Source organism: Lepidochelys kempii, chromosome 3 (genome assembly GCF_965140265.1).
Source record: "Lepidochelys kempii isolate rLepKem1 chromosome 3, rLepKem1.hap2, whole genome shotgun sequence".
In the NCBI taxonomy this organism is placed as follows: domain Eukaryota; kingdom Metazoa; phylum Chordata; order Testudines; family Cheloniidae; genus Lepidochelys; species Lepidochelys kempii.
This window is the reverse complement of record NC_133258.1, coordinates 98104363-98248541: the sequence shown is the minus strand read 5'-3', so window position 1 is coordinate 98248541 and position 144179 is coordinate 98104363. Positions and strand designations below refer to the sequence as shown.

Genomic DNA, 144179 nt, shown 5'->3' with positions numbered 1-144179 from the left:
GAGGCAGAGGAGTCTGAGAAGCAATGACTTTATCCTACACTGCACATAGAGCTGGCCAGGTGCAAGGGGTGTGCTGCACTCTAGATAGGAGTGAAGTAACTTACAATTGCTCTGCAGTTGCATCCGATGAAGTGAGCTGTAGCTCACGAAAGCTTATGCTCAAATAAATTGGTTAGTCTCTAAGGTGCCACAAGTCCTCCTCTTCTTTTTGCGAATACAGACTAACACGGCTGCTACTCTGAAACCTTATAATTCTTCTGTGGATTCTTCCTTGCTCTGAAGGAGTGCATCTCTTCTGGGTTGGTGCAGAAACTGAAGCACCCTTTACTGTAGGCTGAGCCTAGTCGTACATCCTAGGCCATAATTATTTAAGTAAGCCACTACAAAAAGGAAGCTCAGATGATTTAATGTAAATTATATGATGCTGTGCTTAAGTTTTAACTGGAAATTTAACTAATTTGTAACAGTTTTGAGGTAGTAAGATGGTGCACGTAGGATCATTTATTAAGCTTATTCATTTTTCTTTATGAGCAATGAATCTTACAAATTTTATAGGCTTTGTCCAAATAATTAAATTCTGTTGGCTCTTCAGATATAAATACTTCTGTACATCTTGCAGAAGCAACCCTCACCCATTCAGAAACCTCAGCTTTCACCCATACCTTTTAAAAAAGCAGTTCCCTCCCCCTTTTAAGAAAAAAAGTAGTGCATGCACAAGCTAAAAGCCAAAATTCTGATCACCTCACATGTTGAATATTACCTTACTCAGTGGATAGTCCCAGTGAAGCTACTGAAACAGAGTAAGGATATCAGAATCTGGCCCATAGTTAACACAGGTATGTAATACACAGAACTACTTCCTGTATCTTTAAGAATTGCTGATTTAATTCCAGTTTGGTTTATTCTCTAGCCCTTTTCCTTACAAAGTCTTTTAAAACATTAATATAAACCGAGACCAATGAATCACTGGGGTCGAAAGGAACAAGCAGCTGGGTTATATACTTCTGCTGCAGTAGGCTGGGGCAACAAGAACCTCAAGGTCTCTCACACACTTTGTTAGGTAAAGCAAAGTTACTGATTTTGAGGTATACTCCAAGGAATCATCTCACTATCCCACTTCCAACCCTTCCCCAAAATGTCCTCTGGCTAGGCCTGTAGAATGAACATAAGCTGGGCAGACAGAACTTGTTCAAGGGTGAGCGGTCAGAGGAGAATGGACAGGAGTTGTTGGAGTAGGGAAAAATATTTGTTTTGCAAGCCCATTCCAGAAACTGGAGGTTGACTCTGGAGTAAAGAAATATTGTATGACTCTGTATCGTGCATCAACAAGATTCCTTCCAGCAAAGAAACAAAATGTTTCCCAGGCACTTATCCAGGGAGGGGACAACTGTGTAATTCATTATTAGTTTTCAGCATACATGACTAACTTAATTTGATAATGCTTAACATGGATACTCTTGACACAGACTGTGGAGACAAATCTAGACTTTGTTATAGCTATATCAATACTAAAGTAAATGTTGTTTATAATTATAGATACATTTAACAGGTCTTGGTTTACGATTTTCTACTTTACATAGTCCCAGTAAACCTCCTTTTCTTACAAGTTATTATGAGAAATATCTTCTTAATAGAACTCTGAGAAATTGAGAACACATCTCTCAAAGCCATCCTGTTTTAAAACCCTGTTTACCAAGGACTATTTCATATCAAAAGGCCATTTTTTTCAGTCTCTCGTGTTCTTGCCCCTCATCCAGATCCCCAAGATCCTGCGTGGTTTTTGTGCCTCTTTAACTCTCCATTTTCCTGGTTTCAGCCAGCAACTTCTAGCTGGGAAGAATGATAATGGCCTTTGGAGATCTCCTAGATCAGTGTTTCCAAAGTCATAGGTCCTCACCCACCGTGGGTTTCAGGAATGGTCTATATGGGTTGTGCATGCTCTGGAGATGCTCTCCTCCCCTGTTACCATGTTCATACTTTCCCTGGACATCAGGCAGCAGCGTGGGGAAGCAGGATCTGGGCAGCAGTAGTGTGGAGGATGCAGCCAGAGCCAGTGAGCTGACAATCAGCAGCCTGGTAATGATTGTGGCTCAGCCACACGGAGAGAAGCTGGTTGGGTCAGCGAGAGCAAGGGGCTTTGGGGAGCCAAGCAGGGGGTTCAGGGGCCTGGCTGGGCAAGCAAGGGCAATTAGGGAGCTGGAGAAGGGGTAGTAAATTGTAGGTCCCTGCAAAAAAGACAAAATGCAAGCGGTGGGCTGCCTTACTAAAATATTTGGGAACCTGTGTTCTACAGCATGAACTGCTGCAACACAATGATCTTTTTTAACTTGTCTTTCCCAGGGTTACCACCAAAGCACTTCTCGTTCAAGTTGACGTGTCTCTGGCAAAATGTTGCCTCTAAGACAGGCATGCACGTACGTGTGCACACACAAATGGAGAAATTCAACCCTGCTATGGCTCCACTGATGCCAGTGAAGTCATAGCAGGGAGGAATTTGGCACTAAACATCCTTAATATGGAGAAAATGAATGCTTGAGGTATGTCTGTATGCCATACATCCATATGATTATTGAAAAAGTTTAAAAGATTGCCAGCCTGTGAGCCAGGAGAGGTTAATTAAAACCAATACATCATTTTAAATGGTAAACAATTATGGCAGCAAAAATATATTGAGATGGTAAGATATTTGAAGCCAGCCTAAGAGAAGCTGGAAGTACCTATCTTTGCAGCCATCTATCACTAATACTAGAGATGGGACATGTCAAAGATAAGCAAATACTTGATTTTTGTATTCATCACTCAGTGATACTCCAGCTATGCATGACTTGATATTTTCTTGCAAACAGGGCCACATTTGATATTCACACCGAGTTGTACCTTACTCCACAAGCAGTCCCTATGCAATCAAGATACTCTCCTGACTCGCACAATCTAGCCCACAATAAATAGTTTAGAAAATACCATGCTGTCAAAGTGGGAAAGCCCAAGACATTAGATCTTTATGACACCATATTTTTTTATTCTATCTGATACAAGTGACCTATAACATTGTCTTCAGACAATGAGAGACAACCTCAGGATTTGGCCAAGTGGGAATGCCACCTTGGTAAGGACTTCAGAATTTGGACTAGTGTGTACAGATTGTCTCTCTTGTATGCAGTGCATTTTGGCATGCCACTTAAATTTGGGACATATTAAACTTGCTCCTCTGTTGCCTCCTGGAAGTTTGGAGTCAGCTGCCAGATTCCATTGCATGCCCAACAGCTTCATGAGCCTAACCTATTTTGTCATTTTACAGTGAAGATTGAGCCCAACAAGTGAAAAGCAGTGAGGTTGTGAACTCAGAGTGAGTTGTGCACCAGTCTGCAATTCTGGCAAGGAGCCCTCTGCAACTCCATGCTTTAAAACTGAATAACTTCTTTATGCATAATCTTTACAGCCAACAATATGTCTATTGTATTATCATTACAATGTATTGTAACACCGCCTGTGCTCCAGCTGTTCACGCTGTTTACAACATTAGAAAAACCCTTCATTACAAAGTCTTGCATTTAAACAGATACCATGGTATATATTCTCCCCATGTTATGAGTGCATAATTCCATTAACAATAATAGGTGTTACATATGCACATTTGTGGTGACTTAGATTTCATGCACAAGGGGCTGGGGATGAACAGATCTCCTAGTTTATGTCCTTACACACACACACACACACACACACACTCACACTCAACAATCTGAAAATCACTGGCTTGGAAGGAAAATGTTTACCATTTACATGCTGTAAGTAGCATAGGGGGTATATTATTAATATGTGGAATTAATTACATTGGCTTTATTGTCAGAGGTTATTTGCACTCTCCTCTGAATGATGAAAGCCAGCCTACTCTTTCCTAAAAGGCTATGTCAACAAATGCAATATGTAGAGTGCCATTTTATTTATGTAATGCTGATAATAAACCACCACACAATTCCTCTTCCAATCTCAGTAGTGAAGTGCTGTCATTTGTCTGATTTTGCTCTTAACAAAGAGCTTTCCAGTTTTACTAGTACATAATTACAATATATGCATAAATCCCAGTCTATTGCCCAATGTAATTAAAGATATTTCTTCAAGAGGAAAATTATGAGGCTAAAAAATGCCACTGAAACAAGAAATCCTTGACTAAATGCTTTTTTATGCATGAATCAATCTTCAGAAATATTTCTGAAAACAATTATTAATGGTCTGTTTAATGGAAAACATCTTATTTGTTTTAGTGTGGGAGAGAAGTTTCTCAACATTGTCATCAAAGCTGTGCACAATGACTTCAAGACAATGTAAAAAAAAATGCAGAATGTTTGTGCACCCTAGTAAAATGGAACCAGCAAAGCCCTTTTACAATAATTAGCTTTAGTAAATTTCTAATCAGACTAAGACATTCATTTAGCTGGGCATCTCATGTACCCTTGTGGTAACGTTATAAGCTAAGAAAGATGCCTTGAGAAAGTATTTCCTCTTGTAAACTAAGCATGCTAGGGACATAAAAGTAATACTAACTTGTTTTTTTCCTCCTCTTTTGAAAGACAGCAGTTGTAATTCTGCCAAAGTACTTGCAGATACTGTCCAACAAACACTTGAAGATAACGCGGCAACCTAATATGCCCAGTACTCAGACAAGAGTGGGTCACGTGTTTAGCACCAGTGCAAATGATCAGAAAGCACGGCTTGGCATTGGACTAAGCATTGCCTCATTCCATTTACCAAAGGCGCACTGGATTAAAGAAACTCATCAAGAGATGTACAGATAAGAAGAGATAAAAAGATATTGTTTCTTAATTGAGCTCCTGATAAGGAGAGGAAAAAATCACCATTCAAAGGAAAAAAATAAAGTAATGGAATTTCTAAGCCTTGATGCATTTTTAATGTAGGGTGCAGAGAACAGGAAGGAATAAAAGTAAGTGCAAGCAGAGGAAGGCCCTTCTGATCTTCCATTTTGCAATCATCTTTGCTTTATTTATTATCACTCCTTATTTCTGATTTACATTTTTAACCTTAACTTTCTTTCATTTAATCTTTGCACAAAATTTCTGCTATTCTAGTGAAATAGTAAGGCAGTTTCTTTTAGTTCAGGAGAAGTGCAGCTATTCAGCCTCTGCAGGGAAAGTGTGACCAAGTTCAGCACCTGGGCGCATCTGTTCATCGTGGAAACAAAGGACAACTATATGGTTTGCAGTTCTTTATCAGAATATCCTTCAATGACATTTGTCTAACTTTGTGTTTATATCTGGTCCTGACTTTCATATAATCAATATTCCACTTTTTATGTCTAGAATTAGGTTCCTTATCAACTTTAAGAATTGGGCAAAAAAGAAAGTTACAGTAAAGAGTGTCACATCCCTTTACTGTTCAAAGTGTGAGAGTTTGCTTGAATAAGGGTAGGGGAGAAAAATAAGGAAAGATCTCAGGATTTGGGCCTGAATTAGTACCATTATCTGATAAAGTATTTCTTAACATACTCATCAGCAATGTTGAAATCATCCCCACCTCGAACTTTTGCTAGAGTCTGCTGATTTTGTGGAGGAAGTAATAAACTTGCTGTCTCTTATAGTTTTGGAGTTGCTAAAATACTCTGTCCTTGGAAACTGTAACCACCCCCCCCCCACACACACACACACAGGGCCAGCCTTAGAGGCAGTCAATCAGAGCAGTTGCCCTGGACAACAACTTTCAGATCCACCAAATCAACATCTGGGGAAGGGCAGGCAGGGGTGCTACACTGACAGTTAAAAAAAAAAAAAAAGAGCTGAGCAGCCAGTCAGTTTATGGGGGCTCCAAAAAAGTTTTCTTCCCTTGGCATCAAAATGCCAAGGGCTGGCCCTCTCCACTCCGACAACACTAAGGACACCATATCCCTCTTGTTTATAGTCAGGTGGCCTGATCTTCATCCTAGAAGTTGACATTAGGGACATCACAAGTGTTCCACTCTCCTGTTCTAAGCACTGTTTCATCTAGGCAAAGATTGTACCCTTCTCTCTGTCTCACCAGGGAAAAGAATCAACATCAAAAACTTGGCAGAAAAAAAAACCCAAACTTTTGAATCATCTAAATTTTCAGCATGGTCTAGATCACTGGTTCCCAAACTTGTTCCGCCACTTGTGCAGGGAAAGCCCCTGGCGAGCCGGGCCGGTTTGTGTACCTGCCGTGTCCACAGGTTCGTCTGATCGCGGCTCCCAGTGGCCACGGTTTGCTGCTCCAGGCCGATGGGAGCTGCTGGAAGCAACGGCCAGTATGTCCCTCAGCCCGCGCCATTTCCAGCAGCTCCCATTGGCCTGGAGCAGCGAACCGCGGCCACTGGGATCCGCGATCGGCCGAACCTGCGGACGCGGCAGGTAAACAAACCGGCCTGGCCCGCCCGGGGCTTTCCCTGCACAAGCAGTGGAACAAGTTTGGGAACCAGTGCCTTAGATAGGTAAACTTCCTAACTGCAAAGCCAAGATACCAATGAGCTGGTAGAACATTAGAAATCACCCTGTGATGGGGCATCTGCCCCACACTAGCCCATAAAGGGTTAATAGACTCCTCGGGAGGCTGCACAACAGGCAGCCAATTGGAGAGGGCTATGAGGAACAGCCAATCAGGGCTGGGCTGGCCCATATAAGAAGAGCCGCAGAGCAAAGCAGGTCAGTCACTCCCTGGAGCTTGGGGAAGAGGGGAGGACTGGTGGGCTTGTAGGCAGAGGGCAGCTAGCACCTTGGACAGAGCAGTGCTGGGAAGGATTAGGGGAGCGAGAGGGAGCTCATGGCTGACACCTGGGGCCTTGAGACAAGGATGGAGAAGGTGCTGGAGCTGCTGGGAAGTGGCCCAGGGAAGTAGACTGTGGGGTTTGATGGAACGCAGCATGTGGCTACCATCTACAGGGTCCCTGGGCTGGGACCTGGAGTAATGGGTGAGCCCAGGTCTCCCCCGCCACTTGCCACTGAGGAAGTGGCTGGACAGTGGACTGTGGTTCCCCTGGAAAGGGGAGAACGGAGGATGACACAGCTGGAGGCCTGTGTCCTGAAGAGGATATGGTGTTTGTTGGAACAATTCACTTCCTGGAGCAGAAGTGACGGCGGTAAGATATCACCAAATGAGGGTGCAGACTAAGCTAGTTCCCAGGACAGCCAGCAGGTGGTGCCACAGCAGCGAGTCAAGCCCCGTCACACACCTAATGAGTACAACCGTCAACACCTTGGCACACGCTGCCTTTCCTGACTGCAAAGGTCATCATGGTTCACTGACAAACTGCACCAAATGAAGCACACAGACATAACAATACTATTGGTGTAAAACCTTCTCTGAACCCACTTGCGTATTTCTTTTGGACACTACAAGTGAAGAGAAGCTTGCAATGCAGATGGAGAGTTTGATTTGTTGAGTAGGGAAGCTTAGATGCTCCCAGAACTGGGAGGACAGAACTTGTTGGAAGAAGCAAAGCTGCTGGAGAATGTACCAATCCAGATGCCCCCAGAAAGCAGCATGCCTGCTGGGGCCATCTCCCTCTCATGATGGTCCCATTCCAACTAAGTCAAAGCAAAGAATCTAGTATGTGATGGATGCTGCAGATCACATGTACACACGGCAATCTAAGATGCATTTCAGGTTGTATATGCCAAATCTTTATAAGGAGCAAAAAAGGGTTGCTCATGCCCACTGTCAGTAATTACAGAATCATTTTCATAACAGGCTCAATATTTGAATCATAGTCACCATCTTCACTTTTTTTGCCTGATTTTATACCCCCATTACATTCTTATCCCTCTGCGCTGGTGGCAGATTGCCTGGGCTGTAATTGGACACTATGAATTAGCAAACACTGTCTTGTTCTTTTCAGAGTTCATTTCATGGAGGAAAAAGAGGAGGTAGGTGAAGAGACAGTGGACCTATGATACTGTTACCCTCACTACAATTTCTCAGACTGGCAATGAGCAGTATATTAGTCTGTGTACTTTGAGCTAAAGTGCAATATTTCAGACTTGCTCTCTCTCCCGCTACCTACATGATAGTACCTACATATCTGCACGCATTTAATTCATCCTTGCAAAACAGTAATTAAAGTTAACCAGCTCCAGGTACAAAAGTGTCTTGCCTGCCCTTTACCATTACGACTGGTGTTACTGAACAAATGAATGGTATTTTACCAACCCATTAAAATAATTACTCACCCTGAGAGGGGAGAAGTAAAATTTTGCAAGAGTGACATAACAGATCTTTGCTATATTGCAAGCTGGAACCATTTACCCCTTCCCCTCAAATGTGTGTATAATATTAAAAAAACCCTACATTGAAGTTACATTTGGAAAGTCAGGTGCTCAAAAGTTAGGAAGGTCCAGAATTAAGAATACTTGTGCAACCTGAATTTGTCCCACATCTGGGTATGCATTATGATGCGGTCTTTAATTACATGACCACACACTTTTTCGCACAGAACCCCTGCATCACTGACTGTACAAGATGGACAGGGCTCAGTAAATGGGCAGCTATTCAGTATTTTCTTTTTATCCTCATTGTTCAGTGTGTGGCCTCATAGATAACTTACTACACACTTCACTGAATATAGAGTTATTAATTTCCTTAGGGGCTTTCCTGTGGTGCTCTCATAGAGGTATGAGTTCTTTACAAACCTTACTGAATTTATTATCACAACATGCCTATCAGGTGAGGTGGCATTATTATCCCTGTTTTACAACTGAGGCACAGATTAAAGTCAAGAGTGTCAAAAGTATCAACTAATTTTGGATGCCCAATTTGAGATGCCGATAGTATGATTTTTTTTTCAGAGCTCTTAGCATTTTATATATTCAAAGCACAGTTCATTGACTGCATTTGCACCTGCAAGTGCTTGGCACTTCTGCAGGTCAAACCCTGGCTTCTTAAATGGGGTTCCCAGAAAACGAAGAACACAAAGGGTATGTCTACATTGCAGCTGGGAGTGAGCTTCCCAGCGTAGCATGGGCAGCAGTTCAGGCTAGCCTCAGAGAATGCACCCAAGGGGACTCAGCAGTTTCGTAGCCAGGTGGTTAGCCCAGGATGCTGCCCATCCTACCCCAGCTGTACTATTTTTAGTGCACTAGCTCAAATGGAGCTAGTGCATGTCTAGCTAGAAGCATGGTCCCAGTTGCAGCCTGGATAGACCCATACTGGCCGTTTGTGAAAACTGTTTTATCCAGCATCACACAGGAACTCTGTGGCAGAGGCAGGGATAGAATCCAACTCTCCAGGTAAGTATTCAGGTACCTTAACCGTGAGACCATCCTTTTTCATCCTGCAATCCCCAGATTCATTCACTACAGAACCCTGATTCATTCGTCAAGCCCCATATAGCCTGTGCATTTCCTTACCCTTGGTGTGCTTGACTTTTCAGCCTTAACTTTCAACATAGAGCTAGAAAGCTCTCTCTCCTGCGGGAGGGGGAAAGGAGAATAGGGACAGACACCCAATACACTCATTGAGCCACAGTGAAATCATCCCTCCTCTAGAAAAGTCATCCCTTCTATGACAATTCCCAGAATAGATTCTGCTTCCTTCTGATGCAATAGTAGAGACAGAGCTAATATTAGCATACAAGAGACTGTAGGACTCAGTCGTTGAAAATAATATTCAGTAATGTGTTTAATATGGAGACTTTTATTATACTCCTTATTACAGCGTTGTGTGTGGAATATTAACAATTGCTGTCAGGTTTATAATTATCTCATTGGTTTCCTGTTTGTACATCCTGTTCTCAGCCTGGACTCTGTGTAATTTCTCCTCTGCTTGTAATGCCTCTGCTGTCATTTCTTCCTACTCACCCTCTCCATATGTATGCTTCTTCCAATCCTCTTTCCTTACTATTTTCTTTGTCTCTCCCACTCTCAGTTTCACTTCTCCTTTCACACTGTCCCTTAGGCTTTGAACAGCTTCCCACTTCTCATCTGACAAGAGCCATTCTATTCAAATCCTGGCTTAAAATCCACTTCTTTCAAGAAGCCTTCCAGGACTAAACTGTTCACTGACATCCATCCCTACCATCTTGTATTAAATTATCCCCTTAATTGTTGTCTGACTGAATTAGACTTTAAGCACCTAAGGGCAGGGACCTCATCTTTTATGTACTTCTGAAGTGCCATGTATATTTACAGTCTTCCAGAATTATTCTGCTTGTATTTTTAGAAGAACTGCTTTAAGAGCTGGTAGACAAATAATCACATTGGAAGCAAGTTATAGGCAGCACTCCTGAAAGCATAAAAATGGAGCTTATCAAATGCTGCAACAACCGTTCCCTAAATATAAAATCAAATTTGTAATTACATTACCTTTCATGTTTTATGGCTGTTTTGTGTTTGCTTTTCACAATCATTCATGCAATCAAGTTTCACTTGCTCACTGGCTGCAGAAAATAAATTTTAGTCACATATCTGAGTGATCACAGAACTTACATTTTCACTTTGCAGGTGTGAATATTTTGGCCGTAAGTGTTGTATTAGAGGACAAAAAAATACCATGTGATTAATCTTAATCACAATTAACCAATAGCGCTAATAGTGAATGAATATTCACAGGTAATTGACAGTTTGGGGAGGTATGTCTGTGTCAAATAAGACATGAATTTTTTGTGAATGCCATTTTTATTGTAACCTTCCCTGTAATCATTCATGAAATATAGGCTAGAAGGGATGAGCAAAATAATCTAATCTGACCTCCAGTATAAGCTTCTGTAACCTTTATTTTGCATTGTAACCTCCAGTATAGACAATCTTATACAGGGGGTTAGAGTAGATGATCAGCTCCCTTCCAGCCCTGGAATCTATGAATCTGTGGTTAAGATTAAGACATCCAAGTGGTGTTGCAAGCCAGTCAAATCCAGACAAAGACATTCTATTCTGGACATTGTGTGCTCAGACTTGTGGGACAATTTCTAAAGAGTTAATGTGAAAGAGCTATCAACTCTGAACAATTCTTCTTTTGCTGCCAATAGGAAGCAATGACTTGACATAGAAACCTGTCTGCGGAGGGGGCTGGAATCCCCGTCTAAGCACGTGGCTAGAAGTTGCAATTGCCTGGCCTGACCAACTCACTACGGAACAGAGACTTTATTGATAGAGGCTGCTTCTCTGAGAGGAGTTGTAGGATGTCCCTCTCCAGCATGCTCCATTGTGGCATGTCATGGCCCTGCAGGCCCATTGCACTCCATACCCTGTGGGTCTTTTCAGACGAGATAAGTTAAAGCCCTCTTCATGGAGACTGGTTTAGTCACTCGTTCTGCAAGGATAAGTTCACATCCACTTTGGGTCCATGAAAAGCTCCCAGGCAGTTTCTTCCCCTATTCTGCAGGCCCCAGACCTTCTCCCAGGGCTGGGCTGTACTTCAGACAATCCCTTTCTCCCTCTTCTTAACATAGGAGTCTCCAAGCTTTACTCAGAGCTGGAGGCTCAGCTATAGAGCCTCAGGTAACTTTTCCTTCAGCTGGCCCTTTTCCCAGTCAGTGCTTCCACCCTCAGGTTAGGAGGGTTCAGGACGCAGACTTTCCCCTGTTACTATCTTATCTCTGATAACAGAGGGCCCTGCAGAAACCTTCTCACTCCCTGTAGCACTTTACAGATAGCTGCACTGGCATGAAGGAGGCAGCATTTATACTGGCCCCTTTTCCCAGTACATCTCTTATTGGCTGGGTGATTCCTTCTAATTGCTAATTCTGCCTAGGACCCCTTTCCACTTTTCCCATATCTGCTCAGGTGTTGTCTATCAGACCACCACAGACTCTTAAAGGGCTATGTCACATGACAGGGAGAACTTACCAGTAAGGAGCGCCTTAAGGCGCAGACTACCCCATCACCGTTAATTATTCCATTGACAAATGCAGAATACCAGAAAAAGAGGCATTTGTCAGAAGAGCCTCTTCTGTAGGCAGAAGAGCTGTCTGTCCCTAGGACTCTGCCAAATTTAGGACTCACAAGGCCAGGGAGGTCTGACTTATTGCTTTTAGGTGACGGTTTGTTTCCTAATATCTGTAACTTGTCCTTGTTGAACCTCATCAGATTTCTTTTGGCCGAATCCTCCAATTTGTCTAGGTCACTTTGGACCCTATCCCTACCCTCCAGCATATCTACCTCTCCCCCCAGCTTAGCGTCATCCGGGGACTTGATGAAGGTGCAATTCATCCCATCATCCAGATCATTGATAAAGATGTTGAACAAAACCGGCCCCATGACTGACTCCTGGGGCACTCCGCTTGATACTGGCTGCCAACTAGACATCGAGCTGTTGATCGCTACCCGTTGAGCCCAACAATCTAGCCAGCTTTCTATCCACCTTATAGTCCATTCATCCAATCCATACTTCTTTAACTTGCTGGCAAGAATACTGTGGGAGACTGTATCAAAAGCTTTGTTAAAGTCAAGGTATATCATGTCCACGGCTCTCCCCATAGCCACAGAGCCAGGTATCTCATCATAGAAGGCAATCAGGTTGGTCAGGCATAACTTGCCCTTGGTGAATCCATGTTGACTGTTCCTGATCACCTTCCTCTCCTCCAACTGCTTCAAAATGGATTCCTTGAGGGAGGCTCCCCAACAATCCCTCTCCCCACCCCACCCCCCCCCCCCACAAAACAAAACCCACACACCACACATTATTCCATACTTCTCCCATCCACACCCAACAACCCTCCAGGTTCACTCCCAGGCTCCTAACCTGCAATTACTTCCCCCTCCCTCAGCTCCTCTGTTACCCCTCCCTCAAAGGCTCTGCACTGCTTCTGAGGTGTGCAGGAAATGTGTTTCTGTATTACTGTTTACATGAATTACTGAGAATTCTGTATTAATATGCCTAGTAAGGAATCTATTTGTCAAAAAACATTGCCTGAATCTTATCTGTACTGTTACAGACATACTTGCTGAAAGGTATTTTGAAATAAATTACCAAAATAATTGAAACTGGTATGATTATATTGTGTTTTAGCACATAAGATATGCAGAATTTTAAAATATTTTGCACAGAAATTTTTTGGCACAGAATTCCCCCAAGAGTAGAAACTGCACAAGATGTTCCATAAGTCTTGTCACAAGAAGAGGGAACAAACAAAGCTCGTGGTTGAACTGAGTTTATTTTTGAGTATCTGTTCCTTCCTCTATAAGCATCAGCACCTCCCCTCCACCCCATCACCACAACAGGGTGCCAATGTTGGAGCATCCCTAGAGCCCATTTGTGAGGTCTTAATTAAAATCATTTAAACATGCTAATATAGGTATATCTATGAAGCATCTCCCATTATTATCTAATGACTCCTAGAATTGTGTCAGACATGGTGAGGTTAGACATCATTCCACTGCAGCATCAGCATATGATGGCAGTGGCTTCTGCTGGAACAGCCCACTAATCAATGCCATAGTTTAAACCCAACCTTGGCATGCAGCAGCACTAGCTCTCCCAGTATTATCCACACGCTTCCCCTGTTTCTGCAATTTAGCACTAGCCCAACTTATGGAGTCTCAGAGGCAGCTGCCTGCCTGCCTCACCCTCCAAGAAAAGCAGCCGCAGCAGTCTGGCACAGAGCCCTTCTGGAAGTAGCTGTATCCACCCACCTGATGAGAAACATCTGCCTCGGCTTGTGGTGAGTCCTTCCAGGACTCATGCTGCACCAGTCCTTCAATAACAGCTTCTAGAACACATGATGGGGGTGAGCAGAAGTGCTACATGTATTTATTTCATTTGAAATGAAAGACAATAGTAGAATTTGTAACACTGGTGTTAATAAAAGAACTCAAGCACTCAAAAAAAAAAGCAAATGAACATTACAGGGTACAAGACTTAGACACACAGGTAGCCAGACTCACCCGGGGAGGCCATGTAACCTGTTTTAATACCAAACTATTAGTGTATTTTAATCGATTTAATTGGCACTATTTGTAGGAGGGGTTATTTTACTCATGTTGTAGTTACTATGGTACTGGTTTTGCTAAGCCTATGAAGATACTCAATGTGAAGGAGATGTTTCTAGAATATTCAGTCTGATGCGAGTACTGATAAAGCTGGTAAGTGCTGCACCTTAGCGCCTGATAAACATGACTTCATAGTACATTATTAAACAGTGCACTATTCAGTATGGGCCAGATTTTGACCCTTGCGCCCTCTGGGTCTCCAAAGCACATACAGAGGGGAGGGTCTTCTCCCCAGTTTAGCAGTGGCCACCTACTTCCTCCTCAGCCATCCAACCTCACCCCTCCCAAGTTGAAATCCATGGTTCTGTGCTCCTCTCCTCTTCCTGCCATATACTGAAGATGTGACTTAAGGAAGACTTAGACATCTCATTGTGTTTAATGGGGATCTCCCCAGCAGAGTGAATGACCCAAAAAACACTAAAGCCAACTGACTGTGCCAAAATGAACGCTGTCAGACAGTTTCACTGGGGGTTGAGATTTTGTCCAGCCACCCCATGATTAAGGCAGCTGGGAGTAAGCCCTGGTCTACACTAGGAGTTGAGGTCGAATTTAGCAGTGTTAAATCGATTTAACCCTGCACCCGTCCACACGACGAAGCCCTTTTTTTCGACTTAAAGGGCTCTTAAAATCAATTTCCTTACTCCACCCCCGACAAGGGGATTAGCACTGAAATCGGCCTTGCTGGGTTGAATTTGGGGTTCTGTGGACGCAATTAGACAGTATTGGCCTCCGGGAGCTATCCCACAGTGCTCCATTGTGACCGCTCTGGACAGGACTCTCAACTCAGATGCACTGGCCAGGTAGACAGGAAAAGGCCCGCAAACTTTTGAATGTCAATTTCCTATTTGGCCAGCATGGCAAGCTGCAAGTGACCATGCAAAGCTCATCAGCAGAGGTGACCACGATGGAGTCCCAGAATCACAAAAGAGCTCCAGCATGGACTGAACGGAAGGTACAGGATCTGATCGCTGTATGGGGAGAGGAATCCGTGCTATCAGAACTCTGTTCCAGTTTTTGAAATGCCAAAACATTTGTCAAAATCTCCCAGGGCATGAAGGACAGAGGCCATAACAGGGACCCGAAGCAGTGCAGCGTGAAACTTAAGGAGCTGAGGCAAGCCTACCAGAAAACCAGAGAGGCGAACAGCCGCTCCGGGTCAGAGCCCCAAACATGCCGCTTCTATGATGAGCTGCATGCCATTTTAAGGGGTTCAGCCACCACTACCCCAGCCGTGTTGTTTGACTCCTTCAATGGAGATGGAGGCAACACGGAAGCAGGTTTTGGGGACGAAGAAGAAGATGAGGAGGAGGAGGTTGTAGATAGCTCACAGCAAGCAAGCAGAGAAACCGGTTTTCCCGACAGCCAGGAACTGTTTCTCACCCTGGACCTGGAGTCAGTACCCCCCAAACCCACCCAAGGCTGCCTCCCGGACCTGCCAGGTGGAGAAGGGACCTCTGGTGAGTATCTTTTAAAATAATATACATGGTTTAAAAGCAAACATGTTTAATGATTAATTTGCCCTGGCATTCGTGGCTCTCCTGGATATACTCGCAAAGCCTTTGCAAAAGGTTTCTGGGGAGGGCAGCCTTATTCCATCCACCGTGGTAGGACACTTTACCACTCCAGACCAGTAGCACGTACTCAGGAATCATTGTAGAACAAAGCATTGCAGCGTATGTTTGCTGACGTTCAAACAACATCTGTTCTTTATCTCTCTGTGTTATCCTCAGGAGAGTGATATCATTCATGGTCACCTGGTTGAAATAGGGTGCTTTTCTTCATGGGACGCTCAGAGGTGCCCGTTCCTGCTGGGCTGTTTGCCTGTGGCTGAACAGAAATGTTAGCCACAGGGAGGGGGGAAGAGGAAGGGGCTAGCCACGCGCTGGGGGGAGGCAAAATGCAACCTTGTAACAAAAGCACATGTGCTATGTATGTAATGTTAACAGCAAGGTTTACCGTGAAAGAGTGTACCCATTGTTCTAGAAAATGTGTCTTTTTAAATACCACTGTCCCTTTTTTTCTCTCCACCAGCTGCATGTGTTTCAAGGATCACAGGATCGTCTCCTTCCCAGAGGCTAGCGAAGATTAGAAGGCAAAATAAATGCACTCGTGATTAAATGTTCTGAGCTCATGCTGTCCTCCCACACTGAGAGAGCACAGATGAATGCGTGGAGGCAGACAATGTCAGAGTGCAGGAAAGCACAAAATAACCGGGAGGAGAGGTGGCAGGCTGAAGAGAGTAAGTGGCGGGCTGAAGACAGGGCTGAAGCTGAAAGGTGGCGGCAGCGTGTTGAGAGGAGGCAGGGTTCAATGCTGAGGCTGCTGGAGGATCAAACCAATATGCTCCAGCGTATGGTTGAGCTGCAGAAAAGGCAGCATGAGCACAGACTGCCGCTACAGCCCCTGTGTAACCAACCGCCCTCCTCCCCAAGTTCCATAGCCTCCACACCCAGATGCCCAAGAACGCAGTGGAGGAGGCCTCCAGCCACCCCACCCCAGAGGATTGCCCAAGCAACAGAAGGCTTGCATTCAATAAGTTTTAAAGTTGTAAACTTTTAAAGTGCTGTGTGGCCTTGTCCTTCCCTCCTCCACCACCCCTCCTGGTGCTTCCTCTCCTCCACCACCTCTCCTGGGCTACCTTGGTAGTTATCCCCCTATTTGTTTGATGAATGAATAAAGAATGCATGAATGTGAAGCAACAATGACTTTATTGCCTCTGCAAGTGGTGATCGAAAGGAGGAGGGGAGGGTGGTTAGCTTACAGGGAAGTAGAGTGAACCAAGGAGCAGTGGGTTTCATCATGGAGAAACAAACAGAACTTTCACACCGTAGCCTGGCCAGTCATAAAACTGGTTTTCAAAGCTTCTCTGATGCACACCGCGTCCTCCTGTGCTCTTCTAACCGCCCTGGTGTCTGGCTGCTCATAACCAGCAGCCAGGCAATTTGCCTCAACATCCCACCCCACCATAAATGTCTCCCTCTTACTCTCAGATATTGTGGAGCGCACAGCAAGCAGTAATAACAGTGGGAATATTGGTTTCGCTGGGGTCTAACTGAGTCAGTAAACTGCGCCACCATTCTGCACTTGCTCAGCCTCTAGTTGAACAGCTCCTGACTACTGTCTAGGCTGCCTGCCATGGCATTAAGGGGTAGGCTGGGTCCCCAAGGATAACTATAGGCATTTCAACATCCCCAATGGTTATTTTCTGGTCTGGGAATAAAATCCCTTCCTGCAGCTTTTGAAACAGACCAGAGTTCCTGAAGATGCGAGTGTCATGTACCTTTCCCGGCCATCCCACGTTGATGTTGGTAAAACGTCCCTTGTGATCCACCAGAGCTTGCAGCACTATTGAAAAGTACCCCTTGCGGTTTATGTACTCGCCGACTTGGTGCTCCGGTGCCAAGATAGGGATATGGGTTCCGTCTATGGCCCCACCACAGTTAGGGAATCCCATTGCAGCAAAGCCATCCACTATGACCTGCACATTTCCCAGGGTCACTACCCTTGATATCAGCAGATCTTTTATTGCTTTGGCTATTTGCATCACAGCAGCCCCCACGGTAGATTTGCCCACTCCAAATTGATTCCCGACTGACCGGTAGCTGTCTGGCATTGCAAGCTTCCACAGGGCTATTGCCACTCGCTTCTCAACTGTGAGGGCTGCTCTCATCTTGGTATTCATGCACTTCAGGGCAGGGGAAAGCAAGTTCCATGAAAATGCCCTTACACATGTAAAAGTTTTGCAACCTCTGGGAATCGTCCCAGACCTGCAACACTATGCGGTCCCACCAGTCTATGCTTGTTTCCCGAGCCCAGAATCGGCGTTCCACCACGTGAACCTGCCCCATTAGCACCATGGTGCCCACATTGCCAGGGCCCCTGCTTTGAGAGAAGTCTGTGTCCATGTCCTCATCACTCACGTGACCGCGCTGACATCGCCTACTCGCTCGGTATCGCTTTGCCAGGTTCTAGTGCTGCATATACTGCTGGATAATGCGTGTGGTGTTTAATGTGCTCCTAATTGCCAAAGTGATCTGAGCGGGCTCCATGCTTGCGGTGGTATGGCGTCTGCACAGAAAAAAGGCGTGGAACGATTGTCTGCCGTTGCCCTGATGGAGGGAGGGGCAACTGATGACATGGCTTACAGGGAATTAAAATCAACAAAGGGGGTGGCTTTGCAAGAAACTGAATGGCCCCCTCAAGGATAGAACTCAAAACCTCAAGGATAGAACTCAAAACTGGGTTTAGCAGGCCGTTGATTTCATAGAGGGAGGGAGGAGAAAATGAATACAAAACAAATCTGGTCTATTTCTTGTTTTGAGCCACTTCATCTATCTTTATACATCTTGCTGGCAGCAGACTGTGCAGTACGACCTCTAGCCATCGTCAACACCTGGGTGCTCGGCAGAAGACAGTGCAGTATGACGACTAGCCATCATCTTCTGCTAGCTGCAGGTTAAAAGACAATGCACTGCCGGTAGGACTCAATTGCCACGAGACGAAACTAGGGAAATTACCTGGCTGAGTCACTCCCATGTTTGACCAGACGCCCAGTTAAAAGAGCACCCAGGACTACGTCAATGATGGCTACCAGTCATACTGCACTGTCTGCTGCCAAAAGGCAATAAACTGCTGCTGTGTAGCAATGCCAGCACCCAGGAGACATACGGTGACGGTGAGCTGAGCGGGCTCCATGCTTGCCGTGGTATGGCATCTGCACAGGTAACTCAAGAAAAAAGGCGCAAAATGATTGTCTGCCCTTGCTTTCACAGAGGGAGGGAGGGAACGGGGGCCTGACGATATGTACCCAGAACCACCCCCGACAATGTTTTAGCCCCATCAGGCACTGGGATTTCTACCCAGAATTCAAATGGGTGGCGGAGACTGCGGGAACTGTGGGATAGGCACCCACAGTGCAACGCTCCGGAACTCAACGGTTGCCTCGGTACTGTGGAAGCACTCCGCCGACTACATGCACTTAGAGCATTTGTGTGGGGACACACACAATCAACTGTATAAAAACACTTTCTACAAAATCAACTTCTATAAATTTGACCTAATTTCGTAGTGTAGACATACCCTAAAAGAGGATAAAGCACAGTCCTGTGGAAGAGACTTTACCTATGCTTCTCTAACAGAGACCAGGTTGGATGATTCAATTGAGCTCAGCTCTTTCTGGGAAGGTACTCTGTTCACCAAGAGCTGAGAAAGGATCAGGAGGTGTCTCAGTGGCTCCACTGTAAATGGGGATAAGAGGAGGAGCTTCTGTGGTGGAGGACCAGGAGAAAAGGTGGAGGAAACTGGAGAAGAGGAGAAAGAGGAGGAGAGAAAAGGGAGCTGTGGAAAGGGTTAGAAAAAAAAGTGTAAGAATACACATGGAGATAGAATAAGGACAATTGAGCAAATGGAACAGAGAAAGAAGAAACAAGGCCAGGATTTAAATGGGGAGAAGACAACTCAGCTGGCTAGCTTGTGAATAAAGGGGCTAGCAGGCCATTCGAGGAAGGCAACCTGACTTGTAACTAGCTCAGATTTAAAATCTTGGGAAGAGTGTAGGTGGCAAAATAGACAAGGGCGGAGGTGGATTAGTTGTAGCCAAAGAGGATGATAACAGCTGTATTTTCTGGCTCCCATAGATCAAGAAACTTGTGCCAAGACAAAGTATGAGGTTTAATTAGTCACATAATCTTTGTTTTTGTAGCTCCAGATGTCAATGGTTATAAAATTGTCCAGTTTTACAGCCAAAATATTTGTCTGTGACCTCTTGCAGCAATGAATTGCACATGCTGATTACCTACCTCCTCTCAAAAGGGGGTTAGGCTGGGGCCATCTCTAGGAGTGATTGGCCCCAGTTCAGGAATTATATGAATTTACTATTTCTTTGTTTAAGAGTATAAGCTTTTATGTAAATGTAGCACAATAAATATGAAATTTGCCCAAGATTACAGACACAGGACTTTCAAAACAGAAGAGGGTTTGGTCTTCCTTCCACCACCCATTATTTGGGTCAATGAAACAGCCAGTGGAGTTGCACTGGTGTAACTGGGAGCAAATTTCGGCCACTGATTTTGAAACCAAAGTTGTGAATGATGTATAAAATGGAAAACCCATGTCCAGTAGTCAGAGACTAAGGACAAGCCTTTGTCTTGTCTATTTAGATTGTAAACTCTTTAGGGCAGGAATGGTCTACTACTATTTGATTTTAAGGCACCTAACAGAGTCCTCATTTCAGATGGGGCCTCTGGGCAGTTCTGTAATAATAATAAAAATAAAATCACTGAACTATGCTGGGCTATATTGTCCTGTGCTATACTGGGATGTGCTCTTCACTGACAGATTAATGAAGTTAGTTCATTAAGAGATTAGTCCAAAAATCTCAGAAACTCTGAAATAACTACATTATTAAAAGTTTAAGCATGTATCCTTTTATTCTGTCCTTCAATCTATTTGGTAGCCAGTGGGCAGGAGCCTTTGGAAAAGTTTCACATAATGTGCATAAACCCACCAGAATGTCTCTATTAAAATAGGTTTTAAATGTTTTCATGAAAAAGTGAAAACATTTTTAAATACTCATTAAAGTATTCTGCCTTACCAGACCTAGTAGTATGTTACTGGCTAGCAAGTAATCAAGGTGCCTAATCCAAAACCCAGTGATGTTAATGGGACTCTTTTCATTGACTTCAGTGGATTGAGTCAGGCCCTAGTCACCTGGCCTAACCACAGATAGGCAAATACAGTAGCTCTGTGTTCAGAAGCATCTGACCATTCCTGATCCCATTTGCCCTTTCCCCAATTAAAATAACAGTACTAAATATTGAACATATTGCAAAGGGGGAGGAGGTGGTGACCAAAACAGCACTTTGCCTGCTGTTGTAGATTGATTGCTATCTTTATGACTTTTTTTTAAAGAAAGCACATAAATCTACAATTTTTCCATGTAATATATCAAATGTAAAATGAATAGGAGTGCTGCATTTGATGTAATTCAGATTCTCAGTGAAGGGTGGTAAAGTAGTTCTTATCCATATTTAATCAAATAAAAAAAGGCTTTTAAAATGCTAATCACATGTCTCACCAGATTATACCTTCCACATAAGGCTTAGTCATTGAATCAACCAAATGTTTTCTGCCCAGAAATGTAAACATCTACATCAACAATGCTTAGCTAAAAAGAATTCATTAAATGGTACATCATATCTTCCATTTAAGTATCCCAAAGCACTCTACAAACATTAATAAATTCAACCCAGTGAGGAAGATAATGCTTATCTTCACTTCTCAGATCTTAAGAGAGAGTTGTTGAACATAAGAAGCATAGAGGGACACTGTAGAGTAACTCACTTCAAAAGTGGCAGCCTGGAGCCTTCATTTGAGGAAGGTGGTCTCATGATCCAAGGTGAACAGAGGAACAAACTCCTTTAGTTGACAGATGACCAACCTTTTGATTTCTATTTTTCCCTGCACCCCAGAGATTACTCCAGGAAATGCTGAAATGTTTGAGAGGTGCAGACAGGCTATGGCAATATTGACTTAGTCATTAGAAATATCAACAGATGAATATATTGTGACGAGAACTGTTTGCCAAATCAGGTGCAAAACTGGTGAATTTCACCAGACATCTAGACTAGGTCTACACTATACACCCCTTTTGGCTATGCCTATGGTACGTAGCTACACAGTGCAGTAAAAAAAGCTGGCTGTGTCCACACCAGTGTGTAGTTTTCACATGCCAGTGACAGGCTCTGGCATGGAGAGGCAGCATGAAAGGCTTCAGCAGCGTCCCCCTGCCAGAGCCTTTTCCCTGCTGCCAGAGTCTTTTCCTGTGGTGGGGGAAGGCTCCAGCAGTGGGAAGCTGCCAGAGCCTCTCTCCATTGCCTCCTTGCAACCAGAGCATTTCTCTGCTGCTGGACTATTTCTGGGGAACAGCTGCAGCAGCTGTGAGGCAGCAGGCCACTACATGGATAAAAGTATCAGTGTAAACGGGGAGGCACATCTTGGATGATTAGAGATCTGTGTAGGGTATTTACTTGGAAACATACCCAGACCCTTCAGGCTTGTCTGTACTCTACTGGCTTAAGCTATGCCTCACCATCTACATTGCTACTTAAACTCATGCTGAGAGGCTACCCGCAGACATGCTCTATACCACTGAAAGATGGTATAATGTAGACATAGCTCTAGATTAATTTTCAATAAATGGTGGAAAAGAGCCAATGGAGCTGTGTGTATGGAGAGGGGGAGAGAGAGAGACCACTGACATAGGGAAGTGTAGGAGAGAAGTCCTGGAAGTTAAATCTAGGTTGCCAAGGAAAAGACTTTGGTCCAATTCCTCTATGGTACCTTTTTAAAAAATGCTTCCAGTTTCATTCACTAGGCCAACCAAATGGTGTGCGGAGGTTCTTCAGAGTTTCAGTGAAATGATAAGATGGTGTAAACATGAGCGGTTTCAATTTATGAGCCCGAGGAATGCTTTTTGGAGAAGGAAGAGCCTATTCAGAAGAGATGGGCTCCACATTAACGTAAATGGAAACACATGACTGGCATAGAAAATGGATCAAGTTTTTTTTTGGAGGGAGGGGTGTATTTAAGCTAGGAATTGGGAAAGCTGGCAGATCCTGAGGAACTCCCAGGTCAAAAACCATCTGCCAGGGAGATAATACAATCTGTGTCCAGGACAGATTTTACAGCTAACTGGTAGACCAGTTTGGTTACATTGGTGCAAATAAGGGCAAAATGTGACCTCATGAAGTTAAATTCAGAGCTAGTATAGGTAGGTAAACTCCTTAGTGAAATCAGCAGTTGCACTCACTTAAACAAGACCTTAATCTGACCCCATACATACAGTGGAGCTGTTAAAATCCAGATCTGCTGCTGTAAATCCTTCAGGCAGGGAAGATATAGGACACTATATTGGGTTTACAAACCCCATACTGAGCACAGACAGAAGGGAGCGGAGAGGAGAGAGTCTTCCCTATTTACAGGCAACCAGGCTGGGCACACCCCAGCACAGCTGCCAGTAGTGCCAATCGTGGAGGCATGCACTCACAGCTGGGACCAATAAGGAAAACAAGCCCAGCTATAAAGGAAAGAACAGATTGAAAGAGCATTGGGGAGGTAGAAAGGCCAGAAGGATAGCAGAAGGCAACAGCTCCTATGCCAGACTGCTTCTAAGAAGCTGTCTAGGAGACAAAGGAAGACTGCAAGCCCTGGAGTTTAAGGGCTGTGTAACAACATCAGAATCCACCTCTTACAGGTACCCTCTTTCTGATCAGTGTGAGCCAGGTTTTCATACAGTTCTTACAACAGGATAGCACCTACCTCTCACAAGCATCCCCCTCGCTGATGGTTATACACCAGGTCTTTGATGACTCAGTCCTCTGGCTGAGTCACACACACCCCTTTCAGGGCATACAGTCTCTAGTTCTTTCACATGGCCCTGGTATTGGGCCATGGTACCAAGGCTTCCTCCCCAGTGGCACTGCCTTCTTTAACAGCCCAACAGGGGCCATCTCAGTACCTTCAGTTCATGTCCTTTGGCAGCCCTCCCTGCTCAGTCTTCAACCAGACCAATAGGGCCAATCACAGTACCCTCACCAATCTGGCTAGGTCCTGGGCTAAGTCTGCCCACACTGACCTGTCTATAGTCCTGCTGCTCTTCCAGCTAGCTAGGTACCCAGTCTTTGGCAGCCTGCCCCAAGCTCAGTCCTGCCTGCAGTGAGCTATCCATGGTCCTGTTGCTCTTCCAGGCACCTAATTCTCCCTCTTCAAGCTCCAGGCAGTAACTTACAGCTTGGCCTCTGCTGCTTCCTTTTATATGGTCCTTATGGACCCTGATTGGCTGCTTGGAGGACTTCTCTTCTCTTTCTGGGGCTGAGTGAGGTAGGGCCGTGCTGCCACCAGAAGGGGCCCTCCGGACCTAGTCCACCCCATCACAGGCTGACTGACTCATGTCAGGTTAAGTTGATGGTCAGGGCTAATTTGAGATGAATACAGGGAAACCAGTTACGAGAAAACTGGGACTTCTAGAGAGATTGTCAAGTGCTCCAGGGGCAATGTGGTGCCAGAAATGGGGCTGAGTTTAATTGTCTCAGCAGAAAAGGGAAGCTCTGGAGGTGAATCAGTTCCTGCAATGGCTGTCCGACTTGAGCACAGCAACAACAGAAGCATCAACAACTGTTCAAACAGATGGCATTGCACCAGCAACAGTTGTTACCAGGTCTACCATCCATTGTACCAGCTGCAACTTCTCAGGGTCCCACCACTAAGTGGAATGTGTCCCCTACACTTCAGGGAACCATTCATTCTTGGTACCTTTAGCAAGACTGACAATGGCCTCTCAATGGCCCCCAGCTCTGTGGGCAATCTGGCTTGCTCCATCACTGGGGAAACCCAAATAATATACTAGGTACTTGAAGATGCAGCAGCCCAGGACTGTTAATAGGTGAAGGTAGCCATATGGGACTAGCTAGGTCTAGAGGAACAAACCTATAGCCACCATTTCCAACACAAGCGCTACTTGCTGTACCATGGTCATGGGCAATCGTACAAAGGCTAGAGGACTTCTGCTGGTGTTGATTTAAGCCAGAGTCTCAAATGGGATCCCAGAGAGTACAACTCAGTTACGGAACTGTTGGTACAGATTATTCTGTCTTCAGACTGAGACTGGTTTGCAGACACCCCCTGGTAATCCTAGCAGACATCGCCCAGCTTATGGAGAACTATACGGCAATTCAAGCCAGCCAAGGGCCTTCTGCTGCAGAATTCATATACACTGGAGAAGGAAATGGACTGAGTATTCCAGGATGGAGGTGGCCCATATTGGGTAAACTACAAGAAAACCCAGACACCTGCCTGGTCATCTGGCAGGATGTAAGATTTCTCTAGGACAGCAGGCCCATAATTTAAATGCCCCACAACAAAGGAACAAGGGCCAAGTGAAACTCAGAAAGAGGACAAGACCATAGAAGACAAGGGACAGATTCAGTAGCCTGTTACTCCTGTGGACAACAGGGACACAGGTTTCATGACTGCCCATACAATGGAGTGTAATTTCAGGCAGGTGTGGACAGGACGGAATAGGGCTTGGGGGAAAAGCCCAGGGAAACTCTCAATTCCAGTAGAAGTGAATGGCCAAGAACCACTGGCCCATGTTGACTCAGGATATAACCAGACATTTTTCCAAGAGCAGAAAGTGGAAACAGGAGGGAAGCTTGAAAAGGGAAAAATCACCATTAAATGCATCCATGGAGATGTTCTACAGATGACAGTAAAATTGGCCATTCATGGGAATCAGAGGACGATGTGTGTGCCTCTGGATATCCCCTACCCAGTGATGTTTATTGAGACTGGACATTTTTCCTTGAACTTTTACAGAAGCTTCCCTTAGTGCAGGAGCCTAAAGAAGACACTCCAGAAGAAACATTAGGAGTTTTGTTCCCCATTAAGGACCCTAACCTACTTATCTCATGGCCTAGAAGGAAGAAGTCCCAGAGAGAGGTGATACAGACGACCCCTTTCATAGGCATAATGAAGACCACAGACTCTATAGTCAATCCAGAAGATGCAACAGAACAGCATTCCATAGGCCAAAATGAGACAGCCCCTCTGCAACTGGACCCAAAGAGGCGAACGGGCTTCTTGGATTTCTGCATGGAGCAAAGAAATGATGATACTTTGAGCTGGGCCATTGAACAAAGTAGCAGTGATAGACAATGCGGAGGTGGACCTCCTGAGGGCATGACCATACCCTCATTTTTGTCATTAAGACCGACTTGTTATATCATGTAGATAGTGTTTTGCATTTTCAGTTTTCACCAAAAAATTTACAAGGTTTTTTATTAAAGGAGTTTGGTATTTACTGATTTATACCAATTTATCAATCCACTCAATATTTTGGGGGGCTACTTTTAAAAAAAAAAACCCCAATGCTTTATGTGATTATTGTGTCCTGGAGCTCTGAGACTGAAGCAGTTCTACAGTGTAAAACACAGAACACACATATTGTGGAGATTAGAAAAATCTAACATTAATATCGCACTATGATTGACTCACAAGGAGATGTTGCCCATCTATTTCTTTGAGTTCATTTAGTGTGGTGCTGAATTTAAATCAATCCTCTGCAGATAAAGATAAGGTAAAAAGATAAAGATGGGGTGAAAATGCAAATCTATGCCTGAATACCAACAAGAAAATCAGTGCTTAGTAAGTGTCAAGAAAAGTAAAGCTGGAATGAGGATGATGCATTGCGCTGCAAGGACTACAGCATTGAGGTCAGTGCTCGTGCTGACAGAATAAAGGAGCGTGTTGAAAGCAAGAGACACAAGAAGCTTAAAGAAAGTGAATTTTGGGACAAACAGTCACCATGGCTTTCACCGTGACTTTAATGAAAGAGAAGACACAGCATGATTGTGTCAATGAATTTGTGCATGCTCTTTGTTTTGCCAGACAATCACTGTTAATTGTAGAGGGGCCTATTGGTGACTTTGAAAGATAATACTGTGCAGCAGCAAAAACCCTTCCAAATGCAGACAACCTCACTCGTAAGTATCTGAAATAAAATGATATTTTAGTATCTAGGCTGATGGAAATGTGGTGTCTAGTCTGATTTTTGATGAGTCTCCTGATGCTTTGGACTGTCCAATTCTTGGCCTTTTGTTTTTGATTTCAAAGTGAATAAACCTGCATTGTTTTGTGCTGATGTGACATTCATCCCCTCTGCTGGTAAACATTTTGTCAATGCAGCAATAACTGACATGTTTGCTATGTACCAACTAGCTTGGGAAAATGTGGCTACAACTAAACACAGATTCTGCTTCCTACATGGCTAAGTTTGCACAGGAGATTAAACTCAATCAGAAACTGGAATTGCTATGTACTACCTGCCCTGCTCACCTAATTAGTGTTTTACTGTCAGTAGCTACTGGTACAGAAGAAATGAAAGACGTGAAATCTTGCATCATTGGATTTGGAGCCATTTTCAAGCATGCAAACAAGTTTAAGGCTTTGTTTTACACAGTGTGAGATGAATGCAAAGCCAACTGCCGATTATCTACCCCTGGTGTACCACATAGGTGAATGAGCTTGTACTTCCCTGCCTATCTTGTAAATAATGCATGGACTGCGCTAATGCATCTCCTAGAGCATCCTGAGTTGGTTGGTTCTAAAGCAGAAACTCTGAAGAGACTGGCAAATAACCAAAATGACCACCAGATTCTACGCACCAAGGTAACGTTCATTGTTGAAAACTTGGAATCACTGTGTGACACACACAAAATATTGGAGTTTTCTCTGACTACTCCCAACATGTTTGCCAATTCAGATGTTTTCCGGATCCCAACAACCAAAATCTCAGCTGAAATGAGCACAAAAGCTTCAGGAGAAACATACGGTGAGAAAACCCAGCTGTTTCTGGAAATCCTTATGACCAGAGAACACGAGAAAACCAAAAAAGCATTCAAAACCTTCAATACAATGCTCCCAAGAAATGGGAGATGACTGTAGCTCATAAACTGACCCCCAAAATGTTTGGGGCCAAAGATTCTCTTTGGAATGTCATCCAGGTGTTGCACCCCTTCCTCAAGGTATTTTCAGCACACTATGACTGTTATTCCAGAATGTTTCAACCATTTGCCAATATAGATGAAATCTCAAATCTGAACATGCCTAACCCTGATAATATGAAACTAGATGTGCTGGGTTTTTGGACCAGTCGTCAAAACACACTTCCCAACTCCAGCAAATTGGCAAGGTGAGCTTTGGGTGTACCCCCTGGATCTATTGATACAGAGCACTTATTTTCAAAGTTGGACTACCTCCAAGACAGCAAGAGGCTCAATAGTGAGGATGCATAATTCTCCTCAGAGTAAGAGTGTACAAACCAGGATTTCTGGAAAAACTACTAGCTCAGAGAGACAAAAAATACTTTTGTACATAAAAAAAGGTTTCAGTTATACTGTAGTAAAATGTGTATATTATGAAAGTCCCCATCTCTCCCCCTCACCTCCACCCCGATTTTTTTAAGTCTTGTTTTTGCCTGATTTCATCCTGGTTTTAATGTTTGGAAAATGAACACTGACAAATTCCCAGAATTTTTTTTTTTTTTTACAATCAAAAACTGAAAATGCAGAACACTACATCTAGACCAGGACAAGCAGAGGCATGAGATATGGATGCAATTACTTGTGCCCTGGTTATATCATCTTGAGCTCGACATTCAGCGCACGTAATCCTATGTGCAGGACACTATGGGAACAATAAGACCAGGGCTGGCCTTATCATGAGGCGAACTGAGGCAGACTGCCAGACTGTGGGGGGGGCGGGGGGTGCCACTAGGACCCAGACTGTAGAAAATTGTGTCTGCTGCTGGTGCGTATGTATTCTCTCTGCTCTAGATGCAGAGATGGTGGAGTGCTGTGCTGGAGGAAGGAGGGCACAAGAGACAACAGGCAGGAGAAAAGGTGAGAGGGAATAACAGAAACAGCAGGAGCTGCAGGGAGAGAGAGGAGGAGGAGCCTCTTATGTACCTCTCTAGCACCCCCAGGAGCCTGGACTGATTAACACCAGCTTCTCAGGGAGCTTCCTGTTTCCCGCTGCTTCCCTGAACCCACTTGAGGAGAACAGGCAGTCAACTGAAGTAGTAGGAGCCAGTTAGGCCCTTAAGATGCTGATATCTTCCCTTGCTCAGGCCCTGCTACCAGCCTGCTTATTTGTCCCCTTCAACTGAGTGTTGAGAGCCACTATAGCTGACACAAAACAGCAGTCATGAGTGAAAGAAGAAAACGCCCTTCTGGGGCAGCATTCAGAAAAAGCAAAAGCAAAGGAAGCTTTTCTATCCAAGGAGGAAGGAGCTGTCCTGAGATACATAGACACAAATGTTCACGGCGAGCCTTCCAGCCCCAGTGAGGAGATGCCTGATCTTCCAGTTAGGCAGAGTGCAGGTGACCTGGCAGCTACTGCAGTATCTGTATCTCCATCTCAAATGGATGTAACCATGCACATTCCTAAAAAAAAGTGTAGATCAGGGAAGAGAGTGGTGGAGGTGCAAGAAACAGCTGCTGCTGAGTTTAGTTCCTTAAGTCTAGATGATCCAGGACTGTGGACCCACTTGAGCAGTAGCCTGAGGGACTTCCTTGTACTGCATGGGCCACAGCAAGTGAAAAACTTCATGTTCCACAAAGACAATGAAAATAGAAGTTTCCATCCAACACATTATGGCGTGAAATCCCCAATGGTGACAAACTGGAGAGGCCATGGCTTATGTACTCAAAAACCCAGAATGCTGGATACTGTTTTTGTTACAAACTCTTCCAATCTAATGTTCCAGCCACATTGGGTTCTACAGGAACAAAGGGCTAGAAAAATCTGGCTAGAAATCCGGCATGCTTTGAGAAGGCAGCAAATCACCAGAGAGCATTCCATAGCTGAAAAGAGCTTGAGATGAGACTAAGGTTAAAGGCTACCATAGATGATCAGCATCAAGAGAAGATTGCATCAGAGTCTTTTTACGGGCAAAATGTTCTGAAAAGGCTCATTGCCATTGTGAGAATGCTTGCTACCCAAAACCTAGCACTGTGTGGAACTTCAGATCAGCTGTATGTGCCAAACTATGGAAACTTCCTTAAAATTGTGGAGCTGATGGCTGAGTCTGATGCTGTACTCCAGGAGCATCTAAGAAGAATCACCACCCAAGAAATGTACACACACCACTACCTTGGAAAAACAATTCAGAATGAGATCATACAGTTACTGGCAACAAAAGTCAAACAGAAAATTGTGGTGGATCTGAAGTCAGCAAGATATTATTCTGTTATTCTTGACTGCACACCTGACATCAGCCTTACGGAACAAATGGCTTTAATGGTGCATTGTGTAACAACAGAACCTAGTGAAAATGTCCCTGCAATAGAGCATGAGCTGGTCCAGAGTGTGGACCTTCAGCAGGAAGCAGTTCAAATCTTTGCAACCAAGAAGACACAGAAAGCACCTCTTTGATTATTCAAACAGATAAAAATGCCAGTGTTTACTATGCAGACAAGAAAAATTACATTTGCTGTTCAGGTGTTTGAAAGTTAAGTGTTACTTAATTTTTGAGCAAGGCATTTTAAGTTGTTAGTTCTCCTTTATTGGGGTAGGTAGCAGAGCAGTACTATGAGAGGAGTAGAACAGGAAGAAGGCAGAATTGAGACCTTTCAAAGTTTTGGCCCAAGCGAGGAGGAATGGGTGGGTACCATTTGAGCTCCCTGCCTCAGGTGCCAAAATGTTGTGGGCCGGCCCTGGATAAGACACAGTCTAGGATCCTGACCCAATACTTTTGCCCGGGGTCCTTAAAGAAGTTGAGAATTTGTGTGTGTCATGCCCTAAATGCTAACTAGTGGTCACCAAAGGACTCTACTAGTACCCTTTCCCTTGATGGAGATCCTCTTTGAATCAATAATAATCATTCTTATATGCCCATGTGACCGGGTCAAGACCGCTGGCATCTCCCACTGGTTGTTCCGGGAATTAGCTCTGTCTACTGCAGAGTGTCCTCAGCACGTGGTGTCTTGCCCGTTGTCCATTCTGCTGCCCTGGGACCCACGTTGCTCCCCGCTCGGCAGCATCCACTTCAGGACACTGTCCTCCGGCAGTGCCCACTACTCCAGACTCAGCCCCTTCCGGGGGGAGCGTGGGGGGAGGGGGCACAGTTAACATCAGTCTTTGGGACTCGCACCTGCCTCAGTGGCCAACCACAACCCAAAGCCTAGCCCCTTAGCTCAGGGGCAAGTTGCCGTCTGTATTGGCCCCTGTCTTCCATGGCCAGATGTAGTGTAAGCCAGGCCTGCCTGCTACTCTGGGTCCCGACCCAGGGACCCTCTAGCAGCAGCCTCTTTCTGACCTCCTTCATTACCCTCTCATCCGTCTATTCTTCCCTGGGCCACTTCCTCTTTGGCCCTGTGCACCTTCTAGGCCCTTTGTAGCAGGATCAGCAGCCTGGCAGGTAACGGGGTTGGAGCTCTCTCCTGCTCCCCCGAGCCTGCCCAGCACTGCTCTGTCTTGCTAGTCAGGGAGAGACTGCCTTCTCAACTGCTAGGCAGCCTTTATATAGGACCTAGCCTGGCCCTGATTGGCTATCCCCAGGCTTTCTCTGATTGGCTGCTGGCCTGCGCAGCCTCAAAAGGCCTATTGCAGCCCTGTTCTCAGGGGGTGGGACGACCGCCCCACCACAGTCTCCTAGAGAAGAGTGCCTCTGGACACCAGCATATTCTTGTTATCATGGACTTGGTCACCCAGTAGCCGGAAGTCATACCATTCCAGACAATGAATGACAAGACTATTGCTAATGAGCTGCTGAAGGCCTTTGCCTGGGTAGAGACTCCCAAAGAGATCATGATGGACCAGGGAACAGGTTTTACAATCTGATAAGAGAGTTCTGTGGCCTACTAAAAGTCAAAGCATTATACACATCTGTAGGGCCCTATCAATTTCACAGTCCACTTTGTTCATTTTCACAGTCATAGGATTTTTAAAATCATAAATTTCATGATTTCAGCTATTTAAATCTGAAATTTCATGGTGGTGTAATTGTAGGGGTCCTGACCCAAAAAGGAGTTGTGGGGGGGCGGGGGGGGTGTCGCAAGGTTATTGTATGGAGGAGTGTGGTACTAGTGCCCTTACTTCTGTGTTGCTGCTGGCAGGGCACTGCCTTCAGAGCTGGGCACCCAGCCAATAGCCACTGCTCTCTGGCTGCTGAGCGCTGAAGGCAGTGCAGAAGTAAGGGTGGCAATATTACCACCCCCCTCTAAAATAGCCTTGTGACCCTCTGCAACTTCCTTTTGGGTCAGGACCTCCAATCTGAGAAACGTTGGTTTCCCTTGTGAAATCTGTATAGTATAGGGTGAAAGCACACACAAGATCAGATTTCACGGCGGGAGACCAGATTTCATGGTCCATGACGCATTTTTCATGTCCGTTAATTTGGTAGGGCCCTGCTCATCTGTGTACCATCCATAGACAGATGTCCAGTGGAAAGACTTAATCAGATGGTAAAGAGAATGCTCAAGAAATTCATTATCCAAGACTCTTAATATTGGGATCAACTACTCCTGGCCCTACTTTCTCCATTAAGGAAGTATCACAAGCCTTGAAAGGGTTTTCACCACTGCAAGTGCTATATGGGCAACCACCAAGAGGCATACTAGACATGGTGTGAGAGACATGGGAAAGCCAGGCTCCAAGAACCAAAAACCTTGTACAATATGTCTTAAAGTTACATGAGAGACTGGAAGCTATGGAATGCTATGCTAGAGGAAGGAGCACAGGCACAACAACAATTACATTATAATAAAGGGGCAAGACTATGTGTCTTCCAGTCAAGCAACAATCTCTGAATCAAAGCTTATGGTCAAGTGGCAAGACCCTTATGAGGTGGTAAATGAGATGGAACTGCAAACTATTTAATTAGACAAATGGGGGGGATGAATCACAAATTGACCATGTAAATTTGCTGAAGCCAGGGAAAGCCACTTCATCATGCCATATGCTGAGGAACTGGGATCCCAAATTAGAGATTGCCTGAAAGAAAGCTCAGTGCCCCTCAGAGAGAACCTAAACCAGAAGCAAACAAAACAGGCACTCCAATCACTTTTACAAAGATATTCTCAGCCCATCATGAGAACATATCCATGGGCCACAATCACATTAATATGGAACCCAGTAAAGTAATACAGAAGAGCTCCAACCAATCCCCCCAAAACTGAGGAGGGTTATCAAGAAAGAGCTCAAGGTCATGTCAGAACTCGGGATATCCCAAAGTGACTGGAGAAGTCCTACTCTGCTGGTTCCAAAGTCAGATAACTCACTACATTTCTGTATAGACTTCAGAAAGGTGAACAGTTTCAGAAATGATATCTACCCCCTGCCTTGGGTGGATGAATTCAGACTGGCTGGGAGAAGCCCAATATATCACCACTCTGGATTTAACAAAGGGATACTGGCAGATTCCCTTAACACCAGACTCTCAGGAGAAGATTGCTTTTCTATGCAGAAAAGGGGCAGAGATGACACTAAAAACTAGTGAATCCTGAAACTACACTCCCTCTCTTTTCCTTCCTTGCACAAATCCCAGGTGCCTCTCCATGAAAATAAGGAAAACAAAATAGATACTGTTTCTATGGTCTTATGGTGTGTAAAGACTAATGTATCTTTATTTATAGCCCTGGAATGAACAGACAGAGCTAAACAGCATTAAAAAATGCTCCTCTCTCTCCTCAGAAAAATACTATGAAATAGAAATGGTTATAAATATGCTAGAAGTTTTAAACTTTGAGCTTATGTTTTTAAAACATTTTTAAAGTTCTACTGACCTCTGTAGACAATAAATAAGAGCAGGAAATTCTCACATCTGGAGAAGTAGATAGTTATTTATATTTATATTTGCCCCCATTCTCTAGTTAATTTTGAATAAATTATTCTTTTTAAAGTTGTTGTAATGTTATAACTCTACACATGAATGATATAATTTGGTCTAAATATGATGGGACTACTTAGCTCATGGACAATGTAATAAACCTTAATTTAACCCAACAATAGCCTGCTCTATTAACTTCTATATATATATTACATTCATTTGGTTTATATCAGTCAGTCAATGCTGCTTTTTAATGCAGTAATTTTTTTTTTGAGGAATATTTACTTGTATTGAAAAACATGTTTGCATAATTTCCAGGAACAGATTCTTGCAACCACTTGTAGCTTCTTCACGAGTGACTGATCTATGTACTTACCATAAGTAAAAGGATTTGAATTGTAAATTTCAGCTTGCAGGCTACTAAACCTCATTGACTCTGAGCAGCACCTTGAAGACCCTGGGGATGTTCCTTTAGTTTGCCATTTGAAACTGACACAAATAAAAGACTGAAGGCCAACAGACCTCATAAATCATAGCTACAGTGTCAATGCTAATTAACAAAGGGACTAACAACACACAACTACTGCAAAAAATAAGGACAGCCAGGAAAAGATTTTATTTTAATAGCTGGTATTCAGGATGGCTTACCTGAAGCAGACTCTTTCATCTCTTCCCCATCGCTTTAGGGGTACACAGTCCCTATTTTTCAGGCTGGTGAAATGGGATGGTTGCCTAGATGCTGAAGAAGAAAATGTGAATTTTGCCAGAAGGGATGAGCTTAACCGGACCCACAGCGAGGAAAAAGAGGAACAAGATGCTACCAAGACCCTTGAGTTTAATGTCTCCCACCAGGATCCAGGATATCAATCCAAGGCTCACATGCAAGGTGCCCAGATCAAACTGATCACCACTTGGGAAGCTGGATGGAATGTTACCAATGCCATACAGGTAAAATGCTTACCTATTTACATTAATCATCATTTTAAACACTTACTCTGTTTTGTTTTAACTATATCATTTCACATTTTACTCGGAAGGTTTTTGATTTCATCTCAGATGGTGGATTAATTTATTACTGACATATTTCAACGTTTTTACATGAAACTTACACTTTAAAAACAGGGAACAAAAGTCAGAAGGGAGTCCCGGGAGAGGTAGGGACATTCTCAAAAGAGAGAAAGATTCTGAAAATAATTAAACAAAGTGAAAATAAAGAGATGCTAACTGCCTCTTTAGGTTTGGAATTGCCTTTCCATGTGTATATTTGTATTCTGAGAAAATCACCAAGTTAAAGAAGGTGGAGATAAATCTGAAATACAATATGTAAACATCTCACAAAACCAGAGACAACGTATTTAAGACCAGTTTCATGCCAGGTCTAATTTAACTGATGACTATGAATTTGGACCAAAGAGAGTAATAATAAAATAACACTTTTTATTAGACATCAAATTTAAACTTGGTTCCATAATTTTCTTGATGGAAAAAGTGTTTTTTTTCATATACATAAATTTAGCTTAACATTGTTTTTAAAACTGATTTTTCCCTCCCCCTCCTTTTCATTTGAGACATCACACAGTAAGAAGAAACAAATGTCTAAAGACATACTTCACATTTAGCATTGTTTATATACTAATCAGTAGCTCACTTGGAAATTTTCATGACACCCTAAATATGAAAAAAAAGTTCTTCCACTGTTGTTTGAGACTTTGATAACTTTAATGGACATTTGCTTGTTCATCTTCTTCTAACCCCCCAATCTTGTTGGGGGGAAAAAAACCCTAAACATTGTCTATGTCTCAAAGTTTCCAAGCTATATCTAATGTAAAATGAATAAAAATACAATAAAATTTAAGTCAGTTACGTATCATACTCTAAATGTGTTTAACTATGAACATAGACATACAAACATAATACAACAATGGAAATACATTTTAGTGACAAGTCAGTTCTGCAGCCTCTCAGCATGGTCTATCAGCACAATGGGCTGGGGGTGAAATCCTGGCCCCAGAACAGTCAATGGGAGTTTTGCCATTGACTTTAATGAAATCATTTCACTTTGGAGAGCAAGGGACTTTGTTTCTAGACCCAGTTTTATCAATGCCTTGTTGTGTGACCTTTGGCAAGTCACTTAACCTCTCTTTGCCATTGTTTCGCCATCTGAAAAATATAGGTAATAATACCAGTCGCTCAAAGTTGTTTATGACTCCTGGATCTATTTAAATACAATATTATATTACTTATTATTACTTATTATTATAGATTCCAATATAGAACTAGGTATTTAGCAATACAGTAGCAATACTACTTACACATGGCAGACAATTAAAAGATTTTTTAAAAAGGACAAAGTAGCTAATCAGTTCAGGAAGAAGGGCTTCATTCGCAGTCTGTCTACACTGCAGTAAAATTACCTGTGGCTGGCCCAGGTCAACTCATTCAGGCTGGCGGATGGTGGGCTGGGGTAGGAGGGCGGTTTGGGCTGCAAGGCGATAAAATTGCAGTGTAGACATTGAGGCTTGGGCTGGTGCCCAGCTCTGAGACCCCATGAGGCAGGAAAGTCCCAGATCCGGGTTCCAGCAGAAGTCTGAACATCTATATTGCAATTTTATAACCCCATGGCCCAAGCTCCACAAGTCCGAGTCAGCTGACCCAGGTGAGCTGTGGGTGTTTTGTTGCAGTGTACACATACCCTTAGTGTCTACAGCTTTGAACCCTGCTACTTAGTCTTGCTTGGTCCAGTATTTTAAAACAGAACACAACAGCAACAGGGGGCAAGCAACGGTTTTGCTGTGTTTTGTTTATGGGGGAGCATGAAGGTTGCAAAGTGGGAAATTATGATTTATTTACTAATACAGTTGGACTTTTCTAATGGATATATTGTATGTGGGTAAGTGCAGCAGAGCAGGTGTGCAATACATTTTGTGTTTTCTGTTCTTGAACTTCTCTGAAGTATGGGGAAAAAAAACCTTTATGTTTGGTTCGGGAAATTCTATAAAATAGGTATCTAAGGCAGAAAAAAAAAATCTTGAGTTGACACAGGTCACTGAACATATAAGAATTTGAGGGAATTTCTATGCAAACCTGAAGAGAAAAATCAGGAGTTATGAACAGAATGATTAAAGCAACCAGAATGCTCTTGACAGGTGGAAACAAGCTCTGTTAAAATGGGAATGACAGTTGTTTTTGCCTTACCCAGAGGAAAGGGCAACAGTGTTTTGCATGGCAATTAGAGATAAATGTTTAAGTTGAATTTGAAAACACTCTAAACAGTTATTTCAGTGCACACAATTAATCCACAAATGAAATTATCTTATAATCTGGAAATATTTTAAGAGTAGGTAACTTTTTGGTCATTATGACATTCAGTAAAGAGGCCTTTTTTAGATTGTCTGCTTATTAAGTAGTACTTATTTGCATTGGAAATGTTTAAGTTTTTTTCCTTCAACTGAAGAATGTGAAATTTTGATGACAGCATTGTTTATGTAAATGGTTGTTTCAGACATTTAAAGTTTCCAAGGAAACATGTTTCATATTCTTCCACTGAACATGCAAATGAAAACCTGTGTGCAGTTAAAACTACCTTTAAGAAGAGACATAACCCAAAATTACAAGATAAAGGGATGAAGAAAAGTATACTCTGGCAGATTGGTTCAAGTTACCCTTCTAGTTAGCAATAAAGGGGCAAAATGTTACACTGGTTTTCACAGTAGTCTAGATTCTAACAATATCGTAGTGCCAAAGGAGTCTTTACATATCAACCGCATGGAAGAGGAGTGTAGTCAGATGAGATGACATGGCCAGCCAAAGAAAAAGAATGTCAAAATAAAAATCCCACTAAGCCTACTGTGTCCTGAAGTGCAAGTGGCCAGAAAACAGCTATTAGGAAGATGTAAAATAAAGTAAAAAGAAAAGGAGTACTTGTGGCACCTTAGAGACTAACTAATTTATTAGAGCATAAGCTTTCGTGAGCTACAGCTCACTTCCTCAGATGCATATCGTGGAAACTGCAGCAGGCTTTATATATACACAGAGAATATGAAACAATACCTCCTCCCACCCCACTGTCCTGCTGGTAATAGCTTATCTAAAGTGATCATCAGGTGGGCCATTTCCAGCACAAATCCAGGTTTTCTCACCCTCCACCCCCCCACACAAATTCACTCTCCTGCTGGTGATAGCCCATCCAAAGTGACAACTCTTTACACAATGTGCATGACAATCAAGTTGGGCTATTTCCTGCACAAATCCAGGTTTTCTCACATCCCCCCCCCATACACACACAAACTCACTCTCCTGCTGGTAATAGCTCATCCAAACTGACCACTCTTCAAGTTTAAATCCAAGTTAAACCAGAACATCTGGGGGGGGGGGTAGGAAAAAACAAGAGGAAACAGGCTACCTTGCATAATGACTTAGCCACTCCCAGTCTCTATTTAAGCCTAAATTAATAGTATCCAATTTGCAAATGAATTCCAATTCAGCAGTTTCTCGCTGGAGTCTGGATTTGAAGTTTTTTTGTTTTAAGATAGCGACCTTCATGTCTGTGATTGCGTGACCAGAGAGATTGAAGTGTTCTCCGACTGGTTTATGGAATTATTGCAATTTTATTGGAATTCATTTGCAAATTGGATACTATTAATTTAGGCTTAAATAGAGACTGGGAGTGGCTAAGTCATTATGCAAGGTAGCCTGTTTCCTCTTGTTTTTTCCTACCCCCCCCCCCAGATGTTCTGGTTTAACTTGGATTTAAACTTGAAGAGTGGTCAGTTTGGATGAGCTATTACCAGCAGGAGAGTGAGTTTGTGTGTGTATGGGGGTGGGGGGGATGTGAGAAAACCTGGATTTGTGCAGGAAATAGCCCAACTTGATTGTCATGCACATTGTGTAAAGAGTTGTCACTTTGGATGGGCTATCACCAGCAGGAGAGTGAATTTGTGTGGGGGGGTGGAGGGTGAGAAAACCTGGATTTGTGCTGGAAATGGCCCACCTGATGATCACTTTAGATAAGCTATTACCAGCAGGACAGTGGGGTGGGAGGAGGTATTGTTTCATATTCTCTGTGTATATATAAAGCCTGCTGCAGTTTCCACGATATGCATCTGAGGAAGTGAGCTGTAGCTCACGAAAGCTTATGCTCTAATAAATTAGTTAGTCTCTAAGGTGCCACAAGTACTCCTTTTCTTTTTGCGAATACAGACTAACACGGCTGTTACTCTGAAACCTAAAATAAAGTATTCCATCACTACTTTAACTTATAACCCGACTGAGATGGACTTCCCCAGAACTCTCAGCAGCAAACACAAAGCTCAGGGCTGCAGAAAACTCATCTGTCCTACCAAACAGTTTCAAAGTGCTTTCAATAGTATGAACCTCACTACCTTTTACATTTAAAATATAGTTGGGAGGGGTTCCCCCTCGGGGGCCACCTAGAACTGGGGTATCACTGAGCCATCTGACCCACCAGCCTGGGCTCCCTCTCACACGGTGTTGCCGTACAAGTTGCAAAGCCCTCCAAGCCTGCACTTTCACCAGCATTCACACAGGTAGGGACACACCCAGCTGAAGTCACATGCAGGCTCTCTAACCACCTGCCTCCCAGCCTAGGACCAATGTTTCCTCTAATTTTTCCCACCCATGCACAGAATGAATTTTGTTATGTGCACCAATACGGAGGTGATGTGTGACACTTCACCTCCGTATTGGTGGACATAACAAAATTCATGTGGTGAGGTGGGGCTGAGGGGTTTGGAGTGTGGGAGGGGGCTCAGGGCTGGGGCAGAGGGTTGGGGTTCTGGGGGGTGAGGTCTCCAGCAGGGGGTGCTGGCTCTGGGGTGGGGCTGGGGATGAGGGACTCAGGGCTGGGGCAGAGGGTTGGGGTTAGGGGGGGGGGGTTCGGGCACCATCTGGAGGTGTGGGCTCTGGGGTGGGGCTGAGGGGCTTGGGGTACAGTGGGGCTCCCTGGGCTATGGTGGGAAGAGAGGACTCCCCCCAGATCTCTCTCCTCACAGCAGCACCTGGGCTGCAGGGGAAGGGCACCTGTCCCCAAGCCATGGAAGGTTTGGGGCTGCGACAGGTTTGGGGCTGGGGGAGGGGAGCTATGGCAGGTTCAGGGCTTGCGGAGAGGCACCTCTTCCCTCCAGAGCCCTGAACACCTGCATGGTGCTTTATAGGCAGCTGCGCAGTCATGCAGCTTAGAGGGAATTTAGCCTAGGAACCCAGAGCAGTACCATCCTGCCCTGGTCAAATCTGGCCAGTATATGGGTTTAAACCCAGTCTGCCTCTCCCTCAATGTGAAGAGGACCACGCACACTAGTGGTAACCAAGCTGAGATTTTCCCTAGACATCTTAATCAAACGCACAGTGGTTTGGATTAAAACAAAATAAATTTATTAACTACAAACAGATAGATTAAGTGATTATAAGTAATAGCAAACAGATCAAAGCAGATTACCTAGTAAATAAACAAAACCGCAAACTGAGCGTAACTTACTAGATAGGTAGGATGTGAATTAGCAAATCTCACCCTGAGTGATAAACAGTCTGGCAGATTCTTAAGGCAGAAGCCACCTTGGCTTTGCAGCTTGGGTTTCCCAGGTTTTCCATACACAGGTCCCTTTGGCCTGGGACCATCACTTCCCCCTGTTCAGTCTTTATTCCTCAGGTGTTTCCAGGTGTGTTGTTGTAGGGAGAATGAGGTCCCCTTATGCTGCCCTTTTCCTCCTTTTATATTTTCTTCCCAGTTGCTGGAAAGCTCTTTTGCTGTGACCTGGGTCAAACAGTTCCCATTGTGTAGTGCTATCTCTGAGAGGTTTCTGTTGTATACAGTTCCTGGCATAATCCTTGGCTTGTGTGCATTTCCTCAGTAAGCCATTAACATTGTTTGGTCTTTTTACTGTTGTACCTGAAAGGCTGCTTGTGGGTATTTTCAACCTCACAACATGTATCAGTAACACATACATAGCCAAACTTAATAACTTCACATACGATGATAGCACATACAATCTAACAAGTTATTACTGTCTAGCAGAAAAAGACTTTTAGAATGATATCTCACAAGGCATACTTCGTACAAAACATATCCTAATTACATGAGAGTGGTGACTATTGGGGTGCCTGTGTGTCACAATAGTGTAATGTATAAATATTAAATTACTGAAAATATATTAATCATATATTCATAGCCAGAGCCTTACTACTTTCAAAATTAGCATAACTTCATTGACTTCAATGGATCTATGCTGATTGACAGCAGCTGAGGACTTTATTCTATATGTTTTGTAAAATGTATTGATTATATTATATACTTGTCTCATATACCAATACATTCCAATAGTTCCATTATTAGATTTTATTACATTTGTGAATAATGATACCATAGTCAGAGTATCAATTTTATATTTTTATATCTGGTTTATGTACGCATTTGAACTTGTGGCTATAAATCAGGGGTTCTCAAATTGGGGGGCATGACCCCTCAGAGGGTTGTGAGGTTATTATATGGGGGGTCATAAGCTGTCAGCCTCCACCCCAAACCTCACTTTGCCTCCAGCATTTATAATAGTGTTAAATATAAAAAGGTGTTTTTAATTTATATGGGGGGTTGCACTCAGGTGCTTTTTGTCTGAAAGGGGTCACCAGTACAAAAGTTTGAGAACTGCTGCTATATATGATTCATACAGTTACAACATATCTGGCATACTATATTTTATACATCACAAAAGGAATCCAGGTATCCAATTTTAATATTTAATGTTTTCATTGATGAGAATATAGTTTCCATATAGGGGTCTATGATGATAAATTTTTATCTGTGACCCTTTATGGTGTTCACCTGAGTAGATATGATCGTTGATATTTCTCTTTCTTCCATGGTTTCAGCTGCCTTCATCACACTAGCGATAAGGATAAATCCTTAGAGACACTGAACTCCACAAATGGAATATGTAAGGGACCTGCACCTCCAAGGACCAGGGATCAGGTTTGCACAGACATGCAGGCTCACTAGGGTTGCCAGGTGTCCAGTTTTCAACTGGAACAGCTAGTCAAAAAGTAACCCTGGCAGCTCCAGTCAGTACCAGTGACCGGGGTGTTAAAAGTCCAATTGGCGCGGGGCTGGCAGGCTCCCTACCCAGCGCTGCGCGGCTCCTGGGAAGCAGCCATCATGTCCCTCCTGCTCGTAGGCATAGGGGGCTCTATGCACTGCCCCCACCCCAAGCGCCGGCTCTGCAACTCCCATTGGCCAGGAACTACGCCCAGTAAGCACCACCCAGAGCCTGCGCCACTCACCCCCTCCTGCACTCCAACCCCCTGACCCATTCCTGAGCCCCCTCCTGCATCCCAAAACCCTCATTCCTAGCCCCACCCCAGAGCCCGCACCCTCAATCCGGAGCCCTCACCCCCCATGCCCTAATCCCCTGCACCAGTCCTGAGCCCCCTCCCCACCCTGAACACCTCATTTCTGGCCCCACCCAGGAGCCTGCACCTCCAACCCAGAACCTGTACCCCCTCCCACACCCCAACCCCTTGCCTCAGCCCAGAGCCCCCTCCCACACTCCAAACCCCTCATCCCCAGCCCCACCCCAGGCCCACCTCCAACCAGAGCCCTCACCCCCTCCCACACCTCTACCCCCTGCCCCAGCCCGGTGAAAATGAGCAAGTGAGTGAGGGTGGGGAGGAGCAAGTGACGGAGAGAGGGCGGATGGAGTCAGTGGAGAGCAGGGAAGAAATGGGGAAGGGGCGAGGCCTCCGGGAGGGGGCGGGGCAAGGGTGTTCAGTTTTCTGCAATTAAGAAAGTTGGCACCCCTAAAGCCCACTGGGTGCCCATCTGCATTTTTAGCTGCCTTTTAAATCTGTCCCCAGGTCCTTAATTGCACCACAGAATCCCAACATGGATTTTCACCCTTAAATTCAAGTAGCTTACACACCTGGGTTTAATTTATACCACTTAGAATGCCACCTTAGAGCTTGGCCCAAATTATTCATTTTCTATATTCAAAGTTCAAGAACAAGGGCCCACTCCAGTATTTCTGACCAGAGCAGTAAGTTAAGCCACTTCAGTGTTTTGGGCTGCACACTGAAGTTAGAGTAAGTCATACTCTGAAAGAATTTATAGAAGCCTGGGCAACAAAGATACAACAGCATTTCCCACCATGGGCTAGTTTTGAGAATTCAAATGTAGAGGCCTGCTGCTGATAGAAACAACCAGCTTTCCTAGAGTCTGATCCAGAAGCAGCCAATCAACAAACATTGGCTATGGCTATGTCTACACAGGAATGTAAGCCGAGAGTTAGTGGGACTCAAGTCAGCTCATCTGTGCCAGAAAACCCTGAGCATGAGTGTCTACATTTCATTTTAATCATCAGTTAAGAATTTTCTGACCCATGCTCAAACCTAGGGCTCTGGCATCCACACTGCAGTGTGCAGATCTAAGTCAAAGTAAATATATCCCAAAATGCCTAGCTCCCTCCCACTCCCCAAGGGTGACCAACCATCCCTAATAGGGTGGAACATTTCAAGTCCTGGTCCTGGGCTGAATGACTCTGGGACAACATTTGTCCCAATTTCCCTCTGGCGCTGCTCCACACCTGTCCGAGGCTCAGGGGCAGCGCCAGCCTCTTCCCGTTGGGAGGGGCTGAGATGGGCCTTAGCCCCCCTCACCATGAGACCCTACGCCCTTCTTTCTTCTTCCCCCCAAGGCCTGTCCCTGGCCAGGCCAGAAGCCGGAGCCAGGCAGTAGTAAGAACCACCCAGAGACCCCTGGACGTGCTGAGCTGGGAACTCTGCCACTGCCCCTCCCTGTCCCTTGCTCCCAGGCCCCACTTACTCTCCTTGGGGCTGCCTGTGCAGGGGTGTCCGGGCTGCATGCACTGCGAGGGTGGCGAGTGCATGCAGCCTCCCACCTGGCAACTTTGCTTCTTGCTCTGGGCAAGCTCCATGCATCAGCAAAGTAGAGCCGAAGCCACTAGTGGAACAGGAGCAGGCAGAGGGAGGGCACTTGGCCAGACAGTAATGGCACTTCTAGCCATGGTGATGGATGCCTGCTGCACTGCTTCTCTGCCACCCGGAACTCTGGGATACATCTGGCGGAATTCTGGGACCAGAGTCAAGCCGGGGCCACACACACAGGAAACCAATAACCGAGGTCCCAGTTTAAAACGAGTTCATATCCTCGAACCCTGCAGGATCCTGGGACCTTGGGTCTGAGCCCTAGATTAGCAAATTTGCAGTGTGGATGCAAGGCGGGTTTGGCTTGAGCCTAGGCTCAGACCTGCAGGGCTGTGCACTGCATTGCTGCCTACACATACCCTGTGTGGAAGACTGTGTGACTGTTTTTCAGCTGCCCATCACATCAGGGATCTGGATGATTGAGGCAGAGAAAGAAAGCAATTGTATTAGCTGGTGTAACTGTTAGAAGTACAGAACCTTTAGGATGTGACACATCAGTGCTCTGCAGCTCCTATCAGTTTTGCCAACATAAAGGCATCATAAAGTAAGCTGTAAGTATTCCACAAATAATTCCCCCAACATAGAGGCAGTTCCTGGTAACTGAGGTGGGTTTAGATAGCTCTATGCCACTCTACAGATGCCACCAGTTCGAGGGGCATGAGTATTGTTAGGGGAAGGAGTTTTGCCAGGGTATTCCAATGCTATGGCTATTTCCAGCCACTAGAATCACCCATAAAAGCCACAATGCAGTCCTCAGGATTGTGCTACCCTGTACCATAGGCCAACTCCACTATATTCTAATATGCAAATAGGAAAGTTACATAATCCCTCCCCACACAGAAACTCCAATTATGTCCAGGGTTTGGCTTAAACCTAACCATTCCATGGGTAACTCAAATTGTTTTGGCTATGTAGTTTAAGTCAGGTTTCAGAGTAACAGCCGTGTTAGTCTGTATTCGCAAAAAGAAAAGGAGTACTTGTGGCACCTTAGAGACTAACCAATTTATTTGAGCATGAGCTTTCGTGAGCTACAGCTCACTTCATCAGATGCATACCATGGAAACTGCAGCAGACTTTATATACACACAGAGAATATGAAACAATACCTCCTCCCACCCCACTGTCTTGCTGGTAATAGCTTATCTAAAGTGATCATCAAGTTGGGCCATTTCCAGCACAAATCCAGGTTTTCTCACCCTCCACCCCCCACACACAAATTCACTCTCCTGCTGGTAATAGCCCATCCAAAGTGACAACTCTCTACACAATGTGCATGATAATCAAGTTGGGCCATTTCCTGCACAAATCCAGGTTCTCTCACCCCCGCACAGCAGACTGGACTTCTACATAGAGTGCTTCCGCCGACGTGCACGGGCTGAAATTGTGGAAAAGCAGCATCACTTGCCCCATAACCTCAGCCATGCGGAACGCAATGCCATCCACAGCCTCAGAAACAACTCTGACATCATAATCAAAAAGGCTGACAAAGGAGGTGCTGTTGTCATCATGAATAGGTCGGAATATGAACAAGAGGCTGCTCGGCAGCTCTCCAACACGAGTTTCTACAAGCCATTACCCTATGATCCCACTGAGAGTTACCAAAAGCAACTACAGCATTTGCTCAAGAAACTTCCTGAAAAAGCACAAGATCAAATCCACACAGACACACCCCTGGAACCCCGACCTGGGATATTCTATCTACTACCCAAGATCCATAAACCTGGAAATCCTGGGCGCCCCATCATCTCAGGCATTGGCACCGTGACAGCAGGATTGTCTGGCTATGTAGACTCCCTCCTCAGGCCCTACGCTACCAGCACTCCCAGCTACCTTCGAGACACCACTGACTTCCTGAGGAAACTTCAATCCATCGGTGATCTTCCTGATAACACCATCCTGGCCACTATGGATGTAGAAGCCCTCTACACCAACATTCCACACAAAGATGGACTACAAGCCGTCAAGAACACTATCCCCGATAACGTCACGGCTAACCTGGTGGCTGAACTTTGTGACTTTGTCCTTACCCATAACTATTTTACATTTGGGGACAATGTATACCTTCAGATCAGCGGCACTGCTATGGGTACCCGCATGGCCCCACAGTATGCCAACATTTTTATGGCTGATTTATGGCTGATCCTTGCTTCCTCAGCTCTCGTCCCCTAAAGCCCCTACTCTACTTGCGCTATATTGATGACATTTTCATCATCTGGACCCATGGAAAAGAAGCCCTTGAGGAATTCCACCATGATTTCAACAACTTCCATCCCACCATCAACCTCAGCCTGGTCCAGTCCACACAAGAGATCCACTTCCTGGACACTACAGTGCTAATAAACAATGGTCACATAAACACCACCCTATACCGGAAACCTACTGAACGCTATTCCTACCTACATGCCTCCAGCTTTCACCCTGACCGCACCACACGATCCATTGTCTACAGCCAAGCTCTGCGATACAACCGCATTTGCTCCAACCCCTCAGACAGAGACAAACACCTACAAGATCTCTGTCAAGCTTTCTTACAACTACAATACCCACCTGCGGAAGTAAAGAAACAGATTGATAGAGCCAGAAGAGTTCCCAGAAGTTACCTACTACAGAACAGGCCTAACAAAGAAAATAACAGAACGCCACTAGCCGTCACCTTCAGCCCCCAACTAAAATCCCTCCAACGCATTATTAAGGATCTACAACCTATCCTAAAGGATGACCCAACACTCTCACAAATCTTGGGAGACAGGCCAGTCCTTGCCTACAGACAGCCCTGCAACCTGAAGCAAATACTCACCAACAACCACATACCACACAACAGAACCACTAACCCAGGAACTTATCCTTGCAACAAAGCCCGTTGCCAATTGTGCCCACATATCTATTCAGGGGACACCATCACAGGGCCTAATCACATCAGCCACACTATCAGAGGCTCGTTCACCTGCACATCCACCAATGTGATATATGCCATCATGTGCCAGCAATGCCCCTCTGCCATTTACATTGGTCAAACTGGACAGTCTCTACGTAAAAGAATAAATGGACACAAATCAGATGTCAAGAATTATAACATTCATAAACCAGTCGGAGAACACTTCAATCTCTCTGGTCACGCAATCACAGACATGAAGGTCGCTATCTTACAACAAAAAAACTTCAAATCCAGACTCCAGCGAGAAACTGCTGAATTGGAATTCATTTGCAAATTGGATACTATTAATTTAGGCTTAAATAGAGACTGGGAGTGGCTAAGTCATTATGCAAGGTAGCCTATTTCCCCTTGTTTTTTCCTATCCCTTCCCAGACGTTCTGGTTTAACTTGGATTTAAACTTGGAGAGTGGTCAGTTTGGATGAGCTATTGCCAGCAGGAGAGTGAGTTTGTGTGTGTGTGTGTGTGTCCCTGGGAAGAAAAAAAAAGGGAGGGGAGGTGAGAGCCTGGATTTGTGCTGGAAATGGCCCACCTTGATTATCATGCACATTGTAGGGAGAGTGGTCACTTTGGATGAGCTATTACCAGCAGGATAGTGAGTTTGTGTGTGTGTTTTTTGGAGGGGGGTGAGGGGGTGAGAGTACCTGGATTTGTGCAGGAAATGGCCCAACTTGATTATCATGCACATTGTGTAGAGAGTTGTCACTTTGGATGGGCTATTACCAGCAGGAGAGTGAATTTGTGTGTGGGGGGGTGGAGGGTGAGAAAACCTGGATTTGTGCTGGAAATGGCCCAACTTGATGATCACTTTAGATAAGCTATTACCAGCAGGACAGTGGGGTGGGAGGAGGTATTGTTTCATATTCTCTGTGTGTATATAAAGTCTGCTGCAGTTTCCACGGTATGCATCCGATGAAGTGAGCTGTAGCTCACGAAAGCTCATGTTCAAATAAATGGGTTAGTCTCTAAGGTGCCACAAGTACTCCTTTTCTTTTTAGTTTAAGTCAGTTATCAGAGGTCTGAGAAGTATTGAATACAAATACATTGAATTTAAAATGCAGGCTCAGTCTTAAATTTGAATATCTTGATTATTGTTGATTTAAGACGGAGCCTTTATTTTTAATATATTTTTATGTGAGTAAAACTATCTAATGTTATATCTTTTTGATAGCAGTAACTGGAAGCAGTGTCATGACGAGGGGCCTGTTGGTGTTTCCAGCAGAAATACCATCTTAATAACATTCTTTCTTCTTAGTGTATGTGCAATGTGCCTCAGGTGGCACATGCCCAGGATTCATCACCAAATTTAGTCCGCTGGTTGGATCATTAGCTTTCCTTGCCTGGGCTGGGTACGGACAGGAAGTGCAACATGAATACTGATCCATATCCCCCACATTATCTTTAAAATTAAGAATCTGAGTTTAGAGGTACTGAATATCCACAGTTCCCATCAACTTCACCTGAAGCTTCTGCTACTCAGTACTCCTGAAAAGCAAGCTGGCTTTTGCAAGTGGCTCACTCAACATTCTTGAGATCATAAGCACTGCCAAAATTAAGTCTGAAATTATGACATTCACAATAGCATTGCAAGTGTTGGCAACACTTCCTTTTCTTAGTGCGGTAGAGTTCAAATTAATTTCCCTGTTCAGCTTTGTCTCTTTCTGGCCAATCTCACTGATATCTCCTCATGCCATCAATTTAAGATCAACATAGATAAAACAGTTTCTAATCTCACCCCCACCCTCAAGTCATCTCCCATATGTCCTTTTCTGATCACTGTGGATGATACCACCATCCTCCCTGGCACTTAGGCCCATAGTTTTGGCATTGTCTTTAATTAGGACCTCTCTTTAGGTCCTCATATCCAGGCTGTCTAAATCTTGCTGATCCTTTCTTCACAGCATCTCTAAGTTATGGTCTTTCCTATCCGTTCACACAACTAAGACTGTTGTCCCAGCTTTCATCATCTCCCATCTCAACTATTGCAACATCCTTTTCTCTGGCCTTGACAAATGCAAACTTGCCCTGCTTACAACCATTCAAAATACTGCTGTAAGGATCATTTTCCAATCTCATTGCTTTGCCTATGTGTGACCCTAACAGCATCCCAAAACAAGAGGATAAAGGGCTCACTGGTCTCTAGTGGTGACTTTCAGCTGGCCTGACCAGTTTAGTGTCCCCAATTCATTAATGTCATAAACTGTATCTGGTATGTGTTATGTGAGGCATCATTGGAAATAATAATAACACACTGATCATTAATATTCTTGCTTCAAGCGTGCACAGTAAATGCCCAAGGGACCCTACAAATATGAAGGAAATGTGGAAGTAAAATGTGTTTACCAGACAAGTCTGGGGAGTGAGTAAACAGGTTTCTCCAGACGAAGGACAGATGCCTCCAGGCAGGTGTGATCAGAGTTGATTGGTAATCACATGGCAAGTAGCCATTCATTTGCATCAGAGAGAGCAGGAATAGACCAATCTGCATTATAGCAAACACCCACAGAAGAAGAAACCAGCATGGAACTTCCTTCACCACCAGATTCCATGTCCCCTTCCTCACAGCTTGAATGAACTTTATTTTGAGAGGTAACCTTCAGAAGAATACCTTTCAAAGGTGCACTGAACTATAAAAGAGAGGGGCAAAGAACCAGGAATTATTTTTCACCTAAGGAGACAAAGGAACCAAGCACTATGAACTCTGTGGGAGATCCTGACCAGAGGGGTGGTCAGTCATCTTGCTAGAAGGTGGTGCGGTAAGAACCTTACCTTGAATAAGATTGTAGTTTTGTTAATACTTCTGAAGACATGGCTTTTTACCCACAAAAGCTTATGCCCAAATAAATCTGTTAGGCTTTAAGGTGCCACCGGACTCCTCATTGTTTTTGTGGATACAGACTAACACAGCTACCCCCTGATACTTGCCACCTTAGAACATGACACTCTCTTTGCATCCCTCCACTGGATCCCCTTTCTTCATTGGATCAAGCATAAGCTTCTTGTCTTCACTTTCAAGGCCCTTGAGAGCCTATCTCCCTGCTATCTACCATCTTGCATACACTATCTAGATGTTGACTCCCATCTTGACTCAGCAAACAATGCCAGCCTTCATTGCCCATTTTTTAATAAAGCACCTTTATACTTTTTCCAGTGCTGCCCCTCACACATGGGAGAAGCTCCCAGCAAACATCCACAAAGAAGCTTATCCTCCTTGAAATCCCTCTTCAAAACGCTCCTTTGCTGTGATGCTTACAACAAACTTGACAACAGCTGCCAATATTGTCTCATTGTTTCCTTGTACTCCCCCTTTGGCCTGTCAATATCCATCTGTTGTCTCTTGTCTTACACTTCAGTTATAAGATCATTTGGGCAGTGACTGTCTTTATGTTCGATGTTTGTACAGCAGGTCTCACAATGGAATCCCGGTCCATGACTGGGGCTTCTAGGCTATACCAACTTATGACAAATAAATAATAATAATCTCAGTCTCAAGGCCTTTTCTGTTTGTTTTTACAGAGGCTCTTCACAGAGCAAAGACTATTGTTTAAATGTGCCCCAGGGACAAATCAGCCCTGCCATTTGATCCTCAGTGGTTTCTTTTCCTTTTTGCTACACAGGGTAGATTCACATTGCTACTGTGACCCATTGCAGTTCAGAGCTGCTTGTGATGAGAAATGAAAGGAACTTATGTAAAGAGCATGCTACTGATAGAACAGTCTTTAGACTACCTTGCTGCCAGGATGGGGATTCCTTCTTTATATGACCACATAGTCAACATGAGAAGAGGGTGGCAGATTTAGTCCAAAATAGTTAAGGTAAGTAATGTCTAAAATAGAATTTCATCAAATGGGGTGAAGAATATTGCAGTAATAGACATCTTCTTCTATAGGCATTACACCATTTAAAACTGTAAAAATCATAAACAGGACAAACTAGTGCTCACGTGCCATGACTAAGGTTTTGCACAGATGATAAATGTGCATCCAAATGAAAGCCGTGACCGATAGACAGAGTAAGCTTGGATTGAATAGATCACTCTATCAAAGCCCCAAACCTTAAAGAGACCCTCACTTCATTCCAAAGGGTTTCCCAACATTAGAAACACTAGGTTTTGGTGCAGAAAAGAGATCCTTCACTCCCTCAAACCAAGGAAAAAGCTGATCCACATTTCCTCTGCAGAAAAACAAAAGTCACTTTAATACCTACATTTCTGGCTGATCAGTCAGTCCCTTGTAACCTTTGTAGGAAGCTGCATAAAAATGAATTGGCACTTTTTCTCCTTCTTATTCACAGCTGGCTCCAGGCTTTTTAAAGTACTATAACAGGCAAGTTTGGATTTCTGTACTTGATATTTATTTTACCTGCTTACTTTTACAGTTGTGATATTCAGGAAACTCCCCTCCTTTTAAGAATGTTGTTGCCCATCTAGTTTTCTTTCAGATGAAAGCCAAAATTACAAATTACATTTACTTGTTCCTCATACGCAGTCCTCCAGGTATGCTATAAAAACAGCTCAGATATGTATGTGTGCACACATGTACTTCTGCAGGACAAAAACCACATTGGTACACAGCTACAATTGATTGAAACCATAAATCTTCTTACTCTCTGAACTTTATCCTATGTGAAATCTCAGAGAACTAATCTGTTTTAACGAACAACTTTTAGACACACAATTCATTCCTCTTAAGAGAGTAAAGCTAAAGAATGTAGATGCCAGAACGCAGTGATAGACAGCAGAAAGGCTAGTACTTTTGCAGCCAAGAATCTTTTCCTACTCTATAGTAACACTTTCCCCTACAATTAACAAATTGCCAGTAGGAACTGGGCAGTGAACAAAGTCTTAAAATAAAGAAGGGTGACCCCTAGTGTTTCTCTAGAAATAAAGATTGATTCAAACAAACAATCTTTCCCACTACAGAAGTTCGAGTTGAAGAATTCAGTGCTGTAAGTGATGTGCACCTAAACGACTACATTATATATTATTAGTAGAATTAGTATTAGTGCTATTATTAGAAGAATTTCCAAATGGCAAAACTTCTTCCCCACCATGCATACATTGTTAATCTACAATTCACCCATGGGTGTGTGACTCTAGCAGCAGCAGATTCACTGGAAAAGGCACAAGCTCTGCCTCAATGAGCAAATGGAGCTATTCAGGAAAATAAGAAAAAGCCCCAAACACTGATTACACACTTTATTGAGGATGACAAATTGTACCCTAGCCTCAGCAATAGTAAGCTGTATGAAATGCACCTAAAGCTAAATGGAAAAAGTCAAACCTTTTTTTCACGATAATGTTTCTTACTTGGCAGAAACATATCCCTGTCTGCTTGGCCAGTAGCACCAGTTTTGCCATATGGAAAATATAGCTTTTACCAAACAACCAACTAAAAATCATCCCTGAATCTAATATTTACTTCACAAAAATATAAATATATGAATCCAAGTGGATGAAACAACAAATATTAGCTCATATCCACATTATCTGTACATTCATTTTCTTTCAGGCCATTTCCTCTGTTGAAACAAATGATAGTACAAAAGGATGTTTTTGTCAGCCCCCTCAGCTAGCATTTTGTTTGCTGTATGGTGCCAACTGCTACAAGAGCTGCAGCCCTTTCTTTTACAAGAGAGCTGCCCTTCGTGACAAACACTTTTTTTAATCATTCTGTTTTCCCCTCCAGAAACATGTTTTGCTCAAACTGGGTCCACCCTTCCATACTACTCAACAGTCCCTTATATGAAGTACATCCCCTATTTTGATAGCCAAATGTGCCCGTGTTCCACATGGACCAGCTGTCTCCCTCTTAGATTACTGTAATCTATATATATGGATCTCAGAAACCATGAATAATTCAACTGAAGTGAGAAAAAAATTTATATGGATAAAACGAAGGATGACTCCAACATCCTTTTAACTTTTCTTTACTAATAGTCAGCATGCCTCTCATTTTCAGTCTTTGCCCCACATTTGGGTTTTGGCACTGAGCAGGTATTCCCTCTCTATTTGTTTTAAAATAATCCTTTTTACCTGCATGATTTCCTCAACTGCACGTGACATCTCCTCAATCTCTCTTCATGACCCTGCAGCTCAGTGCTCTTCTTGTGAGACTTAAGAGTCTAATTGGGATCCCGAGTCTAAAGCCTGAAAAGTTACTTTTCATGGGGTGTTTCATTAGGGCTTTCCATTCCCATTCTTCTTGTTTTTGCTTGCCTTCTGATTTTTCCACCCCCATGGGCAGCCACCCAGCCCCAATCTGTTGGTGATCATCTCAGATTTAAAATTCAACCTAAAATATGTGCACAAAATGCAGGCATCCCTCTTTGCTGCTCGGGGGGGGGGATTTTACCTCCCCTCTACTATCCCCTGGGCTATGGGGAGCTGCCCCCCACACACACACACACACTAACTAGGCAGGATAATCTGTTGCACCATTTGTATTCTCTCTCCATGGCCCCACACAGCCTCCTGTCTCCCATCTATCCCTATATTCACTTACTTCCCATATTTCCCTCAGTTTCCTACCCGTCACATTCTCTGTTTCTGCTATGCCACATTCCCCTGCTCCCCCCAGTCTGCCTCTTACCCTCACATTCCCCTGCATCCATCAGTTTCCCAACTACCACCCATAACCCCCTCCACTCACCTCACTCTGACTCCTGCTCCATCCACTTTCCTTTGACTCCTCATAATTTCCTGTCTTGTGCCTCTCCATTCCCAGTTACTGCCCCCCTCCTCACCCCACCCACACACAGTCTGTTTCCTGGCACTTTCAAAGTCTCTTGTCCCATGCCTGGATCTCATAATACTGACTACCAGGCTACCATCTTTCCTGAGTCCAGCCTGGCTTCAGCCCCTTTGGAAACAATGGGAGAGGGAAGCCAACTTTGCTGCGGGCAGTCTCACCTCCACCTACAAACATTAAAGAGACATAGCAGCCAGCATGCTGAGGATTCAGTCCCAAAGACAATAATGAGAGATGACAGCCATTCTGGAGAAAGGCAAAACTTCACAAGATTCAAAGCAGACATTAGACACTAATGCGAACCCCTACAAAGCCTAACCATTGCAAGACTGGCAATAAAATCATGAGAGCTGGCCACACGGACATCTACAAAGGGGCAGATCTCCCAGCAAGACTTGGAGGATTCATCTGCATCCACTTGCAAACCTTTGCATGAAAAATTAGAATGCTAGTTGGATTTGTGTTGGCCGGGAAAACTGCATGGTGAACTGCCTACCAGGTGCGAAGCTTGTGGACCTCTTAAGACATCTAGACAGAGTTATATGCAGTGCTGGGGAGGAGCTGCTGGTCATGGTACATGTAGGTACCAATGATATATGGAAAGGTACGAGAGAGGTCCTGGAGGCCAAATCTAGGCTGTTGGGTGAGGGATTAAAGTCCAAGACCTTCATGGCAGTGTTGTCTGAAATGCTTCCAGTTCCATGTGCAGGGCCAGTAACACAGGCAGAATTGCGGGGTTTCAATGGGTGAATGAGACAATGGTGTTCAGAGGGAGGATTGAGGTTTATTAGGAACTGGGGAACCTTTTGGGAAAGGAGGAGGCTATACAAGAAGGATGGGCACTACCTAAATCAAAATGGAACCAGGCTGCTGGCATGTAAAATTTAAAAGGTCATAAGGTTTAAACTAAGGGCTGGAAGAAAGTCGACAAGTGTGGAGGATCACACAGTTCAGACGCATCCCTTGGGGAGGACTTATTAAAGGGGATACTCTATATCCCAGTAAAGAGGACAGGATAGAAGTTGATATGGTACAAGTAGGTATCAAAGAGAAGCAATCAAACAAAAAAGAGCCCCATTCAATTTTACGTCACATGAAGGCAGACAAATAAATACTGACGATTTTTATAAGCCCTAGTGTACAAATGCAAGAAGTTTAAATACTAAAATGGGTGAATTTGAAAGCCTTGTATTAAATGAGGATATTGATATAATAGGCATTACAGAAATTTGGTGGAATGATGATAATCAATGGAACACAGTGATATCAGGGTACTAAATATATAGGAATGACATAGCAGGTCACACTGGTGGTGGGGGCAGAGAGAGGCACTATATGTGAAAGAAAGCATAGAGTCAAATATAGTAAAAATCTTAAATGAATCCAAAAATACCCTAGAATCTCTATGGATAGAAATTCCATTCTTGAATAATAAGAATATAGCAGCAGGAATCTACTACTGACCACCTGACCAGGATGGTGATGGTGATGGTGATTGTGATTAGAGAGGCTACAAAAACAGAAAACTCAATAGCAATGGGGGATTTCAGCTACCTCAGAATGGCTGGCAGAGATAAAATTTCTAGATGCCATTAATAATTGCTTCTTGGAGCAGCTAGTCCTGGAACCCACAAGGGGAGATGGCAATTCTTGATTTAGTCCTAAGTGGCACTGTCCAGGGGGTGCCAGGAGGGACTGCCCCTTTCTCTCAGGGCAGCAATGCCTAGGAGCAAGTGTCCACATGGGCCACCCTTTCTCTCAGGGCAGTAATACCCAGTATCAATAGTCCAAGGCATTAGCCTCTAGTACCAAGAGTCCTAGACAGCAGTGCCCAATGTCAAGTGCAGGGAGGGTAGGGGAACCCAGGCCAACCCTGCTCCACTGGGTTCTTACCCAGGGCTCTATGAAACCAATCACCCCAAAGGAAGGTTCAGGTCTCCATGACTCCTGACACATCCCTTGGCTTGCTTCTTACCCTTAAGCCCACCTCGGGCATCTCCTCAGCTACCAGCAGCTCAGCCTCCCCTTCTGTCCCTACGGTCAACTGGTTCTCTGCAGCATAGACAGGATCCTTGGCCTCAGCCATCTGGTGGTTCTTCTGTAGGAGCCTGGAGCATACGTCTTCTCCTCATCCAGACCAGACTGAGCCAAGATGAACTGCTTCCTTTTATATGCTCCCTCCACTGGGAGCATGCACAGCAGGGGCAAGGGGGAGTGGCCACTTGAGCCCAAAGTAATTGGGTAACCCCTGCCTGACCAATGTGGGGTTGGTACACCCCGTCACAGGCACACAGAATCTAGTCCAAGTAGTGAACATGGCTGAACAGCTCATAATAGTGGCCATAATGTAATTAAATTTACTATCCTTGTAGGGGGGGTGTCACTGGGCATTTCACGCATTACTGGAGCACCTCCTTCTGGCTGCACCTGGGGATTACCTCTGCTAGGTCAACACCCCTTCCTGCAGTTGCACCCCATCACTCTCTCAGTCTCACTCTCTCAGGACTCAACTGTTCCCGCTTTGTGGCTTGGCCCTCCAGGAATATTGCATGTATCTAAGTCTTCTCTTTCATTGCAACCTTAACCATGCCACTGGGTTCCAGCTCAGGGACCCTACAAATAGCAGTCAAGGTCAGTACAATCCTATCCCTTAATGCTGTGTCCCTGGGTTACTTTCTACTTTGCCTTCTCACCCTGACAGTGACTGAGAGCCTCTCTTTCTGCAGCCCCCTTCTACTCTCAGCTACTGAACTTTATATAGGCCCTCCTGTTCCTATCTAGCTGATCTCACTCATTACTCCCTGTCTCATCCTCCAGGAGAAGCCTAGATGGTTATTAGGCCCTCCTGGCCATCTTAACCCCTTCAGGCCTTGTGTGGGGTAAACACCCCATCACAGGGGGAAAAATACCAGTGAAACCCCCCACCATAGCATTTAAGTTCAAAAAGTGGAACTACACAAAAAAGAGGAGGCTAGTTATTAAATTATGGAAATTAAAAGAAATAGTCACAAGAGTGAAATGCCTGCAAGCTGCATGAACATTTTTAAAAACATCAGAATAGAGGCTCAAACTGTATGTATACCCCAGATTTTTAAAAAATAGCAAGGGGATCAAAAATACTATCATGGCTAAACAGAGTACAAAAGACAGCTAAAGACAAAAAAAGACATCTTTTAAAAATTGCAAGTCAAATCCCCCCTACTGAGATGAATTGCAAGGAACATAAACTCTGGCAAGTCAAGTGTAAAAGTATAATTAGGCAGGGCAAAAAAGAATTTGAAGAGCAACTAGCAAAGATACAAATACTATCAGATTCAGGAAGCCTGCTAAACAATCAGTGGGGCCACTGGACAATCAAGGTGGTAGAGGAGCTCTCAAGGAACACAAGGCCATTTCAGAGAAGCTAAATGAATTCTTTACATGAGCCTTCACTGCAGAGGATATGAGGGAGATTCCCAAACTTGAACCATTCTTTTTAGGTGAAAAATCTGAGGAACTGCCCCACACTGAGGTGTCAGTAGAGGCGGTTTTGGAACAAATTGATTAATTAAACAGTAATAAGTCACCAGGACCAGATAGTGTTCACCCAAGAGATCTGAAGGAACTCCAGTATGAAACTGAAGAACTACTAACTGTGGTATGTAATCTCTCACTTAAATCAGCCTCTGCACCAGATGACTGGAGGATAGCTACATTAACATCCCTTTTTTTAAAAGGCTCCAGAAGCGATCCTTGTAATTACAGGTCAGTAAGCCTAACTTCAGTACCAAGCAAATTGGTTGAAACTATAGTAAAGAACAGAATTACCAAACACATAGATCAACACAATATCTTAGGGAAGAGTCAACACAGCTTTTGTTAAAAGAAATCATGCCTCACCAATCTATTAGCATTCTTTGAAGGGGGTCAACAACCATGGGGACAAGGGTGAGAGGTAAATAGTGGGGTCCACCAAGGATCTGTACCAGGACTAGTGCTGTTCAACATATTCATAAATTATCTGGAAAAAGGGGTAAACAGTGAGGTAGCACAGATTGTAGATGATACAAAGTTACCCAAGACAGTTAAGTCCAAAGCTGACTATGAAGAGTTACAAAAGGATCTCACAAAACTGGATGACTGGGCAACAAAATGGCAGATGAAATTCAATGTTGATTAATGCAAAGTAATACACATTAGAAAACAATACCAACTCTACACATAAAATGATGGGGTCTAAATTAGCTGTTATCACTCAAGAAAGAGATCTTGGAATCACAGTGGATAGTTCTCTGAATACATCTGATCAATGTTCAGTGTCAATCAAAAAAATGTAACAAAGTTAGAATGATTAGGAAAAGGATAGATAATATGACAGAAAATATCATAATGCCACTACATAAATCCATGGTACACCCACACATGGAATACTGCATGCAATTCTGGTCACCCCATCGCAAAAAAGATATACTGGGATTGGAAAAAGTATAGAGAAGGACAACAAAAATGAATGGAACATATAATAAGATATAGATATAAATATAGATAGATACATACAGATAAGTTGGAAGTTACCATACAAACTGTGAGAGGGTAATTAGTTTGGTAACTTCCAACTTATCTGTATGTGTGTATATATATATATATATATATATATATATATATATATATATATATTATGTGACAAAGCTCTGTCCTTGCCTCTGTGGGTCCCACGTTTCCTAGCGGATTTCGCTAACCTCAGAGGCTCACTGTGACTCTGCACGTAACCCTTCTCTCTCTAGAGACAAGGGTCACAGTCTACTGAGCCATTTTCATCATAAACCAGCAAGGTAGGTGAGGAGAAGTTATCCTTCCTTGTATAGTCTCTGTTGTCTCCCAGTCTCAGTGATTAATCTGGGGGCAAAGGTGTGGGGGAGGAGCCCGGGCCCACCCTCTACTCCGGGATCCAGCCGAGGGACCCTAATAGTATCAGCTATGGTAACTGACCTTTTAGAAACATTACATGTACAATTCCCTGAGCTACTTCCTCCACAGCAGCCCTCACTTCCTCAAGCTCCACTTCACCCTTACCTCAGAGCCTCCTTCCTTGTGACCGATATGGTGTGTACTACTCAGCCTCTCCCACAGCACAACTTCCTCCCACAGCTCCTGACATGCACACCCACCTGACTGGCTGGGAGGCTTTTAACTAGTTTCAGCCAGCCCCTGATTGGCTTCAGGTGTCCCCATCAACCTAGCCTTCTCCCTGCCTTCTGGAAAGTTCTTAATTGGCCCCAGGTATCTTAATTGACCTGGAACAGCTGCCATTTCACTTATCCTGGTACCAGGGATTTGTTTAGCTTGGAGCTAATATATCTATCTCCCACTACTTTTCTATAGCCATCTGGCCTTGCCCCGTCACACTTACCATATGTTCCATTCTATGCATCCGATGAAGTGGGCTGTAGCCCACAAAAACTTATGCTCTAATAAATTTGTTAGTCCCTAAGGTGCCACAAGTACTCCTGTTCTTTTTGCGGATACAGACTAACACGGCTGCTACTCTGAAACCTGTTCTGTTCAGTTCCTCTGAAACATCTGGCACTAGCCACTGTCAGAAGGCAGAATACTGGGCTGGATGGACCATTGCTCTGACTGAGTATGCCCATTCTTATGTGCTTAATTCTCTTTTTTAATTGACACACCTCCACAGTGATTGTTTTAGAAGTAGTAGGATTTGTATTATAGTATTACCTACAGACCCCAACCAGGGATCAGGGCTATGTTACCCCTGGTGCTCTACACCAAAGATGAAAAGACAGTTCCTGCCTGAAAGACCTACATTCTCAGTGTACTTTGACTTGAGACTTTTTTATTTTTTGAAGACAGCCTAAGTCTTCAGCAGACATTTGATGTACCATATGCCAGAGCTGACAATACATAACATTCCGAATTCAAAAGGTAATAACTTTTATAAAGTAGATGCTCAGCAACCAAGTATCCCTGCTTATGCCCTGTAACTCTCACTCCCATTCCTGTTTGATCATTTGTTGTCCCCTGAAATTAGTTTTAAAAAAATTAAAAAAAAATCCTCTAATTTGGCACTGAGTGTTAGATCTCAGCTAGGGAGTCCATTAAACTAAGTTGTATTTCTTTCCTGTTTTCTGATTATTTTCCCCCTCTTTATTTTAGGATGTCCATTTTGTTAAAATATTCAACTTTGGCCCCAGATCTAACCCAGCAATTTTGATGCCAATATGACATTTTTGTTGCTTGTTGAAGGAAGAGGCCCAACACTGGGCCTATAACTCATTTGCAAACTCAGTTTAGAGTAGCTGCTCTCACTCCATAATTTCTTATCCTAAAACTGTGTAGAGTAAGAACAGCTGCTGTGTTTTAGTCCAGAGGTGGCTGTATTTAGTGGTGGGTGAGCTCCTGCCCTTTGAGGTCTGAGCAGGGAGAGGAAGAAGGAATAGAGAGCTTCTGCCCTTCCCTATTCAAATTGCACAACCGGATCTTTCCCTAGCATTCCAGAAGAGATGTAGCAACCATGGCAGTGCATACTGACTTATCAATTTACAAAACACTTTTATAATAATTAATGGGAACAAAATAACTTTACAGCTATATGTTTTTCATACAATTGATTCCCAAAGTACTTTACTGACTGGACCAAACTCTCTCTAGCTGGTGCTGTGAGGAGGAAGAGGGATGCTGCCAGTATATCCTCTGCTCTAGGGATCATGCTGGCCAGGACAGGTTTCTATTGAGGGGTGCCTTTGGGGGTGGGGGGGCTGTGCTAGGAAATAGAGCAGCATGAACTGTAGCTATGCACTCTGTCCAGCCAGCTAACATTTATGCTGCACTCAATAGCCCATGCTGATTCCTGTCCAGGCCAGCATGGTACCTAGAGTGGGGGATATACCTGGCAATATCCATCTTCCTCCTCACAGCAGTGGCTAGAGAGGATTTGGTTCAGTCTATGAAGTATTTTGGGAACCTTCTGGATGAAAGGCATATAACTGTAATGTTATATTGTTCCTATTAATTATTATATAAGTATCTTATGACCTGATGAACTTGAATCAGATGAGTGGACAGTGATTCCAGCTTGCTAGGTACAACTCACTTTCAAAAGTGATGGCTGTTATGGGTGTAACTGACCTTCCTCTTTATTCTCTTTTCCCTGCTTCCATATGTAATGCATAATCCCATTTCTCAAATTCCTTTAGCTACAGTATCTACTGTGCCTGCCTTCTCCTCTGGGACTAAGGGAAACAATGTATTCTCCTTAACAAGTTTCAGAGTAGCAGCCGTGTTAGCTGTATTCGCAAAAAAGAAAAGGAGTACTTGTGGCACCTTAGAGACTAACCAATTTATTTGATCATAAGCTTTCGTGAGCTACAGCTCACTTCATCGATGAAGTGAGCTGTAGCTCACAAAAGCTTATGCTCAAATAAATTGGTTAGTCTCTAAGGTGCCACAAGTACTCCTTTTCTTTCTCCTTAACAAGTAATTTGCTTGCAGGTTATGTTTTGTGGGATTCAGTATATTCTGACAGAAAACCAGGAACTTTTGCAACACTAGCATTTTCCATGAAATCATTCAGCATTAAGCCACAAGCATATTATTTCAATTTTGGAACAAATATTTAAAACCAGTGTTTAACAGCAGCAAATACTTCTTGTTGAGACATTTCCTTTTCCCCCACTCCCCCTTTTAATCTTAGTGGAGACTCTCACAAATAATCCTGGCTATTCATGGAAGTAAGAGCGAACTCAGTGATTATTTTGTCAACCAAATGGACATACACATTTTACAATGAATGCAGACCAAGCAACTTCTTTCCCTCAATATCCTCCAATACCATCCCAAGCAGTCTATCTGCCTCATCACAATCTGTGCCTGTTTACATGAGCTGAAGGATTGACACACCAACAGTTCTGAACAAAGTTCTCTCAGTACATGACATAAGTGCAGGCATTAATCACAGAATAAACACCTGTGTCACTTTCCTCCCTGAAGCTGGAAGCAGGCTTGCACTGGCTGAGAGCAGGAATATCAGGGGAAAAAGGAATATTGCTGGGGATTAAGGGCCTAATTAAACTCCCACTGAAGTCTTTCAATTATTATTAAAAGGAGCTGGATCCATCCATAAGATTATACCAGCCAGGAACAAGCTAGAGCTTGTGGAAAACTGCTCCTTGTGTTTTCAAACTCAAACTCAGTGTTGTGATGGGTTGGATCACAGTAACCCCCTAGGGGCTGCCAACTGATGTGCCAAGACTACTTCTGCCCCTGCTTTCCCTGCCCTCCCAGCTTGGGACTTCAGTGCCCTGCCTGGTTTGAGCCAGACCCTCTAGCCTGCTGCAAACACAGACCCAGGTCTGAACCACATCCCCTAACAGCTGCAGGCTTAAACTGAAAGTAGCTTAAGAAGTGTTCCTGTCTTTAACACTCAGCTGCCCAACTCCCAATGGGGTCCAAACCCCAAATAAATCCATTTTACCCTGTATAAAGCTCATACAGGGTAAACTCAAATTGTTCACCCTCTATAACATTGATAAAGAGCTATGCACAGCTTTCCCCTCCCCCCTCCCAGGTATTAATACATACTCTGGGTTAATTAATAAGTAAAAAGTGATTTTATTAAATACAGAAAGGATTTAAGTGGTTCCAAGTAATAGCATACAGAACAAAGTGAATTACCAAACAAAATAAAATCGAACACGCAAGTCTATGTCTAATACAGTGAGAAAACTGAATACAGATTAAAAACCTCACCCTCAGAGGAATTCCAGTAAGCTTCCTTTTACAGACTAGTCTCCTTCTAGTCTGGGTCCAGCAGTCACTCACACCCCCTGTAGTTACTGTCCTCTGTTTCAGTTTCTTTCAGGTATCTTTGGGGGTGAAGAGGTTATCTCTTTAGCCAGCTGAAGACAAAATGGAGGGGTCTTCCAGGGGCTTAAATAGACTTTCTTTTGTGTGTGGATACCCCCTCCTCTCTCCTATGTAAAGTCCAGCTCCAAGATGGCGTTTTGGAGTCACATGGGCAAGTCACATGTCCATGCATGACTCAGTTTTTACAGGCAGCAGCCATTGTCCACATGCTACCTTGAACATCCTCAGGCAGACTTCTTGTGTGGATTGGAGCCTTCCAAGATCCATTGTGCATTAAGTGCTTCTTGATTGGGCACTTAACTTGCAAATTCCTTTCTAAAGAAGCTGACCAAATGCCTTACTAAGGTTATTTAAAATCAAACACGTATACAGCCAATATTCATAACTTCAAATACAATAATGACACATGCATATAAATAGGATGAATAGATTCAGTAGATCATAACCTTTACAGAGATATGCTACATGGCATATGTAACATAAAACATACTCCAGTTATGTCATATATACATTCATAAGCATATTTCCAAAAAGCCTTATGTGGGGCACGTCACAAGTGTGTCATGGATAAATTGAACTGAGGTGGCAAAGAATGTGAAGACATGTTTTTCAACTGCTTAAATACCAGTGCTAGGAGTCTGGTAACAAGCAAGAGCAATTGGAAATTCTCACTGATGAGAAGAAATTTGATATAATTGGCATTACTGAGTCACATGATTGGAATTTTAAAATCACTGATTACAGCCAGTTTTGGAAGGATGGTGTGGGTAAAAGAATTGGTGGGTGTGTTTATGTGGAGGGATGGTGCTCTACATTAAAGATACCATTACCTGTTTCAGAGTTATTGATAAATCAGAATAATGCTTATGGATCAATATTCCCAGTAACTAAGCCGAGAAAGGATACTGAGGGGACTGTTGTAGACCACCGAATCAAACCAGAGAACAGGATGAGTTGCTCCTTAAGAGCTTTTCTGTAAAGTGTTTAAAGAAGCCTGTGCTGTTATGAGGGATTTCAGTTTGAAGGACATATTCCAGAGATCTCATGTAACCAGTAGTAGAACAGCATTAGAGTTTATAAAAATTACATTTGGTAATTTTCTAACACAAAGGGTGTAGCACCCAGTGGGAGGTAATTCATTATGATACATGAAAATGAATTGATCATTGGCTCTGATTACATTCATTATGGGCAAACAGAGGACAGTCTCAACCAATCAAATGTATATTTCTGATGTTTCCAAAGGGCTAATTCCCCAAAGCTGAAGAAAATTATGAGCAAAAATGATTGGGAAGGAAAATGTAGACAGAAAAATGTGAATTAAAAGTGGGAGTTGTTTAAGAAGGCTTTATTAGATGGCTAGAAAGCCACAATTCCCCACACAAGAAAATAACTAAAAGTCCATCCTTGTTCAGCAAGAAAGTGAAGGGGCAGTTGGCTGAGGAAACCTGTGGCCAGCTGATGAGTAAAGATTGTATTTTCCTTAGGGAAGGGTTCATTATTTTGTCCTGTGTTTGTAGAACCCCTAGCACATTCCTGGTTCATGATAGGGACCCTAAGCACAAAGGTAATATAAATAAATAAAAAACAATAATAAATGTAATAAATCTTGGCATACTGGGAAATTTCAAAAGGCTGGAAGACTGCTAATGTCCTGCCCATATTCAAAAAGCGTAAATGGTATGGAATGATCCTAGGCAAAATAATGGAAAAGCTGCTATAGTATTCAATCAATAAAGAATTAAAGCATAGATACATGGAAAACAGCTCATCAGACAAACCTGCTTTCATTTTTCGATGCAATGATAGGTTGAGCTGATAAAGATAATTGTGTAGATGTAATATACTTTGACTTTTGTAAGGCTTTTGACTTGGTAATGCACAACATTCTGATTAAAAGATTAGCACTGTATAATACCAATAAAGCACATGATCAATGGATTAAGAACTGGCTAACTGACAGATCTCTAAAAGTAGTCATCAATGGGGATTCATCATTGAATGGGGTGTTTCTAGTGGGGTTATGCAAGGATCAGTACCAGGCCCAATGCCATTCAATATTTTACCAATGACTTAGAAGTAAATATAAAATGACTGCTGACAAAGATTAGCAGAATAGTAATAATGATGAGGACAGGGCAATACAGAATGATCTGGATTTCTTGGTATACTGGGCCCTTTCAAACAAAATGTGTTTTGATACAGCCATATGCAAAGTTATGGATCTAGGAACCAAGAATGCAGGCCATACCTACAGAATGGGAGATTGTATCCTGTGATTCAGTGATTTTAAAAAGGGTTTAGGTGTCATAGTGGACAAACACCTCAATATGAACTCCCATTGTGATGCTGTGGCAAAAAGAGCTAATGCAAAGCATGGATGTATAAAGAGAAGACTACAGAGGTAATTTTACTTCCATATATGGCCATTGGTAAGACTGATACTAGAATACTGTCTATAGTTCTGGTGTCCACATTTCAAAAAGGATGTTGAAAAATTGGAGAAGATGAAGAGAAGAGACACACTCATGATATGAAGGCTGGAGAGAAGAGTAAAAAAGCTCAGTCTGTTTAGCTTATCAGAAAGAAAATGGAGAGGTGACTTGATTATGGTGTATCAATATGTTTATGGGGAGAAAACAGAGGACATTAGCGGGCTCCATAATTTAGGAAGAACTAATGGCTAGAAGTTAAAGCCAGAAGAATTCATGTTGGAAATAAGGCAGACATTTTTAATAGTGAGAGTGATTAACTATTGGGACAAACTATTAAGAAAGTGGTGGATTCTCTATCTCTGGCTGTCTTCCCATCAAGCATGGATGCCTTTCTGGAAGTATATTTTAGTCAATACAAGTTATTGGGCTCACTACAAGAGTAACTAGGTTCTATAGCCTTTGTTACAAGAGGAATCAGACTAGATCAGTGGTTTTCAACTTGTGGTCTGCTGACCCTTGTGAGTTTCACAGACTAGGTCTAAGATTTACAAAGGGGTCTGCACCTCCATTTGACATTTTTAGGGGTCTGCAAATGAAAAAAATGTTGAAAACCACTAGACTAAATGATATAATGGGTCCCTCTGGCCTTAAAAGCTATTGGGGGAAAATGAATCTCTGGAAGCTTGAGAAAGGTAAGGACTAGATAAACATTCTCTTTCTGCTATTATTTCCAGTGGGCATAGTTTTCACTCATGCAGGTTTCTGAGTCACAAATAATGCAAGCTTGGACAAGAGTTAAATTCTTGAAATACCAGCGTAGAAAATGTATACTTATTTTTTTCTTTACAGAACTAACTTTAAAATTACTAAGGCCCTGAGTTTCTTTTCTCAGACATCATTTTGGAGACCCAGAGTTGCAGGGCAGCCTTCATCCCTATTTAAAATAAACTAAGGAACAGGAAGGCTAAATTCAAGCTGTGCTATCTGATACTGTTGAAGTTACTGTTTAAAAATAAAAATAAAATAGAAAACAACCATGGGGATGTGAAAGCCACTGATATGTCCAAATAGGTTGTTGAAGAGGCTAAGAAAACAAAACAAACCCAGGTACTACTGCAAATGGCTCTGTTCTAATTGCACAAGATTAAGGGATTTGCTGTATTTCTAAATCTAGCTCTGGTTCAAATAAGCGCTTATCTGTATTTTCATATAAATAGTGTGGAAGTGTATGTTTCTGTAAATACAGGAAAAACAACATAGGTGAGGTGATTTCCCAAAACAACTTAATCTAGCATTGTATGACAGTATATTTTTTTCCTGTGTTCATAGGTTCATCCCCATGCCCTTCCAAGGAGATGCCTAACCCAGATTCACATAGACACCCAAGTATATGGTTGCATAAATATTAGGATTACCCTATTATGCTGCTTCTGCATAATATTTGCAAATGGCTTGGAAGGTTTATGAGCACCTAGCACCTTTATAGCATTCTGGCCTTTTTTCCATCTGTTCTGATATTAAGCCAATACATATGATATTCTGGGCTCCTGTTACTAACTAATTTATCCATTTATTTGTACTTACTTCACTTCCTTCTTTATTTTTTCATTTAATTTAGCCCTAAGGTTGAACAAATTTTTTACATCATTCTTTTTGTTCCTTTATCACTTCATTCCCTTCCTAGCATGATTTGGTCTATTCTCTTTCTGCCAGGTTATTTTCCCTGTGAGGGATACTGCTTTGTTTTTACAGGGGTGTGATACATTATAGGCTGAAATGGCTTGTAAAATTAAGGAGTCAGTATGACATACATGACAAAGCCCTGTTAAGGCTGGAAGTTCAGAAATCTGGAGAGTTTCTTTAAATGTATATTTGGTGAATATGTATCACCTTATTTACATAACTGACTAGGGAAAACTAATGAGCAGAACTAAGGCCTGACAAGTTTGAAGCATTGAATAAGATGTAGGATTGCCATGCTTCTGCCTGACTCTGTCATCTCTTTGGACTGGCATCCAGGTAACCCGGACCCTGGCTACTACTTGTCCTGGACTTGGCAGGGACCTGTGGCTGGGTTGATGCCTCTGGGGTTGGCTAGGAGATCTGTCTGCTTCCCGATGGGGATGCTCTGGCTGAGCTGATAGCCCCTAGCCGAGGGCTGAGTTCTGGGTGTGGCTTGTCCCATTCTCCCTAGCTTTTGTCAACTTTTGCTGGTCCTTGTTGCAAAGGCTGTCTAATCACCAATCTAGACCCCAGTGTGTATTCCACTTTATGCCTGTCTGCCTGTGGCCCCATTACAATCATCACCAGGGTTTCGAGATACACTAACCCCACTCCCTTCCATTAGACTCAACCCCTATATGGGTGTCTGGGAAGTAAAGTAGCATAGGAGCTGTTACAGCACCCTTACATCACATGAGGTTTTATTTATGTGGGAGGAATCCTCCATGGACTAGTTAAGCTTTTTCAGGTTGCTTCACAATGAAACAGCCTTAACAAATCAGAGAATCTGGCCCTTATCTATGCAGTTATGTGACATTGTCATTGAAAAAGTGCTTAAGAGAGGTATCTTTTCCTTTGAAACTCCTATTTTTAAACTTGATGACATGTAGAAAGTGTCCTTGCAGAAATTATCACTTGTAGTGAGTTAGGAACTGGAGATTGAGGATGAGTAGGATTCTGAAGTCTGGCAAGAGATCCTGCTTTATTTGGACTCTCACTTTTCATCATTAACTTTTGGATGTATATAAAAAAACTGACAACGTGCTGCCAAAGGACCCTGGTGAAAATGTTTTTTAAAAGAAATGGCAGTAATAAAACAGATTCTGGAGAGACAATGGAGGCAGTGTCACTTTTTATTTTAACACATACGTTATGGAAGTGTCCCAAACTCTCATTTCTGGCTACTAATCATCATCTGTACTGAAAAGACTACACAGCCAGTTATGGCCAGGAGGCTAGAGGCTTGCTGTTCTCCGTTATCAAGAAGATGCTGAAGGAAGCAGAAACAGTAAGTCCCTGAGTCTCTTAGCATCATCCTCCATAATCATACATTTAAAAAATAAAAAAAAAAAGCAAAAGAGGGACTCCAGACACTATCAATAGGGGAGAAAACTTGGCTTACTGTGGAAATGTTCAGTCTAAACTTCCATTTGTCAACTCCAATGTAGCTTCCAGGTACACTGAAATTGGCAACCCTTTGTGGATTATTTTAAGAAGGAGCAGACAGTTTATCCAAATCCTGAGGTTATTTCTGTGTAACTGTTCTGCCAGCTTTTCCAAAGAGTAATTAGGCCTGAGTTCAGAAGACAGAAAAATGTGGCCTTGGTTACAACTGTGTCCTGAGTTAGCAACCAAAGAAAAATAATTGGATATAAGTAAATAGCAAGGGGATCTTAAAAGTTAGTTATGCCATGGTCTGATTAAAGTAACAGTTAAATAAGAGAAAACAGATACCTATGGGGAGACCTGTCAGTGGCTGTGGGATGTGATAATGTTGTCTGAAAGACTTCTGCTTTACTCTGGGATGAGGATAGTTATATAAATGTTAATGGACTAAATTCAGCAGGGGAGGAGCTATTGTCTGGGGAAGGCCTGTTCTGACACCCACCTGTGGCTTAATTATATTGTCATCTTTTTGGGTCAGCAGATACTCTTGAAACTCCCAGCTGCACTTTGGGATTACATAATTTAAAAAAATACTATGAAAGCAGAAGAAAAGAGATAAGCTTACTACACACTGATGAACTGAGTAAACAGTACTGTCCACATGCTGATACAAAAGAAGCCTTCATGTCTAGATTCTTCCACAGATTTTCATATAAACATGGTTTCTTTAAGATGCTATCAGACCCATTCTGGTATTGCAGCAATCCCTGTACATTGTTTTTATAGTAAAGGAAAATTGTTCTTTGGGGAAGTGCCTTACCTGCAGCACTCAATAAAAAGCATGGGCCAGAAAGGTGCATGCTCTCAAAAGATGCCGTTGCACATGCACCGTTTGCATTCTGTGGATAGGCAGATTTGTAGTCTTTTCCATAAAGATGAGTAGTGACCAGAAATGGGGGAAGCTTTGGATACTTCCAAAGAATGTGTGTTAAATATGCACAAGGGATTCTAATCGTGTTGCTTAATGTACTTCCAGAAGTTGCTCAAGTACTATGGTAATGGGGACTGTATAAGAACCTGCATAGAACTGAATTAAGACACTGACTGCAGTCACTGTCTGGCTTTGGAAAGTCCTGGTGACTGTGAAGAGTGGGATGAACAGGTGATCAAACATTACAATACCTCAATAAAAGGGCTCTCCCAAAAATTTAAAAACACTCTACCCCACCCCGAGTAAAGTAAAGTGTCATTAACAGTCTGAGCGATAATAAGAGATGTAATGCATACACACTTAAATACATCCTTAATTGTACCCATGTTTTAAGAGTAATCCTGCAGTCTTAATCCAACTGTATTTTAGAGATATCTATACCTCCAGTAAAGTAAAGTAAAGTAAAGTAAAATAGATACCACTGGTGCACACGATGGGTGATCTAACTTGCCTAGTAACTTAGCCCTGGTCTACACTAGGACTTTAGGTCGAATTTAGCAGCGTTAAATCGATTTAAACCTGCACCCGTCCACACAGTGAAGCCCTTTATTTCGACTTAAAGGGCTCTTAAAATCAATTTCCTTACTCCACCCCTGACAAGTGGATTAGCGCTTAAATCGACGTTGCCGGCTCGAATTTGGGGTACTGTGGACACAATTCGATGGTATTGGCCTCCGGGAGCTATCCCAGAGTGCTCCATTCTGACCGCTCTGGACAGCACTCTCAACTCAGATGCACTGGCCAGGTAGACAGGAAAAGAACCGTGAACTTTTGAATCTCATTTCCTGTTTGGCCAGCGTGGCAAGCTGCAGGTGACCATGCAGAGCTCATCAGCACAGGTGACCATGATGGAGTCCCAGAATCGCAAAAGAGCTCCAGCATGGACCGAACGGGAGGTACGGGATCTGATCGCTGTTTGGGGAGAGGAATCCGTGCTATCAGAACTCTGTTCCAGTTTTCGAAATGCCAAAACCTTTGTCAAAATCTCCCAGGGCATGAAGGACAGAGGCCATAACAGGGACCCGAAGCAGTGCCGCGTGAAACTGAAGGAGCTGAGGCAAGCCTACCAGAAAACCAGAGAGGCGAACAGCCGCTCCGGGTCAGAGCCCCAAACATGCCGCTTCTATGATGAGCTGCATGCCATTTTAGGGGGTTCAGCCACCACTACCCCAGCCGTGTTGTTTGACTCCTTCAATGGAGATGGAGGCAATACGGAAGTAGGTTTTGGGGACGAAGAAGATGATGAGGAGGAGGAGGTTGTAGATAGCTCACAGCAAGCAAGCGGAGAAACCGGTTTTCCCGACAGCCAGGAACTGTTTCTCACCCTAGACCTGGAGCCAGTACCCCCTGAACCCACCCAAGGCTGCCTCCTGGACCCAGCAGGCGGAGAAGGGACCTCTGGTGAGTGTACCTTTTAAAATGCTATACATGGTTTAAAAGCAAGCATGTGAAAGGATTACTTTGCCCTGGCATTTGCGGTTCTCCTAGATGTAGTCCTAAAGCCTTTGCAAAAGGTTTCTGGGGAGGGCAGCCTTATTTCGTCCTTCATGGTAGGACACTTTACCACTCCAGGCCAGTAACACGTATTCGGGAATCACTGTAGAACAAAGCATTGCAGTGTATGTTTGCTGGCATTCAACCAAAATCCGTTCTTTATCTCTCTGTGTTATCCTCAGGAGAGTGAGATATAATTCATGGTCACCTGGTTGAAATAGAGTGCTTTTCTTCAGGGGACACTCAGAGGAGCCCATTCCTGCTGGGCTGTTTGCCTGTGGCTAAACAGAAATGTTCCCCGCTGTTAGCCACAGGGAGGGGAGAAGGTTGAGGGGGTAGTCACGCGGTGGGAGGAGGCAAAATGCGACCTTGTAATGAAAGCACATGTGCTATGTATGTAATGTTAACAGCAAGGTTTACCCTGAAAGAGTGTAGCGACTGTTTTATAAAATGTGTCTTTTTAAATACCGCTGTCCCTTTTTTTTCTCCACCAGCTGCATGTGTTTCAATGATCACAGGATCTTCTCCTTCCCAGAGGCTAGTGAAGCTTAGAAAGAAAAAAAAACGCACTCGCGATGAAATGTTCTCCGAGCTCATGCTGTCCTCCCACACTGACAGAGCACAGACGAATGCGTGGAGGCAAATAATGTCAGAGTGCAGGAAAGCACAAAATGACCGGGAGGAGAGGTGGCGGGCTGAAGAGAGTAAGTGGCGGGCTGAAGAGAGTAAGTGGCGGGCTGAAGACAGGGCTGAAGCTCAAATGTGGCAGCAGCGTGATGAGAGGAGGCAGGATTCAATGCTGAGGCTGCTGCAGGACCAAACCAGTATGCTCCAGTGTATGGTTGAGCTGCAGCAAAGGCAGCTGGAGCACAGACTGCCACTGCTGCCCCTCTGTAACCAACCGCCCTCCTCCCCAAGTTCCATAGCCTCCACACCCAGACGCCCAAGAACGCGGTGGGGGGGCCTCTGGCCAACCAGCCACTCCACCACAGAGGATTGCCCAAAAAAAAGAAGGCTGTCATTCAATAAATTTTAAAGTTGTAAACTTTTAAAGTGCTGTGCTTAAAGTGCTGTGTGGCATTTTCCTTCCCTCCTCCACCACCCCTCCTGGGATACCTTGGTAGTCATCTCCCTATTTGTGTGATGAATGAATAACGAATGCATGACTGTGAAGCAACAATGACTTTATTGCCTCTGCAAGCAATGATTAAAGGGAGGAGGGGAGGGTGGTTAGCTTACAGGGAAGTAGAGTGAACCAAGGGGCGGGGGGTTTCATCAAGGAGAAACAAACAGAACTTTCACACCGTAGCCTGGCCAGTCATGAAACTGGTTTTCAAAGCTTCTCTGATGCGTACCGCGCCCTCCTGTGCTCTTCTAACCGCCCTGGTGTCTGGCTGCGCGTAACCAGCAGCTAGGCGATTTGCCTCAACCTCCCACCCCGCCATAAACGTCTCCCCCTTACTCTCACAGATATTGTGGAGCACACAGCAAGCAGTAATAACAGTGGGAATATTGGTTTTGCTGAGGTCTAAGCGAGTCAGTAAACTGCGCCAGCGCGCCTTTAAACGTCCAAATGCACATTCTACCACCATTCTGCACTTGCTCAGCCTGTAGTTGAACAGCTCCTGACTCCTGTCCTGGCTGCCTGTGTACGGCTTCATGAGCCATGGCATTAAGGGGTAGGCTGGGTCCCCAAGGATACATATAGGCATTTCAACATCCCCAACAGTTATTTTCTGGTCTGGGAATAAAGTCCCTTCCTGCAGCTTTTGAAACAGACCAGAGTTCCTGAAGATGCGAGCATCATGCACCTTTCCCGGCCATCCCACGTTGATGTTGGTGAAACGTCCCTTGTGATCCACCAGAGCTTGCAGCACTATCGAAAAGTACCCCTTGCGGTTTATGTACTCGGCGGCTTGGTGCTCCAGTGCCAAGATAGGGATATGGGTTCCGTCTATAGCCCCACCACAGTTAGGGAATCCCATTGCAGCAAAGCCATCCACTATGACCTGCACATTTCCCAGGGTCACTACCTTTGATATCAGCAGATCTTTGATTGCGTGAGCTACTTGCATAACAGCAGCCCCCACAGTAGATTTGCCCACTCCAAATTGATTCCCAACTGACCGGTAGCTGTCTGGCGTTGCAAGCTTCCACAGGGCTATCGCCACTCGCTTCTCAACTGTGAGGGCTGCTCTCATCTTGGTATTCATGCGCTTCAGGGCAGGGGAAAGCAAGTCACAAAGTTCCATGAAAGTGCCCCTACGCATGCGAAAGTTTCGCAGCCACTGGGAATCGTCCCAGACCTGCAACACTATGCGGTCCCACCAGTCTGTGCTTGTTTCCTGAGCCCAGAATCGGCATTCCACAGCATGAACCTGACCCATTAGCACCATGATGCATGCATTGTCAGGGCCCATGCTTTCAGAGAAATCTGTGTCCATGTCCTGATCACTCACGGGACCGCGCTGACGTCGCCTCCTCGCCCGGTATCGCGTTGCCATGTTCTGGTGCTGCATATACTGCTGGATAATGTGTGTGGTGGTTAATGTGCTCCTAATTGCCAAAGTGAGCTCAGAGGCCTCCATGCTTGCCTTAGTATGGCGTCCGCACAGAAAAAAGGTGCGGAACGATTGTCTGCCGTTGCTCTGACGGAGGGAGGGGCGACTGATGACACGGCTTACAGGGTTGGCTTCAGGGAGCTAAAATCAACAAAGGGTGTGCCTGTACATCAAGGAGTATTTCAGGCAGGACTGCACGGAGGGTTCCAATAAGAAATGGTGCACCTAAGTTATCGTTGTTATTGGAACAAGGAGGTTAGCCTGGCCTCTGATTGATACATGGCTAGATTTACCTCGCTGCACCTTCTCTGTGAGTGACTGCAGTGTGATCTAGACAGGGGAGGAGGCAAATGAGTACAAAACAAATCTGGTCTATTTCTTGTTCTGACCACTCCATCTATCTTTTACATCTTTGGCTGGCAGCAGACGGTGCAGAAGGACTGCATGCCATCCACATCTCATGGCTGCTCGGCAGAAGATGGTACAGTATGACTGCTAGCAGTCCGTATCGCCTGCCCGCTCACCATAAGACGGTTCAATAGGACTGACTGCAGGACTAAAGAGAATGACCTGCTCAAGTCACTCCAAATTTAGTCCCTGCGCCCATGTCTGCCCAGGCGCTCCTGATCGACCTCACAGAGGCGACCAGGAGCACCTCAGACATGACAATGACGGCTACCAGTCGTACTTTACCGTCTGCTGCCACAAGGCAAGGGGTTGCTGCTACTGTGTAGCAATGCCGTACCGCGTCTGCCAGCACCCAGGAGACATAGGGTGACGGTTACCTGAGTGGGCTCCATGCTTGCCGTGGTATGGCGTCTGCACAGGTAACTCATGAAAAAAGGCGCGAAATGATTGTCTGCCCTTGCTTTCACGGAGGGAGGGAGGGAGGGAACGGGGGCCTGACGACACGTACCCAGAACCACCCGCGACAATGTTTTAGCCCCATCAGCGTGCTCCATTGTGAGTGCTCTGGACAGCACTCTCAGATGCCCGATTGTTTGCCATTGCTCTGACGCTGGGAGGGGCGCTTACAGGGTTGGCTTCAGGGAGCTAAAATCAACAAAGGGGGTGGCTTTACATCAAGGAGTGTTTCAGGCAGGACTTCACGGAGGGTTCCAATAAGAAATGGTGCACCTAAGTTATTGTCCTTATTGGAACAAGAAGGTTAGCCTGGCCTCTGATTGATACATGGCTAGATTTACCTCGCTGCACCTTCTCTGTAAGTGACTGCAGTGTGATGTAGAAGAATGAGTCCCCTAGACAGGGGAGGGGGGGAAGCAAATGAGTATAAAACAAATCTGGTCTATTTCTTGTTTTGATCCACTCCATCTATCTTTTACATCTTTGGCTGGCAGCAGACGGTGCAGAAGGACTGCATGCCATCCACATCTCATGGCTGCTCGGCAGAAGATGGTACAGTACGACTGCTAGCAGTCCGTATCGCCTGCCCGCTCACCATAAGACGGTTCAATAGGACTGACTGCAGGACTAAAGAGAATGACCTGCTCAAGTCACTCCAAATTTAGTCCCTGCGCCCATGTCTGCCCAGGCGCTCCTGATCGACCTCACAGAGGCGACCAGGAGCACCTCAGACATGACGATGACGGCTACCAGTCGTACTGTACCGTCTGCTGCCACAAGGCAAGGGGTTGCTGCTACTGTGTAGCAATGCCGTACCGCGTCTGCCAGCACCCAGGAGACATAGGGTGACGGTTACCTGAGCGGGCTCCATGCTTGCCGTGGTATGGCGTCTGCACAGGTAACTCAGGAAAAAAGGCGCGAAATGATTGTCTGCCCTTGCTTTCACGGGGGGAGGGAGGGAACGGGGGCCTGACGATATGTACCCAGAACCACCCGCGACAATGTTTTAGCCCCATCAGGCATTGGGATCTCAACCCAGAATTCCAATGGGCAGCGGAGACTGCGGGAACTGTGGGATAGCTACCCACAGTGCAACGCTCCGGAAGTCGACGCTTACCTCGGTACTGTGGAAGCGCTCCGCCGAGTTAATGCACTTAATGCACTTAGAGCATTTTCTGTGGGGACACACACACTCGAATATATAAAACCAATTTCTAAAAAACCGACTTCTATAAATTCGACCTAATTTCGTAGTGTAGACATACCCTTAGCGTAAAGATGTCGTTTTAGTTTGTTGGCTGCCCATCTTTCTCCTTTGCTGGCTGTCCCCTGCAGTCATTGATTTATAATGTATGTTAGTTTATGGCTGGGAGACAAGAAAGGAGATCACAATATATTACTTTCAATAGTTTACCATTAGTTTCTCTTTGCCACCAAACCTCTTATCTAGATCTGTACTTACCTTCTCTTTTCTATCTTTTTCCCTTACAAATAACATACAAGTTGTGCTCAGCCCACCTATGACCTCATGATGGACCGAATCCTGAGGTCTTTAAAATTCCTATTGAAAGCAACAGGATTTGACCTGAGTAAGGACTACGGCCCTGATCTTCAAAAGATATTTAGATGGTTAACTCCCATTGATTCCAAAGGGAGTTGGCACCTAAACATCTTTGAGAATCTGGGTGCAAAGGCCCAATTACACTACCCTTACTCATTTTGAGTAATATCTTACTCTGAACATAATCACTGAGTAAACTACCACACAAACTGAGTAAGAGTGACAGAAGGAGGCCCTATGTAAATAATGAGGCATATATTCTGCCACTTTTACTCATGCTGAGCACAAATGAAGACCCTGATTATAAACACTTACATGTTTATAATTGTACACAATGAGACTACACATGTGAGTAACATTAAGCATATGTTTAAGCATTTGCACGCCAAGAGACTTAATCTGATGACTTTGCATGTAGCCCCATTGATGTCACATGACTCTCAGCAAGGATCTCATAATTTGGGTCACCATGCCTGGCTAAATGTGTTAATACCTACATTTTATTCACCTATAATGCTGTAAGACATAATATAAAATAATGTAATGAATTTAGCTTTATTTTGCTTCCCTTCCATTTTATTTTAATTATCACCAAGAACACAAAGCACTGATGTACGTTGTATATCTTCAGCTTTGTCACCTGGGAAACAAGGGAAATGTCAGGGATGCTGTTTAGCTTAAATTAAATCTTTTGTATGCATGCCTATTGGGTTCAAGAATTTGATAGTTTTGTATTGATCTGAATTCAAAAGCAACAAAAACACACTTGCAAAAGACCATGAACACGGTGTTTCATGAAACTGAAGTGTGGATAAAACAAATATAATCCAATTCCTCTGAGAAAGTGTTCAGAGAAAAGTATGTGTATACCCACCATACATTTTTAGACATATAAATAAGGCCAAACTCTCTATACTCTCAGCTACAAGAGTGCTCAATTCAGGAATGAATACAACAGCAAAGAACCCATAAGGTTTCAGACTGCTGCAGAAGTAACCCATTCCAACACGAATGTCATTTTATTTCCAGATGACTGTTAACTATGACCCCCGTATAATCTTTAAACCAAAACCGTGTGTCATTATTGGATTTGCCTAAGATACTATTTTAATATTTGGGTGAAACTTATACAGCAGCTGCTACAGCTCTTTGATTTTATTATTGAACCTGCTCCATTAATATGCATGTTGACTGAATAACTGCCTATAAGCCTTTTAAAATATGCTTCTAATCACATCAGCATTAAATATTAAACAGGAACTTGTCTCTACCATTTGCTTGCATTCTCTCTTTCTTAGCTTATCTGTACATGTGTGTCTGGATGAGCAGGTATTTTTGCCAATAACTTCATTTATCCTAAATAAACACTTCTTTTTTTTGCAATTGTTATTTACTTAGAATACTATAACAATTCTCCCACCATGGAAAAGATGATACTCAACAGATGCAGGTTTGAAAACGTTGCTTCTAGTAAACATTTTGCCTCAAGGATTTTTGTCCTATCTTTTCTCTCTCTGTCTCTCTCTCTAGGGAATTTTTGTTCTAGGATTGCCATATGCTCTTCTCCACAGTGGATACAGTGGGCTGTTTCTTATTATCCTGGCTGCAATGTTCTGCTGCTATACTGGCAAAATTCTAATCGCTTGCTTGTACGAAGAAGATGAAGACGGGCAGCTCATAAGAGTGAGAGACACATACGAAGACATTGCTAATGCCTGCTGTAAAAAGCGATTTCCCAAACTAGGTGGCATAGTTGTCAATGTGACCCAGGTGATGGAACTGATCATGACGTGCATTTTGTATCTGGTTGTTAGTGGGAACTTGCTGTCACATAGTTTTCCATATTTACCAGTGACTGAGAAAACTTGGTCTGTAATTGTGTTTGTAACACTGCTGCCTTGTGTGTTTATCAAAACTCTCAGCATTGTTTCCAAACTCAGCCTGCTTTGCTCCTTAGTCCATTTCATTATCATCTTCATAGTGATGAGTTACTGTCTGACACAAATACATCAGTGGTCTTGGACAAGATTTAGACTCCCCATTGAGTTTGAGGATTTCCTGGTCTCAGTGGGGGTGATCATTTTCAGTTACACTTCACAAATATTTCTTCCTACTCTTGAAGGGAACATGAAAAACCCAAAGGAATTTAGCTGTATGTTGAACTGGACTCACTTTTTTGCTTGTCTCTTCAAGACAGCCTTTGCACTTACTGCATTCCTGACTTGGGGCGAAGAGACAAAGGAAGTTATTACTGACAACCTGCCATCATCCCTAAAAATCCTGGTGAATTTGTGCTTCTTAGCCAAGGCTCTTCTGTCTTACCCATTGCCCTTTTTTGCAGTCACAGAAATACTGCATACTTGCATATCTAGCAGCAATCGTTCTGATTACAGAACCCCACTGTTTATTGTAGTTTTAAGAGGCTTGGCCCTCTTGTTTACTCTGCTGATGGCCATGTTCATACCACATTTTGCTCTGCTGATGGGTTTAACAGGCAGTGTAACAGGTGCTGCTATGACTTTTCTTCTTCCTTCTATTTTCCACTTAAAACTTAAATGGGGAAAGTTAGTGTTCTTGGAGAAATGTGCAGCCATTTCTCTTTTTACTGTGGGTTTCCTTTGCAGCTTATCAGGTATAGTCTGCTCAATAAAAGGGCTGATTGAAGCATTTGGAGGAAGGTAGAAAGGCCATCTTGAAAATCTGATGATATACTCTTGAGTATTACCACTGTGAATGCAATTCCAAAATTAATATATGACACAGCACAAATGTGCTTTAATATAAGAACTATTACTTGTTTTTAAAATGAGTAAAGAAAGAAAAACAATTTTGTTTACAATTAAAATATTTTGTCATTGAATTGAAATGGAAGTTTCATTTGCTCTCATGTTCAACATTAACAGTGCTATACCAAGCAAAATAGAAGCACTTTTAATAGACCATTCCCACTTTTAATTCACAGTTATTTGTGCGTATATATGTTCTTAAAGGAACTGTAGCTAATCAGTGCCGTTTTCCTGGAAGTCAGTTTCTAAGATTCATTCTCCTGCAATGCATTTATCCTATTGGTTTGATTACAAGACGTCTTACTAGTAGAATGAAGAAGTTAATATGCTGTTCACTTTCTGTATTAGGCAGAAAATTTCTTTGATCTTTTTATTTTATCTGACTAAATTAAAAGCTGAAATGAAGTAAATCAAGTTCAATAAACAAACACACAGTTAACATCCTGTATAACTTGCCATCGTCTTTAATTTTAAAAGATATTAGTTTAATAAAGAGATCAGCATCGCAATGTATTTCACTTTAGTGAAAAGTTACCATGATAGGAAGCAATCTAGTCAGGGTACTTTAATGAATACATATCTTATTATACTAAAGCTATGCTAAGTTATTCAAATAATTACTTTCAAAGTAATTATTTGAAAGAAGAAAATTGACATTTTCATTATGAACAGCTTCATGCAACCCTTTACTGAGTCATATCAAGGAGAATCTCATCCAACCATATGCTGGCATGCACAAAGTGGAAACGTCAATAATAACTGTTTAACTGTGATATTTTTCTTTTTAATATCTTAGCAGCAATGCTACTGACCTGACAATGGCCTCTCAAGGCTAACCTATTCAATGATAAATGATGCACAACTAAACTTAAGTGATCAACACTATTGATAAGACCAAGTATGTCAGTCTGTTCCTTTGTATTCTTTCTGGTAATTAATGGGAAAACGTACACTTCTCAAGTTTCAGGCGTTAAATATAGGACACTAATGAATTAAGAAAACAAAACTGCTGTATCGTAACAAAACCCCCAGCACAAACAAGAAAATAACTAGACTTCTAGCATTTGTGTACTCTCTTAAACACTATGGGTCAAATTCTGCTTTCATTTGCTCCACATTTACACCAATTTAATTCCATCGACTTCAGTTGGGTTATTCTGTATTGATGCAAATGTAAATAGGAGCATATTTGTCCCTATCTACTTTTTAAAAGTATAGTCTTTTTATTTGTATGTAGAATGACAAAAAAAAGCGCTGCTCACTGAAGTAGTTGAAAGGTTATTATTACCCCCAATGACATAGACAAAAGGATATTATCCCTTGGATGATGTCAATGAAAGGGTATCATTACTTTTTTATGGAGAGAACATTCTCAAATAAGTAAACATGCAAGAACAGTATTAGTTATATTTTATCCTTTTTGTGTCTGAGGACATAAGAAGGTAGTTTGAAGTGTTGCATAAGAATTCTTGAGCTTAGTTTATTCAACAAATCTCCAAACCAAATTGCACAAGCTTTTTTTTTTTTTTCCCCCATCCCATTTTCTTTTATTGCTTTCTGTCTGTTTTATCTGCTTTCTTCAGAGATTGCTTAGAGTTGCCTCAGTGAATGTACCACTGAGGGAAGTCTTCAAATGAATCTGAATATTTTAACTAGAAATGGTTGGAAAGTAGTATGATTTTTTTCAAAAAAAAATGTACAAAACAACAAAACCCTTAGTTTTTCTCCAAAAGTTTTGCAAACACTTTGAAATGTTTTTAGTTTTTGGACAAAATGCCCCCAAAACTGATTTTGGTTTTGTTCTTTTCTAAATTGAAAATGGAAATATTGGAAGTTTTTTGGTTTTTCAATTGCTGTTTGTGTCCCCTCCCTCATTTCTATATTGCCACTGAAAATGTGTGGGGAGAAAAGGAGAGAAAAACAAAAAACCCTGAAAAACCAATATGCAAAAACTTCTCATTTTCAAAAAGAAAATCTTATCTTGGTAGTTAGGGGGTCTATCACCAGATAGCTATTTGGGTATTTATAGTGCCCCACCAACATATAGGAACCTTCAAAGTATTACAAACAGAAATAGTAATGTGGATAGTAGAGGCATGGGCAACCAAAGAATGGTACGTGTTAGGGAAAAGGAAGTTACATGAGAGGGTTTTGGTGATGGACAGTAACAGCTGGACAGCCTTGTAAGCCATGCAGTCCATGTTGAAAGAGGAGCTAGTGAGCTCAAACAGGATGTGGATACAGCCCTGAATGTCCCATGGATTTTTGGCTCTGGCCTGACTCATACCCTCTGACCCAGCTGCCAGAGATCAACATATGGTGGACCTACCTGCTTTACAAATGTTTTTGTTTTATTTTTTAAACTGGATCTTTCATAAGTAATTCTTATGAATGTCAGGACCCCTAACTGGGAAACAGACTTGACCTGAGAATCTGAGGAGTAAGTGCCTCCAGGAGGTGAGCAGCTTATTGTAGGAGCTCTTTTCACCCTTAGCAACTCCACAGCACACACATTTCTTTGGTTTGACTTCCATGGCAAACTCAGCCTTCGAGGACTTCTGTAGAAGCCAACATCTGCTACTTCAGAAGCAGGGAAGTTAAAGTTGGTCATTTTTTTCAGGATTCTTTCCTGCAACTGATTAGCTCAAAAGGCCATAGATATTTTATACTGCATAAAGCTCCTATATTATCACCATCATGATGTAATAATTTGCCTAGGACCTTTCTCACATATCAAGGTCCTGAAGAGAATCTGAAGGCTAGTCTAGCTGAGATATTACTGCACAGCAAACTGGGTGTGAATCTTCAGTGCACTAGCTTGCTATGCAGTAATGTCCCCTGCAGACACTACAGAGTACAGTAACTCCTCACTTAACATTGTAGTTATGTTCCTGAAAAATGCAACTTTAAGTGAAACGATGTTAAATGAATCCAATTTTCCCATAAGATTTAATGTAAATGCGGGGGGTTAGGTTCCAAGGAAATTTTTGAGGGGCAGACAAAAGGCATTATATACTGTACAGTACTGTACTGTACTGTGGTTGGGAAGTACCCTGGCTTACCCCACACAGGCACATCCCACTGCAGGCAAGGAGGCTAGGAAGCACCTTCGCAGCAGCAGTGGCAACTTACCCGGAGAAGAACAGGCACCGACTTTGCTGGGAGGTGCTCCAGGCCCACCTTTTCCCGTCCCCACTCCACTCCAGGCCCACCTCTTCCTACCCCCACTCCAACTCCTCTCCGGAGCACGCCGCATCCCTGCTCCTCCCCCTCCCTCCCAGCGTCTCCCTGCTGCCAAACAGCTGTTTGGCGGAGCTTAGGACTTTCTGAGAGTGAGGGGGAGGAGTGGAAGCACTGGGAGGGAGGTGGAGGAGGCGGAGAAGAGGAACTTGTGCAATGCTCCCTTGTAAAGTCGCTGCTCTTCCACAAAATCTTACATGCTGTGTACAGAACAGGCAGCCAAACAACGTTATAAGGGAGCATTGCACACAACTTTAAATGAGCATGTTCCCTAATTGAGCAGCAACGTCTCTTTGAAACAACCTTAAGTGGGGGGACGTTAAGTGAGGAGTTACTGAATCTCTGTTTGAAATGGGAGAACCTCAAAGCACACTACAGAACTTTTACTGCACTGTAGCAGTGTCCACGCAGGACGTTACTGCCTGGCAAGCTGCTGAGCTGTAGATTCACTCCTTGGCTTCAACACATAAATGCCCTGTTTAGACATACCACAAGGAACAAGCAAATACAACAATGCAAGTCCACAAAAGCCCCAGCACCTCCTTCTGTGGGTAAGCACAGATTCCTGGAGAGAAAACACTCAGCAAAGGCGGCCAGAACAGGACCAGGAGTGAGTATGTGGCTCCCAGGTTACCCATCTGGGACTCCAGGACTCAGCAACTTCTGGGCAGATCACCCATGTGAGTTACAAAAGGCCGAACACCTCCTCACAGGGCCAGGCCCAAACACCTAGGCGGGAGAAACTGTCTGCAAGGGCAGCAAAGGCAAGTAGATCTTCAGTATCCGGAGCCCTCTGATTTGCCTCTCAACCTGCCTAGTGTGGGACTCAGTATGTGACAAAGAGACATAATGAGGGACCCAAAAATTATTCATGTAGGAAACGTACAACTTTGGAATTGTCATGAGTGAAATCCCTCCAAATGAGCAACATTTGAGGGGTATGAATACATTGTATATGTCTGTGAAATGACTAGCACACCTTCGGACACTGAATAAATAATACTAACAACTAAAATCACTACAGCTGGAGAAAATAAATAAACAAACAGACAGACAGACAGACAGACAGACTTACTCAGTATTCCAATCCACTACCCTGCTAGTGCTTTATTGAAACCTGTTTTAAGAGCCAACGATCAGCATTAACTGGAACATCCATCAGAGTAAGTGATGAGAATCAAATTGCAAATAAATACCATCTTGAAAGGAAATATCTACCAACCCTCTTCCTCCTTTACTAACTGCACCCAGCAGTATCTGTCTGGTAGCAAGATTCCAAGTTCCCCCTTCAATAATGATATCATTAGTACCCACTAAAACAGTCTCTCCCTCTTAATTTTCAGGTGGCTCTGGCATCATCAGTGGGTTTAAGGGAAACACAGAGCCCTGAACTCAGCACTAGGCACATATATGTCCCAGTTGGGGAAGATACTTAAGCACACTCAAGCCAATGGGACTACTCACATGCTTAAAGTTAGGCATGTGTTTAAGTACCTTCCAAAACTGGAGCTATAAATAGGAACAGCTTCCAAACATTTTCTTTGACTCTGTAAATGTATTTTTAATGTTTAAATTTACACCTCGGGTGAAAGCCAGATCCCAGTGACGTCTATAAGAGGTTTGTCATTGACTTCAGTGGAGCCAGGATTTCACATCTACAATTTGTTAATGATGTTCTGTAACAAAAACTTTGCAGTCCATTTTAAAGCACTTCACTTCCTAACTGGGAATTGTTTTCCCCACCACTATATTTCTTTCTCCTCTTTCAGCAATGAGATATGTGTTCCCTGCTGCTGCTAGTGATAACAGAACATCAGAGATAGTTCAGGAAAGGGTATTAAAAGGCAGTTGCTAAGGCCAGAACCACTTTATTATCTGTTCACCCCTGATTATAATGCATTTCGCCTTTCATTCTCTGAGGTGAATTCTGAATCACACATACCAAATTCATTCTACACTAATCAGTTACTCTGAAAAAATGCAAAAAAAAGCATGTGGAGTAGGAGGAAATAAGGTATGGTGTCTGTGCTTTAAAGACTAGTCTGCTACTAAATCAAATTTCAATATTCAGTACTCCCATTCCTGAACTATAAAACTTTAAAAACTGATGACTGATTCCTGAAAATCATTTATCCTGTTCTTCTGCATTAGTATTAATAACTGGATGATCTATCACTGCTAGAAAATGTTTAATCTTCCAAATTTCAGTTGAAAAGGAAATGAAGCTCAAAAAAATATCCTGATGGTATTTCAAGATTTACAGTCCTAGGAGCTCACATGGGAAATAAAATGTTAGGAAATTGACTGTGTTCTGTAGTAGTTTGTCATGTATTTGAAAATACCCCATTTGAAAACTTTTACGTATTGTTGTCCACTGTTTAGATATTTGTAGCTACTTGTGAGCTATCCACTAGGGTATGTATGTGGCGCACATTGCTGTAGTGCATGAGCACCTCACAGTCTTTTGACAGAATCATAGAAATAATGTATTTATCCTCACAAGACCTCTGTGAGGTAGGGATTATTATCCCCATTTTACAGATGAGGATGCAAAACACAGAGAGATTCTCCAATTTCCCAAAAGTCACACAGTACTCTGTGGTGGAGCAAGAAATTCAACATCCCAGGTTCCATGGGTTTCTAATGCACTAACCAATAGACTATCCTTTCTTCTGGTGGGGGGGTTCTAACATCAGAGGCAGCTCCCCTTCCTTCCTCCCTCTCCTCTCTGCCAATGTATGTCCTCCTGAGATTACTGTATATAATATAGTGGGCTATATAGGAGGTTAGTCCACAGAACTTATGCTAATGTTGCCCTTCCTGCTTGATCTTTTCTTTTCTTGAAGAAATGAATACAAGAGGAGGGGGGAGGAAGGGTATTTTAAAGGGAAATAGGGAAGATAGGGGAAGAGGAAAGGAGGAGCAGAAGCTAGAGGAAATAAAGGAAAAAAGGAGATGGATAAGAACACAGAGACAGGAAAATGGTAGAATAAAGATGATGAATGGGAGAAGAGGAGGAACCAAGAAGTGAAAGGAAGGGGAGGACAGACAACAGGAAGGAGGGAAACAGAGAAGGGCAGAAAGGGAAAAGGAGGGGAAGAGAAAAGTGTCAAGAGAAGGTGAGAGAGAACAAGAAGGTAAGGAAGAAGGGGAGCTGCCTTCAATGTGTTTAATGCTGTCTGCTTTCCAAAGGCTTTTGACAAACTGCTAAATAAAAATGTTCTAAAAATCTATATTTCTCTTCCGTCTCTTATATATCCCTTCCTCTGAGTACTCTCCCTTCTCCTCCCCACCATTATAAGTTCACAAATACCCACTGGGCCCAATTCATTGTTTTCCTGAGGCACCATAGCCAGCACAAAGGGACCATAAAGCAATGTGACAGGGTCAGGCCAGATGGCTATAGGAGAGTAACAGAAGGCATATATATTAGCCCCAGGCTAAGTAGGTCCCTTTTCCCTGGGTAAGGTAACAGGGAAGGTTCCAGAACAATCAGGAACCTTCTAGAGACAATTAAGACAGCCTGATTAGAACACCTGCAGCCAATCAAGAAGCTGCTAGAATCAATTCAGGCAGGCTAATCAGGGCAGCTGGGTTTTATAAAGGAGCTCACTTCAGTTTGTGGTGTGCGTGTGAGGAGCTGGGAGCAAGAGGCACTAGGAGCTGAGAGTGAGAACGCGAAGAGGACTGAGGTGTACAAGCATTATCAGATACCAGAAGGAAGGTCCTATGATGAGGATAAAGAAGGTGTTGGGAGGAGGCCATGGGGAAGTAGCCCAGGGAGTTGTAGCTGTCGCACAGCTGTTCCAGGAGCTGGGAGCAAGAGGCACTAGGAGCTGAGAGTGAGAATGCGAAGAGGACTGAGGTGTACAAGCATTATCAGATACCAGAAGGAAGGTCCTATGATGAGGATAAAGAAGGTGTTGGGAGGAGGCCATGGGGAAGTAGCCCAGGGAGTTGTAGCTGTCGCACAGCTGTTCCAGCTGTCGCACAGCTGTTCCAGCTGTTCCACTCTAGACAGCTGCATTCCACAGGGCCCTGGGCTGAAACCCGGAGCAGAGGGCGGGCCCGGGTTCCTCCCAACTCCTGATCAGACACAGGAAGAGTCGACCTGGACTGTGGATTCAGAAAAACGGCCAAGCTGAGGGCTGCTGTGAAGCTCCAAGGCGAGCAAATCCGCCAATAAGCGCAAGACCCACTGAGGTAGAGCAGGAACTTTGTCACAGCAAGAATAAAGCCCCTTGCAGTGAGGCCACTGGTGCAGGGAACCTCTCTTAGCTGGGTGCAGAGCCAGCACTGCATACACACCCGCCATAATCCCTGGACTTAGAGCATGTTCTGGCCAGGCCAGGTGCATGTTGGGTGTGAATGTGGTGGTTCTATTTCTCAGGTGGAATGTGGTGGTCCTATTTCCATGGCCCTTACAGATGTAAGGGCCATGGAAGCCAAGGAACAAATTAGAGCAGCCCCTAGGGTTGTCCTAACGTGAACCAAGTACTGGACTAGTCCCTAGAAGCCTCAGAATCAAGGCTGCACAAAGCCGTGGGGGCAGGGCCTAATTCCCTGCGTAGAGCAGATAATATACACACAAGAGTCCAATTATATAAAGTGGTGCATTAATTCAAATGTACCTAGAGATGGTCACATAAGAATGTTCCTCAGAAACTGGTGTAAGCTTCAACGTGAAGTGGAGTTTACTGTTCACAGCCCTACCACAAGTTACAGTGGGGTGTCTAGGTCAAAGATGCCAGCACCAAGCCCCCAGGCTGAATCCAGACTAGCTGATATATATTTATATGGCCCACATGACATGTTCAGATGTTGCAAAATATGATTTTTTTAAAAAAAGCAAATTTCTAGTCCTCATAGTTACAAAGTTCCATGTCTCCTTCCTTAGATATTTTTAAGGTCAGGCTTGACAAAGCCCTGGCTGGGATGATTTAGTTGGGGATTAGTCCTGCTTTGAGGAGGGGGTTGGACTAGATGACCTCCTGAGGTCCCTTCCAACCCTGATATTCTATGCTTCTATGAAAGTTATCCTTCCAGATGTAAAGTGAGTGCAACCCAATGTAATGTTGCCTTCCTAAATCTCCAAACAGCCTGAAACAATGGCTCTGGGAGGTGTGAACTTCCTCATTCCTATCAGTCATGCTGAGCAATTGATTCTAAAGCATAAGGGTGACAACTCAAATGATCAGAGATTAATAGTTTATGATCATGTGCTCAAATGGAATGAGAAATGAGATGGAAATGAATCTTACGGGGAGCAGGAATTAGGGAGTTGCTCCAGGAAAGGAAATGCAGGTTGAAGAAAAGAGGAGAGACGCAAAGAAAAGAAAGGGAGGGGGAAGAGAGAAAGGAGGATAAGGAAGTAGGTGAAGAAAAGAAGAAGGGGTGGTAGTCCTAATTTCCTACAGTGAGAAACTGCATGTGACTTAACTAAAAATAACGGACATTTAATTGCTACATAAAGGCAGTATCTTACCCTTGGTCTTTGTACAAAACTCTCATTGACTTCTGTGGGAGATCCACTTGGACGGAGGGATAACTTAACTTAAGTGTTAATTTATGCCCTGCCCCATGGACCAGCATTAAAAATGGAATTCTCTCTCTGCTTTGAATGAGCTTGACACATCTGCTCTAGTCATAAAACTGTTTTCCACTCCTGGATGAAATAAGAACACAGAGAAAAGCAGCATTACTAACTAGTAATCAACATTGAACAAAAGGCTGCAGCAGGCCAGGAACCCATGGAACACATGTGCCAGTGTCCTTGTTCGCAGGCTGCCACTCAGTTTTGGTCCTTAGCAAATAATAATCATTTTGTATAATAAATAATAACGTAATAAGAGATAAGATGAAGGCAGAAGGGTTAGAGGAGCACACTTAAAACACACAGGCCACGTTATAAGCACCAAATTCCCATTGCAGCTGCCTCAGGGATACTAAGCCCCACTTGGACAGCTGCACCCCCATTACCATCTGTGACTGGGATCTTTGTACATAACACTCAGAGTGAGCTATTCAGGTGCACAAGGAGACATAACTTCCATCAGCAGAAACTATCTACCACAGCACCTGTCAGTGGGGTAGTATGATTATCCACTTAGCCCAACAGATCTAGAGAGCCACACGTCAACATGAGCACCCTAAAGCAGTAGCTAGTGGTGTCATCTGCTGGTAACTAGTCACAGCAGGTCACATAATGCTACAGATGGGAGTGTGTGGCCCATTAGGGAATCCAGTGGGAGCACAGAGCATGCATCAAGTCATCAATTGTTTAGTAAACACTAAACCCACCTCTGCACACTTGTCAACTACAATGAGGGATGGGGGTTTATTAAGAATGATCATTTCAATAAAAAATAGGTGAATCCTCACATCATCTCCAGTCATTCAGTAGCCACTCCTTTCACTATGCAATGGGACCTATATGCCCAACCTATTGCATCAAGGTAACAAAAACCATGTCACAGGCAAGGCTTTAACATGCGGTATAGCATGACAGCAACCAGTGGATCCCTGAGCCCAGTCCTACATTGTAACCATGTAGACTAATCTATATAAGAGAAAAAGCATTTTCCGCACTGGACATACTCCCTTGTCTGCTGCTACCTTAACATGCTCTTTGAAGCAGAATGGGACTTTACTTTGTGCATGCATTGTTAAAAGTTATGCACCACACAGACTGGTATCTTGCAGATATCCACACTTTACAGGTAGATCTGACCCTCATCTGTATTCCTGTAAGTTCTCTGCACAGCAGCTTTGCATTTCCCGGCAGTGCTGACTACACACCTGATAGTCTGCACTGTGTGAACTTTACTAGCCTGTTGATTTGATACTGCTCAGTTTACATATTTCCCCACTGCTGAGCACCATGAAGCAGCTCACACCCCTGGAGTGTAAATTGGGATAAGAAATGTCATTTTCTTATGCTGTCCTGAACTTTCTCATTTGACCCAAATGGAAAAATCCACAGTCACTTTCACCAGTCAACATAATCCTACTGAATTTGAATCTTTGATGATCGTCTAATTGTTGTTCCAGGGTGGAGCCAGAGGAATAACCTAGCAAACTATGGTGCTCCTTTGTAAGAGGTCTGCTCAGTGGAATAAAAATAACACAACTCACAGGACTGGAGGCAGTAAAACTTGCTGCTTTATTCAACTGTATCAGAACAAACGGAGCGTGGGGCAAAAACTTCTCCTAATGAAACAGGAAGTAAGAGAAATATAGAGCATGCTTGCCCCTAATGCTCTTCATCACCTAGTTAACCTCATGATGACCACTCCTAAACTGCACAAGGCAAGCAAAGCCAGGGATTCTGTAGGGCTTCTAAGCACCACAGGTCAATAAGGGGCAGGGCACAAACCAGAGATCCTGCAGAAATCCTAACACTCCAGAGACAGTGTGAGCAGCTCAAAAGTTCATCTCCTAAATAAATGCACAAAAGTAAAGTGTCACATTGCACATCCCAAAATTCTGCTCATATATCCCCACCCTGTACACCAGAAACCCTCAAATGCCACTTCAGGGTAACTGCATGCGTGCCCAACCTCTCTGCCCATCCAGATAAGTTGACATTATCTATGACATTGATCCTCAGGTGCATCTCAGCTGCTTTGTGCCCTTCTGGCAGCACAATGCAGCATTAAAGCTGGCAAATGCAGCCCCGGCAGGAGCCCCCCGATGTTGTGTCGGGGGAACCTTCTATAGTAAATGCCACAGCAGCTCTTCAACATCTCCCATTCCAGCTCTTTCAGGAGGTTTCCTTGGGGGAATGGAGAATGACTAGGGCTTCTTTATTCCTTGGTGATCCCTTGTTGCTAGAAGAAAAGGAGTACTTGTGGCACCTTAGAAACTAACAAATTTATCTGAGCAAAGTTTTCGTGAGCTACAGCTCACTTCATCGGATGCATTGTTGCTAGAATGACTCCTTGCGGTTATTGCCATCCAGCGCAAATTAAAGAAGATTTCACAATGCTCTCACTTGTGCCAGAGACCTGGCAGCCTGACAGCACCAGGATCAAGAGGCCACAAAGCTGGCCTTTACACCCACCTCCACATCTGTGTGGAGTATAGAGCTGGGTGAAATTTCTCAACTGAAACTCCCTTCCCCCGCCACAAGAAAACACAGATTTGGGTCGACTTAGAATTCTGCAAAATGTTTCAGCTGGAAAAAAATCTGGAAAAGTAGAAATGCTCAATTTTGACATTTTTCTAAACAAAAGGTTTTCATTTTTAAAATTTGTAATGCCTTTTTATTTCAAATTGTATATAGATTTTATTTTTTTAAAAATAAGGTTAGTAAACCCCCCAAATAATATACAATATTTTGTTTTGGTTCAAATGAAGTGTTTTATTCAACCCAAAACAATTTTTTACTTATCTGGTATGCAAAATAAATCAAACATTTTTTTCTGGCGGGGGTTCGGTCACTGAACCAAAAACAAAAAAACAGTTATTTGCACAATCCTAACTGAGCACTCGGTGGCTGCAGCTGAGGATCTAGCTCTAAGACTTCACCTTTGCAGATGCCAGGGAGGCAGAGTCTGCATATGTTGACTTTTCCTGGATGAGTAGGAAGGCGGAGTTGAACTAATGGATACAATATTTTTCTGTCCAGGGTCATTGCTGTTAAATAGTTACGGTTAAAAAGATGGCTGCATCTCAGAGGTGAATTTCTAATCACTTCATTCACCACTGCACTGTAGCCCCCTCAGAACCGAACATAGCAGTGATCATAGAATATGCAGCCATGCCACAAAACTGTTCAGGATAGCAAATGACAAAGAATGTTGTATCCAATTGACACAGAAAGGATCATTTAGGAAGATAGCGTGGATGTGCCCAAATTTGAATTTAGCCAGGACACAACAGTTACCAATCCTGTTCTTACAAAAAGTGTGATAAGATCTTGACTGTTCACAAACAATCAAGACCTTGCTTTTATGTGACCATGTATGTCCAATGCCACCTGGTTAGAATACAAATGGATTCGCCATGATCACATATTTCTGTCACTGAAGATCTCACTAAATGAAATACCACACACTAGAACAGTGAGCTCTGAAGAGAAAGAAAGTCCAGCAAAGTCAGAACCCAAAGTTTTGGAGGTTTGAGAGAATATGTTGTTTCACCTCACAGTCTACCATATAAATCTTAATCTTCAGAAATGAGCTTTACGGAAAAATACAATTTCATTTCAAATAAGGGGTCTTATATTATATGCTAGTTTAAAGCTCTTGACAAAAGCAGGTGGTGAAATTATCCAGAGTTGTTTTATAATAAAACCTACTATATGAAAGGCAAAACACAGAGCAATCTGCTGTTCTAATTATATGCTCGGAGCAAATGCAATATCTGCAGCTTCAATAAACATTGACCCTTTAACTGAATGTGCCCTACAAACACATTAATGCCCATCTGGGAAATAATCCAATCATGCCAACAGAGGAATGAGTGTGAGATTGGCAAATGAGGGCTCATCCACTTTAGGTTGTAAAAGGCCGTTCCCTATTAGCTTGTTGTTGGCACTGTATATCCGTCATAGATTTTTGCTTCTTATTTCAAAATTAATTTAAAAAACCAGTGGTTATGAAGTGTGTCAGACTAACATTGCCATTGCAAAATGAAGTACTCTTGGGTTAGAGCCCAGATCTACTGTTCTTATTACATAGGCACTAGCTGGCAGAGAAAATTATATCTGCCTTCACCAGTTTATCCCTCTGCATCATAAAAAAAAATATCACCCTGAAGAAAGGTAGGTCATTTTGCCCATTTCTGCCCTCCCTTTTGGGTATATGCTGGGTAGGAGGAATGCTGTAGATGTGGTCAGAGCTTAACAGGAGCCTCATCAATAGGGCTGCTCAGGGGTTGTACTGACTCAGCTCATCTCCAGATTGCCTAGCCAATAGCCTACACTGTTTGGGTTTCACTGGCCCTCTATAGCTTCCCTCATGGACTTTTCACTGCTGGCAATTCCATCAGGGTCTGTGATGACGGAAGCCAGCACAGACCTAGGAGTGAACATTGCCCACTGACTACAGTGAGAGTGATACGCCTTTAAGGATAGCAGGATTAGGAGTACAGAAGAGGTATAGTGCAGCCAATGGTAATGCAAGCTTTTCCCACACTATCTCATCTGTGCAATTTATCTCAAGACAGACTTAAGCCTGAACCCTGGATTCAGACACCCTCAACTTTCCAGTTCCAAACTTTGCAACTAGCCCCTCTCTCAGTAATGAACCAAATCAACCCCCCAAATCTGAATCTCTGTGAACTTTGTGGACCCACTTTCTTTATTTGTATTACAGTGGTGCCTATAGACCTCATCTGATAACAGGAACTAGTTGTGCTATACAAACACTGTATCATCAGACTATAAGAGATAGTCCTTGCCCCTAGACAGCTGATAGTCTAAATACACAAGACAGAGAAAAGGTGAGAAAGGAAACAGGCACAGAGAGGTGAAGTGATTTGCCCGTGGTCACAGGGCAGATAAATTGAAGAACTAGGAATAGAAATCTGGTCTCCTGACTCCCAGTCCAGTGCACTATCCACTTTTTATTATACACATGTCTAAAATACAACTATAGGCATCCAGGCATCAGAACACACTGACTCCAAACTCAACCTTTTCCAGAGGGACTACCTCTAGGGAGGATGGGAGAACTCAGACCTTAGACCATTCAATCCATAACACTTTCATTGTGATTGCCTATCAAAGGTCACACCTGCCCTGTAGAACCCCCTCTGACCACAAGTAGCATTGCTGAGGCCTGCCTGAGCTTCTCTTTAATGCAGGCTCCCATTAAAAAGTCCACACAGACCAAACATTCAAAACATTCCCCCTGCTGAGGTCCAGTTTATGATGTCCAGCACAAAGTCTTTTAAAAGAAAATTCATATCTTCAGAAGTCTTCATCCCAGTCCCAACCTGGGCACAGCCTGTCCTCCCTGATGGTCTATCTTTCTGCTCTCCCAGCACCTCTTGCCTGGAGTTAGGCCTTTTCCACAGGCTTTCTCAGCTGGTACCTTCCCCTGCTGACTCAAGGCCCCACAGAAGCCTCCTTATTCCCTGCATGGTCTGCAGGTTATAAAGCCCAGAGGCCTTCCCTTAGGCCTAATTGGACGGTCCCTAATAGGTCCACATGCACTGGACCCATTCTTGCAGGGGTCAGTCACTCTTTGACACTGCCAGCAAAGATGTCAACTGATGGTAACTGTGCTAGTTTGTTTGAATGTGGATTTCCCACTAGGAACTGAAATAAGACACCTAACTCGTTTCATGCAGGCTCCCAAAAAGCCACCCGATGTTAATGGCTTACATGGATTTTTACTTTGAAAGCAATGGTTGTCATGAGAGTCAAATACTCATCAGAAGTTAAAGTACAAACAAGTGACAAAGAGGTTTTTATTTTTCCTCACTTGCATAAGGATCCATCTGTGGGAAACATCCAAACACATGCCACATGAAGGCCTTTTGCTAAATCAACATTTCAGCTCCAACTCAGTGACAGCACTCTATTGTCATATTTCTTTCCTGATAGAATTCAAAGCCCTGTAATGACACAGGGATATAGGTATTAGACCTTGGGGAAGATTGATGATTTATCTGTAGTTTGGTGCATGTTGAAACTTATTTACATCCAAACCCAAGAATGATCTGGGATATTTTCTCATTTTCATTTCTCATCTTCAGGTGTTAGTTGCTTGAAGAATTGTCTGCATTTGGGTTTAACTCTGATTTTATTCATTCCTTTTTGTGATATTTGATTTTCATGCAGAACCTCATGCTCCAGCTGGGGTAGGATTGTAATCAATACAAAAACTGTGATGTATTACTATTTCAAGAAAACACTTGTTCAAATTGATGTAGATTTAACCAGGGTCTAATGAAATAGCATGAATCCTTGAGGTCTAGTATTCAGAACACGCATAAGTTCCTCTGCCTCCTATCCCTACATCTGGCCATCTTTACACATAATGGTAACTGATGGGTAGAGTGTGACTTGGACTTTGCACCCAGTCCTACACAAGACATATGAACCAGTAAAACTCTCCCACCCTTATTTACCCCCGTGTAGAGTGTTCACACATATAGGAGTCAGCAAGCGCCCTCCTCCCACATTTGAGCTGACAATGAATGTCACGGGGTAGGGACGGGCTGATGTCATAATTTGCTGCATAGACATAATTGAGAGCAAGGGGGGTGTCACTGAAGCACAATGCCTTCCATGGCTACTCCTGGCCTAGTACAGCTTCCGAATCACCTAAAGGCACAATTTAGCCTAACTAAAATATGATTCTTCTTCCTGCCTTAAGGTTAGGAGGACTCCAGTGACAGTGAACATATTGCTATTTTCCTATCTCAACTTTTTCCTGATAAGTAGGAGCTAGATTGTGCAGACTCATACATGCTGGTGAGCAATACTCAGAGAAGTAATCCCATTGAACATGTAAATCCTGTGGCCTGAAGTTCTAAAGGGAAAGGAGCTTTCTGCTCCCTTTGGTTTGTGAGCAGGGTTAAGAAGGGCCACAGAGCTGCATCATCTTCATAAGCAATTTACCCAGAATTCCAGATGGACAAAAACTCTAGAGAGGAGGATGCTCTCTGTCCCTATCTAATGGTGAATATGGTGAACTACATGGCTACAGAGAGCTTCATTTGCATAAACTTTGTACACGTTTCTAGTGACACTTTGGGAGCTACACAAACTCAGCACGGCTTGGGTACTGGAACTGAATGGTACAGGAGAAAACAATTCCTTCTTTGTGGCAAGGACTCTGCTCCAGGGCTCTAGATGTTACTGGTTCCCTGCCACTGAAGATCCTGTACTGTTGAAAGGACTTTGCACAGAGAGATGATCCAGACTGAGGGCTTTGTGATAGCAGATGAAGGAGAGACAGATGCCAAGAACTGGTGCAACACAGAGAAGGCTCTTTGCTGAAGTGGCACAGGACAGCACCAGAGCTGAGTGAACTCTGTTGAGCCCCCTCAAATCAGCCACTAAATAAAGCTGAAATCCCTAGCTGGGTTAAATGGTGGAGCCTCAGGACAAGACTGACAGCACTTCCCAAGGGACTGGAGACAGGCTTTCCTGCAAGCACCTCGGGAATATGCTACCCATAGACACCAAACTATGAGTGGGATTTTGCAGAGGGGGAAGGGATGTGGAAAAGAGATATTTCCCTCCTGGACAAGTTAACATAGGGAAGTATTTTACTTACGCATTCATATAGGTTTACTGTAACTGTGCTTCCCTATATTGATAGTGTATTCTGTTTGCCCATAATAAAATTTTCAGTGTTTGCAAGTGGGGTGTTACTGGCAATTAAGGGAGCCCAGGGATGGTATTAGTGATCTCAGCTTGAGCCAGTGATTTTGTTAATTTTAAGAAGAACACCCAGCTGTGTGAACACTGAACTTGTGGCCACTGACAACACCTGGCAAAAATATTACAACTATAATAGAAATATTAGTGTGAGATAATTGCTCACTAGTGTGAGTAAGGATTGTACAATCTAGGCTTCACTAATATTTTAACATCTATATGAAAAAATGACTCCTAGAGGTCTTCTAATTGACTAACAATCATTTCCTTTATCCAATGACAGTGTTGTTTAAGTTTATCAAGTTTAAAGTATTTTTAAGCTGTCAGACTTGGATACTTACTTCATGTTTAAGTGTACATCCATTAACTGAGACACTATGACAAGGAAAAACCTAAATAATTGGCCTAAATACCAGCTGAACAAGGTAGGACTTTACTGGGGGAAATGTATTAGCACACAGTCAAGATATATTTTTCCACCTCAGAATCACTGCAAAATATAAATTCCTTTCTGTCATCTATGCTATGTTTGCTTTTCACACTTCACTTAGCTTGGACAATGAAACAAGACTGGCTCATTTCATGCCACGTTTCTAGTCAGTTTCATTTTCTGGTTCTGAATCATTAGGCCAGTTCAATGTTTTTTGTTTGGGATTACAAAATTAGAGAGGTTTTCATTTATTCACTATTTCAAAACTGTTTTTCACTTATTTGTTTTTAAAACAGCTTTCTGCTCAAATTGGGTTTTCTAAAACTTTTTTTTTAAATGAAATCTGGGGGGGGAAAAAAAACAAAAAAACCCACATTTGACTGTGTCCCTTTTCCAACCTCATTTAGCTTTTTATCTGTGTTTCTTTCTTCTTTCCCTTGCTACTTTTTAGACTGATTTCTTCATAGTTTACCTTTTCGCCACGTTACTCAGCCTCAGCTCATTTGCTATTCTGTCCATGTCTTCTTGCCCTCTGAATTCTTTCTGTCCATACTTTGGTATAAAATGCTACATTCCTCACTCTGATGTATTTACTTTCTGTTGATTGAGTCCATGAGACTGGTATTTGGATTCACCTATGTCACTGTCCAGCCCTAAATGTTAAGGAGTAAGATTCTTTTGATTAATATTCAGATGCACTGTCATTAAGACAAAACTCTTGTAAGTCACAACTTTTCTGAGCTACAGTTAATGTATATGCTGCAATCTATACACATAAATGAAAATCAATAGAAAGTTAATGGAAAGAAAATACCTTGGGGAGCTTCAGATGCTGCATATAACATTCTGATAGAGAAGTAGAACAAACACTTCAAGAAAATGAATAAAAGCCATGGATTGTGAGTTACAGAAGAAACTGTGGGTAAAGTTCTTTATATGATGCTTATCTTGAACACCCTACAGACAAGATTCAGACAGGTTTAATGTGTTTTCATGTGCTCAACCATATAAAAGAACCGCTGTCCAGAGAAAAATGTGTGGGAAACATCCATACTAAGATGACTCACCTAGTCACAAAAAAAGACTGTAGATCTTACCTTTATTAGAGTCATAGGATACAAATTTTCAAAGGGAATGTAATGAGCTACACAATCAATTTTCTACAGAACGGCACAGCAATTTCCTGCCTCGGCTCCATATTGTAAAAATGCTTGATATTAATTTCCAGCAAGCAAACGAATAGCTGTCAGTGACCATTTCCTATCCTTGCAAAATTCCCCAGAAGGCTCTAAAAGTTTTCTAATATAATGTTGGTCTAAAAATCAAGGTACACAACAAATTTAACAAGCTACACTCTTGCATACTTCTGATTAAAACAGGCAATGTTTATTTCTGTGTTATATCGCAAGAAGAACGTTTTTATAGTAAAGTAGACCTTGTTCCAGGCCCTTTGCCTTTAAACATCAGAAAGCAGTAATCAGTTCCCTTACAGGCTTTCATTCACAGAGCTCACCTCAGAGCTGGAGAGAACCTTTGTCTCAGAAATTCTTAGCATATGCCCCTTATTTATATCCTTAAAAAAAAAAAAAAAAAAACACAAACAAACAAACACACACCAATAATATGCCAAGGGAGCAGAACAGAATTAGAAGTCTGTGAAACCTTGGCCCCAAGTCAATGGGAATTATGACATTGACTCCAATGGTCCAGAATTTCACCTTCTATTTCTCCCTTGCCTATGTTACACTGTATGGAATGGCTCATGACCATGACTGCGTACTTCAGGGCAGACGGTCAAAAACAGGGCAGATACCTCAAATGGTTTGTATGTTCTAAACTAGATTTTACCAAGCCAGTAACAAATGTGAATTCCTGGATCACAATACCAGACTTACTATGAAAAAAGAACAGGAGTACTTGTGGCACCTTAGAGACTAACAAATTTATTTGAGCATAAGCTTTCATGACAATACCAACACAACATTTCTTACTAACAATATCTTCTCACTATATGTTCCATTCTATGCATCCGAAGAAGTGAGCTGTAGCTCACGAAAGCTTATGCTCAAATAAATTTGCTAGTCTCTAAGGTGCCCCAAGTACTCCTTTTCTTTTTAAGGATACAGACTAATACGGCTGCTACTCTGAAACCAGTCTTACTATGGAGTCACAAATAGTCCCCTTAGGCTCTCCAGTCTATCTTGCAACCCAGACAAACTGCACTTAGTGGTAAATGGTCATTTAGACACACACACACACACACGCACGCACCAAAAAAAAAATAATAATTACACAATGTTCAGGTGCTTCCACTCCCAAAAGACCAGTTTCAGAGTAGCAGCTGTGTTAGTCTGTAACTACAAAAAGAACAGGAGTACTTTGTGGCACCTTAGAGACTAACAAATTTATTTGAGCATAAGCTTTCGTGGGCTACAGCCCACTTCATCGGACACATAGAATGAAACATATAGTAAGAAGATATTGTTAGTAAGAAATGTTGTGTTGGTATTGTTTAAATGTGTTTAATTAGCTGTTTTAATAGTATGTATAAGGTAAAGGTTATGTAAATCACTGCTTTAATGAAATCCAATATGGAGTATATCATCTGTGACTCTCGGACTCCATCTCTGTAAGCAGACTTGTTTACTGTAAAGACCCCGGATTTCCCTGGCTCAAACTGGACTGAACCAGTTTTTCCCGCCAAAAAGGCTATATAAGAACTTGCTCGGCACCTGTGCTGGGCTGTCCATTCCAGCAGCAACACGTGCATGGTCGGGTCTTCCTAACACTCCAGAGCTAGACAGAAGAGTACCATCTATCCCAAAGCAAGGTTGAGGAAGGAGAGGCCTGTCCTCACTATCCCCGCCACAGCGAACTGAATCCATTTTACCTCTGGAGGGTCCTGCTGTCCATCATCCCAGAGGGTCTCCCTGCCTGCAACGAAATCCATCAGTCGTCGGAACTCCCCAGTAGTCCTCCTCGAAGGCTCCACATCAGCTGGAGAGTAGAAGGTCCTGGGCTTCGCCCCTGTATGCTGTGTCCACTGCGCCTAAATCATAGGAAAAGGTTTCTGTATTGGGGTTTTATTTATTGTTTTTCTGAATACCAAGGGAGGTTTTGTGGGTCTGAGCTTCAAGCTTCTAAAGCCAGTCACTGAATCACTGTATGGTTAAGTTTGCGTTTCTTCCCTCTGTTTTTCCAGTTCTCTGTACCTTTACCCTTAATATACTTACCTTTGTTTGCACCATATTACCTTGTCTTTCCTTCATTTTTATTACATCACACGGGGAGGGAGGGACACCCTTATTGTAAGCTAAATCCACTGGTGACAGACACAGAAGGGAGCCGAGTCTGCTCTTCTGAGAAAAGGGGCTTTCCTTTTCTTTCTTTCCCCCTACCATTTCTCAAATACTTTATCTCTGAAGCATTACCCTTACTCCCCTTGGGGTAATACATATATAACACACAGACAGACAGGTGTGAGGATACTTAAAATGGGGAAATAGATTCAATATGTGTAATGACCCAGCCACTCCCTGTCTCTATTCAAACCCAAGTTAATGGTATCTAGTTTGCATATTAATTCAAGTTCAGCAGTTTCTTGTTGGAGTCTATTTTTGAAGCTTTTCTGTTGCAAAATTGCCACCTTTAAATCTGTTACTGAGTGGCCAGAGAGGTTGAAGTGTTCTCCTACCGGTTTTTGAATGTTATGATTCCTGATGTCATATTTGTGTCCATTCACTTACCCCAGATCAACTGGTACCTTAGATCTTACACCAAAGACAACACCTGCAGCCAGTTCTTTAATAAGCAATCTAAAGGCTTATTAACTAGAAAAGAGAAATAAGAGTTATTTAAAGGTTAAAGCAAGCAAAAAAATATGCACAAATGAGTTACCATCTAAATCCTAAGAGTGACAGAGTAATAGTGAGATGTCAATTCAAAGTATCTTTCAGGGCCGACCTAGGAAGCAGCCCTTGGGGATCACTGGCTTCAGTTTGGTGACTCCAGCCCCGTGACAGTTCAAACAGCAAAGAGAGTTGAAAAATCTTCACATCAGCTACTTTTATTTTCCTTTTTCAGCATTCAAAGCGATGGGATGAGGCCTTCTGCATGACTCCTCCGAGGGTGCCACAGGGCCATTAGCCAATCCTTGTATTGTGATGTTCTTTGATGGTTCATCTGGTTTTGACAGTTCTTCTGGATGAGCAGGGGCAGAATGAGGAGGGGATGATTTCTGTGCCTGGGTTCACAAGTTCAGAGCAAACATTTTCAAAGTTACAAAGCAAAACGTACATATTACCTTATAAGATGGAATACAGACATTATAAGTGAGATTAATGCATGCAGCAGCTTACAAGCATTTAATAGAGTCTAAACACAAAATACATTGTTATTAGACTAATAACTATTTTGAGCAAAACTAACATAGGTGAACTGGTCTGGTGTCCAGCTATGAGTTTGTCAGTTCTTTGCTAATACCTGCAGCCTAGGCCAGAGCTGGCATCTGGCCTGCCAGTGTCACAGCCCACATGACAGGTTAGACTAGAGGAAAATCTGAAGCATTTTTTTCATAATAAATACCTGTATTATTCAGGTTAGTGAGTGATGCAGATAGACACAGACATAAAGGGATCTGATAGAAACATAACTGTCTGCTATGCTGACTTTATTGCTCAGGCAGCAAAACCTGAAAGTGAGGCTTTGCACTGCGGAGGAAGCAGTGCCCAAACATTTGAAGGGACAGGGCATCACAGTACTAATTAAAGAAGAAACCTGTTCAAGTTAGATTTATGTGAAGTATGAAAATACATGGACCTGAAGAACAAGTGAGCGTATCACCATCTCCCACTTTAGGTGGTGAATGTGGCAGCACTGGTAATCTGCCGTTTGCTTACACACATTCTGCACGCGCCATCCCCCAAGATGAATTCTCCAAGTCCAGCATTGACTAACTCCTACGTTATGACAGACTGCAGTTCACCTCTGCGGTGCCTCCTGATGGCTGTCTTGGGAATTAGCTCTGCACCCTCTTCCGGTGGTGTCTCACCCACCATCACCTCCGCTCCTGGACCCGTGTCACCCCAAGGACTGCAGCATCCTCTTCAGGACACAGCCCTCCAGTTGTGTCACATTCAGTTCTCCCCCTTTCTGGGGGAACTGCAGTCAACTGTTCAGCCACTTCCTTCAGTAGCAGCCAAAACCAATTGTCTGGCTATTTCCTCAGTGGCAAGGAAGGGGGGGACCAGGACCGCCCACTACTCCGGTCCCAGGGACCTTGTAGATGGCAGCCATGTGCTATGTCCCCTCCAACCTCTCCATACCTTTCCCTGGGCCACTTCCCCATGGCCCCCAGCACCTTCTTCACCCTTACCTCAGGGCTTCAGCCTGACAGTCTTAGCAGCTAACCAGGAACTCTCTCTAGCTTCCCAGGTCAGTGCTGGCAACATTGCTCTGTCCAGGATGCTTGCACTCCTTCCTCCTGCTAGGAGCCTGACCTTCCCTCCTCCTCAAGCTCCAGGCACTCCTTCCTCCTGCTATGGGTATGGGTATGATTATGAGTATGACCTTCCCTCCTCCTCAAGCTCCAGGCAACTACTGAACTCTGCTCTGCCCTGCAACCCTTCTTACACAAGCCTGCCAGGCCATGATTGGCTACTCCTCTCAGCCCCTTTCTAATTGGCTGCCTCTGGCATAGCCTCTCCAGGGCTGTTTTTAACCCCATTTCTGGCAGTGAGGGGCAGCGCCCCATCACATATGTGCAGAATGCAACTGACCCCTTTTTAGGAAAATCAACAAGGAAAATTCTGCTAGACAGATATTGTTATAAGACCTCTCTGATTTAGTAAGAATTATGAGATACAGTAATATGTGCAGATGTAAGTTACCAGATCGTGGATTCAGCATCAGGGAATATGTTTCAAATACTGCACAGGGTCCACATTTATATAGTCTATAAATGTAAAAGAGATGCAAATATCATATTGTTCCATGGCAAGCACTATTTAAATAATTGGGCTTTTTTAAACCTAACTAAAGAACAGTCAACACAATTGCAAGTACACAGATCTAGTCACCAGTCATTTCATATTAATTAATATTCCCTCCCTCATTTTTTGATCAGTCGGCTTCCATTATGACCACCTACCTCTTGGAGAGCATTTGTCATTTACACACTTTATGCAGCCATGTGTACTCATCACTGAATCTAGTATGTGTCCTCTACAAATAACTGGGCCAGATCCTCCTCAGTTGGAAGAAACTGGCATACATCCTTTGGATTAAATGGAGCTCTCCTGATTTACATCAGCTGAGGATCTGGGCCTGACTTCCTGTGTAAAATGGTATTTTTAAAACATATCAGAACATCTTGTTTAAAATGTTTTCAGTTCTTTTAACAATGTACTATCTTGATATTCCTTGAATGTCCAGTAAGTGGACTACGTTCTTGTCCACTTTAACAGTTGGTTTTGTTAAATCTATTGCATTACCTGAGGAACTTGTTTCTAAACACCACAAAAATAAGGCCTTTGAATTCCAAGTTCAGTTTTCATCATTTTTAAGAGAATATTGGGTTCTAAGCATCACTTATGTGTGTTTCCAAGAATAAATTTGCTAATGTCACTGAAGTTTTTATCATGCTTCTTCAATTTTTGTGATATTGGGTTGGATTTTATTTTATCACATAAGAACAAGATTTCTTAAGGCATTTAATCATGACAGCAGGTTTCCATGATTTATCTTCACCTCTTACCCAAACATCAATATGTACCAGAGGAGTGGAAGGCTTGCTAGCTTAATTCTAATGTTACCTTTTAATTTATAATAAAAGAATATTCTTCATCTATCACAGTAAACCTACAGGTTCTAGTATCAACAAATATGATTTTAAAGGATGAAATATGCTAGTTCTTCTTGTCCTGAACTATTATTCTACTGAGACAAGTTCTTCCAATGGAAAATATTTCAAGTGATTTAGGCCCAATCCAGCATTGATTGAAGTCAGTAGAAACACACCCATTTACTTAAGTAGCTGTTTGATCAGGGCCTATTTGGCCCGTTGCTTTGTGAATATTTGGGTGACTATATAATCTGCATAGATTCATAGTTCAGTGATAATCCATGAAACTCCTTGTTGAGGGAGAAGGTACTGAGTATCTTCCAGTATCCCATATCATGCAAAATATATTGGTACATTATGGTTTCATTTTGCAAGTTTTTTCAATTACTAACAAGCATCTTGCATCTGAGTGCCAAAACTTCTTAAAAGAATGAATAGTATTAATGAATGCACCTTGTCATGATTTGGGGAATCTGTACAATTCATGAATTCCGTTTGAGATTATGAACTCTTGGTATGGATCTTTACCAAACTGCAGACTCCATTTTGGGGAGTTTCTTATGTTCTTTGTTGTCCTGTTACCTCCATGTTGGACTGCAATTCCAAAGGCTGGTGGCAAAGAGATAACAAAAGAGGGTCATTGGCTTAAGTGCTGGACCACTGAAACGTAGTTGCTCTAGATCACGGGTGATCAACCTACAGCCCACAGGCCACACACAGCCCATCAGAGCATTTCAGTGGGCCCGCAGCCTGCTTCAACACAATATACTAATGGCCAATTCATTAGCATTTTGTTGTCATATTTACATCATTTTAGTTTGCACAAGAGTGTAAATAGACAACACGGTACATAGACACACCTATCTCAATACATAGGAAACAAGCTGAACTTAAAATATAAATCAATATAGGTGACTTTAAATCTTATTAAAATATGTAGAATCTATTTGGCCCAGACAAGGTTGTGCTTAGGTTGATGTGGCCCTCCTGTGCAATAAGGTTGTGTGCCACTACTCCAGACAAAAGACTGCTCCCAACTAGAACAACTGGTTTCTCAAGAGAGACCATCTAGCAATGAAGTCACCAGGTAAGGGACTGAGAGCACCTGGGGAAGGTGATCCAGGAGTCACCTGGCAGAGGAGACTGGAAGGTTATAAAGGGCAGGAGTTGCTATATTTGTTCTTTCTTTCTTCAGCCATTATTCACTGGCTAAAGATGAGGGAAGCTGCTGCAGGAGCCAGATGAGGCAGGGTGGAGGGGACCCTGCCTACCTGAACACAGACGGTCCCCCAGGGAAAGGGTGAGCTAGAGTGAGGGGTAACATCTATAGGGTTTATTATTTTTCATATAGAGCTGTATATTTCTCATGTGAATAAGAAGAGAGCAATAATATGTTAGACTCTCTGCAAAGTGTGTGTCATATGGCATAACTATCATGTGGCCCCTGGGAGAGTTCAACTGTAACCCAGAATGCTTACACTTTTGGTAGGATTTTTGGAGAGGAGCTACAGAAGGGCATGTTCAAAACATGTGTAATCACAGTTCCCAGGAGGGCATGTTAGAAGGTCTATACTTCAAGAGTGTGCCTAAGGATCCCAAGACTGTGGCAGACTCTGAAGGCTTAACACGCCTAGAGGGTTCCTGGCAGCTGCAGTTCCCAGCATGCCCTGAGTGAAGAAGAGGGCAGCACACAGGAAACTCTGTGCAAGCCTGGGACAGAGCATCAGGCTGTATCTCCTTCTAGATTCCTTGGCTCTGGGGGAAGGAGAGGGCGGTGTCTGGTAAAGGGGGAGTCCTGCAACTGGGCTCTGGGGGAGGAGGGGGTGCTGCTATCTGGGCAAAGAGGGCCCCCCGGCTGGGCTCTGGGGCGGGAAGGGGGCAGAAAAACAGGAACTGGATTGTCATAGGGGTTTCTTTAACTCTCTATTCCTGGGGGGAATTTTTGCATGTGTCTGTATTGTTACAGACATACTTGCTGACAGGTATTTTGAAATAAATTACCAAAAACTGAAACTGGCGTAATTATGTAGTGTTATTTTGACAAATAAAATTTGCCGAATTTTGCAGATTTTTTAAATTTTTTGCCACAGAATACCCCCAGGAGTAAAATCAGGGTCAACTATCGGCCATGGCCTGTTGAAATAGGGTGATTAATCAAAGGTACCCTTGCTGAGACTTCCTGTAAAACAGGTACAGGACAGTACCATGTATGGCTGTTGGGAACATCCACAACCTTCAGATAACAAACTCCATGCTTAATTAATGAATTAATTAACTTAATTAATGAATGTTTGTAAAGTATGCTGTGAGATCCTTGGATGAAAGGTGATATAAAAAGAGCCTGGGGTTTTGTTATTAATGGGAAGCAGAGATTTTTTTAGAGACACAAGCAAACTTCAGTTAAACAGGAGCTTCAGTTAACTGAGGCTCAGAACAATGGCAGTGACCTGTACTGCATCTAGCAACTCTGTCTTCTGTGCAGCAGTGACCAACGCTGGAATAGGTGTGTGTGTATTTAATATCTATTCAGTACAGTATATTTTCTCTCTGAGTGTGTACAGGCCTGGATTAATGCAGGGGCTTAAGAGGCTGTAGCCCAGAGCCTTGGGCTAAGGGGGTCCCGCAAAAATAAATCCATAATTATATACAATTCAGTGGTCACAAACCCGTTGATCACGATCGACTGGTCAATCCTGGAGCCTCTGCCAGTCGACTGCTAAAAGTCCAGTGGTGCAGCAGGGCTCAGGCAGGCTGCTTGCACGCCATGGCCCCACTCTGCTCCCAGAAGCGGCCGGTTGCTGGCACATCTCTCCAGCCGCTGGTGGGGGGAGAAGGCTCCATGCGCTGCCCCCACCCCCAGTGCCATCACCCAAGCTCCCATTGGCCAGGAACCATCCAATGTGAACTGCAGGGGTGGCACTTGCACGTGTGGGCAGCGCACAGAGACACTCTGTCCCCCTCGCCCCAGGGGCATGCAGAGATGTGCCGGCAGCTGGCTGCTTCAGGGAGCAGCGTGAGGCCACGGCATGCAGCCTGCCTGAGCCCTGCTGCACTGCCATCTGGGAGCCATCTGTGGTAAGCGCCTTCTGGCTGGAGCCTGACCCTCGCACCCCCTCCTGCAACCCAATCCCCTGCCCCAGATCAGAATCCCCACCAGCACCAAACTCATTCCCAGAGCCCGCACCCCTCACCCTTTCCTGCATCCCAACATTCTGCCCCAGCCTGGAGCCCCCTCCTGCACCCAAACTCCCTCCCAGTAAGAAACTAAGGGCTAGTCTACACTGGCAATGCAAAAGCACTGCTGAGGCAGCGCTTTAGAGTGCCTTGTGTGCTCGCAGCGCAGCGTAACCACACAAAAAAATCACCTCCAAAAAACCCCACCTCCACGACGGGCGTAGCTACCAGCCCCGGGGCACTGTTTACACTGGCGCTTTACAGCACTGCAATTTGCTGCGCCCAGGGGGGTGTTTTTTCCCACCCCTGAGCAAGAAAGTTGCAGTGTTGTGAATTACCATTTTTTGTAGACAAGCCCTAATATAACAGCTGTTCTAAGGTAAGAAATAGGCTATTTTGAATTAACTTAAAACATGTAGAATATAGTTAAGACTGAAATATAACCACAGAATGCCTTTATGTTAATTAAAAGGCAAGTTTAGTATAGCGTTAATAGCCTCAATGCCATAATTGTGATCATTTTGTTTTAAATTAAGAAAGAGACATGTATACAGGGGCCCCACAAAATCTAATAGCCCCAGGCCCACAGGAGAGTTAATCTGGCCCTGAGTGTGTATACATATAAACATAAACACAAACATACTATTAATTTTGGGACCCAGATTATGAACTCTTTAAAACAGGGAGTCTGTGGGACTACTCATGGAGCCACTGTACATCAGTGGGAATGGGGGATTCATAATCTGGCCCTTTGATACCAAGAAGACTGAATTCTACATAACAATTTGCAACGTTCAGAATAGGTCATTTAGATTTCTTTAATCTCTATCATTCTAGTTACCCCTTCACTAAGGAGTTTTTCTATGTCCCACCTCTAAAAACTTTATTAATCAGTTTTTTTTTGGTATATGAACCATTCTTGCTTCCTCTTTACATTTGAGCAGTTTTTCTCTGCAGATCATGTATTCCCATATTCTTTGTTTTTTCTCATTTCAGACTTCAGAAACCATGCTTTGCCTCAAAGTGTCTGTACCGTACACCCTTTTGCCAGAGAAATAATGGACCTTCACATCACATTTTATACTTTTAACATCATTCTTTGAATTTTTGTGGCTGTTGCTGCACCTGGCATTTAAACAGGCTGTCTATGAATTTGTGGTCTTTTCCAATACGAATTACAATTATTTTATTTTTTGTCCATAAAGAAATTAAGAGTTTTGAGCATGTGGATCTGCAAACAAATATTTCCTTTTAATATTGCACATAGTTCTTTTCAAACTTTGTTAGCTATCTAGAACTAGATCTCACAGGTTACTAACTCTGAAGCATACTGTTTGTGCTCATGAAGTATTCACTGGCAGATTAATAGTTCTGGGTTTCAGTATTTTAATACTGGTGCATCTACTCCTGTTCTTTTTGTGGATACAGACTAACACGGCTGCTACTCTGACACCTAATATGAGGCAGAGATTTAAACTTTTAAAAAGAAGCAGCCTGTGCTTTTGTCCATTCCCATGCTTCTTTGCTCTTCCAGCAACTCCGCTGAGGTTTATTTGCAGATGTTATGCTGGACTAAACTATTTCAAATAATTAGTAAGGCGCATCCATTTACTTAGAAGTTAGAGAAGGCAAAGACCTTTTCTACCCACCAGACAATGGCAGAATGTCCCATACTTTGAATTACATGCTACCTTCGACAACAATTCAGAAAGAAGAACTATCTATCTGAAAAGCCCACAAATCTATTAAAGAGGGACAAAAGGGCAGCAACTCCATTGAACTCTTCCCCTGTGCTCCAAAAACCAAGAGCAATCTCCATACGGCTGGGTCTCTGTGATAGAGTATACAAATGTCACAGTAGTCAACATGGGGTTAATGAGCTATTGCAGGCTATTGAGATACCTGGGCCTAAAAATTTACCCTAATTGGAAGTTCAGTTGTAAAAAGTTCAACCCATCCTGTCTCACCTTTCCCATGAGAGATGTAAGACTTGACGGAAGGAGCTTAAAAGGAGAGAACGCAGCACAGTTGGAGGCAGACCAGACAGAAGAGCAGGCCTTCAGTCCTCAGGTCCTGGAGAAGGGTCTGGTGAAAGCAGGAGCTTCTTGAGTGGCTGCTGCCTGATAGTTCCCTCCCTGAATTATACCATAGACTGGCCTGTGAGGTGGACTGAGGCCATGGATTGCCAAGGGTCTCTGAGGAAAGAGTCCTACAGTGTCTGTGTGAAAGTTTATTTATGTTGGTTTATTTTCCTTCATTGACAATGCTGGAAGGGGTGGAGTCTGTCTCCTATGAACAACCCTGTGTGGCAGATTGCCTGGTTGTTATGGAGCAGAGGATGGGTGAGTGCAAAGGCCCTGTCCCAGCCCTAGGGGTGCCCTCAAAGAGGAACACAGTAACAGTCTCTGTTAGAGGGAGGAAGGATTCTGGGACAGTGCAGGAGTATCTACACTGTGAAGCATGGTCCCTGATGGAACAGTTGAGTTTTCAAGTAGAAATCCATTCAGGAATTACTGCTGGTTGAACTAGGCAGAAGTAGCTCTCCCTGCACAGCTGCAAACCCCACTTCTAAAAGGAGGATTTTGCAGAAGCTGCCACTGGAAACCACATGGCAGCTCAGGGCCAACTATGTAGAGGAATTTGGCCTCCATGTAGATATTCTTTGCTCTTACTATTTTCTAGAGATCTGAGATGATTTTGACACAACTATGGATTCAGAGTTGGAATCCGTTACCTGCACCCCCACTATAACATTCTGAGAAAATGCCAGGAGTGTGAAAAAAAGTGTTTCCTGATAGGCCCATTATATTGAACCTCCCCAGGTACTGAGCCTTGATGTGGTGGGAAAGGTTGCTTGTTGCAATGACCCTAAGAGCTATGCTGATGATAGTAGAACGCCTGCCAGATCTACCCAAGCCAGACAGGTCAAAGGGGAGGAAACAGGCTAAAGGGAGTCCACTGGTCCTCCTGGTAGGTGGCTGTGAGTCAGGCTAACAACCTCTCCATGTAAAACTGTTACAGAAAGAATCCAGAGACAAGATGAGTCTGTCACAGATTTGCAAATAGAAACATCGACTGCAGAGAAGCACAATCTGCTGAACGTAAGACAATACAGTACCTGGTAAACCAGCAAATCCAGCTGACACTATAATGATGGAGAATCAAAGCCACAAGAAAGTTTTTCATCTGAAATGGAGTATCTTCACAGGTAAGGTTAACATAAGAATTAGGTGTTGGACGGTTAGATCACTTCAGACCACTGGTAGACTGATACAAGTTATTAAAAAATGAAAAATCTTTGGCGTAAATATACTTTCAATTGAGATGAGGTAAACTGATGAGAGAAAATATCATCAGAAGACAGGATTGTTTATATTCGGAAAGAGAGGATGACAAATAGGGAGAGGCTTAGAGTTAGTATTGAGCAAGGGAGCCACTAAAACACTGAGGGCATGGGAACCTGTAAACTCAGGAATATTGACTGTTCACATTGTGACAAATCAGACAAAAGTCATAATTCAGCATTATGTGAAACAAATGATAGTACCAAATGAGTCAAAGACTGTTTCTATGAAAGATTGCAGTGTCTTTGTCAAGATCAATAAATATGACATTGTTATTTTCATGGGAGATTTAAATGCATAATAGTGAAAAGGAACATATTATGGGCAGACATGGCATCCCAGGACATGCTGACAATGGAGAATGTCATGTTAAACTTTGTGACCTATGCAGTCTTGGCATTGGGGGCACACTATTTCCATGGAAGGAGAAACAAACTGACACAGAAATCAAATGATGGCTGCACCCAGAAACAACTTGACCATGTTGCCAGTAGTAGGCACTGGGAGAAGTTCATTGTTGTATCCCAGTGTTTACGTGAGTTCTAATGTTAGAAGTGACCACCATCTTGTTATTGGGAAAAACAAAATAAAACTAAAAAAGGTATCATCACATAAGGCAGAGAGTATGTATACTAGAAAGTAGGAGAGCCAGCCGTGAATGTGCATTTCAAACTACAGTTCAGTAAGAGATCTGAAGAGTTAGACACTGATGAATGGCATAGAATAACAAACAATGGCAGTTTTTCAAAGACACAAGGATGAATGCAGGCAGGACCACAGTGAGGGTGAGAAGATCTAAGAAAGAAGAACAGCTCCAACCAAATACATGGAAGCTTGTTGAACAGAGGAGAGAATTAAAGAAGAGAATTCAACAAGACTGAGACAGCAGCAAAAGAGATATTCTGCCACAAGAATATGCAGACAAAGACAAGGAAGTTAAAAGATCAGCCAGGAGAGAGAATAGATGGAAAATAAAACAAGAGAAGCTGAGGAGGTGTACAAGACAGGGGATTCTAAAAAGTATTTTCTAGTATCTAAACTGACATTACAATTCGCAAACCATTGTGGTATTGTTAAGGCTCAAGATGGTACAATTTTAACCACAGAGGAAGGATAGAGAGCTCATTCTATGAAATATTTCCAGGCTGTGTTTAACCAGCCAGAACCACTAGCACAGACTGAATGATGTGAAGAAATAGCAGACTTACCTATATCCCTAGAAGTGATTGCCTCTGAGGAGGTAATTACGGATGGAATATTCAAAAGGAGTTAGGCTCCTAACTGTTGAGCATTTCATCCTAAAGCTATAAAGCCAAATGAAGAATAGTAAAGCACCAGGCTGCGAAAAGATAAATACTGAAATGTTTAGATGTGTCCTAAAGACTGGAGAAGAGGGGTTACCCTCAAAAATCCCTAAAAGAGGAACCAGCTTATTTGTGATAATTGGAGAGGGGTGACACTTCTATCTGTACCTGGAAAAGTGTTTTACATTATCATTTTGCATAGGATAAAAACTGCTGTTGATAAAGTACTTGGGGAAGAACAGGCTGGATTTCAGTCTGGAAGGATTGTATTCGGAGCAGATTTTCACCTTGAGAAAACTTACTGCGAAACGCTTAGAATACCAGCAGAAAATGGTTTTTAATGTCCTTGATTTTACTAAAGTGCTTGATAGCATCCACAGAGACACCCTCTGGAAGCTCCTGAGACACTATGGAATTCCAGCAAAGATTGTTAAATTAATAGAAGCTTTGTATGACGAGTCTGCATGCTACATGGTGTATCAGGATATAGAGCAGAGACATGGAATGGTTTAAGATTGTTACTGGCATAAGAAAAGGTTGTCTACTACTTCCATTTCTCATTCCAAAATCTACAATAATGCAGAAGAGAAGAGCACTGGTTGCTGCCAAGGACACTGGTATTGGTTGGGCAAGACAGAAGCTGCAAGACTTAGATTTTGCAGATGATATAGTTGTACTGGATAACAACTTGGGTGAAATGAACAGACTTTTTATAAGAATAAAAGTAGAAGCTGCCAAAGTGGGACATTGTATCAATATAAGAAAGATCAAGACCATGGAGAAGGATGATTATGTCATAAAGGTCACCACTGTCATGGAAAATCAGGATTTTGCCATTTAATTCAATGCCAAAAATCATGACTGTCACAGAAACAGTGAATTTTGCCATGTTTATGGACCCTGCTGCTATCTATTAATAGTCTGTTAGTTCACTTTGATTTAGTCCCATTTCAAAGAAGACTCACTCAAAGCAAACTAATGAACTGTTAGTGTGCAGCAGCAGCGTCCACACCAACTGTTCGAACAGTTAATGCACAGCAGCTGATCAAAGTGAACCAAGGTCAGGTCTACATTACACACTTACTTTGGTATGACTATGTCTCTCCGGGATGTGAAAAATCCACACCCCGAGTGACATAGTTATACCAACCTTAACCCCTCCATACCCACTCTGATGTAGACAGCTCTATGTTGGCAGGAGAGCTTCTCCCGCTGACATAGCTACCACCTCTCATGGAAGTGGAGTAACTAAGCCATCGGCTTAGAGGGTCTTCATCAAAGTGCTACAGCGATGCAGCTGCTCCAATGCAAAGTGTAGATCTGCCCTAAGGAACTGTTCATGTGGGCCCTGTGGGTGTCTATTCACACTGGTCTACACTGGGGGCGGGGCGGGGATCAATCTGAGTTACGCAACTTCAGCTACATGAATAAAGTAGCTGAAGTCAACGTACTTAGATCGACTTACTGTGGTGTCTTCACCGTGGTGAGTCGACTGCTGCTGCTCCCCCGTCGACTCTGCCTGCTGTTCTCACAGCGCTGGAGTACAGGAGTCAATGGGAGAGCACCCGGGGGTCAATTTATCGCGTCTAGACTAGACACAATAAATCGATCCCCACTGGATCGATCGCTGCCTGCCAATCCAGCGGGTAGGGAAGACATACCCTTAGAGTTTGTTAACTTACTTGTATCAGCTGCCATGCATTAGCAGTTCCTTAGTTTGCTTTGATCTAGTCCCATTTCAAAGAGGACTAGATCAAAGTAAACTAATACACTGTTAATGGGTAGCACCCAATACAATATTTTGTTGCTGTGACCATAGCGTGAATTATCTATTTTTATCATGACTGTGCAGTGACTTACACATAATTTTACTGTGACAAAATTGCAGATAATAGAGAATGCTGTCAACACGGGCAGATGTGTGATTGATGGAGAAGGGTACAAAAGAGTTAATGATTTCATCAATCTTGAAAGTACAATAACTGCTAATGGCTGGCTCACTAAAGAAGTGAAGGCAAGAATCAGCAAAGCCCATGGATCATTTTCACATTTGTCAACCATCTGGAAGAGTAAAATTAGGTCGGACAACACTATTGTCCTTCCAACACGACTGTACGCCTTGGAAACATGGCAGATGGTGGAAGTACACTACTGGAAACTGAAGGCATTCTACCAGCATCGTTTAAAAAGAAATCTTGGGAATTCTCTGGAGAAATCATGTAAATAATGCGGAAGCGTTGTGCTGCACAGGTCAGCAGACTGTGGCCCCAGTAATCTGACAGAGATGGCTATGATGGTTTGGCCATGTCATGAGGCTACCCAATGGCAGAAGCACAAGGAATGTCCTAGATAGGATCCCACCTGAAGGGAAAAGAAGCCATGGAGGACAAAGAATGACCTGCCATGATGATGGAAAGGGATGATGTTGTCATGGAGACAACTTACGATGAAATCAAATATCTTACTTTAGACAGTCAGCAGTGTGGAAAAATGGGTTGCCTCATGTACTACTGGGCACAGGACATTGTAAATATACATCACACACACACACCTATACTCTAAACACTTTGTCCAATCTATTCTTTATTTACTTAAAGCAATGTGGTTTACACTCCTTCCCTTGGGAGACTATTCTACAGATTGGTAGACTGCACTGTAATTTTTCCTGTTGGTCAGCTTTATTCAGTCTAATTCTGTTACTACAATTACTACTACTGTGCCTTTATAGCTGGAATGTATGGTATGTTCTACATACTGTGTGTATATTGCCAACTATTATCTCAGTGCCTCCTAGTCTTAGTCATGTAAAAAGTTTATGTCCTTTTTGCAGTACTGCTAATACTGATGTTACACCAAGTGCAAGTCTTATAAATTTGTACTGGCCAAAATACTGCTAAGATATGCAACAGGTCCTTAATGTTAAACTCCTAAATCTATAAGTAGGCATTTTAAAAGTGGCCTGATTTTCAAAAGTGCATTGGAGTCAGCAGGATCTGCTGGGTGCTCAGCAGTGTAAAAATCAGGAGTGGGAGTGGGCGTCTGGACGTTCCAAACTCCCACTTCTTGCGTTAGGGTGGAGACCCTCTTACAACATTTGGGGAGGCAGATGCTGCTGCTGATCTCTGAAGTGAGGTTCCACACAGGCCTCCTCTTTAGAAGTTAGGAGCCTTGATTTTCAGTGTTCATGTTTGAAAAGTTTGGCCTAGACTTTTCAGGTTGAATTCTGAACTGCTTTACACTCCCATAGTTGGGATTATATGAGGTATTAGTCAACACTAAATTTGCCCCATTAAATACAATTTGCCAAAATCCTGTGCGAGCCTCTAGCACTAATGGATTCAGTCAATTTAACACTAACTTCTGTTTTCATGGTGGCAATGTTCTCTTTTATATGTCTTAAGATTATTTGTATCAAGAAATATAGTAACTTTGCAGCTCTGATTTTCTACTATAGCTATGCAATTTGGCCAGATCATGTTTTTTTGTTGTTGTTGTTGCTCCTTGATTTTTCTCACATCTACTGCAATTCAATTTTTACATCCTTTTCACATCAGTCAAGTTTTTTTCTAGGAAGATGTACTGCAGGCTTTATTTGAGTGTGATGTGTTATTTAGTCTCTCCAGACCTTTTGGGGGATGGAACAGCTTCCGTATGAGGAGAGATGAGTAAGAATGGAACTTTTCAGCTTGGAAAAGAGATGACTAAGGGGGGATATGATAGAGGTCTATAAACTCATGACTGGTGTGGAGAAAGTAAATAAGGAAGTGTTATTTACTCCTTCTCAGAACACAAGAACTAGGGGTCACCAAATGAAATTAATAGGCACAGGTTTAAAACAAACAAAAGGAAGTATTTTTTCACACAACACACAGTCAACCTGTGGAACTCTTCACCAGAGGATGTTGTGAAGGCCAAGACTATAACAGGGTTCAAAAAAGAACTAGATAAGTTCATGGAGGGTAGGTCCATCAATGGCTGTTTGCCAGGATAGGCAGAGACGGTGTCCCTAGCCTGTGTTTGCCAGAAGCTGGGAATGGGCAACGGGATGGATCATTTGATGGATTACCTGTTCTGTTCCACCTGGGACACCTAGCATTGCCCGATGTTGAAAGACAGGATACTGGGCTAGCTGAACCTTTGGTCTGACTCAGTATGGCCGTTCTTATGTTCTAAAAACCACTTATGTTCTGTAAGTATTTCTACTGTTACAGAGTAGCAGCCACGTTAGTCTGTATCCACAAAAAGAACAGGAGTACTTGTGGCACCTTAGAGACTAACAAATTTATTTGAGCATAAGCTTTCGTGGGCTACAGCCCACTTCATCAGATGCATACTCTACTTGCGTTACATTGATGACATGTTCATCATCTGGACCCATGGAAAAGAAGCCCTTGAGGAATTCCACCATGATTTCAACAATTTCCATCTCACCATCAACCTCAGCCTGGACCAACCCACACAAGCAGTCAATTTCCTGGACACTACTGTGCTAATAAACGATGGTCACATAAACACCACCCTATACCGGAAACCTACTGACCGCTATTCCTACCTACATGCCTCCAGCTTCCATCCAGGACACACCACACGATCCATTGTCTACAGCCAAGCTCTACGATACAACCGCATTTGCTCCAATCCCTCAGACAGAGATGAACACCCACAAGATCTCTATCAACGATTCTTAAAACTACAATAACCACCTGCTGAAGTGAAAAAACAGATTGACAGAGCCAGAAGAGTACCCAGAAGTCACCTACTACAGGACAGGCCCAACTAAGAAAATAACAGAACGCCACTAGCCATCACCTTCAGCCCCCAACTAAAAACTCTCCAGTACATCATCAAGGATCTACAACCTATCCTGAAAGACGATCCCTCACTCTCACAGATCTTGGGAGACACACTAGTCCTTGCTTACAGGCAGCCCCACAACCTGAAGCAAATACTCACCGGCAACCACACACCACACAACAAAAACACTAACCCGGGAACCTATCCTTGCAACAAAGCCCGATGCCAACTGTGTCCACATATCTATTCAAGTGACACCATCATTGGACCTAATCACATCAGCCATGCTATCAGGGGCTCATTCACCTGCACATCTACCAATGTGATATATGCCATCATGTGCCAGCAATGCCCCTCTACCATGTACATTGGCCAAACCAGACCGTCTCTACGCAGCAGGATACGGACCCTGGACTTCAGGAAAGCAGACTTCGACTCCCTCAGGGAACGGATGGCCAGGATCCCCTGGGGGACTAACTTGAAGGGGAAAGGAGTCCAGGAGAGCTGGCTGTATTTCAAGGAATCCCTGTTGAGGTTACAGGGACAAACCATCCCGATGAGTCGAAAGAATAGTAAATATGGCAGGCGACCAACTTGGCTTAATGGTGAAATCCTAGCGGATCTTAAACATAAAAAAGAAGCTTACAAGAAGTGGAAGGTTGGACATATGACCAGGGAAGAGTATAAAAATATTGCTCGGGCATGTAGGAATGTTATCAGGAGGGCCAAATCGCACCTGGAGCTGCAGCTAGCCAGAGATGTCAAGAGTAACAAGAAGGGTTTCTTCAGGTATGTTGGCAACAAGAAGAAAGCCAAGGAATGTGTGGGCCCCTTACTGAATGAGGGAGGCAACCTAGTGACAGAGGATGTGGAAAAAGCTAATGTACTCAATGCTTTTTTTGCCTCTGTTTTCACTAACAAGGTCAGCTCCCAGACTGCTGCGCTGGGCATCACAAAATGCGGAAGAGATGGCCAGCCCTCTGTGGAGATAGAGGCGGTTAGGGACTATTTAGAAAAGCTGGACGTGCACAAGTCCCTGGGGCCGGACGAGTTGCATCCGAGAGTGCTGAAGGAATTGGCGGCTGTGATTGCAGAGCCACTGGCCATTATCTTTGAAAACTCGTGGCGAACCGGGGAAGTCCCGGATGACTGGAAAAAGGCTAATGTAGTGCCAATCTTTAAAAAAGGGAAGAAGGAAGATCCTGGGAACTACAGGCCAGTCAGCCTCACCTCAGTCCCTGGAAAAATCATGGAGCAGGTCCTCAAAGAATCAATCCTGAAGCACTTGCATGAGAGGAAAGTGATCAGGAACAGCCAGCATGGATTCACCAAGGGAAGGTCATGCCTGACTAATCTAATCGCCTTTTATGATGAGATTACTGGTTCTGTGGATGAAGGGAAAGCAGTGGATGTATTGTTTCTTGACTTTAGCAAAGCTTTTGACACGGTCTCCCATAGTATTCTTGTCAGCAAGTTAAGGAAGTATGGGCTGGATGAATGCACTATAAGGTGGGTAGAAAGCTGGCTAAATTGTCGGGCTCAACGGGTAGTGATCAATGGCTCCATGTCTAGTTGGCAGCCGGTATCAAGTGGAGTGCCCCAAGGGTCGGTCCTGGGGCCGGTTTTATTCAATATCTTCATAAATGATCTGGAGGATGGTGTGGATTGCACTCTCAGCAAATTTGCGGATGATACTAAACTGGGAGGAGTGGTAGATACGCTGGAGGGGAGGGATAGGATACAGAAGGACCTAGACCAATTGGAAGATTGGGCCAAAAGGAATCTGATGAGGTTCAATAAGGATAAGTGCAGGGTCCTGCACTTAGGACGGAAGAACCCAATGCACAGCTACAGACTAGGGACCGAATGGCTAGGCAGCAGTTCTGCAGAAAAGGACCTAGGGGTGACAGTGGACGAGAAGCTGGATATGAGTCAGCAGTGTGCCCTTGTTGCCAAGAAGGCCAATGGCATTTTGGGATGTATAAGTAGGGGCATAGCGAGCAGATCGAGGGACGTGATCGTTCCCCTCTATTCGACATTGGTGAGGCCTCATCTGGAGTACTGTGTGCAGTTTTGGGCCCCACACTTCAAGAAGGATGTGGATAAATTGGAGAGAGTCCAGCGAAGGGCAACAAAAATGATTAGGGGACTGGAACACATGAGTTATGAGGAGAGGCTGAGGGAGCTGGGATTGTTTAGCCTGCAGAAGAGAAGAATGAGGGGGGATTTGATAGCTGCTTTCAACTACCTGAAAGGGGGTTCCAAAGAGGATGGCTCTAGACTGTTCTCAATGGTAGCAGATGACAGAACGAGGAGTAATGGTCTCAAGTTGCAGTGGGGGAGGTTTAGATTGGATATTAGGAAAAACTTTTTCACTAAGAGGGTGGTGAAACACTGGAATGCGTTACCTAGGGAGGTGGTAGAATCTCCTTCCTTAGAGGTTTTTAAGGTCAGGCTTGACAAAGCCCTGGCTGGGATGATTTAACTGGGAATTGGTCCTGCTTTGAGCAGGGGGTTGGACTAGATGACCTTCTGGGGTCCCTTCCAACCCTGATATTCTATGATTCTATGATTCTATACGCAAAAGAATAAATGGACACAAATCTGACATCAGGAATCATAACAGTCAAAAACCAGTAGGAGAACACTTCAACCTCTCTGGTCACTCAGTATCAGACTTAAAGGTGGCAATTTTGCAACAGAAAAGCTTCAGATGCAGACTCCAATGAGAAACTGCTGAACTGGAATTAATTTGCAAACTAGATACCATTAACTTGGGCTTGAATAGAGGCTGGGAGTGGCTGGGTCATTACACAAATTGAATCTCTTTCCCCATGTTAACTGTCCTTACACCTTCTTGTCAACTGTCTGAAATGGGCCATCTTGATTATCGCTACAAAAGTTTTTTTTTTTCCTGCTGATAATAGCTCATCTTAATTAATTAGCCTCTTAGAGTTGGTATGGCAACTTCCACCTTTTCATGTTCTCTGTATGTATATATATCTTCTTACTATATGTTTCATTTTATGTGTCTGATGAAGTGGGCTGTAGCCCACGAAAGCTTATGCTCAAATAAATTTGTTAGTCTCTAAGGTGCCACAAGTACTCTTATTTCTCCTGTCCTCTTTTTCAGACCTTTTACTCTACAGCACTCTGGTAATGAAACTTAATTCATGCTATGTAAAAGTAACCAAAAATAACTGACTTGAGATTTCTTCAGCAAGTTCCTTAGTTAACATGTTATAAAATGCTCTAGATGTTATGTATACAAAAGGCAGTACAGATCCTTTGGGACCCAAAAGGAGCCTGGGTAGGTCCTGGACCCAGGCAGCAGTGGCTTAAATCAAATCATCAAGAAAAAAGGCAGAAGCCATAAATGCAACATGAATGAGTCAAAAGGCCCTTGGTCCTCAGGGCCTTCACCTCTAGCTATCTCCCTTGTACTTCCAAGAAGTTATAAGTCTCTCAGCGGAAGCCTGGTGCTAGCTCCTCTGTCAGCAAGTTGTTACTCCCTTCAAGTCTCAAGCTCTTCTGCCTCTTCCTGTCTGTTCCTCCCTCTTTATACTTGGCCTTGGTCTCATTAGCTACAGCAGCTGGGGACATGTCTGTAACACGTTGGGGGGTTGTGTCACCACCTGCCCTGTGACCCCGCGGTATTTCTGTGTTGTGTAGCTCTGACACCAGCATCCTGCTTACAGCACAATGACCTCACCCTGACTTCCGCCAGCCTGGTTACTCCTTGCCGGGTGACACCAGCAGCCCCTCCAGTCCCAAGTCTCCCCAAAACTGTCTTCCCTGCAGCCTTCAGTCCCTCTCAGAGAAGTTTTCAAGTTTGCTGCCTCAAAAGAGATGGAACATGCACCCACCTGTTAGTTTGGTTGAGGATTTTACCATTCAGTTTGAAACACAGCACTGAGTTGGCTGTGTAATACAAGATTAAGTGTATTAATAAAGAACAGATATTTCAGTGATAACAAGTAAGAATAGAAGAGATCAGTATGGTTACCAGTGGAACCAAACAAAACACGCTGTCTTGTGACTACAACTTAAATTTCAGCAAGTTACAATCTTTGTCTAAGCAAGTTTCTCATCTATAGTCAGTTTCTAGCTGTCCGGGCCAAGAAGATCCACTTTGCATGAATTCAAAAGGTACTGCTTTCCCTTTGTCCCCTAAGTGACGAAGCCCCAAAGTCTTTCAGCAGTGCCTTATATCCTCAAAGTTTATCTTTATTTTCAAAGTCCTGGGGGGCTCAGCTTTCTGTGTCCACCAGGGAGTCAACTCCATGTTATTTTTTTCAGTCTCCTGTGATTCTACAATTTCTTTCTGAAATCCCCGGCACAAATGAATAGCCCATTGTTCTTGGCCACACCTGGCTTGATTTGTAACTGAGCCAAAAAGGTATTGGCCATTCTCCTTTGTCTGGAAAAAACCTGTTTTGCCTCCTTGGTCTGTTTGCAGACTCCAAACCCTAATATCAGAGAGTATCTATAATTTCACATAGTGTCGTTACATACAATTCACAGTGATATTAATGACCAGCATGTTATTAGTTTTCAAATGATATATTACAAGACACCTTTTAGAAACAGGTGTGTGAGGTGTATTGAGCTGGTCAGGCCAGCTGAGTTTTACTGTTACATATCAGGGAGACCCTGGCCATTAGGCATTGGCATGTGCTTAAGGTCACAGTGTCTCTTCATAATTGACATTTCTCACAGCTGAACAAGGGCTTGTTTTGCCGTCTGCCGCTAGGGGGGTTCTTAACCCCTTCCTGCCTGTGTGATGTGGGGTTTGTAGACACCCATCACAGAACCTTTATAGTGATGGTTCTTCAAATCCCATGTTCCCAACGAAGAAAAGAAAAGAAAAAAGAAAAGGCACCATCAAGTGGACACCGCTCAGGAGCTCAAGGGAAGAAGATTGATGCTCAATGCTAAACTTCCAGTATAGCTATGCTGCACTGGTGTATGCCCCATTTTAAGCATCAGTACTGGAGGTTGCATTCAAGTAGTTACACTGGTGTTAAAATCCCCCTGGTGTAAAAGTCTTCTGGCCTGGAGTACGTGAACAGGACAAGATAATGATTTAAGTAGACCAATCTGCTACTTTTCTGAGATTCGTTTTCCAAGCTCCCTGCTGGATCTCTGGATTCCTTGAAAGCCTCCTGTTGCTAACCTGGTCCTGGGGGAAACCCTCAGTGGAATACATTTGACTCAGATAGGTAACCCAAATCTCTTCCCTAGAGTGCATTTCCTAACTGTCTCCAAACAATAAGCCACAGCATTATGTGATTTTAACTCAAACATACACACTCAAAACCACACATACCCTTTCCTCCTCAGTCTGTCAGCTATAACCCAAAACTAATAATTTTGCCAAATTGCTTTACATGAAGAATTGAACCTTCCTATTTTCTAAATTAACTCATGTTAATTAAAAGGAAATTCTTATTTCCTCTCTTATTTGATTGAGGGAAAAGTCCTTAGGCATAATCTCTCTGAAAAAATTACCTTTTCTTTCATCATCTTCCTCCTATTGTTATCTGAATTGAAATAGCAATGTCCTTTAATAATTTTCAATCCCAAAGCCCCTCTTTTAACTTCAAAAAATTCTCAAAGGAGAAGATTTGCTGCCCCCTCCCCATCTCTGCCATCCTAGCAAAATTCTGCATGTGACAGAAGGAAAACAAATTAAAGCTGCCTCACTAATTGCAACCATCCCCCAGGAGAGAAAAGGTCCCTGCCTTGACAGTCTAAGGAATACTCAAACTTTAGGGCGCAACTTGAGACTCGATTGGCAATCTGAACATAGGTTCTGAGACAGACACAGTCATATCAATCGGTGGAGTAAACAGTTAAACTTCCTACAAGGTAGGCTCCCTAGAGGTGTAACTGACTGAAGGATATAGCTTGCAAGCTGTTTCAGTTCACTGGATGTGTGCATATTAAATAGCTCTAGTTACTGGAGACATAGGTTGATAATGACACTTGGCAAATGTGAGTTCCATTCTGGGCTTTGAGACTGACCTTTGTAATAAGGCTGTGGTGGTATCACTGTGCATGGAAATGTCAGGCAGCGGTGCCTACGTTAAATTACTCCCATTTCTACTGTAATGAATCAGAGTACTCAGGGGCATGTAAAGTGGAAAGTTCCATTCCTAATAGCTCCTTCCAAATGCTGGTGGCTTCTAGGTTGTATATCCAGCGGAAAACTTTGCTGTGGTCCTATTAAAGTTTTGGCATCACCCCTTTTTAATCTTCTCTGTAACAGGCAATTTCAACAAACTTTACCCCATATTTTGAAGAATCAAAAACCCCTTTAAAAAAAGGTAATTAAAGCTTTTCATTTTTGTGCTTCCTCACAAGATGGTAGGAGATATGATGAGTAAGGTGTGGGGCTGAAAATACTTTCAACTGTCTCACTACCGGTCACACAGGAAGTGAAGCAGTTTGCAGGATCGAATGCCTTGTTCATTTCAACAGCTGTGTCGTGTCCTGTTTGGAATTAGAGGCATAAGGGCTATGCATAAGTATACAGGAAAGCAACATAAGCTGTTGATCCCAAGGTTTCCTACAAACATGGAAAAGACACCCCATAAACCTTGTTCCCAGAACTGGGCAGGAATGCAGGTCAGTGGTTAAGGCAGGGGCAATGGAAGTCAGGATTACTGGCTTTTGTTCCTGGCTCTGAAGGAAGTGGTGTTAGAAGCTAAAGCAGGGAAGAATAGAGACATCTGGGTTTAGCCTTTATATTGCATAAATATTAACTTTGAAGGAGGCTAGGACCCAGGTTCTCTCATAATAGCCATAGCATATTTTTACTATCATTCTTCCCTGGGATGGTATAGAGAGGATGTGATGTGAAAAGCTTAGGCCTCTGTGTGCCCTATTCACTGTATACACTGATAATATAATGGATTTTGTTGTAAATCTCAAACCGCTCACATCCTATTTTTTAGTAAGCCCCATGTGTTGCAACCTTCTGTTTCCTCAAGCTACAGACAAATCCTATTAGAAGGAGTGGATTAAACTGGGCCTTGACAGATCCGTGCAATTCACAGACTGAAAGGAACAAATTTTCACATAATACTGAATAATGCTACACCATGATCCCATTAAGGTTACATGATTTCAAAGCTCTCGGGTACAACAATTTTTACACATACATGCAACCAGGTAAATTATGCAACTCAAACGGTTTTCCTTTTTGTTGTGAACAGCCATCTAAAGTGTAATCAATATAAATAAACATTCCAAATCCAGACTGTTAATGGGAATTGGCAGATAAATGGCAACGATCCCAACAGACAGCAACAAATAAGGGCCTGATCTCATCCTCTGGCTCCATGTACTGAGGGGATCCTCCTCATATGGATCTGCCTCTACCCAAATGGAATGTGGAGGGAGAGGGGTAGGTCTGATACCTCCACAGAAGAATTCCACCCACCCTTAGGTCGCATAGAGGATGAACATGGGAAAAGGGGAGTGTAGTGTATAGGGTAGTATCCCTTTAAAGATGTTGTGAGCCATCTAGTGGTGCTCACTGTGTTCTGTGTGTTAGTAGCTACCAGAAACCAGTCAGAGCAGCAGTATTTATGAAGCTAGGCCTTGCATGTTTGTGTGGTTTCTTCATCTTTTTGGTGTGAAAAGAGAAAAAAGACATAATTGGTTACAAGGATGGGATCCTAATCCAAGAATACAGTGGAATACAGAATGACTGCAGAGGCCAGTTTATTCATAGATATTTAGGTCAGAAGGGACCATTATGATCATCTAGTCTGACCTCCTGCACAAGGCAAGCCACAGAATTTCACCCACCACTCCTGCAAAAAACCTCTCACCTATGTCTGAGCTATTGAAGTCCTCAAATCATCGTTTAAAGACTTCAAGGACCAGAGAATCGTCCAGCAAGTGACCCATGCCCCATGCTACAGAGGAAGGCGAATCTAAAAGAAAACTGTGTCCTGCAGCTCTGGAAATGTAAGTAAATTGCTCATAAAAAACAAAAAGGGATATCATAATTGCTGTATCATTGGAGCCAGCAACTAAAGATGCCAGGGAACTGCAGCAGCAGCAGCAGCAGCAGCAGCAGCATGTAAGCTGTGCAACAAATAAACTGGAGAGTTAAACAGAAAACACACCATAAAGATCATATCATGCAAAGATATCATGTGCTTTCAGTGTGGGAAATAATAACCCAATGCAAATGGTTGTTGGTTCAAGGACAAATCCTGTGGAAACACCAACAAAATGGGGCACACAGAAAATTTGCAGCTCAACGCCCTCTCCCCCGGCAAAAAAAATCATCATAACCACTACCTGTCGTGGGGTGACTGGCCCTTGATGGTAAGATCGGGTCACTGCACTTGTGCCTGCTCAGCACACCTCTTAAGATAATTAATTAAGTCCAGAGCAAGGGCATTTGATCTGAGTACCTTTCCCTAGTACCTACTGTGGCTTCAGAAAAATAGTGGACCTAAGCCTGCCCATAACAAAGAGCCCTCCCCCTTAGCTGAGGCGGGACAGGACAGTGAACCCAGGCCACAGCTGAATATGAGGTACAACAAATGAAAGAACAAGGATGGCAGTGAAGGCCATAGGGCGAAAATCAGGCAACAGAAATGGGACACCAAGCAGAGAGCCCCCGGCAGTGCCCACTGCTCCTCAGAATACCCTTCCAGTAAGGGGGCTTAATTGTGGTGATTGATCCCAGGTGTAGGGAGGAAGGGGGCAGGAAATACATAAAGGGAGCTAGGAACGCAGTGAGAGGAACATTGCAGAGAAGGAAGTACTCCCCTATAGAGAGAGACTGAAAGGGAGCTGGCCAGGCTGGAGGGGAAGAGTTCCAAAATAGGGAGGCTTGCTACAGGCTAGAGAGGGACCAACTAGGAGCAAAATAGGTTCCTGTAGAGGGGAAGACCTGAGGAGAAGGTTTAGGGAATCTGCTGGAAGAAGAAGTAGGCTGTTAAGCCTGAGGAAATTGACCTTAGCTTATCCTCAGTGCTGATTCTCCCTCACTTAAATTCAGCGGCCCAGTCTTTTCAACAAAAACCTGTGGCATATGAAAGGGCATCATTCCGCAGTGCTGCCACCACGTCCTGATGGATTTGCTTTAGGATCAAGCCCCTCTTGTGGGGGTACTTGATCATGGGTCTGATTTCATTCTTCTCCATTTTTCAGATCTTTTTCACAGATGAAAAACTGGTTACTGATTAAAAAAAAAATACACAACAATTTCAGCACTTTGAACTGTGAAATCTGTTGGGCCCTAGCATGTTGTCATAAATATAAAGGAAAGGGTAAACCCCTTTGAAATCCCTCCTGGCCAGGGGAAAGCTCCTCTCACCTGTAAAGGGTTAAGAAGCTAAAGGTAACCTTGCTGGCACCTGACCAAAATGACCAATGAGGAGACAAGATACTTTCAAAAGCTGGGAGGAGGGAGAGAAACAAAGGGTCTGTGTGTCTGTCTATATGCTGGTTTTCTGCTGGGGATAGACCAGGAATGGAGTCTTAGAACTTTTAGTAAGCAATCTAGCTAGGTATGTGTTAGATTATGATTTCTTTAAATGGCTGAGAAAAGGATTGTGCTGAATAGAATAACTATTTCTGTCTGTGTATCTTTTTTGTAACTTAAGGTTTTGCCTAGAGGGGTTCTCTATGTTTTTGAATCGAATTACCCTGTAAGATATCTACCATCCTGATTTTACAGGGGGGATTTCTTTATTTCTATTTACTTCTATTTTTTATTAAAAGTCTTCTTGTAAAACACTGAATGCTTTTTCATTGTTCTCAGATCCAAGGGTTTGGGTCTGTGGTCACCTATGCAAATTGGTGAGGCTTTTTATCCAACATTTCCCAGGAAAGGGGGGGTGCAAGTGTTGGGAGGATTGTTCATTGTTCTTAAGATCCAAGGGTCTGGGTCTGTAGTCACCTAGGCAAATTGGTGAGGCTTTTTACCAAACCTTGTCCAGGAAGTGGGGTGCAAGGTTTTGGGAAGTATTTTGGGGGGAAGGACGCGTCCAAACAGCTCTTCCCCAGTAACCAGTATTAGTTAGGTGGTGGTAGCGGCCAGTCCAAGGACAACGGGTGGAATATTTTGTACCTTGGGGAAGTTTTGACCTAAGCTGGTAAAGATAAGCTTAGGAGGTTTTTCATGCAGGTCCCCACATCTGTACCCTAGAGTTCAGAGTGGGGGAGGAACCTTAACATGGTGGCATAGTGGTGGGATTAACCTGAAATCATTTTGAGATCCAGTTGAGATTTTTTGAACTAGAAATACAGATTTTAAAAAGGAAATTTTTTTTCCTTTGGAAAGGAAGTCCAGAAAGCAGCTGAAACTGAAAGCAGCTTGTTTTTTCTCTGCTTTGTGGCCAAGCAGAGACAAAAGGGGATTATCTTTGTGAATTGCAGGTTTTCTTTGCCTGGAGGCAGGGTACTTAACTCCTGCAGGGAAATTCACAGTCTTCCAACCCAGAGGTTTTTTTTCTTTCTTTTCTTCCTAAAAGTAAATAGGGGGTGTGTGTTCTACCCATTTGCTTTTTCTTTGGGCTGGGTAAGCAGGTTTCCAAGTAGTTGGAGGTTTTTTGCTTTAATTTGGGCCCAGAGCAGAGACAAGGGAATTGTCTTTTTCTGTAGGCTGACAATCACTATCCGAGAATAGGTATTCTATTCCAGCACAGCAAAATTTTACAGCCAAGTTTTGTTTGTTTATTTCTAAACCTCGGGTGTAAAGTTAGTTAAAAACAGAGAGGTTAGAATGACCAAATCCACAGCTCGACTACAGCTGGAATTAGCCAAATTTCAGGCTGAGGAAAGACAAAGGGAACATGAAAGACAGATAGAACTCATGCGGCTGAAGAAGGAGGAGAAGGAAGAAGAGAGGAAGCATGTGGAGGAGGAGAAGGAAGAAGAGAGGAAGCATGTGGAGGAGGTGGAGAGGATAAAGGCCCGGCAGAATATACCAACAAACCCTTGCAATCCTTCTCCAGGTACCACTTCCCATCCCAGAAAGTTCCCCACCTACAAGGCAGGTGATGATACTGAGGCCTTCTTAGAAAACTTCGATAGGGCCTGCCTTGGGTACAACATCTCTACTGACCAATACATGGTAGAGCTGAGGCCGCAGCTCAATGGACCCTTAGCTGAGGTGGCAGCTGAAATGCCTAAAGAACACATGAACAAGTATGAACTGTTTAAATCCAAGGCGAGAGTCAGAATGGGGATAACACCCGAGCAGTCTCGTTGGAGGTTCAGAGCCCTAAGGTGGAAACCAGACATGTCATTTACCCGACATGCTTACCACATTGTGAAACCGTGGCGAACCGGGGAAGTCCCGGATGACTGGAAAAAGGCTAATGTAGTGCCAATCTTTAAAAAAGGGAAGAAGGAAGATCCTGGGAACTACAGGCCAGTCAGCCTCACCTCAATCCCTGGAAAAATCATGGAGCAGGTCCTCAAAGAATCAATCCTGAAGCACTTGCATGAGAGGAAAGTGATCAGGAACAGCCAGCATGGATTCACCAAGGGAAGGTCATGCCTGACTAATCTAATCGCCTTTTACGATGAGATTACTGGTTCTGTGGATGAAGGGAAAGCAGTGGATGTATTGTTTCTTGACTTTAGCAAAGCTTTTGACACGGTCTCCCATAGTATTCTTGTCACCAAGTTAAGGAAGTATGGGCTGGATGAATGCACTATAAGGTGGGTAGAAAGCTGGCTAGATTGTCGGGCTCAACGGGTAGTGATCAATGGCTCCATGTCTAGTTGGCAGCCGGTATCAAGTGGAGTGCCCCAAGGGTCGGTCCTGGGGCCGGTTTTATTCAATATCTTCATAAATGATCTGGAGGATGGTGTGGATTGCACTCTCAGCAAATTTGCGGATGATACTAAACTGGGAGGAGTGGTAGATACGCTGGAGGGGAGGGATAGGATACAGAAGGACCTAGACCAATTGGAAGATTGGGCCAAAAGGAATCTGATGAGGTTCAATAAGGATAAGTGCAGGGTCCTGCACTTAGGACGGAAGAACCCAATGCACAGCTACAGACTAGGGACCGAATGGCTAGGCAGCAGTTCTGCAGAAAAGGACCTAGGGGTGACAGTGGACGAGAAGCTGGATATGAGTCAACAGTGTGCCCTTGTTGCCAAGAAGGCCAATGGCATTTTGGGATGTATAAGTAGGGGCATAGCGAGCAGATCGAGGGACGTGATCGTTCCCCTCTATTCGACATTGGTGAGGCCTCATCTGGAGTACTGTGTCCAGTTTTGGGCCCCACACTTCAAGAAGGATGTGGATAAATTGGAGAGAGTCCAGCGAAGGGCAATAAAAATGATTAGGGGACTGGAACACATGAGTTATGAGGAGAGGCTGAGGGAGCTGGGATTGTTTAGTCTGCAGAAGAGAAGAATGAGGGGGGATTTGATAGCTGCTTTCAACTACCTGAAAGGGGGTTCCAAAGAGGATGGCTCTAGACGGTTCTCAATGGTAGCAGATGACAGAACGAGGAGTAATGGTCTCAAGTTGCAGTGGGGGAGGTTTAGATTGGATATTAGGAAAAACTTTTTCACTAAGAGGGTGGTGAAACACTGGAATGTGTTACCTAGGGAGGTGGTAGAATCTCCTTCCTTAGAGGTTTTTAAGGTCAGGCTTGACAAAGCCCTGGCTGGGATGATTTAACTGGGAATTGGTCCTGCTTTGAGCAGGGGGTTGGACTAGATGACCTTCTGGGGTCCCTTCCAACCCTGATATTCTATGATTCTATGAAACATTGGGATGCCTGGATATCAGGAGCAAGTGTTGAATCTCCAGTAAATTTGCCCTTCCTAATGCAAATGGAACAATTCTTAGAGGGTGTTCCTGAGGAAATAGAAAGATGCATCCTAGATGGGAAACCCAAAACTGTAAGGAGAGATTGGAGATTGGAGCCAGATTGCTGGAGGTGGCTGAGAAGAAGAAAACTGGTCGCAGTTGGAGCAGAGACCAGAAGGGACCACCCCAGACCACACCCTATTACCGGGGGCAGCCCAAGGCCCCACCTACCTCCCAAAGAACCCTCCAGACCCCTTATCGTCCTGCCACTCCGTTCTCCAGCAACCCTCCTCGCCCCAGTGACCCATCAGCTGGACAATGTTTTAAATGTAACGAGCTGGGGCATGTAAAGGCCAACTTCCCCAAGAACCCCAACAGATTACAGTTCATTGCACCGGAATCACACCAGAGGTCCACAGGCCCAGATACCTCCCAGATACCCTTGGAGCGGAGGGAAACTGTGAGTGTGGGCGGGAAGAAGGTCACCGCGTGGAGGGACACCGGAGCACAAGTGTCAGCTATCCATGCTTCCTTAGTGGACCCCAATTTAATCAACCCAGAGATCCAAGTGACGATTCAACCCTTCAAGTCCAACTCTTTCAATTTGCCTACAGCCAAGTTGCCTGTCCAGTACAAGGGCTGGTCAGGAATGTGGACTTTTGCAGTCTATGATGATTATCCCATCCCCATGCTGTTGGGGGAAGACTTGGCCAATCATGTGAAGCAGGCCAAGAGGGTGGGAACGGTCACCCGCAGCCAGGCTAAACCAGCTGTGAGGCCTAGCTCTGTTCCAGAAACTTCTATCAGGACCCGGTCAGAGGTGATGGACCCGGACCCCAGGCCAATGTCTGCAACAGCACTAGTGGATCCAGTCCCAGAGACCCAAACGGAACCAGTCCCAGAACCGGAACCAGCCGAACAACCAACACCAGACCCCGTGTCAGCACTGAATCCAGTACTTGCAACCTCAACACCAGAGGGCCCCACCGACCCTGAACTGGCAGCAGCCGATAACCCAACACAAGAGGCTCAGCCGGAGCCTGAATCCCAACACAGTGCACCAGCGGAGAGCGGCTCACAGTCAACAGAAACAGCTCCATCCCCTATATCGCTTCCAGAGGGACCAAGCCTAGGTCCCCAATCGAATGAGGGACTGATGTCTCCAGCATCAAGGGAACAGTTCCAGACCGAACAGGAAGCAGATGAAAGCCTCCAGAGAGCTTGGACGGCGGCACAGAGCAACCCACCGCCTCTCAGCTCTTCTAAGCGATCCAGGTTTGTTGTAGAAAGAGGACTTTTATACAAGGAAACTCTTTCTGGTGGACACCAGGAAGACTGGCATCCTCAGAGACAGTTGGTAGTTCCAACTAAATACCGGGCCAAGCTCTTGAGCTTAGCCCACGATCACCCTAGTGGCCATGCTGGGGTGAACAGGACCAAAGACCATTTGGGGGGGTCATTCCACTGGGAGGGAATGGGCAAGGATGTTTCTACCTATGTCCAGTCTTGTGAGGTGTGCCAAAGAGTGGGAAAACCCCAAGACCAGGTCAAAGCCCCTCTCCAGCCACTCCCCATCATTGAAGTTCCATTTCAGCGAGTAGCTGTGGATATTCTGGGTCCTTTTCCGAAAAAGACACCCAGAGGAAAGCAGTACTACTGACTTTCATGGATTTTGCCACCCGATGGCCGGAAGCAGTAGCTCTAAGCAACACCAGGGCTAAAAGTGTGTGCCAGGCACTAGCAGACATTTTTGCCAGGGTAGGTTGGCCCTCCGACATCCTCACAGATGCAGGGACTAATTTCCTGGCAGGAACTATGAAAAACCTTTGGGAAGCTCATGGGGTAAATCACTTGGTTGCCACTCCTTACCACCATCAAACAAATGGCATGGTGGAGAAGTTTAATGGAACTTTGGGGGCCATGATACGTAAATTCGTAAATGAGCACTCCAATGATTGGGACCTAGTATTGCAGCAGTTGCTCTTTGCCTACAGAGCTGTACCACATCCCAGTTTAGGGTTTTCCCCATTTGAACTTGTATATGGCCGTGAGGTTAAGGGGCCATTGCAGTTGGTGAAGCAGCAATGGGAGGGATTTACACCTTCTCCAGGAACTAATATTCTGGACTTTGTAACCAACCTACAAAACACCCTCCAAACCTCTTTAGCCCTTGCTAGAGAAAACTTACAGGATGCTCAAAAAGAGCAAAAAGCCTGGTATGATAAACATGCCAGAGAGTGTTCCTTCAAAGTAGGAGACCAGGTCATGGTCTTAAAGGCGCTCCAGGCCCATAAAATGGAAGCATCGTGGGAAGGGCCATTCATGGTCCAGGAGCGCCTGGGAGCTGTTAATTATCTCGTAGCATTCCCCACCTCCAACCGAAAGCCTAAGGTGTACCATATTAATTCTCTAAAGCCCTTTTATTCCAGAGAATTAAAGGTTTGTCAGTTTACAGCCCAGGGAGGAGACGACGCTGAGTGGCCTGAAGGTGTCTACTACGAAGGGAAATGTGCTGGTGGTGTGGAAGAGGTGAACCTCTCCATGAGCCTTGGGCGTATGCAGCGACAGCAGATCCAGGAGCTGTGCACTAGCTACGCGCCAACGTTCTCAGCCACCCCAGGACTGACTGAACGGGCATACCACTCCATTGACACAGGTAATGCTCACCCAATTAGGGTCCAACCTTACCGGGTGACTCCTCAAGCTAAAACTGCTATAGAATGGGAGATCCAGGATATGTTACAGATGGGTGTAATCCGCCCCTCTGAAAGTGCATGGGCATCTCCAGTGGTTCTAGTTCCCAAACCAGATGGGGAAATACGTTTTTGCGTGGACTACCATAAGCTAAATGCTGTAACTCGCCCAGACAACTATCCAATGCCACGCACAGATGAACTATTAGAGAAACTGGGACGGGCCCAGTTCATCTCTACCTTGGACTTAACCAAGGGGTACTGACAGGTACCGCTAGATGAATCTGCCAAGGAAAGGTCAGCCTTCACCACACATCTCGGGCTGTATGAATTTAATGTACTCCCTTTCGGGCTGCGAAATGCACCCGCCACTTTCCAAAGACTTGTAGATGGTCTCCTAGCGGGATTAGGAGAATATGCAGTCGCCTACCTTGACGATGTGGCCATATTTTCGGATTCCTGGGCAGACCACCCGGAACATCTACACAAAGTCCTTGAGTGCATAAGGGAGGCATGACTAACTGTTAAGGCTAAGAAGTGTCAAATAGGCCTAAACAGAGTGACTTACCTTGGACACCAGGTGGGTCAAGGAACTATCAGCCCCCTACAGGCCAAAGTGGATGCTATCCAAAAGTGGCCTGTCCCAAAGTCAAAGAAACAGGTTCAATCCTTCTTAGGCTTGGCCGGTTATTACAGACGATTTGTACCGCACTACAGCCAAATCGCTGCCCCACTGACAGACCTAACCAAAAAGAAACAGCCAAATGCTGTTCAGTGGACCGGAAAGTGTCAGAAGGCCTTTAACAAGCTTAAAGCGACACTCATGTCTGACCCTGTACTAAGGGCCCCAGACTTTGACAAACCGTTCCTAGTAACCACAGATGCATCCGAGCGTGGTGTGGGAGCAGTTTTAATGCAGAAAGGACCTGATCAAGAATTCCACCCTGTAGTGTTTCTCAGCAAAAAACTGTCTGAGAGGGAAAGCAACTGGTCAGTCACTGAAAAAGAATGTTATGCCATTGTCTACGCTCTGGAAAAGCTACGCCCATATGTTTGGGGACGGCGTTTCCACCTGCAAACCAACCATGCTGCGCTGAAGTGGCTTCACACCGTCAAGGAAACTAACAAAAAACTTCTTCGGTGGAGTTTAGCTCTCCAAGATTTTGATTTTGACATCCAACACATCTCAGGAGCTTCTAACAAAGTGGCTGATGCACTCTCCCGTGAAAGTTTCCCAGAATCAACTGGTTAAAATCGTCCTTGAGATGTGGAAAATATTGTTAGTCTTTATGTACTTGGTAGTATATTTAGAGATGCATGTGTCTTATTAACTCTGTTTTTCCTAGAGCTCCAGGAAGAAATCCCAGCCAGTGTTTCACCCTAGCTGAGATTTGGGGGGCGTGTCATAAATATAAAGGGAAGGGTAAACCCCTTTGAAATCCCTCCTGGCCAGGGGAAAGCTCCTCTCACCTGTAAAGGGTTAAGAAGCTAAAGGTAACCTCGCTGGCACCTGACCAAAATGACCAATGAGGAGACAAGATACTTTCAAAAGCTGGGAGGAGGGAGAGAAACAAAGGGTCTGTGTGTCTATCATTCTCCACCATGTCAAGGTTCCTCCCCCACTCTGAACTCTAGGGTACAGATGTGGGGACCTGCATGAAAAACCTCCTAAGCTTATCTTTACCAGCTTAGGTCAAAACTTCCCCAAGGTACAAAATATTCCACCCATTGTCCTTGGACTGGCCGCTACCACCACCAAACTAATACTGGTTACTGGGGAAGAGCTGTTTGGACGCATCCTTCCCCCCAAAATACTTCCCAAAACCTTGCACCCCACTTCCTGGACAAGGTTTGGTAAAAAGCCTCACCAATTTGCCTAGGTGACTACAGACCCAGACCCTTGGATCTTAAGAACAATGAACAATCCTCCCAACACTTGCACCCCCCCTTTCCTGGGAAATGTTGGATAAAAAGCCTCACCAATTTGCATAGGTGACCACAGACCCAAACCCTTGGATCTGAGAACAATGAAAAAGCATTCAGTTTCTTACAAGAAGACTTTTAATAAAAATAGAAGTAAATAGAAATAAAGAAATCCCCCCTGTAAAATCAGGATGGTAGATATCTTACAGGGTAATTCGATTCAAAAACATAGAGAACCCCTCTAGGCAAAACCTTAAGTTACAAAAAAGATACACAGACAGAAATAGTTATTCTATTCAGCATAATCCTTTTCTCAGCCATTTAAAGAAATCATAATCTAACACATACCTAGCTAGATTACTTACTAAAAGTTCTAAGACTCCATTCCTGGTCTATCCCTAGCAGAAAACCAACATATAGACAGACACACAGACCCTTTGTTTCTCTCCCTCCTCCCAGCTTTTGAAAGTATCTTGTCTCCTCATTGGTCATTTTGGTCAGGTGCCAGCGAGGTTACCTTTAGCTTCTTAACCCTTTACAGGTGAGAGGAGCTTTCCCCTGGCCAGGAGGGATTTCAAAGGGGTTTACCCTTTCCTTTATATTTATGACACATGTCATTAGATAGGTCAGGCTAGATTCTTTCTGAATGACCGCTACCTCTCAGAATAAGCTATCTCTCAGACCTAATTTGTATCATGCTATATATATAGTGATAGTTTTGATAATAATGCATGTGTAACTTTTCATTTCCTTTTATTTTAAAACATATAAACATATTAAAGGGGGAGAAGTATGCAGACTATAGGAAAACAGCAGTATCCCTTTAAATAGTTTGTGAGCCTTTGGGTTGTGCTCACTGTTTTATGCTGCAAGATATCAGACAGAGCTGTAGTATGAATATAGCTAGCTCTTGCATTTTTGTGTAGCACGAGTAAGCATATTTTGGACCCAACTGTGCCTCTAGTTTCTTATTTGTGTTATGTAAAAAACAAAAAAACTACATAGGGAAGGGTGAATGTACTGGGTTGAGGGCAATGTGGGTGAATAAGGTCTACCACCAGCCCTTTGGAGATTAAAAAGAAGTTATAGGCTATATTCATTTTCCTGCAGATGCTCCACCATGATGGCAAAACCCCTATTGAAGGGGGCCGCAGGGACAGCTGTGGCCAAGGGGGTCCTGAGAATGGAGAAGGATTGCTGCAAAGGTACAGATGATCCTGTGGCCCCAGGGAACTCTGCGATTCACAGGATTTGTAGCCAGATCCTTAGTTTCTTCTATGTGGGGAAGAAGCTCCCCTTACCCCTAGTGGAAGAATGCAGAGGAGACTTCCTGGGGAGACCCTCCCATATTTGTGTATTACCAGATAGAGGAACAATCTGGCCCTTTTATTGGGGTGGGAGAAGTTTGAATAGGTGACCATCAGCACAATTCATTTAAGTACCTAACACTAAATCCTTCCCCATATTTATCTCAGTCCACAAAGAGTTTTCAAAATGGGATGAATAGTCACAGCTCTGTAGCTGCAATGTAGGTATGCAACACCCACAGATAAAGTGGAATTACCCAAGGATGAAAAACAATCAGGATATGAAAATGAATAGCCGCCCACTGCTGTCAGTTAAGAATGAATCCCTAAATGGGGAAGTAGATCATTTTGTTAGGTTCTTCGCCATTGCATAAGTCTGGCACACACGTGTAAGGATGCAAGTTACTATCTATCTTTGAATGTGTATGCTAATTCTCAGCTATAATGTTGCATCAGTGTATTTTTACGGTATGTATTAATATAAGTGTATTTACAGTAACTATATATGCCTGCCAGCTGAGGTTCTGGACTTCTGTGTTTACCGATATGGAAGAGTGTCATGGGCATGCATGCATACTCCCTGTAAAAAGGTAAATAGATTACATTTATATGCAGTACATATGCAGTCTGGTTTCTGTGCTAGTGACAACAGAGCCTGGGCGGAAGAGAGGAGAGTGGTACTGAGAAGCCTAAGCAACTAATTGCAGAAATCCACTTAATAGTACCAGCAGGAGCAGCAATGTGCTGGTTTTCCATGGTTTTTTTTTCCCCACTGCTCACCAAAGCTTATGCTCAAATAAATTGGTTAGTCTCTAAGGTGCCACTAGTACTCCTTGTCTTTTTACAAAACAAAGGGGCTCTCTTCAATGTTTGGCGGTGAGAAAATGGTTTGCAAGTATTTAGGAGTGGAAGGATTAGAATCTTATTAGTAGGTGTTAGTGGACATTGATTTCACCATACACAAACTGAAAAACATTTCCATCTAATGAAATTTACAGACAGGCAAAATAAGAAAAATGCTGCTTGAGAACTAAGAGTTTGATTTAAGGATATTTATTATATGTTTTAACGTGATGTTGAAAATTTGTATTGTAATGGTTACAAAGCTTTAACTTTGTGAAACTCAATGTCTGCCATTAACTAATTATTACGTGGCAGCTCCCCCAATAATTTTCTGCAGCTGAAAATTTAAAATGATAAAAATTGAAAAAATGCTTAAAACCAAACTGATATGAGCTGAAGTTATATTTTAAAAAAATGAATTCTGCCAAGCCTGCAACTATTGCTGGCCCACCAAAGAAAAGGTCAGGAACATACGGTTCATGTGCCTAGAAGTGCTTTTTCTATGCTATATTTTTCTTCCTCGGGGCCACAGCCATGAAATGACTACTTGAGAAGTGCCTGGAACTATTCCAGTACATATCCTTTGCCATGAAGCCTACAAAAGAAAGTTTACAGTGATTGCAGCTGGTGTGCTGTGACCACTACCTATCATGCCAACCAGTACCGTCTCATTTCCTTTTACCCCCATCTGTTCTACCCACCTCTTGTCTCTCATGTTATAGATTATAAACTCTTCAGGGCAGTAGACCATTACCCTGTTTGTATTGTGCCTGAGACATTGGGGCTCTGATGCATGACTGGAGCCCCTCGGCACTGATAACGCTATCTTCTTGCTATTTTCCTAATGGCCTGAAGATATTAGCCCAAATTCATCCTGGGTGTAACTCCATTTAAAGTAAATGGAAGGCCCCAAAAGGGAGTTTGGTCGGCAATTAATCTTGGCTTAAAAAACTCCAACTCTGTAGTGTCTGGACCTTGTGATCCAGCCCCCCAAAAAGGCACAATCCGTACAATAATAATGTGGGGAGTAAACAAGAGAACCACATCAGTTACTTATTGGAAGAGGATACAGAGGCACTGCCCCTCCAACTGGAGGTGTTTGTTACCTAATGCTGCCCCGTATTTCACAAGCAGACAGAACAGACACATCCATGAGTTTCCCAGTATTGCCCATCCCAAGCACTCACAACTGGTGAGATTTTTAAGAGTTAAATTGCGTGTGTGTTTATTTGTCTGCTGGTTTTCTGAGCCTTGAGAGTGCACAGAGGACAAGCTTCCAAGCTTTTCTCAGCAAACCTATAACCTTTTTCTTCCCCCCAGGAAGAAAGCTGAGAATCTCACACTAACAACATTCCAGGAGCTGGGGCTTTAAGAAAAAAGTACAAAATGTCAAAAGCACTTCCCAAGCTCAGGATCCTTCCTGTAGGAGGTGGGATGGGTGGGAGCTGTCTGCTGTGTTTGTCTAGGAACATTCATCCAGTCAGCAAAATAGCAACTGAAAAGTAGGGCTGACTAGTGGACAACACCGCTGTTTCGTGAGAGCTCGCAAGGTTTAAAATTTGGGTTTTGTCCCACTGCAGTATAAAAAAAAAAAATTGAATGTTTCAGAAATAGAATTGTGTTGAAAAAAGTTTGGGGTTTTTTAAAAATCTAAATATGATCTTTTCAGTTTGGGACTGGAGAAGTGAGTGTGTAGCCTGATGGTTTAGATACTAGCCAGGAATGAAAGAAACCAGAGTTCACTTCCCTGCTCTGCTTGAGCCAGTAGCAGCTGGGATTTAAAAAAAAAACAAAAACACAAAACCACCTCACCTCTGAAATCAGCTAGAGCAGAGAATTGAACCTGGATCTCCCGCAGCCCAGTTTAATGCCCATGTCACAAGGATATATAATGTCTTCATGTTTCAATGAAATTCAATTTAGTCAAAAATGCTCCAAGCAGCACTACTGCAGAGCCATCATATTGGCTGTTTGTGATGCTGACAGATGAGCTCAGGCCAGAGCCACAGGTCAGTTCAGTTGTGTGTGAATATCAAAAGGAGTTAAATATATTAGTATATATTCAGGCCAATTCACTTGTGTTAATAGAGATAAAAGGAGATTGCATTATTTTCACCTATCTATATTCTGTTGTTTACTATTACATTTACATTATGCATGCCTGGTAATTAAATAACCCTGTAAGAGTGTATTCAGGTGTTAGAACTTTATGAAAACTAATGGAATGTTACTTGTATTGTTTCCACTTATCTATTCTTATTACTAGATAATGACAGGTGTTTATGTATATCCCTGTAACAAAATAACTCATCAAATGTAAATGAAGAAGAGTGCTAAATTCAAAGCATTTGGCCATTGTGTGAGTAAAAATACTTATCAGATTGTTATCTGGAGAAGAAGCTATAAATACTGATTCAAAGGAAGATCCTTTGTCTCTGAACTGTTTGAGTTCTAACAGGGCAGAATAACTGAACAAGAAGACAAAGATTCCCCAGAATTATTCTGGGTAGCCCTGGGAGAAACTTTTATGAAACTGGCAGTCTGTTACATTACTGCTACTATTTGGAGTTACAAACTGTGATTTACCTGTTATTATATTTTACCTGCTTTAACCTCTTAATTACTCTCAAACTTTTTCTTCGCGAATAAACATATAGTTAGTTTACTATAGAATTGGCTGCCAGTGTTGTCTGGTGTAAGGTCCAGAGTACCAGTTGATCTAGGGTGAGCGTCTGGCCCTTTGGAACTGGGAGCAACCCACTGTGGTATGATTTTAGGTTTAAATAAACTTTTATCATAAAGTTCAGTTTGTCTGGGGCATCAAGATAGTCCCCTTAGTCACATATAGGCTAGAGGCTATGGTAAAACTGGTATAGTAATCCAGGAGTTCACTTTTGTTACTGGCTTAGTGAAATCTAACTATAGACCATACAAACCAGTTTGGGGTGTCTTCTCTTGTTTTCTAACAGTCTTCCCTGAAATAGGCACTCACAGTCGTGAGGCACTCCACAATAACCAGTACTTAGTGAAAATTATTGTGTCAGAATTGCATGCATTTTGCTTCTAGAGTTAAGAGATTAAAATTTGACTGATTATAGAAAAAACAAAAACATTTAAAATATACCTAGCACAATGCCATTCTACAGAGCCAATGTTGCTGATACATCTATAATCTTACCAACATTCCATATAGGTGTTCAGAAAACACAAGTGATTACTCTGAGACATATACCTTGATGAACTCTGTTGTACACATAATTCATCTTTGGAAAAAGGAAAATGTGTCTTAGAGAACTGCGATGGGAGCTGGACAGTGGTGCTGTTTCCCACTTTAAATAAGTACTAGCTGCAACTCAACATATGGTACGCTAGCTTTGGGTTATATTGTTTCCCCTCAAAACTATTAAAGATGATTACTACTCTCCATTTTCAGGCCAAAAAGAAAAACAAAACAGAAAATACTACAATCAGGTAATGTATTTGGACTCAGTTGAAAACTGTGTCTTTTTAATATTCTGAATTTGGTGGGCTGATTCTCATTTACACAAATGTAGCAGTGTAAAAACAGCTGTAATTACACATGATGCTTCACTTCGAGGAGAGGAAAGTGATCAGGAACAAGTCAGCATGGATTCACCAAGGCCAAGTCATGCCTGACTAATCTAATTGCCTTCTATGACGAAATAACTGGTTCTGTGGATGAAGGGAAAGCAGTGGACATGTTGTTCCTTGACTTTAGCAAAGCTTTTGACATGGTCTCCCACAGTATTCTTGCCAGTAAGTTAAAGAAGTATGGGCTGGACGAATGGACTATAAGGTGGATAGAAAGTTGGCTAGATTGTCGGGCTCAACTGGTAGTGATCAATGGCTCCATGTCTAGTTGGCAGCCAGTATCAAGCGGAGTGCCCCAAGGGTCGGTCTTTGGTCCAGTTTTGTTCAATATCTTCATAAATGATCTGGAGGATGGTGTGGATTGCACCCTCAGCAAGTTTGCAGATGACACTAAACTAGGAGGAAAGGTAGATACGCTGGAGGGTAGGGATAGGATACAGAGGGACCTAGATAAATTAGAGGATTGGGCCAAAAGAAATCTGATGAGGTTCAACAAGGACAAGTGCAGAGTCCTGCACTTAGGACGGAAGAATCCAATGCACCACTACAGACTAGGGACCAAATGGCTAGGCAGCAGTTCTGCAGAAAAGGACCTAGGGGTTACAGTGGATGAGAAGCTGGATATGAGTCAACAGTGTGCCCTTGTTGCCAAGAAGGCCAATGGCATTTTGGGATGTATACGTAGGGGCATTGCCAGCAGATCGAGGGACGTGATCGTTCCCCTCTATTCAACATTGGTGAGGCCTCATCTGGAGTACTGTGTCCAGTTTTGGGCCCCACACTACAAGAAGGATGTGAAAAAAATGGAAAGAGTCCAGCGGAGGGCAACAAAAATGATTAGGGGACTGGAACACATGAGTTATGAGGAGAGGCTGAGGGAACTGGGGATGTTTAGTCTATGGAAGAGAAGAATGAGGGAGGATTTGATAGCTGCTTTCAACTACCTGAAAGAGGGTTCCAAAGAGGATGGCTCTAGACTGTTCTCAGTGGTAGCAGATGACAGAACAAGGAGTAATGGTCTCAAGTTGCAGTAGGGGAGATTTAGGTTGGATATTAGGAAAAACTTTTTCACTAGGAGGGTTGTGAAACACTGGAATGCATTACCTAGGGAGGTGGTCGAATCTCCTTCCTTAGAAGTTTTTAAGGTCAGGCTTGACAAAGCCCTGGCTGGGATGATTTAATTGGGGATCGGTCCTGCTTTGAGCAGGGGGTTGGACTAGATGACCTCCTGAGGTCCCTTCCAACCCTGATATTCTATGATTCTATGTTTGTTTCCTGAAAATATAGTGTATCACTGGAAGGAAAAAAAAATTGACAGAGAGGGGAAAAAAAATAAGAATGGGGCTGGAAGGTGGGTATGCTACTCAAATAAGAGTGAAGAACTGAGAATGCAGGGCCAGATTCTGAATTACACTAAGACCATTTTACAGTGGCAGACTGGTGTAAAGGATTTTGTGTGAATTCAAATCCATTTAGTAAGTTTCCTAAATGCTCTACTGGTTAACCACAACTAAAATACTGGCTTCACTACATTCTTTGTTAGCATTATACAATTCAGTGCAAAAGAAATAGGAATACCCATACATTTATATGCTGTATATTGTAAACATCATCAAGAGCTACATTTTTATTTTTTATGTGATGCTCATATAAAAAGCCATTTCAATTTTAGTCCATTTTTCAGGAAAAACAAGACAACCCACAACCTTACCTATCTATGTCCTGTGGCAAATGTCTGAAGAAAGATCATCCTCAAACTGCACGCTAAAAACTGATGACAAAGGTAAGAAAGATGTGAGTTGCAAGTTGCAGAAGATGCTGCATGGAGAACTAGCAGAGGCACCTCAAATGTCTTCAGGTGGTAGCCCTGCATAGAACACATTGCTGTCATCCAGTCTCGAGGTGAGAAGGGGCAAATTTCAATTGAATCCCTGTTCCCCTGTTCTTTGTATGTCATTTTTCTTCTTAGATGTAAAGGATCTTTGAGGAAGAGACATGTCTTCACTGGTTTGTACAGTATCTTCCACTGGCTGCGTGCTACCATGATAAGATAAGAATAATGGCTTACTGTTGTTGTGAGGTCTTAACTTAAAAGGGTAGCAAACACTTATCTAAATGCAGATATAAGAAAAGATGCTTCTGGCCAGAAACACTAATAAAGATTGTAGATTCAGCAGCACCACTAAAATATGAACCCTTTGGCAAAATTGCAGATAACTCCTCAGTAAGCACGGCAAGAACCATCATCACCAGGTTCTTCCCTGAAAACTCTTCTCCCCTCCCACCCCCCGCCCAGTCTCCAGCTGTCCATATGGGGTCTTGGCCTATTTGCTCTAACTCAGATCCCGGTCTTGTCCAGACACTTGGAAAAGCACAGTCCAGAACTGCACCATCCTGCTTGGATGAGAAAGAGGCAGAGCTGTGTCTCATCTACTTACTAATAACACTGTAACTGACTCACTATCTGCTGGGCAGCCTCACAAACAGGACGAGGTGAAGACGAAAAAAACCCACCTTGTGGAACCCCATACAAGAGAGTACTGGTGTAATGAATCATCTCTGAGAACCATGAGTGCTCGCTAAGCCTGATGAGTCATCTCTCACCCTGAGTACCTGAGGACTCCATGGCAATCTACCAGGGCTCAGCCATTCCACAGGCCAAAGTCTAACCAGGAGACCCCAGCTCCAGTAATATGGGCTCCCAATGAGAGCAGCTACTCCAGGCTACTCAATATCATTACTCCCTGGGAGTATCCCCCTCTGCCTGATTGTTCTGACAGACCATGCCTGTGCCTGCTTCTACCCCAGGCCCAGACCCAGATCCGGCTTGTGCTTACTCCTGCTCCAGCCTTGTTCCACCCCATCCTTGATTCCTGTTCTGATCCCTGGCACCAGTTGAGCCTGACCACTAGACCTGACCATGGCTGTTCCAATCACTAGACATGACTGCTGCTCCTTGGTTTCTGACAGCTAGGTAAAGACAAGCAGGTTCAAAACCACGCTCGGGTCAGTCAGAGAGGGAAGAATGGAGTACAGCTTCCACGTGGCTATCAACTGCAGCTAGAGGCTGCAGGCAAAAATAGATAAACCTTCAGCTAATGATACCAAAGACTGAAAAAAAAAATCTAAAGGATAAGCATGAATATTCAACCATTGTCCATAATTAGTGGGAGATAATCAACTGAACTAGTATAATCTCTGACTTTGTGTCTTGCAATGGCACAGAGTGAAAAGGGACAAAGAACTCTAAGTACTCCCTATGGCAACACGACCCTCTCCACAAAGGGAAAATTAGAAATAGGGCAACAGACTGCACAACTGTTATCTTGAAGAGATGGCTTCTTAAGTAAGAGCCTAACTACTGCTCATTTGAGGGATGCTAGCACTTTACCCTTTTCAGAGAGACAATAAACAAGCATCTTCGTCAGGAGACCTTTTCTAGCTTTTACAAACCACGAAGGGTATAGGTCCAGCTGCAGGTTGCAGAAAGAAGCTTTAAATTCTACCAGAGAAGATGCCACATGTGTACATACCTGGATGTACTCAACCTTGATCACAAAAAATGGATGTGAAAAGTGTCTATTTCTGACCCAGATATCATAGTCTGGGAACCACTCAGAACATGAAGATAATTGCTAAGTAGATAATGCTTAGAAACAACCAAATCTATGGTCAGGGACAAGAGATTATTATAACGTTCTGCCATGACACTGACAAACTGGGCTCCCAGCCATAAAGTATTCTCTCTCAATCCTGAAATCCAGTTGTGTCCATCAGCCTCTGTGGGTGGACCACTTAAGTAGGTCCTCCACCCAAATGGAAGCAATGGTGAGCCCTGACTTCAAACTTTACCCAGGCCTAGGTGTAGAGAGAAAATTGGCCAGGATGGGTTCCTGATTGTTCTTGCAAACATACAAGATCACAAACCAACTCCTGAGAGTTCACATAGCATGGATATTGAAGTCAAGTTAAGATAACACACACACACACACACGCTCCCCAAGACTGGACAAACACTCAGTCAGGAATTCAGAGGTTCAATAGGGTGTCTGGCACATGCAAACTATTCCCAACTTTGCCCCACCTTGGTTCTCACACACCCACCCTACAGTGCGTGTGTGTGTGTGTTTTTCCTTCTGAACTAGTAATCTCTTACATCTGAAATCATATGTAAGTGACATTGCAAGAGCACCTGTCTCACACTAAAAATTTTATTTACTTACAGAATAGTTATTTCCCAAAAGAGGAATGTAAAACAAACAGTTATTATTAGGATCCATTTATCAGAGAGTCTTTATGCTGTGTTTTTAAAAAAAACTCCTTTTAAAATGCACTGCAATGCCACTGTATTTGGAGAAAAAAATAAACACGAGCCTCACTTTAATAGGAAAATATTCAGTGTTGTTGTGCCATATTGGTCCCACTATATTAGCGAGACAAAGTAATATCTTTTATTAGACCAACTTCTGTTGGTGAGAGACAAACTTTCAAGTTTACACAGAGCTCTCCTTCAAATCTAGGGAAAGAAGATAGGAATTGGGAAGTGCTGGCAGATGTGGAATCTGAATATTCAATAAATACTGAGCAGAAACAGTAAGTCTCTGTGTGGGTTTGTGTGTGTGTGTTAATTATACTAATTAAAATTAGAACTTCCACCATTAGAGTTTCCTGCAGCTGTATAGTGCTGGCTGCTATTGTTAGTGTACACAGAAAATACTCCAACGGAGGGCACCAAGAATTACTCATGATCTGAACACCCACACAGTCTTGTCACATTAGAAAGACTGCAGACAGCATAACTAATAAAGTTATTGTTCTCTTTTGAAAGAATAATAGCATGTTTGAAGAGAGCATATTAACCCTGTTGTAGAGTATTGATTGCATTTGGTACTAAAGGAAATTAAACAACAAAGACATTGTTTTTTAATTCTTACCATTTGCTCTCGCTAGTTTAGTCTATGCCAATTTACACCTATGTCTGAGAACACTGAAAATGTATCACACATAACTACAAAGATAGTGTTGTTTTCATAGGCATTGTTTCTGCAGCTTGATGCTTTTAAGACAGTATGTGTACTTTAACTTAAGGAAATAACCACGGACAAGAAAGAAATCCTCATCTGGAACTACCCTAAAGCCAGTTTATCTTTCCTTTTTCTTTTTTTTTAAAGAAATAAAAAAGGAGGCACACACAAGTCAAGTCAATACACATGTCAAAAGATGTCAGGATGATTAAGTCTAGAGATTTTCCATTTGGAGCATGTTACAAGAAACATGGTATAATTATTATTGCAATCTCCCAGGAAATACATTAATTCTATACCAGTGCAGTAGTAATGAGCAAAGTAGTGTTTTCTGCAACCATTTTCAGAGGTTACACACACACACACACACAGTAATACCTCTTTATAAAAAATAAAAGTTCTAAGAGAATGAAGCAAACATTTGGGACTGTTTTGAGATTTAACTTTTTAAAATATTTAGGCTTCCCATTTATTCATCAGTATATAATGCAGTGGTGGTTAGGTTAAAATAACCAGATTCAGTTATTCACAACAAATTTATTAAAAGTTAACAAAAACAATATAAAATTATACTTACTTTATGCTAGAGTGCAAGTTTAAAGGCAAGAAGATGTTTGAATCAGCTGAGTGGTGACTGATGGACATTTCTTACGTCCATTAGGTATATACCAATATATAACATTCAAATAAAGTTTTTAATTTTAATGAACATCATTTGAAATCATCCCTTGTGCAGTGATCTACTATATATAAACCACTCACTTTTTCTTGAAATACTGCCTTTTTAGAGTATGATTCCTTGTAATTTTATTTCTATCCCTTTCGATAAGACTATCTGTAAAGACCTTTGGCATCTCATCAGCCAAACAGCAGATGGAGAAAAGCCTTTCTATGTGCTCTGTCAAGGGAATTGCAAGTTTAGGTGGAGTTTTAATAGACATCAAGGATTTACTGACATGCCATAGATTGCGTGCCTTCATTCTACCTATTATTTGTGCCTCTCTTTTTTAATGGAAGTGAAAACAATTACAGTGCAGAAGAGATATAGCTTTTCTTTATGTGTATCATACCAAACTCTATGCATACCCTGACAAAAGGAAAAATGAAGTATTTACACATCAGATGATAGTAATTAAATTACTGTTTTAAATCTTTTGCTGGACTGATAGAAAAGTTTACCAGCATCAAGAAAACTTCAGTATGCTACTGGCAATTTTATTAAATCATAAAATATGTTTGTATACGAGCACTGCTTTTCTTATAAAGATGGTTTTGAGAACAAAAGAATTTGCATATTTCAGCAAGGCATGTGAAATGCAAAGGATACCATAAGTAAGCCTCACTAGAACTGGTATCCAAATTGCAAGGGTTTCAGAAAATCAACATAGCTATTTCAGAAAGTCAGCATATTTATAGACTCACTAACAGGTATTGCATAAGAAACAGCAGACAAGGAGGTAGCAAAGATATTTCTCACACAGCCATAAAATAGATTCCCTAAAAGACTTTCCCAAATGGACTAGATAGTCCTAATTATATAGAAGAGGCAGGACGAGTTTTCCCATAGTTGCTGCAAATGAAGAGATGTCAGGGATGAAATCATTCTTTTGCCTACATTCCCAAACTGGAAGGGTAGCCATTTTTTAAAACTATGTATCTGATCAGCTAGACACTGGGGAACAACTTTACAAAGAATTAGTTGTACACTTGTTGGGGGTCACTTTTCTGTGCTCCCAGAAAGCTGCCAAGTTTCCAAGGCAAGTTGAAAATTTGGCCTGTCAGGAGCATGTCCAGTGTTCAGGCATGCACAAGTGTCACAGGGACTATAACAAGGAGAGCCACATCCTGAGCACCCTCCTGTAGCGGAAGTCACTCTGCAGCACC

The 144179-nt window shown here is 43.3% G+C and overlaps 1 protein-coding gene across 1 annotated transcript; it reads left to right on the top strand.

Moving 5' to 3' along the window:
• The first annotated feature begins 33966 nt into the window (after nt 1-33966).
• Nucleotides 33967-77515, top strand: LOC140908790 (vesicular inhibitory amino acid transporter-like). Its single transcript, XM_073336665.1, has 2 exons — nt 33967-34275; nt 76364-77515. Exons 1-2 carry the CDS (start codon nt 33967-33969, stop codon nt 77513-77515), a joined length of 1461 nt encoding a protein of 486 aa, XP_073192766.1.
• The last annotated feature ends 66664 nt before the right edge of the window (nt 77516-144179 follow it).

Coding starts and splice junctions, on each gene's coding strand:
- LOC140908790 (XM_073336665.1), top strand. CDS start 33,967: ATGGCTTACCTGAAGCAGACTCTTTCATCTCTTCCCCATCGCTTTAGG. Junction 34,276..76,363: donor ATGTTACCAATGCCATACAG/GTAAAATGCTTA, acceptor CTCTCTCTCTAG/GGAATTTTTGTTCTAGGATT.